Source organism: Acomys minous, assembly GCF_964271855.1.
Source record: "Acomys minous genome assembly, chromosome: 10".
Taxonomy (NCBI): Eukaryota; Metazoa; Chordata; class Mammalia; order Rodentia; family Muridae; genus Acomys; species Acomys minous.
In genome coordinates, this window is record NC_140491.1 from 38,194,048 (window position 1) to 38,338,226 (window position 144,179).

General features: G+C 43.4%; 4 protein-coding genes and 1 long non-coding RNA gene across 6 annotated transcripts in view; 1 reads left to right on the top strand and 4 right to left on the bottom strand.

Moving 5' to 3' along the window:
• The window catches only part of C1D (C1D nuclear receptor corepressor), a 9,767-nt gene extending 6,018 nt beyond the window's left edge, over positions 1-3,749 (bottom strand). The window contains exon 1 of one of the 2 annotated variants that reach the window (XM_084799836.1): positions 3,626-3,749. The gene's annotated coding sequence lies outside the window, so the exon portion shown is untranslated. Of the gene's footprint in view, positions 1-80; positions 165-3,625 lie in introns of those variants that run through there. The other variant, XM_084799837.1, reaches the window with a different exon arrangement.
• Positions 3,750-13,326: 9,577 nt separating this feature from the next.
• LOC311607790 lies at positions 13,327-14,699 on the bottom strand. Its single transcript, XR_014782744.1, has 3 exons — positions 14,675-14,699; positions 14,408-14,555; positions 13,327-13,345 (listed from the first exon to the last, which is right to left on the bottom strand). It is a non-coding gene; the product is annotated as an uncharacterized lncRNA (long non-coding RNA).
• Positions 14,700-17,975: 3,276 nt separating this feature from the next.
• Positions 17,976-40,215, bottom strand: DNAAF10 (dynein axonemal assembly factor 10). The gene is made up of 8 exons (XM_084797302.1): positions 39,833-40,215; positions 34,015-34,115; positions 32,075-32,205; positions 29,950-30,051; positions 27,429-27,544; positions 26,228-26,362; positions 21,693-21,790; positions 17,976-19,165 (listed from the first exon to the last, which is right to left on the bottom strand). Exons 1-8 carry the CDS (start codon positions 40,013-40,015, stop codon positions 18,958-18,960), a joined length of 1,074 nt encoding a protein of 357 aa, XP_084653428.1. The 5' UTR covers positions 40,016-40,215; the 3' UTR covers positions 17,976-18,957.
• A 156-nt stretch (positions 40,216-40,371) lies between these two features.
• Positions 40,372-47,212, top strand: PNO1 (partner of NOB1 homolog). Its single transcript, XM_084799541.1, has 7 exons — positions 40,372-40,668; positions 40,785-40,934; positions 43,106-43,189; positions 43,369-43,429; positions 43,595-43,712; positions 45,871-45,941; positions 46,418-47,212. The coding sequence occupies exons 1-7, from the start codon at positions 40,465-40,467 to the stop codon at positions 46,483-46,485; spliced, it is 756 nt and encodes a 251-aa protein (XP_084655667.1). The 5' UTR covers positions 40,372-40,464; the 3' UTR covers positions 46,486-47,212.
• A 2,588-nt stretch (positions 47,213-49,800) lies between these two features.
• On the bottom strand, positions 49,801-91,341 carry PPP3R1 (protein phosphatase 3 regulatory subunit B, alpha). The gene is made up of 6 exons (XM_084799542.1): positions 91,205-91,341; positions 68,251-68,290; positions 57,374-57,550; positions 56,435-56,494; positions 55,701-55,885; positions 49,801-52,096 (listed from the first exon to the last, which is right to left on the bottom strand). Exons 1-6 carry the CDS (start codon positions 91,205-91,207, stop codon positions 52,049-52,051), a joined length of 513 nt encoding a protein of 170 aa, XP_084655668.1. The 5' UTR covers positions 91,208-91,341; the 3' UTR covers positions 49,801-52,048.
• Positions 91,342-144,179: the final 52,838 nt, after the last annotated feature.

The following is a 144,179-nucleotide window of genomic DNA, read 5'->3' on the forward strand; positions in this document are numbered from 1 at the left end:
AACTCAGGAGCCAGATGCTGGAGTGAAAAACCTGCTAGCTCAGAGAGGCAGAGAAAGTGCCAGCTGATCTTCCTACTCACCTCACGTCCAGATGGAAAAAGCCCAAAAGGCTTACTAGCTCACCAGGAGGAAAAGGCCAAAACTCAAGGCCAAGGAGCTGGAGAGCTCAAAAGCCAAAGAGCTAAAAGCTAAAAGCCCCTTCTACAACCATCTTAAATACCCCTCAACTCAAAGTCCCGCCTACTCTTTAATCCCTGTCAGCTGGTTTCTTACTCCACCTCTTGACCTAGGGTTAACTTTACTAAATCCTGTGTACAGAAAGCTCTTGGATTAAAGGTGTGAGCTAGGGCTGGTTGAACCACACCTTAATCACCTGTTTACAACAAACAGAAAGTTCTTGGATTAAAGGTGTGTGTTAAGGCTCAACCACAGCAAATAAACGACAGGTTGTTACAGTTCACAATGGGATCAAATATCCTGCAGCACCTGAGCTTGCAGTGTCCCTTCAACACTGACTGTTACCTTGGAGAAATCACTAAATCTCTATGGGTTCCTAATTTCTCATTCATAAAATAATCTAGTTGGCATAATTATCTGTGACATTCATTACCAAAATTATAGAGAATTTTGTTGCATATGAAAACGGTACTGTAGACACACAATGACTGTCATTTAAGGATATATACTGAAGTACATAGTAGTGAAATCACCTAACAGCATACATTAACTTTTTAAAAAGTAGTCTTCATAACTAAAGAGCAAAACAAAAATGTAGATCATTATAAGGAAGGTAGATAGCAGTTAGGTCAAACCGAGTCTTAGATTCAGTCGCACAGGGCAGGATGAAGAGGGTGTAACCTAGAACATTCACACAGCCCTACTACAGGAGAGAGGGAAGGGTAGGCGGGGTTTACCATACCCGTACAATTGCTGAACATGCGCAAGCCTAACCTTGCCAACAAAGGCAACATTTCAGATCATCTGATTATGTTACAATCGGCCTTCTTTAAAACATTCTAATGTCACTGGGGCGGGCAGGGCAGCTGTTTGGAAACTGATCCAAGGGCCTCATGAGTGCTAAGTACACACCCTATCTCTAAGCCTCAGAACACCATAATTTCTTTCATGTTTATCTGATGCATCAAAATGTATTCATGTGAAAACACACAGATCAGATCTAAGTCCAAATAAAATACATCTGTAGCACAATGGAAAACTGAGCCTCTGCGAATCAATTTAACAAACAAGTAGAAACTATACACAACCCCAGAGAAAGTAGACAAGAAGCAAGAAGGTCACAAAAGAATCCAAGTAACCAACACCCATAAAACTACTCAACTTCACCAAGGAAGCCACAAAAATAAGATCCCACTTTTCAAGTGCCAAACAGCATCAAATGTAAGCAAAGGTTTTTAGCCTCTGAAACAAACTGCTGAATAAGCTCACCCTTTCTAGTTCTTTCTGAACTCTGGCTGGCTGTTTCAACTCAGCTATTCTGGCTAAAAACTCCTCTCCAAGCTTCTCACTGAATTGTTCTGCTTGGAAAAATGGCCTCTGAACTACATTAACTAAACCAAACTGCACCTAGCTGCAAGCTCTACTGTATTTCTGTACTGTACTCTCCTCCACTGTACTACACTGTACGTGTATCCTATCTCGCTTATTCTGCCAAATTTTTCTCTGATTCATCACTTTGCCTGCCCCTCAATTAGACATCATTGTTTGGGATTAAAGATGTGTACTAAAGGTGTGTCTGTATTCCCGCTAGACGGATTAAAGGTGTGTATTCCAGCCAGATGGCACAGACCTAGGTCTTTGGATGTGATCCCTTAACAGAGTAGCCATGGTGCTGGATCAAAATTCCTCTGCAGTACCTTATTATGCTCTCTGAACCCTGACTGTAGGCCTGAGTCCTTCAGTGGTAAATATCTCATATAACTTATTTAATACAATACGCCACATACTACGTAATTTACTCTATGAATCACATGAGTCACTTGGATCTATGCCACCACTGCTCACCATCATGAGCACCATAACACTATCAATAGCCCAGAGAAAATGAAAATTCAGTTTCTATACACACACACACACACACACACACACACACACACACACACACACACAAAGTTAACTGGTACCCAAGTTTGGAGAATCTTATCATCATGTCCCAGTTTGGACTTAAAGAGATTAAGAACCCAGTACATGGACCCATGAGAAAAATATGGTAATGTATATCTGAAAGCTGTTTTCATCTCTACAGCAATTAGAGTTCCGCACAGTTACCATATGAGTAAGAGAACGAAAATCCAACATATACTTAATTGATTTTTGGAACCAGAGAGCAATTTGCACCATATGGTTCTACATAATAATTCTATTCCTATAATTATGTTCCACACAGCATTATCTTAGAAAATAATGGTGAGATGCACATATAAGTTCTCAAACTACTGTCTTGGTCAAACAGTGATTCTGATAATGTTATTTGTAATTTTCAGTAAAACCTGAGAACATGTAAGGCTTCCTTTTCTACTGTTCACATTGTCACCTTGTAACAAAACAATTCAGTCTATCAGTTCCACCAACCAGTAGTAGTTTTCTAAATTTCTAAGTTCAATTAGGCTTAGCTTTTATTTATAAACTAGATATATAGATATATGTCGCTGGTACCTAGTTCTGTCTACTCTTAGTCCAAACAGGTTAATAACTACACCATGAACATCTCACCAGGGCAAATATACCTTTTTCCAAGCAAAAACTATTTTGTAGTCAACAAATTTTAATTAAAGCTATCTTCTAACAGAAATTTGAGCCATGCTGAACTTTTCCCAGATCATAAAGAAAAATTATTCTCTTAACATAATCCACTACAGCAGGAAGCTGTTGGCCAGGCGTGGTGGCCCTCGCCTTTAATTCTAGCACTTAGGAGGTCGAGGGAGGCAGATTTCTGAGTTCAAAGACAAGCTGGTCTACAGAAGGCCAACCGGAGCTGTTACACAGAGAAAACATATCTCAAAAACTGAAAAAAGGAAACCGTTATCTCAAATGGGCTAACAGTGTCACCAAAGCATTCCGACCTTGGGCGGAACAGTAAGTACTGCGTGGAAAAGTTACTCTTTCCCCCTTCCATTTTGGCCTTTCTCCATTAAGATTTGAAACCAGGAAGCCCCGGGCGGTGATACACGGCTTTGATCCCAGCACTCAGTAGGCAGAGGCAGGAGGATCACTGTGAGTTCGAGGCCAGCCTCGTCTAAGAAGCGAGTCCTGGATAGCCAAGGCTACACAGAGAAACCCTGTCTAGAAAATAAACAAACAAACAATAAGGTTTGAAATCAGTTAGAAAATTAAGACGTCAGGTGTTTAGCTTGCTGCTTTCCATCCCTAGAAAGGCAACGTTAACAATCGAAGGAGGATGAGGAAGGCGGAGTTGAGAGAGAAAACAGGGCCACACCAAGGCAAAGGCTGAGAGCCGCCATTGGCAGGCTCAGGGGACTGCGCTAACAGCGGAGAAGCCCCGCTCGGCTCCTCCCAGCGGGCCACGGGATGGACGCGATCCCGGGGCGCGAGTAACGAGACCGTGACAGGAGCACGACACCCACCCAAAACCAGGTTTGCACAATACCTCAATGCCGTGGCCACCGGTCTCCAGGAAAGAGGACGCACGGTGATGACGCCATGACACCGCCTCTGCGGACCGCGCGTGCGTCGCTCCGAGTCTCTGCGCGTGCGTAGCTCAGTCCCGTGGCTCTTCCTTCTCCAGTCCCAGCCCTGGGCGTAAGTCAGAGAGATCCATAAGGTCTCCAGCCAGGGTGGCGATCGTGGCCAAAGAGGCTTCGGCACCTCGTCTAGATTAAGTTTCTGCCCCCACCCGCCACAGATGCAAACTGAGTGTTCCTTCGAGCTTTGTCCCGGTCTTTTGCCTTGACGGAAGCTGGCTCTGGAGCTCTGTGCGCCTTGGATTAACCTTTTGAAAGGCTTCCTTATCCATTGGCTAGATCTGGGTAGGGGTTCAAAGTTTAGTGGGGTCTGACTTTAAAACGAACTCTGGTGTCCCATATTTGACCACGTCCCCTGGATGGGGAAGCCTGGTGGCACTCAGAGGAAGGATAGCAGGCTACCAAGAAGAGACTTGATACCCTATGAGCATATATTGGGGGAGGAGGTCCCCCTCAGTCACAGTCATAGGGGAGGGGAGAATGGGAGGGAGGGAGGAATGGGAGGATACAAGGGATGGGATAACAATTGAGATGTAATATGAATAAATTAATAAAATATATTTAAAAAAAAAAAGAAAGGCTTCCCTAGAGCATATCTCTGGCTAAGGGATACTTAACAAAAATACAGCTTACATTTTTTTTAAAATGGGGGTGTGGATATATGCAAAGTACAAGATCAGATTTGTAATATTTTGTTTATGTTTTTGACGAGTCTTGCTGTTTAATTCTTCTGGCCTTGAATTCACGACCCTTTTCTATTCGGGGAGTGCTGGGGTTACAAGCTGCGCCACTCCTGTGTTGGATAGTTTTATGTCAACTTGACATAAGCAAAGGTCACCTGAAAGGAAGGAACCGCAATTAAGAAAATAACTCCATAAGAGCAGATTGTAAACAGTCCTGTAAGGCATTTTCTTAGTTAGTGATTGACATGGGAAAGCTCAGCCCATTATGTGTGATGCCACTCCTGGGCTGGTTGTCCTAGGTTCTGTTAGAAAGAAGGCTGAGCATTCCATCATGAACAAGCCAGTAAGCAGCAGCCATCTGTGGCCTCTGCATCGGCTCCTTCCCTTGGAGGAACAGGTTCCTGACCTGTTTGAGGTCCTGACTTCTTGGACAGGAACAGGGATGGGGAAGAGTAAGCCAAGTAACCCCTTCCCTCCCCAACTTGCTTTTTGGTTATGGTATTTGATTGCAGCAATAGAACCCTAGCTAAGATGCTAAAGATTGTGTGTGTGTGAGAGAGAGAGAGAGGGAGAGAGAGTGTGTGTGTGTTTCACATCCTAAGAGGCCAATAAAGTGCCCTGGATCCCCTGGAGTCATTAAATTCCTCCCCTCATGGCTCTGGGACCCCGGACGAAGAAGAGGCAGAAAGAGTTCTTACGGTGCTAAAGTTCCAGGAGCTGAAGACTTTATGGCATCAGCAGTGTGAGCCCTGGGTGTACAGTTCCATGTGCTGTGCATGCCCTTACATACGCTGTGAGTGCAGCTGTGCATGCCCTTACATACACTGTGTGTGTGCAGCTACATACACTGTACCTGAACCTGTAAAATCATGACTCCTCACCTAACATTATGGGGGAAACGAGAAACTTGTATTTCTGTCCAAGAGAACTGTTATAAAGGAAAATGAGGAAAGTGTGGAACATACACGAGAAACTGAAAGCACAAGGAAATAGCAGGAGTTTGACATGGCCCACTGACAATTAGCCACTGTGTGATGCTTATCCCTCTTCAATGCTGTTCAGCTGAGGAATGCTTAGTAAATCTTCAAAATGTGATGTAATCTTCAGGGTTGTTATTATTATTATTATTATTATTATTATTATTATTATTATTATTATTATTATTATTAGCAATCTCAATGTTCTCTAAACTTTGTGGATACATGATATTTCTGAGAGGTGGATGGCAGACTATTTTGCAAAACCACCCACAAGATATCGCGTATGCCAGGATGAATGAGGAGCACCCCTTCATAGCAGGTTTCTGTCTTTCTTTCAGCATCCCATGTTCATGAAATCTCCCCCAAAGTGTAAACCTTGTGTTTTATATTTGAACCATGACCGCCAAAAGAAGTTGAGTGGCCAGAGCTGGTGGTGTAGGGGCCAGAGCTCACACAGAAGTTTAGTTAAGTGATGGATTTTTATCATAGAAGCAGTTTGTGAATGCATCTGAAAGTATGCTTTAGACTTCCAGGGTGACTTGCACCTATGATTCAGGATAAGTGAGTCATGTACATAGAAAAATTCTATAACAATTCTGGCTAGTACAAAAATAATTTACTAAGTGACTGATAACTGTATAATAAAATTACATATTAATTACTCTTGAATCCTTCTAAAACATTGTATGTGTCCTATTCAGTTTTCCAAAACACAAATTAATTTTTTTCCAGTCCTCACACATGTGGCTTTAGTTCTATATTTATCAGTAAGGTGAAAAGGCTAAAGTGGATGTGGAAGGACTATATTTCCCAGTAATATTTTCCTACACTTTATACTATAAGGTAGGCGCTATATTTTGTAAATCAAGGATATAAAAATCTCTCTCTCCAAGGTCTCTCTACATAGCCCTAATTATCCTGGAACTCTCTATGTAGACTGAGCCTGGTTTTAAAGTCACACACTGGGATAGTTCAGCTTTCTGAGACTCCTCTCTGCTTTTCAGAGGGTCCTTTTCTCTGTATGTCTGCTGCATGCATGCATTTCCTCACCCTCAGCAAACTCCTTTCTTCAACTGATAAATAAATAAATGGCACCTGTATTGTTGATGAGGCCTTTCATAGTGAATTTTCCACATTTTAGGTAGTTTATCAATAAGTTCTCTGCTCTCTCTATCACGTGGCAGTTCCTCCCATCAATAGGTAGAGTAGATAGATAGCTTCCAAACCTTTGACTTTGAGTTTGACTCTTTGAATTGTTGTGACCAATAAGATGACAGTGGGTCGGATGCAGGCTTATCAGTCCAATTAAATGCGATTTACATATACTGAAAGTTATCGTTTAAAAACTAGGGGCTGGAGATGGCACAATCGTTAACATGGCGCTATGCTCTTCCAGAAGACAGACGTTCAGTTTCCAGTGCCCAGTTCAGACAGCTCATGTAACTTTTAACTCCAGGGGATCCAGGGCACTTTATTGGCCTCTTAGGATGTGAAACACACACACACACACACACACACACACACACACACACACACACACACACCACATTGTGCCAGGATGGGAAGCACATGGGAACGAACCCAGTTGTTCCACCTACATTGGCTCATAGCTGACTCATAGCCCACCCCCCGCCCCCCAGCTAAATGTGTGAGTCCAGCCACAGCAAACTCTTCCTCCAGAGGAGTAAATGTAGAGATGGTCCTTGACTTCGGAAGGAGCCTTGTCCTGATAAACTAAGATAGCATGCACAACTGAGACATCAGTACATAAATTAGAGGACACCCATCTGATCAGATACACGCTCCTGCTCAGACCCAGTAACAGAGGACCAGAAACTGGGCAGGATAAACAACAGAAACTTTATTTTTCACATAATTTTAAAGACTGAGATTTTTCTCCTTTGGAAATGTAAAGGACCTCCCGGAGACGCCGTTTTCTCCCCCTTCGTGGAACCATCCGCCCTCTTCCTACGAGGAAGCCAGGCTGAGTCCTGACAAAAGGCCTGTTCATCCTTGTTTGACTGACTCATAATCATATGGTAAACTTTGCAAGATCTTCATTAAGGAAAAAGCAACTCGGGGGAGGGGCGTTGACAAGGCTGTTAGGACATGCCTAATGTGCCCCGGGGAGTGACACAAGTGAGATCAAGTGCTTCCAGACCACTCCTGCCTGTGTGTTAACGGCTCAATTAGACTAGCCTCCAAGGAGACTTTTGTTTCTGTTCCGGTTGTGAGCGCTCAATAGCTGTTTTGTTTTGTGCTCTGAGGCTGAAGCATTCTAAAATTAAACACAGCTCACGGTTTATCTTGCTCACTCTCCCAGGCTAAGGAATATCTGGGAAACCTGGCCTGGAGTTTGTGACCTTGATCCCCAAGGATCGCAAAGCAGTAATAAGGTACCAATACTTGTTTTTTGTTTGCTTGTTTGTTTTTAATTTACTTATTTGTATTTCACGTGCATTGGTGTTTTACCTGCATGTATGGCTGTATGAGGGTGTAGAATGCCCTAAAACTGAAGTTACAGACAGCTGTGAGCTGCCATGTGCGTGCTGGGAATTGAACCCAGATTCTCTAGAACCACAGCCAGTGCTCTTAACCCCTGAGCCATCTCTCCAGCCCCTGCTCAGAAGTTTTGTAGATAGAGAACTGAATGTGACAGAACAATTGCACTTGAAGGAAGGCCAGGGTGCTATATATGAGGTCACATTAATGATCTCATATCATTATTTAAGTGAATATTTTTTATACTCTCTTTGCTTCTTAAAATATTGGTGACAGTTCATGCCACTACTTTTAGGTGAATGGAGATAGATTATAGTATTATTTTTAATATTACTGTTATTAAGTAAAGCAGCAGAAAATTGTAGCCTCATCATCACATATTTTTTTTTCCTGATGAGCACCACTTCTATTAATTCAGTGTGTCAGAACACCATCACATACTTTTAAAATCGATACATGAAATGTAAATAAAAAAACAAGCCTTCTGAACAAGAGAGTGGTTTAGAAACCTCTTCTGTGTTACTTGGTGAAAGAAAATAGTCCAGTCAAGGACACAAACGCACAGTCAATGAAACAAGAGACAGTGTGTTCTGGAGCCAAAGACAAATGACCAAGAATCTGGAACACAAATTAAGCTTTGTAATTATGTGTATGCATATGTACCTACATGGGGGCGTGTGCATATGAGTTTAGTTGCCCTATGAGATCAGAAAGGGTGTCCACCTGAGCTGGAGTTGCAGATGGTTGTGAGCAGCCTAACACGGATGCTGAAAACAGAATTCAGGTTATCTTCAAGGCCAGAGAACATGCTCTCAACCACTGAGCCATCCCTCCAGCCCTGAAAAATTTTAACATATATATATATTTATTTATTGTATGTGTTGGTCTAATATGCATCAAAATGTTCCTGTAGAGATCAGAAAACAACGTGTGAGAGTTATTTCTTTCCTTCTCCCACAAGGGTCCTAGGGATTAGACTCAAGTTGTCTCTTTTACCTACTGAATCATCCCACTAGCCCTAAGTTTCAGTTTCTAAACTGAGAGTTAGCCAAAAAAAAAAAAAAATCCTCAACTACCTCCAAGTTAAGTTTGGTAAAGAAAATAATTAATAACAAAGGAGGGAGTCTCGAACTCTGGAGTTTCAACCCACCTTCTATTAACAGCTTATGATTATATGGAATCATTTGCATCTGCCGTCATTTCTATTCCCTCACTTCTAAAACAAAACAGTATCATCACCTGTTGATGCAAGATATTCCATCGCCCCATGAACCCCAAGATTGTGTACTGGAAAAATCTGTTTCTAGTTGTGGTGTGGATCAGTCCTAGCACACAGCTTTAATCCAATAGCTTTCTGTAAACAGGATTAAATAAATTCAACCATAGATCAAGAGGCAGAGTAAGCAACCGCTGACAGGAAGTGAACATAGGAAAAAAGCCATAGAGAGTGAGAGGAAATCTGGAGGCAGGATAGAGACACACACACAGGAAGCGGGAAGGAGGGACTTTCAGTTTGAGGGGTTTTTAAGACAGAGTGGACAAAGGGCCCTCTTCCTTCTGGGATGTCTGCTGAGGAGAAAGGTCAGCTGGGCACTTTCTCTGCCTCTCTGAGCTAGCAGGCTTTCATTCCAGCATCTGGCTCCCAAGTCTTTGTTGGTAAAATCAAACAGTTGGGATTTTGTTAAAAAACAACCACCTGCCTTTGAGGTTTTTCTTAGTATTAGGATAAAATGTCCACGAAAAATTGCTTAGCACAGTTCTTGGTGTGTGGTATTTCTACACGTGTATGTTTTATTTAATGTGATACAGAGCCATGCTATACAACTCAGATTGGCCTAGAACTCACGACCTTTTCTTCAGCCTCCCAAATTTGAGAACTCTAGACATATACCACCATGGCCAGTTTGTATATATATTTTAAAACAAATGTATAAATATGAAACAGTGATCCTACACAGAGAGAATATTATGGTTTTGACCTGAAGTGTCCCACCAAAGCTCCTGAGTCAACAGCTCAGTTCCAGCTGATGACACAAAGTACTAGAAGCTTCCTGAGGTGGGGCCTAGTTGAAAGAGGGGCCTGCTGAAGCATGTGTGGGAAGTGTTGTGGTAAGGCACTCCCAAGACAAGGAAGAAGCAAGGCCACTGGGTCAGTAGCAGTACTGCAGGATGTTAGAGCATGCTGAATTTGTTGAGGTGATTTTGGGCGTTGTGAGGCTTCATGGCGGTTCTGAAGCAGTGGATGGAATACGGTATGTCATCTGGTTTTCACTTGTATTTGCATCATCTGGTTTTCACTTGTATTTGTATATTATTACTGTAGTGGTTATAAATCTTTTGTAAGATTTATCTTTATTTTTAGCTGTGTGTATATGTGTGTGTGTGTGTGTGTGTGTGTGTGTGTGTGTGTGTGTGTGTTCCTGTGCACAGATGTTCACAGGATCAGAAGAGAGTGTTTAATCTTCTGGAGTTGGAATTACAGGTACATGGATGTACTTAGTTGGTTTTCCACGAAGAACTGAGTCTTGGCTGAAGGATTTAACACTGCTTAGGAATGACTGGTATTTTGATTCCGTAACCACCATCTCTGAGAACACCGTTTACATAAGCACAGAGTGAGGGTAGCTGAGGTGCGCTTACGCCATCTCAAGGATTGGCTGGAAGTCTGATTATAATTCTGAGCCACATTTCACTTAATTTTTATGAAAACATAAGTTAGCAACTCAAATAACAATATTTCAGATTAAACATTCTCATACAATATAATTCAAAGATATACTAATTTGGCACTCCCATGCTGAGGAACAATGGCAGGAAAACATTAAGCCTTTTTTAATAAAACAACCATTATTCATACATACACACACACACACCATACTGTATGTGTGAGTGTATGCATGAGTGTGTGTGTGTGTGTGTGTGTATGAGTGTGTGTGTGTGTGTGTGTGTGTGTGTGTGTGTGTGTGTGTGTGTGTGCATGTTCTGTGAAGGATGGATATGCATCTACCTGGAGGCCAAAGAACTTCAGGTGTTGTTTCTCAAACACTATCCACTTTTGTTATTGATTTTTGTTTTTAGAGACAGCATCTCTCATTAGCCTGGAGTTTGCTGAGTTCCCTAGGCTGGATGGCCAGTGACCCCAAGGATCCCTCTGTTTCTGCCTTCCCAGAAGTGCTATTAAAGTCAAGCACCATGTCAAGCTTGTAAGTCCTGGGATCAAAATCAGGTCCTCATGCTGGCAAAGCAAGCGCTTTGCTAACAGGGCTATCTCCCCAGTGTACTGTGCTCCTATAGAAGCAGGAAAAATGGTACACACAGTAAGAACCCTACCATTTGTACTGCACAATCATCTTGAGGCAGGGCCGTGGGATTTCAAAGGCGTTGGGTGTGTGGTGGCATGCAGCCCGTGGCACACTTGCTGTGTTCTCAGAACCAAAGCTGCAGTGGGGTTGGGTGAAGCAACACAGGCAGCACTGACAGAAATCCTTCACATTCATTAGCAATTTGATATTAAAATAATTTTTGTTTGGAGAACATTCAAAAGCCGTTCACTGTTGCCAAAATATTCATGTCCGCACTTTCAGTTATTTGATCTTACGTTGCGTGGTGACTGACAGTTTATAAAATTGGGGTTTAGGCTTCTGGGGTACTCATTGTTTTAGAGCCAGCTGCCAACAAGTGCCCATTGGCCCACCACCCTTCCTATTATCCTGGGAATTAAAATATGAATTTTAAGTCAGCCTTGGTGAATGCTGATAAGAAGCCCCAGGATTTTGCAGTTGTTTGTTGCTTTTTTTTTATACCTACTTGCAGCCCTTGAGATTGAAATGTTTGAAGTGAGTTGTGACAGACTTATATGCAAGCTTGCAGTTTCTTTCAAGGTTGGGGCTTGAATCCAGGACCTTGCATAGAGTAGGCAAACGACCTGCCACTGAACCATACTCAGACTATGTTTCTAAATAAAGCGAGCGTGCTCCCCAGCCCCTTCTTATCTCAGCTGGGCTGCATTTGGGTCTCTGGAGCTCTGGTGGTCAGCATGGAGCCCAAGAGGTGGGGTTGTAGCCTAGATAAGAAGGGTTTGTGGGCTGTGATAACACAAGGCCCTGATGAGTTTGTGATGAGTCCATCTTGCATATCTACATGTAAAGCTAATCTTAGTCCTCGGGGAATCATTCTATTGTGTTTCTCTGAATGTTTGGTCACTTTTTTTGTTTGTTTGTTTGTCACAGTTCATTTGGATATATGGAGATCAAGGAAACCAAAATTACTGGTACCTTTTTCCCAAAAGGGATTTATATCTATCTATTCCAGATTACTTACACCTTTGACAAGGGACTACTTCAGCTCCTGTAAGCAGAGTACTGGCCTTGTGTTTTCATTTGTTTATCTGTTCCTGTAGTAGACACCATGACCAAAAGTGATGTGGGGAGGAAGGGCTGTATTTGGCTTACATTTTCAAGTCACAACCAGTCATTGCTGGAAGTCAGGGCAGGAACCGAAGCAGACACCACGGAAGAATGCTGCCTCCAGCCTTGCTCCTCTTGGCTCCGGCCAGCTCCACTCCACACCTGCCGTTGCCCTTGCCAGTTTTCCCCCACGTTCCTCACCTCTCTAGTAGCCTGGCGTCTCTACTGCAACCCTAACCAGTGGCCTTTCCTGGCATCACCTCACAACCCCTCCCTCTCCATAGCAGCCAGTCAGCTAGGTATGAGCTATTCTAGAAACACAACCAATTTTCCCCCTCAATTTCTTAGGGTGCCCATAACAGACCTATGTATAGGGGTGATCCCAGGGCCCAAACTGAAACCTGGCCTCCTCTATCTGCCCAGAAAGACTCTAAATTGTTGCTGATTCTTGTAAGTTTTGTGTTTGGGTTGGTTGGTTGGTTGGTTGGTTGGTTGGTTGGCTGGCTGGTTGGTTGGTTGGTTGGTTGGCTGGCTGGTTGGTTGGTTGGTTGGTTGGCTGGCTGGTTGGTTGGTTGATTGGTTGGTTGGTTGGTTGGTTGGTTGGTTGGTTGGTTTTTTTGAGATGGGGTTTCTCTGTGTAGCTCTGGCTGTCCTGGAACTCATTCTGTGGACCAGGCTGGCCCCGAACTCACAGAGATCTGTCTGACTCTGCCTCCCACTTGTGGGATTAAAGGCATGCACCAAGACCACCTGGCTGACTGTAAGTTATTTATTATTTAGTAATGTATGCCCTGGTATCCAACCATTACTTAGCGCTAGCATAGCACCTGGGCCCATAGTTTCTTGCCACTGAGGAGTCTGCTATCTCTCTATCACATCCACGGTTCTGTGCACACCTATTCTGTTAACTTTCTTTGCCATATGTTTGGGTTAATGTTCTCTCACGTGATCAGGTGTATCTCCTCTCCACAGTGGCCCCCTGGATTTGAAGAAGGCTCTGCCTCTCTTCAGAGGGCTTGCGCATACTTTAGCCCATTTGGTGTCTTCTCCACTGCCTATATGACAGGTCATAAGTAAAAGACTGCAAATGTTGAACAACTTGCCCAGGACCTGAGCCCATGAAAAGGCAGGCCAGTGACTGAGACTTCCAAAGTCATCAGCTCACCCAGAGTCTCTCTTCAGACTGACACTGTGGTGCCTCCCACACTGCTAGAAATTTTGAACACAGCCGCAAAGCCCTGCTGAAAAATGTTAATTAAATTGTACTGAGCTTTGTTTTGTATGCCTGCAGCGTCTCCAAGGATACCACATGCCGAGCCTCGCAGGCTTGTAAGGTAACTATTGCTAAGGCTCTACAGATGAAGAAAGGAAGTTCAGGAAAGGAAGGCATGTGTTCACAAGCTACTGTCTATGAAGGAGTAAAACAAGAATGTTAAGCTATAAAATGTGGACTCCAGGGCCCCCTGGCTTACACACTACGCTACATAGACTCTTTGTGAACCCTTCATAAACATCAATTGATTAAACATGCACGAAATCCTGGTAGCATAACAAATAGACCAGAATAGGTTGGTGTTGGGGAAGGCAGATACTTCCTTACAGTGTGACAGATTTTGTCTTAGTCCAGACAGAGAGGTTAAAAATCTGAATTCTTCTAGCTGGTATATTTGGCCAAAGCACCCATGGGCTCTGTATCTTATTTACTACACAATGTAACTACTATTGTGTGGCATTCTCAGTATTTTACTATTCCAAGTAATCTAGAAACTATTTAAAATATATAAGGAGGAGGCAGGTAGAGTCCATGCAAATACTGCAGCATTTTATCTTATGGGACAAAGACACATACAGGCAGGAACCTAGGAATTTTCCCCAGATGCTGCCACTATACTTTTGGATAAGGTTGCTTTCTTGGATGCAGTTGTTTCCCTCTCTGTACAAGAAAACACAGTAGTTGGACTATGGCATTCATAACCACTAGACACAATCCCCAGCTCTCAGTGGCTGGTACATAAACCATGTTCATTCATCTCTCGCATGGAGGAGATGATGTAAATTATCTAGGATAGGAAGAGTGCTCCCCTTCCAGATCACCACCCCAAAGCTCTGTCTCCCACCTTTCTGGAGGTCCGCTTGCATGGTCTCCGGTGACTTCACATAGCTGCCAGGGAGGCTGACATGTGCTGATTTGATCATGTGCTCCTGACATGGAAGCCACAGTAGAGACAGTGCATCACTTCTGTCCCTTGTGCAGAAACCCAAATCCTGCAGAGTCACAACAAAGACAGCTGGCATTGTGACTTGCGTCAGCCAGCTCTCTATCACTGTAGCAAAATACATGACACAGGGCTACTTATAAAGTAAAAAAGTTGACTTCCACTCACAGTTTGGACAGTTTCGACAGTGAAGGCTGTAAATTGGTAGCCCCTCTATCATTCTGCGCTTCTGGGGATAGCAGCATGTTGCAGTGGAAGCAGGTGACAGGGAAAACAGCTCACACCTTCATCTAGGAAGCAAAGGGCAGGAGTAGCGAATAGACTAGAGTCCCGCAGTCTTTTCGGAGGGCATACCCTGTAATTTCCGGCCTTCATTCTGTGCCATTTGTAGTCTTTTTTTTTTTTTTGGTTTTTCGAGACAGGGTCTCTCTGTAGCCTTGGCTGTCCTGGACTCACTTTGTCGACCAGGCTGGCCTCGAACTCACAGTGATCCGCCCGCCTCTGCCTCCCGAGTGCTGGGATTAAAGGCATGCGCCACCACGCCCGGCTGCCATTTGTAGTCTTATTGCTTGTCATATGACCAAAAAAAAAAAAAAAACAACCCAAAAAGTTGGGAGAGAAAAATCAATAAAAAGACACAGGCTAATTTAGCACTAGCCCCAGAACTAAGGAGATGCAAATTCTTAGTTTGGTTCAACCTTTTCCAGTAGGATCTTTATTACATATAGAAAAGATAAAATGAAGGCAGAAATGGAAATTATGTGAGAGCTAAGTTACCAGGGCTGGGAGAGCTTGTCTTTGGGGAGCTGCTTTGAGGGTGCCAAAGTTTCAGGCCTCTCTTGCTGCGAACGCTGGGTTTCCTGGACACGTTTGCACTCTGGACAGTCTACTCGTTGGAGGTAGCTGTAGCCCTATCTCAAAATGTCATAGCACCTCCCCAACATGGGACCAAGTTTTCAGCCCACAAACCTTTGGGGACACTTGTCTAAACCATAAAGTTATCTTTATGGAAGAGATTCTTATCAAGTCTATCTAGAGATAGGCTAACGCTTTTCCCTCTGACTTGACTCCTCTGTGGCAGCTTCAGTGTCCTAAACAGAGAATCATGTCATTTCTCCTGTCTAAGACACTTCACTGAGCAGACCTGGAAGTTGGCATTCAGGCTCCAAGTGCTTCAGGAGACCGTGACTATTGGAGTTCTCCGTGGTCTGACTTCTTAGGGCTCCGCATAGTGATGGCTTGGGAGTCCTGAGTCCCCTTCGCTGGTCAGTCACAGCTTTGTGTTGGAGCACTGTTCCTGAGCCTTGCTTCCGTCAGGTGTGGCTCGAAGCAGGAGTAAACAGGATCCAACCCTCCTTAGTACAACAACAGACACCTCAGAGTGTGAATGACATCTCCTATCAGATAAGGTCATCAGCAGATCAGATACCTCCTTATCTGTGGGTGGAGAGAGCCAGAGCACTGCTCCTGTTGCTGCCTTGCTTACGCATCTCCCCTTAGTGCCAGTGAGCTGGTCTTGCTTGTGCGGCCGGCTGTTCTCAGATTCTACCTAGAACCTCCTCAGGGCTGAAGGACAGGTCAGAATAATGCAGGCTTTCAGGGAGGCTCTGGGATTTAGAGCCAGAATCAGTCTGGACGACTTGGAAGTGGTGTCTCTGAGGCATCTTCCAGGGCAGACATTCAGTGGCTATAAAAAGCTTAGGTGCAATAAAGAAGGGACAGTGAAGAAGACGCAGTGCGGATGTGTCTTTGGCTTCCTGTGGGAGGAAGAACTGTGACTACGTTTATGGGTTTTGTCTGAGCTGGATGGTCCACAGCACCACAGGGCAGGTTGGGGCTTTGATCACACTTGCTAGTATAGAAATGGATTTAAAGACTAGTGGACCAAGCTGGGCGGTGAGTTCAAGGCCAGCCTGGTCTACAGAGTGAATTCCAGGATAGCCAAGGCTACATAGAGAAACCCTGTCTCAAAAAAAAAAAAAAAAAAGAGTAGTGTATTTTTCCCATGTAAATCTGGAGCAAGGGAAGTGGAGAGAGGTCCCAGCATCTTTCAGGAAGGTGTGAGGAAGTCCTCAGAACTTCCAAGCAAATGAGTAGTGGGAGGTGAAGGCGTGGGGTATTTATTTTGTCAACCACTTACTTGCTTTAAAAGCAAAGCCAAGTCTTTTCCCTGAGGAGAAAGCATTCCTAGTGCTAGGAATCAGACTGGCTCTGTGAGGCAACGATGCAACTTCCATCTACTAACGCCATTGCAAAGAACAAGCACAGATGTCGTGTGGGCTCTTTCGTGAGTTATATTTTTGGGAGAGATACTCCTTCAAATAGTGTATGTCTTGGGGTTCTGTTTGTTCTGTGTGCTTCCTAGGAATTAAACAGTGCAAATTTTCCCCTCTTGATTTTAAAGGTTCTCGGTTTGGTTTTATCAGAGGTCTGCAAAGCAAACATCACCCACAAGGGGGCAGTGCACCCTGAGTTTTCTGTTAAACTAAAGCGTGTGCTTCACAAAGCCTGTCTCTAGGACAGAATGTCGCCAGGACACATGTGGTAAGAGGCAGGTCTTATAGACATGAACATTATTGAATTTTGTGGCTCCCAAACAGTCAGTGTCCCTAGGGGTTGAGGTAGGAGTATGGGGAAGGGGGAAATAAAACCGTCGTCTGTGCTGTATAGCCTTAGACATACACCAGCAACATTTTCTTTCCTGTATAAATACAAAATGCATCCACTCAGTGTGTTCAGGCAGGTGCCAGCACAGGCTGGGTGAAGAATGCTCTACTGTTGGTTTAAGTTTCTTTTGTGAGTTTGTAGAGATGTGGGGAGCACCTCTCATGCTTTCACCTGCCTTGGGGCTGCCTTAGTTGCGACAAGTACTTAAGGTTTTTTTTTAAAAATTACAAATAAAAATTTTCAAGAAAAAACATTTAGGCTAGAAGATCAAATTTCCCTTTATATTTTCTACTGAGGTGGGCCTCCTTTGACTGGGATGCTAGGCAATATAGTGACGCCCTGTACTACACCTACAATCTTTTCCTTTTAAAATGTGATTTGTATTTGAATATGTGCACGCATGCGCATGCACGTGTGCCAGGGGTCAAGGCTGGGTGTCTGTCTCTTTCCACCTTATTTTTGAGACAAGAGACCTCAGAATCCAGGAGCTCATCCTTGCATCGCAATCACTCAGCCCTCGAGCCAGCTCTCCAGCCCCCCACAGCTCCATGTAGAAAGCATTTTGGGAATTAAGAATTCCTGAGTTTTGTATAGTGTGCGTTTGTAGGTGGCTGTGTTCTTTGGATGGAGCTGGGGAACACATGTTTTAATGAACGTGTGATCAAGCCAGTCCGCTCTGAGGCTCAGCTTACGATGTGTGCCACGGGCAAGAACCTTGACCAAAGGTGTCCTTATTTTGGAGTCAGAAAGGGGACAAAGCGGAAGTGACTGTATGGCTCCTACTCACAAAATCAAATTTCCGTCGACCTTAAAAGCCTGTTTATTTAAAAAATATATTCAAAAGGTTTGACAAAAAGGTTTAAAAAAGAAAACCACTCCAGTCTTCAACAGCCCATCATCCTTTCCCACAGTCAAAAGACAAGCAAGGCCTCCGTCTGAGTAAAAGAGAGAGGGTTTTAAGCCACAGTATTTTACCAGTTACACTGCTGAATACAGTTCTCCAGTCTGTCCAGTCAAACAGTGTTCTTTCAGTACTTTACAAACCAAGCGAAGTGATTCCTATAATGTGGAAACACTAAAATGAAACAGAAATGCATAGAGAAAATATGGAACTTTGGAGATGCAGAACAAACCTAAAATACAGTTAAATAACAACTACCGACTTTGGTTACTTGTTACTTTTTAGAAATTTAAATACAATTTATTTTTATATATATATAAGGATGTGCATGTGTCTGTGAGTACCATTGTCCAATACAGCCAGCAGATGGTATCAGATGCCCTGGAACTGCAGCTACAGGGGTTGTAAACCATCTAATATGGATACTGAGTCACACTGGGGTCCTCGGCAGGAGCACCAGGCACTTTGATCACAGAGCTATGTCTTCTGCGCCAGTGCCCAGCTATTTTTAAAGGTGGGTCTGACTGTGCCACCCAAGCTAGTCTTGGTCCTATAGGCTAAACTGATCCTCCTACCTCAGTCTGGTGAGTAGCTGAGACCATAAGCAAATGTCACAGCACCTGGTTCCTTTTATTTTATTTTATTTTTTAAGTAGAAATGTGGGTAAAAGGAACAAAGCTGACCCTGATGTGTGGCACCTTCACATGCAGCAGCATGCGTGTCAGGCCACCAACACCCAAAGAAGCTAGGGGTCAGCTGGCTTTTCCCTGTGGCCGTCACCCATCACTCAAATTCAACCATCTTCAATGAGACCAGAGGATGCAGGACACGTCTCAAACTCTGTGAGTAACCCTCTGGAAAGTTTCAAGTTCAAAGCCTTGGGTCAGATGGTCTGGAGCTTTGTAACAATCAACACTCGCACCATCTGGTCGAAGGAACTACAGATGCAGAGCCCCCTTTTGTCAGGACTCCAGTCCAAACTCGAGATGGGCTGCGTAGACAAGGTCACATTCTGCAGAAGGCTGACGGAACCGGCCACTCCCATCTCTACTCCTTCGGAATCTTTCTTTGACCGCTGAGTAGGGTATTCACTAAAAACAAGATCAAAGTGGTAAGCGAGAACTCTGGACATTCACTGTCTTATTTTTATAGATTAAGCTTCAGTGACTTTTCATCTCTCAGCTGGTTACTAAACCACCACTTACGACTTTCCAATATTTACCGTACGTGAGTAAAGACAGCCCCACTACCTAGCTCAACACACCTCAGCAATGTTACTTTTCCTGCAAACTTTTATATAGCACCGTGTCCAGCATCATCCTGGGCCTCCTTTTTAATAAGCGTGCTATAGGTCAGTTTGACTTGTGCCCTCCATAATCTTTTGTTGTAATTCTTTAATAAATCTGGAATGTTAAGGCACCACAGGCAATGTGTGTATACAGAGGGAAGGCGATAAGCAGCACTTACAAAAGCTCGCTTAACACTTCCACGCTGACCCCTGAGCCCACCACTCAGACCCAGCCTGAGGACTTTCTCTGTACTATCACTGTGGGAATGCCACTGGGGAGAGATCTTAAAACCACTGGCCTTCACAAGGGAGAAAGCAATGCTAAGAACATCAGATTGTTTTTCTCAGCTAAAAGTATAAAAATTTAAGCTAAGAGGAGGGAAAGGCCCAAAATGGAATTATACCTGATATAGATCTGAAAGATGGACAAAAGAAATACCGATCTCTACAGACATGCTTTAAGGCTCTAAGCAGGCTCCCCCAGGGCTCTGCAGAGCTTAATGAGTATCAATCATGACACTGTGTGAATGCAAAAAACCCGCAACCAACCGAGCAATGAAACAAGGAAGACGCAGAGTCTGAGAAGCACAAAGCTGTAAGACGCAGGAGAAATGGAGAAGCCACAGGCAGGAAACACTTTCTCTTCCTTTTAGATCCAACAAACTATTTACTTGAAAGTAATGAAATGGAGCTGGGTGCACTCGTGGGGCAGAGGCAGACGGATCTCAGAGTTCGAGGCTGATCTGGTCTACAGAGTGAGTTCCAAGACAGCTAAAGCTACACAGAGAAACTCTGTCTTGAAAAACATAAAATAAGTAAATAAATAAATGAACAAAATGCACACACACACACACACACACAGAGTCTTTCTCTCTCTCTCTCTCTCTCTCTCTCTCTCTCTCTCTCTCTCTCTCTCTCTCTGCACTGGTTAATTTTGGAGGTGGGGGATGTAGCTGCCATTGTGTCTACATGTGGAAAATTGGTACTGGCTCCTTTAGCAGTCTCAAGAATTAGGAAATCAAGGAAATAAGCATGGCTTAGCTAAGGAGATTGGCAAAGCGTAACCTGCAGAAAGACTGGGGAAGAATGAAGGGCAAAGGTTCCAGGATCAAAGGATCTATCTGCCCAACCTCATGCCAGAATGCCTAAAACATTCCTCCTGCTCTTACACTGACAGAAGGCACACTTCTTAATGAAGCAAGTTTGGATGCAGTGTATTAAAACATTGTTTTGATCACAAGCAATCACAAGTTTGTCAGTTCATAGCTTCCGTTCTCTAGCAAGTACTATCTGACTGCAGCCTTGTTTTTCAGCTTCTATGAGGAGCTTGGAAGGGTTTGTAAATGGGAAAGTCCAAGCCTTACCGAAAATAGTGTTGGTTTTTTTTTTTATATTAGTAACCAAACTTTAATTTTGAAATATCCTTCAATTGTGAGCTTCTTATTTTCTGAGTAATGCTTGGAGAATTTTTGTTGCTAATCAAGTTTTCAAACTTTCAATTTGTATAAGACCCGCTGAACTGGTAGCTGCCCTAGCAGTGCCCCCGGGAGTCACGGAACACAGCACATGGCTGTAGCTCCCACAGTAGCTCATCCTGCCTCGGTGTACAAAAAGAAACCCAGTGGTGAGGCTGCACCTGGAGACCAACCAGGAGCCTCAGGATGTTTTTAAACTATGATGAATCTAGCAAGCTCATTGCCCAAACCTAAGTATTCGGACCCTCTCGCTGACTCCCAGATGCAATGTTCTAATGACTAGAAGATAATATTTGTCATTAATTAATTCACTTTACATCTCAATTGTAGCCCCCTCCCAGAAGATAGTATTCAATGAAAATCTTGAATCAAATCAAAAAACAAAAGCTAGCAAAAGCCATTCGCCACCACCCTCCTCGCGCCCTCCCTTCTCCTTTACTGTTTATTTGTTGAGACAGCGCCCTCCCCTGTCCCCAGGCTGAACTTATTTTGCAGTCCACACTAGCCTCTAACTCACAGAAACCCTCCTGGCCCCGTCTCCTGAGGGCTGTGATTACAGGTGTGACCATGCCCACCTACAAGTTCAAATTTGGGGGGGGCAGAATGCCCCCAACATTTCTAAGTCCTTCTCATATGCACAGGCATAACTATGACAAATACACTTATTGTGTCAGATAAGGGCGAATTTTTATTAAATGTAAGATAAATACATTAGTAAAAGAAAACATTTAGAAAGCCAGTTATATAATACCTAGAAAGCAAAGCGTGCCAAAAGGGATTAAGTCAAATATCAAGGGAGAAAAAGAAAGCGTGCCAACTCCTGCTTCACCCCACAGATAACTTAGTAAGACTTACTACTTCCAGAGGTGAAGGTTCCCGGCGCCTCCCGCTGTCAGGAAGAGCTCTCGGTTCTGAGGCAGATGCCGAACTTGCCATATGGTGGACTTATGGGCCTAGTCGGACAAGACACACATGCTGGTTAAAGACCAAATGGCAGCCATGAAGAGGAGACTCGAAACAAAGACCTGCGGCCCTTCTCTTCAGCTGTTAGAAAAGAACATTTCATTGCTGCTTTCATTTTCACAGGCACTTTTGCAGAGGAGTGCAGTCCGCATTGGCAGTGGGGCCTGTCGAAGCCTTTCTGACTGCAAGCATTTCTCTCAAAGCATCCGACACTATGGCCTGCCTTTCTCTGTGACCTAAGTCTTTTGCAGTGGCCGACACCCTTTGTCTGTTCTCAGTGTTTTAACTCTGATATGGCATGGCTTCCTTGACCTTTGTTTGCTGTTCTTCAGACTCCTGTACCTGCGTGGGCACCACTTTTCTATACTAAGATAACTGCCTATGATTTCAGTGAAGATAAGCCTTTTGTACAGTATTCTTCTACTCCCTTAATTCCATGATCTGGTCTTTTCATGGTGTTCCATGTGTGTTATATACATATACACACATAAATATACATGTTATATACATACATACATGCTATATACATACACACACATATATACACACATGTGTATGCATGTATGTGTGTATATGTATATATTCACATATTATATATAGTCAATTCACACTATAATCTTTAATTTGCACAGTTAATTTATCATTGACGGTTACTGAATGATTCAACTGCTCTACCTCACCTTGAAGATCCGATTCTCCACTTTTCACTACATCCTTTATGCACCAAGGATTTCTTCTGAGTTTTTAGTTTGTTTATTGAGTTTTTTAGTCCCAGCATCACTTCAGTTTGGTTTTTCTTCAGCAATTCTCATTACTGAAATATTCCCATTTGCAAATAATCCTAAAGTTAAAAGACCCTAAATACACTACCAGAAAATTCTTAAACTTAATACTTTCAGAAAAGTAACAGGACACTAAACTAACATACAAAATTCAGCAGCCTTTCAATTTCTAATAATGGTCTTGTAAAAAACTAAAAAATAGGGAGCCACAGGGAGAGAAGCCTGTTCAGAGAAGTTGCTTAAAACAAACAAACAAAACAATACCCCCCCTCCCCAACAAAAACAGTGTGGTGGTGGTGGTGGTGGTAATGGTGGCAGCGGCTGTGGCACATGCCTGTAATCCCAGCATTTGGGAGGCAGAGGCAGGTGGATCTCTAAGTTCAAGGCCAGCCTGGTCTACAGTGCAAATCCAGGACAGCCAGGGCTCTATATACAGAAAAACCCCATCTGAAAAAAACCAACCAACCAACCAACCAACCAACCAATAACAATAATAACAACAACAACAAAAAGAAAAGAAAAAGAAAAAGAGAACAAACAACCACTTTCTGATCAGACCGAAGGCCTGCGGCGTCACCAGATGGAACCTATACCTGGCACCATTAGTGGGACCAAAACCCTGTGGCTGGACAGGTCACAGGCCCTAGGCAGAGCCTACTCCTATACTCTGCCCATAGTACTAAGTGACTCCTAGACTCATCGCTGTGCCCACAGACCCCAACTCTCATCAGAGAAGCTTCTTGCAGCAGGCATTAATTACCACAGAGACCTACAACTGGCAAATGTGGAGCACCCAGCCTATCACGTTCTCTCTTCAAAGCTCAGGGGCCTCCTTATAAGAGGACACAGGATGGAAGAAAGCTCCAAAGAAACAGGATTTCCTGGACAGAGCAGGGCAGTCACAAAAATGAACTCACATCAGTGGTGAGATTATGCACAAGACCTGCGCAAGCTCAAGCCAGACAAAATGGCAGCACGGTGAGGGACTGGCCTGTGACAGCTGCTGGGAGAGGGGACTTAGTTCTCTTAGTGCTGTGACTTTTGGAAAGATGGCCATGCTCCAGGGTAGATCCCACACTCGAGAGTGGGTGGGCAACACAAACTCAACTAGTGGGTGCTTAGAGCGGGGTGGGGAGGAGAAAACAGAACACCAAGGTGGGTGGATGGACAGCGGCGTGGACGAGGGAGGAGGAGCTGCGGGAGGGGAAGTGAATATAATCAAAATGCATTGTGTGAAATTCTTAGTTAGTAAAAATGTTATTGAACAAATAAACAAAACAAAACAAAACAAAAAAAAAAGAAAGAATGAAAGAAAGAAAAGAAACCAAACAACAAATGATGGCAAGGATGTGAAGAAAGAGGAATCCTTCCTGCTGGTGAGAATGTAAAAATCTAAAGTGGCACAGCAAGTGAGGCTGGAGATTTCTTAAAAACACTCAAGCAGAATGACCGTGTGACTCAGCTATGCCCTAACTCCCGGTGGCAGACCCAGAGGACCCTGAGTCAACATACTACACAGATCTCTGTACATCCACTTCTATTGCTGAACTATTCACATGGCTGAGAAACAGAACAAGTCTAGACGTCTATCAGTGGAAGAATAGGAAGAAAATGAAGTACATACCCACAAATGGAATTTTATTTCATCATTAAAAAGGACAAATACAGGATGTTTTCTCTCATGTGCAAAACCTAGAATTAAATTTATGTTTCTGTGTCTGTGAAAAGCTGAAAGTGTGGTGAGAGAGGAAGGGGGAGTAATTAATGACCAGGAAAGAGGAGCAAAAGTGAGTGTGATAAACATACAGGACATGGGTGCAGAAGTGAGGAGAATTTGATAGGAAGAAGGGGACCAGAAAGAGACAGGCAGGGAGATGGGGAAGATGCTGAATAGCAGCAATGTATAAAGACGTATGTTTCACTGTGCGGCATCTATTTTGTAACTAACACTCTGCCTATCCGGATGACTTTTAATTTAATTTAGTCATCATTTAAATATGTTAACAGATCACCTATACTTAAAAAATGAAAATGCATATCCTTAGGAAAATAAAGGCAGGCAAGTGGAAAAGGCTGACAGTTTATCAGTGCCTCAGTCCAGCATGCTGGTGCACCTTGGGGTCCATGAGGAGTGAGAGCTGAGCGAGAAGGGAGGGATGCAGGAGGACCCAGGAGAGGGCGACCCTGCTGCGTAGACGCCTGAAGCTGCTGTGTGACCTAAGCTGCCCACTTCACATTTCCGTGATTACTAACCTAAAGATTTTATTTTAAATTATTGTGTATATGTGGGGGTGGGGTGGGGGTGTCTGTGAATGAATGCAGTGCCTGAGGGAAGTCAAAAGATGGCATCAGATCTCCTGGCACTGGGAGTTACAGAGGGTTATGAACAGCCTGGCATGGATGTTAGGAACCTGACTCAAGTCTTTCGGAAGAGCAGCGGGCATTCTTAACTGCTCTCTCTCCAGTCCGAATGATAACTCTTATCAATGATTTGAATATTCATTTGAGAGCATTACTGCTAGCATGTAAAAACAGGGATCTCAGAATACACACTTTGAGTTATGAGAGGCCCCAGTGATTAGGTTAATACTGCCCAAATGAACTTGCAAGGATACTATTGTATATAGATAATAAGAGGGGATTTACAAACAAAATATGGAACAATTTAACTATAGACTGAAAGCTATACTAACTATATTTTAAAAAGACACTGGCAAAATAGTGTTACAGTTTTAGTTACCCTGTTATGGCTTTAGCTCATCTGGCGCTGGCAATCTATGCTCAACAATAACTACTACATCCTGAGATACAGTGTATCAGGAGCACACAGGGGGAAGTTCTGTGAAATCCCACAGCACCCACTGTGGGAGAAGGAATCCCGCAGCACCCACGATGAGGGGTAGCAGGAAGTGCACATCCTGCAGCATCCACAGTGAAGGAAGCAATGGAAGTAGCTTCTTACTTTCTGGCAACCTGTACATTGGAATCAGGCAGAAACAACCGCCTGCAGCTGCCTTCCTTCTTATGCTTAGGAAAGAGGGTCATGTTCCCCTCCCCCTTCCTGCAAGACACAATGTTTCTACATGGATTTTATGTAGCTACTTTTTAGTCTAGACATATTCTCTTTGTTGTGACAAGTATTTCCCTTTGTTTTTCTTTCCTTATCATTTTTTCTAATCTTGTAGCCACAGCCTTTCCCCACTAAGCCATCTCAAGTAGAAGCCAAAGCATGAACAAACAGCATCTAGGACTCCTGACCACAGTAACCAGGGTTTTCAAGTGATATCACTTAATACAGCAAATGAGAGTTAAAACAAAATGGGATGAGATGACACAGTGAAATGATATTCTGGAAAAATCACTAGATATTAACAGAAATAATATGTATTTACTAGAAAACACCAGGCTGGGATTTCCTGATCAAATTCTTGGCATCAGCAAGGCTTCTTTTAACTACAAAGTAAGATTCCTGGCTAACTAGATAGTTACTATAGTCGGGAAGTGTAAAGCTGGCAACCTTTGGGATCTGCACAAAAACACGGTCCCACAAGCACGTGACAGAGAGGAAACCTGGTGAGTCATTCAGTGAAGTAGTCTAAAACAAACACCACCGCTCTCCATAGAAAGAGAGTTCCTCAGAGTTACCTTTTCTGTAACAGAAGCAAAGCCTTTGGTCGGGTGCTGTGTTCTCATGTCAAAGACGTGGAACTTCCCTTCCAGGGATGTCGCTACTAACTTATTCATACTTATGTCCTTTCTGTCAAACTCCAAGCTACACACCTGAAAGTGGAGAGTACGTTATTGATAGGCTCTTATTTTCTTTACTTTTTAAACATGTGTACAGGCATTCTTTGCCTGCTTTCATATATGCACACCAGGTATATAGAGGGTGCCAGGTAGGCCAGAGGGGTAGGCCAGATTCTCCAAAACTGGAATTACAGATGGTTTTGAGCCATCATGCGAGTGCTGGGAGTTAAACCCAGGTCCTCTGGAGGAGCATTCAGTATTCTTAACCACTGAGCTGTCTCTCCAGCCTTTGTTGATTCTTTTACATTATCTGAATGGCTTAAAACAACAAGACCATGTGGAAGGGCTTTTGAATCAATATAGCAAAATATAGTTTCTGTTAATCTGATCAACAAAACCATCATGGGAGAGGGGAGACATCCGCATGCTCAGTGAAAGGTGACAACACAATGTTTTCATTATTTAGCATAGGTAAGTCAAAGCCTCCTTCCAAAAATCAGAAATATATATATATATATATATTTATATTTTTTTTCCCGAGACAGGGTCTCTCTGTGTAGCCTTGGCTGTCCTGGACTCGCTTTGTAGCCCAGGCTGGCCTCGAACTCACAGCGATCTGCCTGCCTCTGCCTCCCCAAATTCTGGGATTACAGGCATGCGCCACTGTACTCAATGAACCACATTCTTTGATAAAGGTGTCCAGCTCAAGAACCAAAAGTCCAAAGGTGCTTGGAGCAGCTTTTCCTACTCATTTTGCTATCATCTGTGTGGTCCCTGTGGCCCTCAGATGCGGTGGAGGCTCTACTGGCTCCACTGTGTACAAACCACATCTGAGTACATGTTTGCGTTCTTACATTTTTGGCTTGAGCCCCGCCTTTAAATGCTGAGCCACCTCTCTAGCTCATGTGTTCCCTGTCTTAGTAAAGGGGGCCCGGCTGCCAGTAGACTCAAGGCGGTTTGGCTGCAAAAGGTTAACTTTTGGCAGAAGACTGAGAGGCATGGGTTTAGAGAAAGGCTCTGAGAACTCCGCCGTGGTCAGAGGGAGATAGTGGATTCAAACGTGCTCAGAGAAGTTGGAGATCACAGAAATGCACATTACCCCATTTTTAATGTTTGTCTCCCACCGCAGTGACATGTTTCTGAGGTCGAACAGCTTGATGTCCCCATTGTCATAGCCAGCACAAACTACACGTTCTTCTTGACTATAAGCGTTGCCTGGAAATCAAGACACATTTCAGGTCTTCATAAATGCAAGGTGAAGGCTGCTAGGACAAACTGGTACAAAATACACATATAACTTGGGACAGATTTAATTTTAAAAAATTATACTGGGGATAACTCCACTCATCAATTTTGGTAGATGAGGAATATTAAAGTTTAAAAAATTGCTTACTAGAAATTCTATGACAAGAGTCTAACTTGAAAGTGTTTCCTGGACTCTAAATAGAAAGGAAATGCTCCCTCCAGCCGGGGCATGGCATAGGCTTGTCTAGCAGGCACGGGGCCCTATAATCCATCCCAGTACCGCAAAGGCAGACCAGCTACAGTTCACACATCACAGGGCCTGGGAAGATGGCGATGTGTATGCTTCTTCAGATCCCTTAGTAGCAACAGCGTATGAATGAAAACTCTGCTTTAAAATGATTTTGCAGAGTATTTTCCTGGTTATCTTACTTTGGCCAGAAGCTCTGTAACAAGTGGGAGGGCACTGTTAGCCGTGCAGGTGACCGCACCTAGAGGTTAGAATAGGATGCGAACTTCAGCATGCTTAGCTCCGGGATGGTTTTCCTGCATAGCTCTTGCCAAATTGGGGGTGGGGGGGTTGGGGTGATGTGAAGGAAGAGGAAGGTCCTGTCATGTGTGAGGCCACCTGCCTTCATTCTCAACAGGCTCCTGCTTCCTCCTTATACACTCCAGGCCTGCATTTCTACTGTGAGGTCTTGCTGGCACTAGTACCTTGCTCTTCTACGTCCCAAACTAACGTCACCGTCTTCCCTTACCACTGCCACACTGCTTGTGGGGCTCTTCAATGAACAACATCTTTCTCTCTGTGATCAATCCCAACATGCAGTCTTTTCGGACATAATCATTTTCCTTGTTCCTCATTTGCTGGATCCAGAATTGCAAATACTACTTATTCTCTATCTATCTTATGAATCATGTTCATGGCTGCAAGCCTTCTTTACCTGGAATCCTGCCTAAAACTTCTGAACTCATCTCCACTGTGCCTTCCCCAGCCCCTTAGTCTTCATCACCAGTGACGTCGTCTGAAAGCTCAGAACAGACCTTCCAAGGCAGACCACTACCCAGCCCACCTGAACAACGGTGGTGGGTACGGCATCTCTGCGGCCTCTTTCTGCACCATTTCTTCCTGGGGCACTTTGAAGTTATTCTCTATGTTGAGAATATCCTCCCAATTTCAGTGTTGGAAATCCTGACTCCTTGGTCTGAGATCAATATGGTCTTCCTCTGTGTCTCCCTCTGCATCTCTCTGCATGGACTGATGCTTCTTGTGATGTTTTGTTACTTTTTTATACTGTAGCTGAAGTGGATGCCAGCCCTTCTTTACTAAACCATATGCCATATGCTTGAGGGCTTAAACATGACTCACTTTCACTGTTGCATGTCCACAGCAATTAAAAAAAAAAAACTAAAGTCAGGCATGGTGCTGCTCATCTGTAGCTCCAGCTCACTGGGAGGTTGAAGCAGGGTTTTACTTGACTCCAGAGGTTTGAGGCCAGCCTGAGCAACATAGTGGCATCTTGTCTCAAAACACACACACACAGACACGCACGCGCACACACACACACACGTGCACGCATGCACACACACAATCCAGGTATGGTGGCATATGCCTTAATCCAAGCATTTTAAAGGCAGAGGCAGGAAGACCTTGGCCAGCTTGAGGTCAACCTTTTCAAAAATAAAACAGAACAAAACATAACCCAGAGGGTTTAAACTAAACATGGCGCTGCATCCAGAGGTGCAGGCCTGTAACTGCAGTGACCTGGGAAGCTGAGACTAGCCTGCGTTCTGGCCCTTCTCCTTTACAGTCAAAGACAAGGACCAACACTGACAAAAGCAATATGATTATCAGTATATTAATAACAGGTCACAGTTATCAGACTTACAAGACATAATTATGCAACGGCACAACTATCTAGAAAATAAACACTATGTAAAATATAATGTGCAACTTTTTAGGTTATAATTTGCATCTGAGGCTTCACTTAGCCCTATCGCTGGCATTTGGTACTACACTAGGTCAGTCTTATCAATTAAACAAAAACTTACCAAAATAATAGTAAACATTTCTAATACTTAATAATCTATGCACATTCTAAGAGCTTTAGTGGTATTACCTCATTGGCTCCTCAACAATATTAGCACCACTGTGTAAACACAATAACCCAGAAACAGTGAAGTCCGGTGACTTTCCCCAAACCACACACTAAACAGCGCAGTACAGATGCAACCCCCAGCCCGAGACTGACACTGACGACTGTGATACTCACCTGGACACACTCTCAGAACAGTCTACAGAGCGGAACTGCTGGAGACCACCGGTAACTTCCTGAAACTTAATCAACTTTGAACACAGCATCCTGTCAAAAACTTACCAAATGCCACCGTCCAACAGTCTCTCTTGTTTTCTCCTTGTGCGGGTTCCATGTTAGCAACAGGATCATCTTTTTGCCTTGGGTCCCACACCTTTACAGTGCCTGCCATGGACAAGAGAGTTGGCAAAATTCAATAGTGGCTGATCACGTTTCCTGCTTTCATTCTCTTTCTAGTTTCCTGTACACGTGACAATAATGCAGATGTTACAAGATCTGAAAATACCCATGCTTTCCTAACGTCAAAGTGATTAAAATGCACTTGATGCCAAACATAGCCCATATGTTAGTGTAAGAAATGATTGCTAAATTAATAGTTACACAGAGAAACCCCTCTGCTCCTAGGCCATCTATAGGCTATGATTGACAAGTCAAAGACAAGCGTACAATTCAAAAAATGCCTTACTAACGTATGTACAAAGGTCAGTGAGAGTGTCATTTTAGTTATGTTTTCCTTACTGCACATATAACCACTGGCATTTTCCTTTACAGAAGAATAAGCTATCATTATGATTTCTTTTTTAAAAAATATTTATTTATTTATTATGTATACAGTGTTCTGCTTGTACATACACATGTATGCCAGAAGAGGACACCAGATCTCATTATAGATGGTTGTGAGCCACCATGTGGTTGCTGGGAATTGAACTCAGGCTCTTCGGAAGAGCAGCCAGTGCTCTTAACCTCTGAGCCACCTCTCCAGGCCCTGTCACTATGTTTTCATATGGGGTTTTAGAGTGACACTTCAACTGCTGGGGGAGGCAGTTCACAGCAGAGTGACCAGCTTGCTTGTGGTCCCAGCTTCACTTGTTGACACAGAAGAAGAAACAACCCCACCTGTTTTACATAACTTTCCCTCATAAAATAGTGAGGAGGGAACTATTAAATAAAATTAGCCTAAACTAAATTTCAACATTCTTATATCAATTTACATTATAGGATTACTAACTAATGTCACAGCCTATAATCAATATAAATGCATTTAATGAGAAAGAAGAGGGAAGGGGTTTAAAAAAAAGTCCCCAAAAGAGACATGAAACTTAAGCTATATCTCCAGGGACAGAAGTGGTCATTAGAAATGTGGCGGGGACTGCCACAAATCTGCTGGAGATTACCATCTCAGCCACAGGTTTACCCAAGTTGTTAAGATCCTAGTAAGTTTTCCACACTTGAATTGGCAAAGAACATAGATGATTCACAACACAAAATTAATTAGTAGGCAAGCACAGACCTAACACAAAGGGAAATGGAGTACAGTTTCTAATCTACAAACTTAACAGGAAAGAAGAATCAATGGCAGCCAACGATAGTCCCTCATCCATCATAGCTGGCCAGGGGAATGTGTACTATGGGTTATTTAGAAATGCATTTTAAAAAATCATAAAATATTCCCAAGGAGTTACATACATAACAATCATTACTTCCTTCATAATTTCAAGCCGCCTAAGATTATCCAGAAAACTTGAAGCACACTGAAGGGTTACTGCAGAAGCAGAGCGAGTACAGTGGTAGAGCCTCACAGTGGGATTTCATAGTCATTAATACATGGAAACAGAAGCATCTGCCTATGACAAGCCATAAAGCAGAGGCATGATCACAGCGGCTGTGGCGCCGCAATGGACTGCTCGCTAGCTCTCCTTTGTGAAACACTGTTCCTGTGAAAAACTAAAGCCTGGGACCCATGCAGTCATTCATGCCTAGCCTGTTGCTCACTGAAGCCAGTGCCTGTGGGCAGATCTCAGACCATGTTTTCAGGTGCCTGTCAAGCTGACATTTCCCTAAGCAGTAAGGCGGCTTTTTAAAAAGAGAATGAGAAGGCACCATCCGTCTCACACCACTGGCTGCTTCAGAAGCCCACAAAGAGATTGTAAGTCTTTCACAGTAAGTTCATTACTCATTGTTGAACTAACTCCGCACTACAAGATTCAGTGCTGTGTCTCCACCTGAAAAGACACAGAAGCCTGAAACAAGTGAGAGATGCACAATAGACTTGTCTGTTAAGATGCAGATGCACGAAGGGAAGATGCAGAGTCAAGCCAGCCATAGGGGATTCTGTGTGCAGAGGAGACCCCATCGCGGAGCGGTTTCCATTAAACATTTGCTTAGTACCTAAACTGCACTCACTCACCATCTCGGCTGCCGGTCACAATTTCAGGTGCTCCTTCCCCAATTCCAAGTCCACCTATTCCATCTATAGTATTTATAATTTCTTTGTGGCCCTTCACAGAATACACTGGCATCTCTGGAGCTTCCAAATTCCTAAGGGGAAAGAAAGCCACTTACTACACTTGGCCTAAAAAAAATCAATTCAAAATTATATATATTAAAAAGAATTCAAAATGGATCAGAGACTTTAACATTTAAGACAGAGGCTCTGACAATGCTAGAGGAAAACATAAATGAAACACTGAGAGATACAAGCATAGGTAAGGATTCTCTCAACACACAAATGGGTAAGGCTATACACAATGAAATTTTATTCAGCCATGAAGAAAAACGAAACCCTGACATTTGTGAGAAAAGGAACAGCAGCAGAAGCCATCACGGTAAGCAAGTAAAGACCACGGTTCCTCTTATAACATGGGAAATAAGTTTAAAATTATATGCACATACCTATGTGTGCATATGTGTGTATGCATATATGCGTGTAAACAGTCATAACACGGGAGAGGGTGGCCAGTAAGATGGCCCGGGTGAGGAAGGAACCGGCCAGCAAGCCTGACAACCTGCACGGATCCCCAGGTCTCAGAGGAGCAAGAGAAGACAGGTGCAAAGGCTCCCAGAAGCTGTCTTCTGCTCCCCGCACGTGTTCATGTACACACAGGCACAGAGACACACAGGCACACAGAGAGAGATACAGACAGACACAAAGACACAGACACTGAATAAAATGTAAAAAAAAAATTAAACAACAAAACTCAAAAGGGGATGGGAAGAGAAGAAGTGGGCAACGAAATATACATAGTAACAATGTATCTAGTTGGGACTGTCTTTAATCACAGCACTTGGGAGGCAGAAGCAGACAGAGCTCTGTGGAGTTAAAGGCCACTACACTGTGAGCTACAGGGCAGCCACCAACAGTGAACCATGAGCCAACAAACAAACAAACAAAATGTTGCTGTGTACTTTAGATGTTGAAAATATTTTCTAAAAAGAAAAACTTGAATTCATTTAACTTTAAGTAAGGTATATATAAAGGCAGTAGATACTACTGTGATTTTGTTCATTCATAGCAGGTTTTTATTAAGGTGTTCAATAGACATTTTCCTAAAAAATCATGTCTAAATCTTAAAACATTAAATACTGTATTTTTTGAGACCATAAGACACACCCAGTTTTTAGAGCAGAAAAAAAAAAAAAAGAAAAAAAGAAAAATAGTAAAAACAGCAATCGGACCATAAGGTACACCCTAATCTACCCCCGCCCCCTTTTGGGAGGAAAAGAGTGCATTTTATGGTCTGAAAAATATGGTACTAACAAAATCTAAGTGGGAGTTCTGCATGGAAAAAATTAAAATCAGTGTATCGCTCTATAACACCAAACCTCTTGCTAAAGTGGCATTAATTACTAGCCCCACACAGCCTGTGGGCGGGTAAGAACCACTAACATTGTTTCAAGTTCTAAAGGGAAGAGCTAAGCATCTTTTTAACCCTTTGTCCTTTAACTTCTGAGGTTAATATAATTATACCATCTCTCCTCCCCTCCCTTCCCCTCCCTTCCCCTCCTCTCCCTCCCCATCCTCTCCCCTCCCCTCCCCGCATCAAGCCCTCCTACAGATCCTCCTTGCGCTTTCACATTCATGGCCTGTTCACTGTTATTACACGCATATACAGACAGACGCATGTTATACACACACATTCCTGAATGTAACATGACGCTTAGGATTTTAAACAGACTCTGCATATGACATAGAGATGTATCACAACACAGTCCTCATGACTTCTCGTTACTTTCAGGAGACATTTAAATATTTGTAACAACTATTTCCAAATTAGAACTCTCTCTCAGAAGAGTGAGAACCCTATCAAAGAGCACTTATTCCATTGATGCACTGTTTAATCCTCTCACCATATATGAAGAGTTCCATCAAAATCTCCAGTAGCTAAGTACCTCTGCTGCAAAGACGTGGCACCAAATGTTCCACACTTAAAGGGCTTAGCCTTCTCGATCTGGACAGAAAGGAGAGAGGGTATTTACTTATGTAAACACTTATTTATAATCCCAATATCTACGGCTTTGCAGTGAGGGCTAAACACACTATACATAAAAGCAATGAAAATACTGTCTGATAAAAAATTGTACCTTCTTCAGTTAAGTCTGTATAATTTAAGAAAGCTATCACTGTCAAAAAGAAAAGTTGTTTTTAATTTGAGACATGGTCTTACTATGTAGCCTTGGTTGGCCTTGAACTCAAAGCTTCTAGGTCGCTGAGTGACTTTTAATTAATGTGTATGGGTGTTTTGCCTTCTTGTATGTTCATGTATCATGTGCATGCAGTGCCCACAGAAGCTAGAAGGCGGCACTGGAGTCTCTGGAACTGGAGTTACAGAACCATCTGTAGATATTTGCCATGCGTGTGTGCTGGGAATCAAACCCAGGCCCTCTGGAAGAGCAGACCTCTGAGCAATCTTTCCAGCCCAGGATTCTGAGACAAGGTCTCTCACTTCATTGCTCAAGACAGACATGCTCCAAACTGATCTAAAACCCAGAGATCTCCGTGCCAGCACGGGGTTACAGGAGCGGGAGAGGGACACAGAGAGATTTTTCTTGTTGTTGTTATCTGAGATATCTAAACGCTGCCAATTTGAGTCCCGGGGGATGGCTCACTGCTGTAGCCCAGCACTCCAGATACGGAATCAAAAGTGCAGTTGTGAGTTCAAGGTCAGGCTAGGCAACACTGAATTTTAGGCAGGCTAGGCTACTAAGAGACCTTTAGCCTTTCCCTCTTGCAATCCTGAAAGCTCTACTCTCTCTGCTGTTCTGCAGATTAAAAAGGTGCAGTACATACTGTGCAGATCTCTTGGCAGAAATGCAAATACAATGGAGACGCTATTCCCTGAAGGCTTCAGGAAAAGTGATGTCCACAGGCCTCTTGTAGTCCTGCCTCTCTGAATGAGGGCCTAAGGAAGCCTCCCTTAGCCACTCAGCACTAATTCTTGGGACAGAGAAGCCAGTACCAGTGTTCTTCCAGATCCTTCCTTCTCATCCTCTGGGTTTTCAATGTACTGTGTGTCTAAGAGGGTATCTGATGTCATTTGTACACAACCATGAAAACTGTTTCCATGTACTGAGCAAATGATAAGAGAAACATCATTCTACATGTTTTCCCCCAGAAAAGATCATCTTTTTTCCTAATATGTACATTGTGGTTAGGGACCTGTTTTATGTGAGTGCTAGGGTCTTCCACTCAGGCCCTCAGGCTTGCAGACCAAAAGGCCCTCATATCCTCTGAGCTACCTTCCTACTCTCAGATGTGAGTTTTTAACCTTAGTAAGTATTAGTGTTTATATAAATGCCTTATCCTCAGTGAAACGTTGTAATATCGTGTGTGTGTGTGTGTGTGTGTGTGTGTGTGTGTGTGTGTGTGGTGTGTAGGTAGGCACGCACATCCATGAAGAAGTCAGAAGAGAACTTCAGATATCCTGATTTATGGCTCTCTGCTTTATTCCATGGAGACAAGGCTTTGCACTGAACCTGGCGCTAAGCTAGCTGGCGGCAAGCCCCTGGGATCTTCCTGACTCTGGCTTCCACAGTGAACAAGCTACACGCGTGCAGATGTGCCTGGCTTTTTATATGGCTGTTGCAGATTAAAACCCGGTCCTCACGTTTGCACAACAAGCGCTCCCTCAGCCCTGCCTGCAGTCCCAGGATTCTGAGAAGAAGTGATGCCTCTTGCTTACATCCCAAGAGTCAGGCAGATCTCAGGCTCTCTCTAGGGGACACTGCCTGCAGGGCAGTATGTGAGCCCAACACTTTACTATGCAGCCCCACTCTGCAAACCTGTGTCAGCAGAAACATCTTCATCATCATCATTGAGAACAACAAGTTCTAAGTCTGATATGTGGGGGGAAAAGATGTGGGAAAGAATTAAAGCCAACTTCAGGTTTTTTCACCTTTGGTTTTAAACCTCATTCGTATTTTTTATAAGATAAATATATAGTTTCATGCTCCCCTCAGGGTTTGTTTTTGTACCAAAAAAAGCAGAAACTTAGATGTTACTAGTTTATTGTTCAAGAACGAAATTCAAAATATTCAGTAAAAATCATTTAAAACATTAGATTGTGTCACCCGCCTGCAGTGTGACTCCGCTTTGCTCAGAAAGGCTAGGCTGGGTTGTACATGTGCTTCCTCGGTTCTCAGACAGTCACAGAAATCAGTAACTGAGAGGGCACCGTGAAAATGCAGATGTGTACCGCACACCAAAGAATTCTCTTTTTTAACACTGTGAAGTACTTTTTTTCCTATGGAAGATGAGTAGAATACAGTGGTAACTTTGGTAGAAAACTGATTGGTTAAAAGTAAAATAATGCTCTAATTGGTTAAAATTATTTCACACACACACACAAAATCCTCTAAGATTGATAATATTGAGTATGACCATCAATGATAGTTTACTTGACCTAGTTTTTTTTTTTTAAATAGCCTATGCCAGAATTACGTGTCAGCATGACTAAAGAAGCCCAAGATCAATAATTGCCATGAGAGCTATTTTTGTTCTGCCTGTGGGCGGGTCTACTGCAGCTTGTCAGTATTTCCTCCTCCACATCCTGGCACTACTTAATTAACATTAAAAGCAGTGACTTCAGAAGCACAGGAGCTAAAATACCAACACTGCACTAGCTCACTACCAAGTTTCAACCATGATTTCATTTCTCAGGGCTGTCTCTGTCCGTATGGTACCTTTGTGTTTATTAGGAAAAAAATAAAAAGTTGTCCAGTGTAAGCTGGAGTCTCAGAAAGGATGATGAAGTGACACTTGGCTAGCCACTCTTATGTGGCCCAACAGTCTGTACAACTAGGGAAGGAAGCCCGCCTTCCATTTCTTTTTCTTTTATGTGGCTGGGTATCTTTCCTGCAAACATGCCTCTGCATTAGATGCACGGCTGGTGCCAAAGGAAGCCAGAGAGAGCGAGCACAAGCGCCCCTAAAAGTAAAGTTATGAACAGTTGCAAGCTGCTCTCTGGGTGCTGGGAAGCAAAGCTGGGTAATGTGGAAGAGAAGCGGGTGTCCCTAACCACTGAGTCATCTCTCTTGCTCCCTATTCTCTGCTTTTATTTGTTTGCTTATTTTTGTTTGCTTGTTTTTGTTTTTTTGATACAGGATCTCACTATGTAACCCTGGAACTATTCTGCAACTCACTATGTAGACCAGACTGGTCTCAAACTCGCAGAAATCCTCCTGCCTCTGCTTCCTGAGCTCTGGTATTAAAGGTGTATGCCAAACTGCCCGGTCTCCTGCCCTCCATTGTAATCGATTCCTCACAGGCAATGGCTGACTTGCTCTTTTATACGTTATCTTGGGTGCATAGGCTTTGGAACAATTCCATCAAACAAAATGAGTGTGTCTCCTAACATTTACGTTAGTAATCCACCTGGCCCCACTCTGTCACTCACTAAAGTCAACTAGCAGAAGGTCATGTTTCTAGGGATGGGCACAAGGCATGGGTATTTTAAATCCTGGACACAAACATCATTAGCAACCAAACACACATAGGGGACTTTGATAACCTGTATGCTTCTCTGCTGTAACCCCCAAAATACAATATTAAGTTCTGAAAGGTGCTTTATTTCTAATATTTTACTTGACTTTTTTTTTTTAGAAGTAAATGTTCAAATACTTGCAGTTCTTTTTTAGCATAGTAACTCTACAGTAGTCTCAGTAATTGGGTATGGAATGAAAAAGGATGCAAAAACACCCTTTTACTCCAATGGCTCAGATCATTTTTGGTACTTTCTTTTTTATTTCTACCTAAATTTTCTATATGTTCTCTTATAAACACATATTACTTTTACTATAAATAAATGTTTTCTAGAATTCCTCAGAAATGAGAAGAGATGAACACTATTTCACTTGGAACAACTACTACTGACATGTACGTAAAAATAGTAATTCTTGGGAAAACAAAAATATCACAATTCTATAAGCACTTTCTGGCTGAGTGTTGACTGGCTTTTGCTCCTAGCGTTTCCTGTGACGCTTCTGTTATGCTGGTGTTTCTCACATTCAGAGTCCTTACCACACATTGGCTACCAATTCCTACACCAGTATGTCAGACTCCCAAGTTCTTATAATAAACATGTATCGAGTGGCTGGTCCTTACAAATGACACAAGACGACACTGTCCCTGCTCCTCAGCTCACACTCGAGAGGTCTGAGACAGATTCTTTTGGGCAGAGAAAGTCACTATATGAGTGAAATGTAAAAAAAGGTTCCTTCCGGCAGAGATCAGGAAGGACTTCCTCAGTCAGACAGTCTGAACTGGCCACTGGAACAGCAACAGGTGACGGCAAGTGAAGTGATGAGGAACACAAGGCATGGTGGGAAAGACCAAGGCAAGTTTAGCATCTCCAAGTTGAATACCTCGCCACAGAGTAGGAAGTGAACCGGAAAACTCAGCAGAGCTCAGGGAGGGACACTGCTTCACATACTGTCACACACAAGTTTAAATTATTCTCTGCCTGCCCTAACCTCTGTCTCCATCAAACCAACTCAACACCTCACTGTGACTGGCTCACTCATTTCAGTCAACCCAAAGAGAAACATTGTAATAACTGCAACTATACAATTGCTGCTTAAGCAACCGCTCAGCACTGTGGCGCACCGCCTGTAATCCCAGCCCACTGGCTAGCTGGAGGATTATGAGTCTGAGTTGAGCATCCATCTCAAAAAGAAAGAAATGAGATATTAATTATTTTTCATCATTCTGCAATTGGCTCACTGGCAACCTTTTACAAAAACTACAAATCTGGTCTCATCAGTCTGAAAGTCCTCCAAAGGTGTCCTGTTTTTCTCAAAGGAACAGGGATAAATCTCTTAAACGGCTTACCGATCTTATAATGGTCCCTACTCTTAGATGTTTATGATTTTTTTTAAAGCGGGGGTTACAATTGTTGTTCAGACAGGGTCTCAAACTGAAATTCTTCTGCTTCTACCTCCTGAATGCTGGGATTAAAGGTATGTATGTGTTTTTGTTTTTAAAAAGATAATAAACTACCTCCCACAACTAGCCCTGAGCTTTCTCACATGCTGGTCCCTCTGGAAACTTCATACTGTACTCTGGTTTTGCCCTAGTTAGTTTCTACTCACCCTAAATCTGTTTTTACTCTCATAGACATGTGTACTAGAAAACCCATCTTGGTTTACATTTATGCATTTTTGGTCTGACTGTTTAACTCACTGTTTCCAACAGAAAACAAACTCCCACGAGATCGGTGACATTGCCATTCCCATGCCTGGGGCTATCAGAAATTCAACTGATACTTCTCGAAAGGACGGGGTATTCAGTTGTCTCCACTAATTTCGTTGTAGGTATTCCGGTGCCTCCTTTGGCTTTACTTGCATGAAATGTAAATTTACTGCATATACCTACTAGTAGACTACAACAACTGCAAACAGCCTAAAAGATCCTCGAATACAGCCGATTTGAAACCCTAACTTCACTTCCCAGAAACCTTGCAAGGGATCGCACCGAGGATGGCGGGAGGAAGGGGCTGGCAGTGAGCCAAGGTACTCAAGTTCCCCAGTGAGATTTTGGGGGTGCCAAAGCTTTAAGTCGGCAGTATTTCTCAATCTGTAATCTCTTTTCTGCTGGGGGCAAGGCTGTGGCAAAGAGGAATGCAGATCCTAGAAAACGCACGCCCAAACAGCAGTCCAAGCCTGCACCCACCTCCCGCAGCAGCTTTACGTCCCCGCGCTGGATCTCGTACACCTGTATAACGCCGGTGCCCCGGGCGAAGTTGCCCATCGTCACGAACTTGGCACTACAGGGCACCCATTTGCAGTCGAACACCGTGTAGTTGAGCCCCTTTTGAATGTGGACAATGATCTGAGGCTTCTCGAAGGCAGACATGGTGTAGATACAGACAAGCACTAACTTGGAAACCAGAATGCAAACATCTCAGGGCCAGTTTGTCCCTCCCTAGCCACACTCTACCCGGACGCCTTAGCAAGTTGGGCTTGGGTGCCTCCGATAATGCCTGGTGAGCTGCTGAGACGGCACCAAAGGTTTCGCCACACACGGCACGAGCAGATTTACTGACTTTACCACGACGTTTTCTCACGAACACATAAAAGTCTGTGAATGCTCTGGCTGCGAGCGCGCGAGGGGCACGGCAATACCTACAACCAAGCATATTCTAGGGCAGCCATTCAGTCACGCGGACCAATCCCGCCTCAGGCCCCCGGCATGGGCCCCGTCTCAGAAGAGGGGCGGAGTCCTCAAGTTGATTGGTGGAGGCTGGCGCATGCGCAGTACAACACGCGCACGTGTTAGGCTGCTTCCAGTTACCGGGTTTGAACATGGCCGAGATGGAGACGCAAAGCCCTGGGACGGAGGACGGCTTTACTCCCGTCACATACAGAGCGGGCCGGCGGGCGAAGAAGCGACAGGCTCAGCAGTCGTCAGCGGCGGGACAGGACCGAGACGCCGGCAGCATGGATACAGAGGAGGCGGGCCCGGCGAAGAGGCCGGTCTTCCCGCCGCTCTCGGGCGACCAGCTCCTGGTGGGGACCCGACCGGACCGGGACGAGACGGGGCTGGGCCCGGGCGGCTAGGTGTAGGGTCGGCTCTCATCTCCCCCAGTCGCCTCCTGAATGTGTGTGTGTGTGTTTTATTGCAGACTGGGAAAGAAGAAACGAGAAAAATTCCCGTCCCAGCGAACAGATACACGCCATTGAAAGAAAACTGGCTGAAGATATTTACTCCGATTGTAGAACATCTGGGACTTCAGATACGTTTTAACCTGAAATCAAGAAATGTAGAAATCAGGGTAAGGATCTCGTAGCCTACAGCGTTTCTTCGTAGACCTTAGTCTAGTACGTGGCTTTTTTCCCCCAGGGTTTTAGTATCATTAGATTGGACTTAACCATTAACCAGATAACCTTCAAAACTACATTCAAAACAGGTATTGGCTAAATTCCTAAATTGGTTCTAAGATCACTCGAAAATATTCTGTCCTGTGACTGTCTTCTGTATGTGTAAGTGATGAAAGATGGAGAGGTACGTGGGTGTACATTAATAAGGGGCAGCAGTTGCAGGGTAAGTGTTGTATATTGTAATGATTTTTTTTTTCATCAAGTCTCTCCCTCAGTAGATCTTCTGTGTCTGTGCCAAGTTGATTTTCCCGGGTCCCTGTGCTTCTATTATGATTTTCTAGCACCTGCAGCATCTCTAAGGGATAAAAGTCAGATGCTTGGCTGAGCCTGCCTTTCATGTAAGAGACACAGTCTGGTTTGTTTTCCTTTTTTTTTTTTTTCCCTCCTTGCCTATATTTTTGGTGGCGTTGCTCTCTGAAGAAGGCTATTTTCTCCTTTCTCTTCCTACCTCAGATCCAGTCAGCTTTTGAGGTCTAGCTCAAGCACTTTCCCTTTAGAGGTCATAAGTTTCTATTTGTTTGTTGCAGGGTCACTAGTTAGTAGATTCGTAGTATCTGTTGATGATGCTGTCTGTCAGATGCACAGTGGTACTTGATGTGTGCACCTTTGCTTATTAAAGTATGAGGAAGACATGTGAGTGCCAGAGGGTTAGGCAAGGAAACTAAGAAATTTAGAGCCCTGGCCAGAGTCATCAGGCTAGAAGGGACCGTACAGGATCTTCTGCCCTGGCATGTTATTCTATAGATGAAAAAACTTAAATCCTAGAATATTTATGTGACTCGACAAAAGTCACACAGAGGGTGGGACCCAGAGTCTAGGACTTTGTTGTTTTGTTTTGCTTTTGAGACTAGGTTTCACTCTGTAGCTTTGGCTATCCTGTAACTCAAAGAGATCTGAAGGGTGTGGGGGTTTAAAGGCGTGCACTCCCACACCCTGCTGGGGTCCGGTTTCAGATGTGAAAATTTTGTTAACATAGTCCTGTGTGCTTTTGAATTTGGCAAATGGGTAGTCTCTTCAAATGTATTGTGAATTTGTGTGGGAGACCAGAAGGAATATTTCGGAAACTAGACTTGCGTTTGAGTTTTTACTACATTAATTTCCTCATTATGTAAGTGTTTATATGATATAACTTTGAAGGTTTTCAAGGTGAAGCTTAGCACTAGATGTGTAAAGCATACTATTTACAGGGTGGGTGTTCTAGGAGTGACAGCTGCCTCTGCAGTTCAAGTGATTACTTGCAAACAAGATTTTTTTTTTCTTTTCATTTCATTTTTCGAGACAGGGTTTTCTCTGTGTAGCCTTGGCTGTTCTGGACTAACTTTGTAGACCAGGCTGGCCTCAAACTCACAGTGATCCACCTGCCTCTGCTTCCTGAGTGTTGAGATTAAAGGCGTGCACTACCACGCCCGGCACAAATAAGATTCTTACTTAAGCTGTTCTTGCTCTCTTTAATGCCAGACATGCAAGTAGTCAGAACTAGACTTGTTGATTTTTGTTGATTTGGGAAACAGCAGCATATAAATGGTTGTTTAAGACAGAACATTCTGAGCCAGGCTGTGGTGGTGCACACCGTTAATCCCAATACTCCGCAGGCAGAGGCAGGAGGATCTTTGTGAGTTCAAGGCCAGCCTGGTCTAGGGCAGTCAAGGCTACACAGAAACCCTGAATCAAAAGACCCCCACACTCCCCACCTCGCCCAGCCCAGAACTCTTTGGGAAAGATTACTTTGATGGAGAGGAGAAGAGAACCGGTCTGGACACTTAAAAGAGGGACAGAATGAGAGTGAGACCGTGGGGTGTGCTGGAAGGATGTTGCCACCGACCCAGCGCAGTCATAAAGTATGTTTAGTCATTTGAGAGGGCCTGTGTAGAATGACCCAGCTGTGGAGCAGGAGCGCGCCCTTTGTACAAATTAAAGAGAATACTTATCCCACCCGAAGGGGGCGTCTTACAGTATTGGGTAGGGTGGCTGATGGGGAAGGGAATCATAATAGAAATGTCATTTCTAGTAGTTTGTTAGAATGCTCTCTTTTTCATGCCTCCACATCTGTACCTCTTTCTTTCAGACTTGTAAAGACACCAAGGATGTGAGTGCCCTGACAAAAGCTGCTGACTTTGTAAAAGCTTTTGTTCTTGGATTTCAGGTGGAGGTAAGTGGTCTCAACAGACGTCAAAATACACATTGTGGTCATTCCAATAGATGGGTCATTTTCCAAACCTTCGCATCCTGTCATTGTAGCATCTGAATTTCAGTTGCAACACTGCTGTTCTTATCACTGTCAGGTGTCTACCTGAAAAGGCCTTCATGGTGTGTACTTTTGTTTTGTAGGATGCACTTGCCCTTATCAGGCTCGACGACCTCTTCCTGGAGTCTTTTGAAATAACTGACGGTGAGAGCACGTGGTGGTCCTCTGTGAACAGTCAGCCTTGTGCCCTGACTTTCTAATACCTTCAATTGAGTGGTATTACTAACATTTTTCAGAAAATGTTTTTAGTGTTGTTTAGTAGAAAAAGTCAGTAGCTAGCCAGCCATTGATGTCTTGTCTTTCTTTTAGTTAAGCCCCTAAAAGGAGACCACCTGTCAAGGGCAATAGGAAGAATTGCTGGCAAAGGAGGGAAAACCAAATTTACCATAGAGAATGTGACACGGACGCGGATTGTTTTGGCAGATGTGTAAGTATCTGTTCTTGAGAAAATGTCTTAGTTTGAAAAACTATCTTAGCAGTTATATTTGTTGCATTCTTTTTTCTTTCTCTGCTACTGGGGACTGAACCTGGAACCTTGTGCATTCTGGTCGAGTACTGCACCACTGCTTTACAGTAGTTGCATTTCACCCTCTCTTGCCATTGGGTCTTTTAGGTATGTAGTTCTAGATGAATAGTTGCCAACCTTGACCGGATGATGAGTTAGTAAAGGAAATTTCAGTAATTGTAGGTGTTTTTTTTTCCTTCAGCAATCAAAAGAAATATTTAGAATCACTTAAAATAATGTATTTCAGGGGAAGATTTCAATTTTACCTCAGGCAATCTGTTAAATCATTAAGGGAAGTACAAGTAGTGGGCATTTGAAATGCCATTGTGAGACTTCCTTTTGGAATGTGTGTCTGCATTTCACGTGAGGTATACATACAGGCACACCTTCTGTAATAGGAAGGTGAGCATTGCACACTGAGCTAAAGAAAAACTCAGTGCCAGCTTAGGGCGAGGATAACATGCTGGGGGCGAAGCTGGGAGCACCCCTCATAGGATGAGCCTGAGAGTGCTGGGTATGGAGCTGGGAGTTCCTACCTCTCAGAGGCTGAAGCTGTTGTGTTCCCAGGTTGATGTCAGGCAGACAGATGGCTTGGAGCTGATAGAGTGAGGTTGGCAAATAGCAGCTGACAGAGGGCGTGTGGGTTTCGTGTAATACCCTTTCTCTCCAAACACTATTTAGGCAGCATTAATGAGGACATTCTCTGTATTTAAGGGTAGCTTCTGTATTATATTGGTGGCCCTCTACCTGAAGCCAAATGTGCTATCACAGCTCTGCTCTGCTCGTTCATGGACAGAGCCTTCAGAGTCTGACAGCTGGCCTTTTTTTGTATTGGAAATTTCAAAGACGTGAAAATACAATGTTTAAGATGGCTGAATCTAGCCTAAAAGTCTTTGCTGGCTCAGCAATCCAAAGCTAGAGTCTACTTGCTAATGGACTTATGACTAATTTGTCATTAACTTTATAATCAGCAAATTTAAAGGTCTTAGAATTTACTGTATGTAAAAGTTTATTCAAACTGGGTATTTGGAATCAGTTTACATCAGTAAAATTTAACTGTCAGCAATGTCAGTCTAGCAGGTAGCTCCACATTGTGCAATCCTGTAGCCCTGCATCACCCACACTGCCCATCTTCCGAGCTCCCCGTGCACAACTGATCAGTCCCGGTCAGCCACTGCTCCACTTCCTATCACTGGTTTTGGAGTTTCCAGAAACTCATGTCAAGAATGCCCAGTGTGCATGTAGCATGTTGCTTTGAGTTTCTTCACTTTGTTGGGTCCAGCAGTAGCTACTTGTTTTACTAGACAGGCAGCGGTCTAATTCCAGTTGGTGGACATCTTAAATGGTTCATTTTGGAGCCATTATGACTAGTCCTGGTGTAAAGGTACTTTTTGTATCTTTTGTTTAATTTTGAAATAGATTTAAGATTATAATTACATTTGTCCCTTCCTACGAAACCCTGTCATTGCTCCTTCAATCTGAAGACATTTTTTCATTGTTTCTGCCTGTATGTATGTATATACATACATATGTCTAAATATAAGCTGCTTAGTCTGCCTAATGTCACTGGATGGGAGCACCTGTTAACCAGGAAATGTGTTTGTTTTACTTAATGTGTTTGGGGAGTGGGTCATGTGCCATTAGTACCTATGTGGAGGTCAAGGGACAACTTGAGAGGAGAGAGTTAGGCTGGATGGCAGGTATCTTTACACACTAAACAATCTCTCCCTGCCTGTACCCAGGAATCTTGGTGTGGTGGTACCTGCCTGTCATCTCAGTGCTCAGGAGGCAGACAGGAGGATCACTGCATGTGTGAGGTCAACTTGGGCAGCATTGCAAGAACCTGTCAAGAAAGAGAAAGGAATTCTTAGTTTGTTCTTGTCTTTCTGCTAATTTTTCTGTGTGGATATATAATTCCTAACCACAAGTCACTCACTTTGGAAATGCTTTTAGAGTGTTTAGAACACTGCCAACCATCACCACACCAAGTTTAGGGTCTGGTTCTATTGTGAGTGTCTAGAGTTCTTTGTTTCCCAAGATTCAATCCGGGCATGCCTTTGATTCACTTTACTTCTTTCAGGAAAGTTCACATTCTCGGCTCTTTCCAGAACATCAGGATGGCAAGAACTGCCATTTGCAACCTCATCCTGGGTAAGAGCAGTTTATTTCTTTGGTGTTTTCTCTGGAAAGATTGGGGAATAGAGGAATTCAAGCCACATTTACAGAGTAGCTTTCATATTGTTAGATACCAAGCAGAAGCCAGAGTTGGCTAATGAAAAGCAAGAATTCTTTGATTAGATTCCATTTGTTAGAGAAAGGGTATGTTGGATAATATAATTTAACTCTGTTGCTTTCCTATGGAAGTACACAGAAAAGCCATTCCAGAAAAATTGAGAACATTACATTTTTAGGTTGTATAAAAGGGGGTGCGGGGGGCGGGGGCTGCTGAATACATCCAGTCAACTCGATGGATGCATTTAGTCTAGGTCAAGGGTCATAGCTCAGAGGGCTGGAGGTTGTTCTGTGTCAATTCTTTTTCTCTTAGAAATGCAAAGTATTTGTCGTCTATGTAGTTTCTATGTGTTTGAATATATTTGTATATATAAGCTGCTTTTTTTCTTAAACAGGAAATCCTCCATCAAAGGTGTATGGCAATATCCGAGCTGTGGCCAGCAGATCAGCAGATCGCTTCTGATTGTCCTCAGACCCTTGAGATGTGCACATAAAACCATGAGAGGAATTTCCCAGTCACCTAAAACTCAGGTTCCTTCTCAGGTCCCAGCCAGAACAGAAGCAGAAAAGGAAGGCTTAACAGGACTGCCCTCAGCTGCTTCCAGGATCATTTAAATGTCAGTGTGTAACACTTTGAATACTTACACATCAAGTATAAATTGCTGTATTTCTCAGATTGAATCATATGGAAGATTCACAGTTTAAACCTGTCATTTAGAGGCAGCATCTTGCGTGTGAGTTTTAGGTTACAGATTTACAGCTAGCCTTACAAGCATTTTTTTTTTTCCTGAAATTTTTAATTAAAATCTCAGAAGACCTGTGAATCATGATCCTTGGTACCAGGCCCTGTGACTGTTTGAGGATTGGGTCATGGCAGTAGCTTACACTATTGAACCACACCTGCTCTTCTTTGTACTTACTGTGTAGTTTAGGAAATGAAGCCTTGAATCACAAGGCTAACGAATGGTATTTTTCAAGTAAGTAATCAAACTCATCAGAAATTACTGATTTTAGAGACACATCATACACGTTGATGTTGGATCTTGTACAGTAAAACTAAAACAGTTCTCCCAAGAAAACCATGTTCTCCAAACAGTATATTCTTGTAACTAGTGTCTGTGTATATGATTTGATGCTTATTTCCTACACTATTTAGAACCTACTTCATTAAACATGTTATTTAAATACTACATTCTCGTTTCTCTTATTGACCAAAATATTGTAATGGTTGGAGGTTAGGAAATTGACACAATAACTAGAAGGTAGTAGTCATCTTAAAATGTTAAGTGTTTTGCCTGCGCTGAGGTACATGTAGCACGTATGTGCCTGGTGTTCTCCAGAGGCCAGAATAGGGCATCAGAACCCCCAAACTGGAGTAACAGTTAAGGCTGTGAATCACGTTACCTGGGAACTGAACTCAGGTCCTCTGAAAGGTCAGTAAGTGTTCTTAACCACCGAAGCTGAAGCAATCTCTAAAGAAGAGGGTGTATTTGAAGATAGCGTGTCAAGTGTGTAGCCCCAGTGAACCCACAGAAACCCTACTTCTGCCTCCTCCTGAGTGCTGTAATTCACGGCCTGCCGCTGCATGCAGCGTAAACTTTACTTCTACTTTATGTAAATGTGTATATAGGGGTAGGAGTGTATGCCGTGTGTGTGTGTGTGTGTGTGTGTGTGTGTGTGAGTGAGTGAGTGTTCCCTTAGAGCTGTAGTTAAGTCTGATATGTATGATGAGAATGAAGCTCTAGTTCTTTGGAAAAGCAGGAAGTACTCTGACCCGCTGAGACAGCTCTCCAGCTTGCTGCGTCTGTCACGCTCTGCTTAGTAGTTTGGGTTCCCTCCTGTCAGTAGGAGGTGCAAACTGCTTTGTGTCTTGGGTATACCATCTACCAACAGGAAATTGCTAGAGCATCTCAGCAAAGGAGACAATGTTTAGTATCATGACTTTGTTGAAAGGAGGAATACATTGGGATTCCTGCAGTCTATAGAGCCCTTAGGAGGCACAGACCCACTCTGTGCCCAGTGAGATAAAAAGTTGTGATGACTGCTACTACTATGTGCTTTCCTGAGAAAGGAAAATGTGTCTAATGCCTTTCCAAGTGCCTTAAGTTGCTCCACGGCTAGGTGACAGTGTTTTGGGTTTAATTCCAAGGAATTAAGGCAGAGACTTAAAAACATATTTTTTGTCTTGAGAAAGTTTAGATTCTATGTTAAAGTGCAGTATGTTTGTATTTCTCTCTTCCCTGGAACATCTCGTGTCTGGGCACCACAGCCAACCTGAAAGCTCCCCGTTTCGGTGGCACTGCCTGCTGCTGGACTTACCTTTAAGTGTAAGGCCACACGGTCCTTTCCATACCCCATCTGTCACAACTCCAACTACATTTTAGTTACTAACACACTGTCTGGGTTAAGAAAAAAGTGACTTTTCTTAGGTAAAGCTGTGGTACAATCTGGGTATTCCTAGACTTTCCAGTAGTTTCGGGCTCCAGTTCTCACGCTGCCTAGCACTAGTGATGGGATGGAAGTTAACGATCGCTGAGCATGTGGAGAAAAACCCAACTGTTCTGCTCCAGGAGCCATGTTAGGATTGGAGCGACACACGTTATGTTTTTGGAAGCATCCAGAGCCATTCCGTAAGCTGCACATACTGGTCTTGGGAAAGCTTTGCCTACTTAGCCAAAGAAACCACAATCTCCAGGAACTGTCAGTGAACTGAGCCATTTGTTTTGGTTAGCTGATAGGGAAGCAAAAGGTTGCGATGGGACTTAAAGGCTATAAATCAATGTGAATCTGGAATGGGGGGATTGTTTTGGAAGACTAAGGATGAACATCTCAAGACATGAGGTTGAAAAGTCTTGTCTGCATTTTCCACTCTTAAAACATTTTACACATTTAAGAAATGGCTTTTATAAAAATACAGCTTTTCACATTAACTGTTGTAGTTAACTTTATTTAAAATAATGTGCAAACACCACAACAATGCTATCTTCTGGAACTCTGTAAAAGTTATTAACACTAATCCCATTCCTCCCCATTATCCTTGGCACAGTCCATTCCGTATTTGTCTCTAGAAATGTACTATTCCACTAATATATAGCTATTTCACTTCACAGGGCTTTTTCATGTTAGAGCATGTGTCAAACTTTCCTTCCTGCTGCTCAGTATTTATACCTATAATCCCAGCACTCAAGAAGCTGCAGCAGGATTACAAAAACTAAAGACCAGCAGGTTTAGTGAGACTTTGCCATGCCAAGAAAAAATAAATGAAATTAGAACATGTATATAATCCAGGAGCCACATACTAATAAATAGGTGATACTCTGAAAAATTGGACCTGTACAAAACCAGCAAATCACCACCATGTAAAGTGTTCTTTTTTATTCTATGACCAGGGATGATATGCTGGGAAGAAGGGATAAATGCTAGTGAGTAGGAAAGTAAAAAAAAAGTCCCTTTTGAGCCTGCATGTGTGTGCACATACACACAGGAGAACCATCCAAGGCATTAGTTATTGGCTTTGGGATTGATGTACAAATGTACAGAAGTGAAAGACAAGCAAATCAAAGCCTCAAGGCACTGTAATGGGCCCAGGCCAGCGGAATGGAGACGTGATCAAGGAGGTAAGTGGAATCAGGCTTTTCAACATTAGCCTTTCTGTTCCAGGCAAGACAGCTTATTTCACCTGTAGCTTAAGGTTCAAGACATTTATCAAAGTTCTTAAAAGTCCTACAAGCATGGAAGGACTAGCAACTGTATTAGTAATCAAAGCTTACAAAATACATTCAAGCAAGTTTCAAATATTTTATTTTCTTACTCATACAGTATGAAGTTCTCTAAAGATTTCACAACATGACATGTATCATGCAGAAGAAAATTTAAAACATTCAACATAAACCATGCCCTCCCCACCTCCCTCACACAAACTAAAAAAGAAAACCCTCAATCCCCAGTAAGGAAATAGTTTGCACTATTTTTTTTTTCAACAACGCCAGCCAAGATATGCACAAGCAAGAGATATAGAAAGCATTTGCTAAAATATTTGTAACAAATAATTATGTACAAAAAAATTCACAAAAGACTAGTTCCCTCTTGAAGCAGAGCACATGGCAGTTGACACTGGGACAGATCAAACCACTGGCTGGGATTGCAAGCCACGTACTGATCCAGAGGGAGGAAGTCGTCACATGGAGTGGAGATTTTCGTTTTGAGTATTAACATTTCCAAAGTTTGGCAACATCATCTTTTAAAATTATGCAAATTATGTAAACAAGAGGTACATTTTAAATTGATCTACATGCAAAACTCCATGTCATGCAAAGACACCAAGCACCGGGATTTTTCTCTCACAGACAGAGCCCATGATGTGCAGCACAGTTCAAGGAACAGCGATGGCAGGCAGGTGTGCTCAACTTAATATTCTTTCACCTTGATTCAACCCGCCCTTTACCATTCATGATTATAAAACCAATTTTTATAGAAAAACTATATAGGGAAGACCGTCATATAAAACTAACCAGAATGTTTTACTTCCAGCCAATAGTACCTTTGCAGAAAAGGGAAGGGATGATGTCAAGTGGTAGAACACGACATACTTTTATGTCACACAAACTTATTAAGTCATCATCTATCATGATTGTGTGGGCAAAACAACAAAAATCCATCATGTGCTATCTTGCCTTCTGGCAAACAAATTGTAGACATATAAATCTAGACAAAATCTGCTCTCCTGTGACACACAGTTTAGCAAGATTTTCCCTATTGTAACCATAAATCGGATTTTACATAAATATGTGCTCATTAAATATCACTACTTTGTTTGTTTAGGTTAACTGTATGTCTTTCGAAATGCAGAAGAAAAATCCATGGTTCACACAGTTTAGTGACTGTATTTACTGTATTTTCTGGCATATAAACGACCCCCAACCTTAACTTTTCCAGTTACAGAGTTTGAAATATACTCTTACAAGACTATCCCTCTTCCAGCATACACCTTGTGCAGCAGACTTGGGCTGCAAACTCTATATTTTAACTGGAAAAGTTAAAGTTGGGGCCGTCTTATACTCCGGAAAATACAGCACTTGTGTATAATGAAGCAAGTATATTCTAAGCCATTACATGATTACTTTGGGTTTTCTTCACTAAATAATACATTTTTAAAAAGTCATTACTGCCTCAGAAAACTTCTGACCTTTATAAAAATCACAACTGCTAATTACATTTTTCTCAGGGACACTTAATAAAAATAAATTACTGAGACTACTTAAAAAGCATCAGCCTGAAGCAGCCGTAACATACGCAGTTCTATGGACACAGGGCCCATTCTTGGCAACAGCACTGAACTAGACCTCCAACTGCGAAAAATCAAACGCTGCTCAGCAATAAGACACAGTCCCTGGAAATATACTCAGAGATATAAAGTTACAGACTCGTTACAAAAATGTAATTAAGGTAAATAATAGGGCATTAACAAATGCTTTATCAATCTCTCAAAGGAGAAAGCACAGAGAAAGGAAAAATAGCTGGCCTACTACCTGGTGCAAATTGTACAATCTTCTATCTACATATAAAACTGTGTGAAATAAAAGTAAGGATGTTTTATGTTCTGCTTGGCACTTTTGTACTCTAACATTTTGTTTCTGAATCAAGTATATTAAATTAAAGCCAACCTACTAAATATATAGAAAGCTACATATATCTATATATAAATATTTACATATGTATATATAGATACTTTCTTGTTATAAAAGATGAAGAAAAATAAATTAAAAAGCCAACCCCTTCCCTTTCTCCACCATCCTCATACGCTCTTTTCACGCTGCTGTCCTTCACTTTACTGTGCTACACTGAGTTATTGAGAGAGTAGGAGTTCAATAACACTTAGTTGGCTTCATGAGGCTCACGTTGGAAAATGTGGCTTCACAGAGAAAAATACTTCCATTTAAATACACAGAGAGCATTGCTGGACGTCTTGAGCAGATCTTCAGAGATGGAGAAGAAAGCAAAAGTGTTGGGTGGTATTCTTCAAAGAGTCACACATCTACCACCATCTTTTTGTGGATATCTAGGCCACCTACAACCTGCAATAGACAAAACCAATTTTTTAGTAAGTAAATCATCTGTCCTGGCTTTTTTTTGGGGGGGGGGTTAACTTGACTCGGGCTACAGTCAGTTCATTGAGAAAACACCTCCATCAGACTGCCTGTGGGGCAGACTGTGGTGCCCATTTTGATTAGTGGCTGATGTGGGAGGGCCCACTCATTGTGAATGGTGCCATCTCAGAGCAGGAGGATGCTGGCAAGCCATGGAAAACAAGCCAGTAAGCATCGTTCCTCCATGGCTTTCCCATCAGTCCTTCCCTTCAGGTTCTTGCCTTGAGCTCCTGCCCTGATTCCTTTGTGGTGGATTATAACTAAGCTTTTGCTTGCTTTTGGACACCGTGTTTTATCACAGCCAACCAGAAAGCAGAGTAGGATACCATTTCACCTAAAAGTGTATTTATACACTGTTCTCAGAAGCTGGATTAACGGGAGGGTGGGGGACTTAAGTTCCCCAGTTAAATTCTCATCCACATGCAGGTGTGCGCGCACATCTGCACTGTCTGGTGTACACACGTGTGGGCATGCCCATGCACAGAGACCAGAACATGGTGCGGAGGACAAAGGTCAAAAGCAAACTGTCAGACTCTAGCTCTCCCCAACTGCTTTCTGAGATGTGGCCTCTCACTGAACCATCATAGATTGATTCATTTCCGTGACTTGCCCACGAGCTCCATATCCCCAGCACTGGGGGGTCACAGAAGCCTGGCTTTTCAGCTAGATGCCACAGATCTGCAGGGATACTCTCATGCTGTGAGGAGCCCTTAACCAGCTGCCTTCTTTTCTGACGTATTACAGCAGAACACACTCTAGAGCAGGAGTTCTCAGCCTTCCTAAATGCTGTGACCCAGGTTCGTCATGTTGCGGTGACCCCCAACCATAAAACTACTTGGTTGCTACTTCGTAACCGTAACTTTGCTACTGTTATGAATGGTAATGTAAATGTACGTGTTTTCCAATGGTTTTAGGTGACCCCTGTGAAAGAGCCATTAGACACCCCACAAAGGGGTCATGACCCAGAGACTGAGAACCGCTCTAGTAGTTTCTGAGAAAAAGTGTACCTAAATGCATCTTTATTTTTACTACTGTACAGAACTCTAAGTTTAAGCTATATTCTTCATCCCCAAAACAAATGCTTACTCTGTCTAGTTTCCAACTGTGATACTGCGAAATTCAATGTCATTGTGATTGATTCTTTGTATGATGGTGCTCACCTCTGCCTTGCCCTCCAAGGTCTCGTTAAATTTCAGATTCATCTACATATTCTACTGTTTTTTAACACTTTATGACAATGTGCCTAGTTTATTTTATGTATAAATGCTATGTACTTATATACGCTACAGTACTATGCTATTTCTAAATCATTTCAGGAAATGTATGACCCTTGATTATGTTTTTTGTTTCAAGGATTCAATATATCACTGAGGTCAGTTTTTTGCTTCGCACTCAATGAGGTTCTTAGTTTTTTCCACTTCAAATTCCTAGTGGTCATTATTCCAAAAACTTTTTATAGTTGATCAACTATATATGTTGATTTCTGTGCTCCATCATAGAGGTTTTCTTCCCATGTTCGTCGGTCCGTGCTCCGCTGCTGAGCCACTGTGTATGTGAAGCTGGTGTTAAGCTTTTAGTGACAGGGTCAGACCCATTTCCTTCATAGATATAACCCCATGCCCCCAACCCCCACCCGCCTGCTGTACCCCCATTACTTCTTCCTAGCGTCTGCCTGGAGGGTCTGTTTCTAGGGGTCAGGGCACAGTCAAATAGACTGTACCAATGTCAATACGTGATGTATTTATCCTCACCCAGTACCAGCAGAACAGCAGCTGATGAAGAGACGCACTCAGCTCTGGGATAGTAGGACAGGGCCAGACCACACCCATCTAAAGCTCAAGCTTCTAACTATGCAAACGTATGTGAAAGGAGCAAGCCTGAAGGGAGAACACAGCTGAGGGTCCCCCGCTCCTTAGAGACAACCGCCTAGGAGGAGACTGCTGCGCCAGGGTCAGCACGCAGAAGCTGACGCAACTGTGGGACAATGGGCCAGGCTACATTTCAAGCTGGCAGAAATGACCAGTGTTACTATGTGTTACTGTTTTTAAAGGCTGGAAAGATGCAAGACTGGGGATGGGGGGGTGGGGGTGGGGGTGGGGGGTGGAGAAGGGTGGCACATCGAAGCGTGAGTCCCTACTGAGACCTTGAGAAAGCACTGGCTGATCTTCCAGAGGTCCTGAGTTCAATTCCCAGCACCCACAGGGTGGCTCACAATGGGATATGATGCCTTCTTCTGGCATGCACACGTGCATTTTGGCATGCGTGTGTGCGTGCATTCGGACAGAGCACTCATACATTAAAAAAATACATAAATAAATAAAAAAACATACTTTTTGTCAACGGCAGTGGTATAGGAGACAGGCTGCACGAAAGCAGAGTGGCGCCAAATCCTTCGGTCTCCCAAAGAAAGGCAGCCGGATTCTGTGTCCTAGTAGTTCCCTAGTGCTCCCGGTAACTGTGAGACTCCACTCCACTGGGCCAAATAGAAGAACTACTCACTGATGAATTGCTTGAAAGACAAGGGCATAAGCCACTAGGAAAATTGCAAAGCACCTAAGTTCCCTATGGACAAGGCTCTTTCCCCATTTCAGTGGTTCCCATGATGCAGTTTCTGGTGTTGCCAGCTAAAATTCATCAACACAGAGCTAATTTTCACTGAAGCACTTTCTTTTCTTTTTTTTTAATTTATTTTGACTTTCTGCTCACTGGCCCTTTGCCTGCATGTATGTCTGTGTGAGCCTGTCAGAAGCTCTGGAACTGTCCGTCATTATAGACAGGTGTGAGCTGCCAGGTAGGTGCTGGGAACTGAACCCAGATCTTCTCTGGGAGAGCAGCCAGCACGCTTAACCACTGAGCCTTCTCTCCAGCCCCGTCACCAAAGCACTTTCAAACATGTTTTGTTTCCTACAGTTGCTACTTGCAGTACTGGGTGGGCACCGACCAAGGGCCTTATGGAGGTAGATAAGCGCTCTCCCAAGACTTTATTCCCAGCTCAACTGGTTTAGTTTTAAACAAACCTTAAAAACATGCCCCACTTGTAATTTCTAGGGGCTAACAGCAAGTTACTGGTCCCGTGGTGAGATGGCTATGTTGGTAAAAAGTTTGCAATGCAAGTTAAAACCCATATAAAAAAGCTGGGAGTGGTGGCACCTGCCTGTACTGCCAGCACTGGTGAGAAAGATGGGAGATCCCTGCAGAAATCGTGAGCGTCAGGCTCAGTAGGAGAGGAGTTAAAAAAAATAAGGCCCTGCATACAAGGCTGACAGCTGGTGCTGACCTCCAGTCTACACACACACGCACACGCACACGCACACGCACACGCGCGCGCTCACAGATGCTGGAACCACTCCTGTAGCAACTTACTCATTCCTGAAACTAGTGTCTCTTAATTACCAGCAGGTAAACTTGAATGTGGGGCAGTTATACAAAACTTAATAGAATCTCAAAGCAAAATAGGCACACAGGATCGTCTAGTAAACTGTCCTGTAAATGCTGTAAAACACAGTCACTAGAAGAGCCGGCTTTCACTTACAGCACAGAATTCCTCAAAGGATATTCTTCCATCCCCATCCTTATCCGCATTTATGATGGTTTTGTCTACGATCTGCTGTAACTGTGTGTCTTTCAGGTTGTTCCCCACCATCATCTTCAGCACCTGGAAGAGCTCCCCGTTGGAAATATAGCCGTCCTTATCCATGTCATAGATACGGAAAGCGACTAAAGCGAAGAAAGGAAATCAATTAAGAGGTGAACACAAACACTTTAAATGAGAAGCAGTATTACCAATTATCTAAATCAAGACTATGAAGATAGCACCCTTCCCCTCCTCGCCCCCCCCCATCCCCAGACAGGGTTCTCTATGTAGCCTTGGCTGTCCTGGACTCTCTTTGTAGACCAGGCTGGCCTCGAACTCACAGCGATCCACCTGCCTCTGCCTGTGAGTGCGCCACCAAGCTCGGCTTAAAGATGTCACTCTTTAAAACGCAGACGCTGCATACACAGCTTGGCTTAATATAACTGACCAGATGGTTATGGAGTGAAGACCACCCAGGCCAGATAACGAGTAGTGCCTACCGCGTGTAATCTGCCTGGTGTCAGAAGCGTCTGCTTCCTGCTATGCCACTAAAACCAGCACAGTGTTCTAACATCATACATGATTTTCTTCAGAACGTAAAACTTCTATTATGACTAAGAAGTAAGTCTTGAGATGGTTCTAGAAGTCTACAATACAACATGGAACAGTAGTGTAAGAAGGAATATACTTACACCTCAACTTCTGCTCCTTATCGCCTTTGACACTGAACTGAGAGACTCCTTCAATGAATTCTAAATAAAGTTGAAAATGTTTACAAATCAAAACTTTACAAAGAAAAGCAATATTCAACAGGTTATTACTTGTGCAAAATATCAAAAGTCAGGCTAAAGAAACTCAGTTATTGTGAGTTTTAAGCCTCCAGACAAAAGATTTTACTTTATTAGGACTTTGAATTTTGAGTTGTCAAAATTAACCAATTTAAATTACGTGTTAATGCCTGTGTGCCATTAACATTCAAAAACACTCTTTAAGGATACTTCTCTAACCCGTTTTTCTTTAGGCTATGACAAGAAAAAGACTGTACATTCTTTTACAAAATCAAAAATCGTTTTAGGTTTCTACTCCAAACTTCCAAATCATGTCAATACACTTTTGCAAAGTTTTTAAAAAACAATTTTTTTTACTATCTGGCAAAGAATTCATAAACAACAAACAAGAACATTGACAATTCCAGTTAAATGTTATTACAAGTATAAGATCAAATATAAAATATTATCAATCAATCAATATCTGCACAAAAGATTCCTTGGCTGAAATGAAGCAGGCAGACATGTGCTACCAAAACTGACCAGTTTAGGTCTCAATCTTTAAAGAGAAAGTAAAGAAACAAGAAAAATATGGGTTTTAATATTGTTAAGCTGTCCTTGAGTAAGAATAATTTCCTCAAGAAGGAAATAGTCAGTGTTACTTTTTGTAGTAGATTCTACTGTCAGAGACACTCTGATAATTTAAGAAACAAAGAATAATTATAATCTAGGTAATGCAGGTTTTTTTCAAGTTTTAGCATAATCTCTATTTACATAGAGACACTTTTTTTCTGAAAAATCCAGTTTCATTGTTCTGTAGAGTGCTGTGAGGCTGACTTGAAAAAACCAAAAGCTCTTCATTACCTTTGAAGTCCACTTCTCCATTCCCGTCTGTGTCGAATATGTCTATTACCCGCTGCACTAACGGGTTCTGTTGTAACTCGGGCAGAGACATGAACTCTTCCACGCTCAAAGAACCAGAATTGTCCAAATCAAGCTTCTTGAATCTCTTCCCTAGCCTTTTAATTTCATCAGCATCAACTAAAAGCAAACAAAGAAAGTAGCAAGGTTTTAACTTTCAACTTGATCTTCTAAGTTAGTACAACAGACACTTTGCCTCAGCCACCTTTCTGTTTGCTCCTGCCACAGGCATGCTGGGCAGCATGCTAGGTTGCCAGCTACCCCAGGGTGACACTGCTTTACCAAGGTGCTCACGGAGGCCCATGTCAGAGGCTGAATCAGTCTCTGCTCTGTACCATAGTACCTTTATTTTCATCTTCATTAAGGTGTGCATGTAAAATATTTTTTTTTAATTTATTAAAATGGATACTGCAAAAATGATCCCGGTACTAATGAATAGACCACACAGTCACAGGATGGGCACTGCTGCCTGTACTACTTCAAAAGTGGCAGAATGATGCCAGATAGGTTTATAGGGATTTCCCCCAGTACAGAGGCTCTACAACTTAGCCGGGCATGGTGGCTCACACCTTTAATCCCAGCACTTGGGAGGCAGAGGCAAACGAATAGCTGTGAGTTCGAGGCCAGCCTGGTCTACATAGTGGGTCCAGGACAGGCAAGGCCACACAGAGAAACCCTGTCTAAAAAAGAAAGAAAGAAAGAAAAAAGAACCAAATACTCTACAACTTACAGATGGGATAAAATGCCAACCAACCCACGGGAGTGCACGCCTCAATCTAGCAGACATCACAGATTCGCCTCATCTATCTAAAAAGTGCTCAGAGCATACATACACACACTAGTCTATAGCTGAGCAAAATCCCCTAGCCCTCCAAGCTTGCTTTTGTGATAAAACATGGAAGACATCATGCCATTTGGTCAACTCTGCCCAAGGCACCTGCCACAGAGCACACTACAGAACACACATGGTGTTTGTTCACAATGGCAGCTGGGAGTTAGAGCTTCCTGCACTGCCCGGCCTTCTTCAGAATGCTGACAGAGTGTGCTTGTATATATCACTCAGCTAAGGGAAGACCCAAACTCCCACTTCAAAAGCACAGCATGTGTCCTAATTACCTAGAATATTTAAAGCCAGCTGGGGAGACAAAACCATGAGCAGTGCTTAGAGGTGGAGAACAAAAGAAAAAAAGTGTTTCAAGTCAAGATCAGAGAACACGAACTTCAAAAACAGAAAAGAAAATGTAGTGCTCTTAATGCACTGTCCAAGGGAGTGCTCTGCTACCATCTCCACCAGAGCGAGCATCCAAGCACTGCCCCACACTGCCAGCAGTGGGAGACACATCAAACACGATTTCACTTTTTGAAATGCTAGTTTTAAATTTTCTACCGCCCACCGCCCACGCAGGCTGCTCTGAAACAGATTAAGCACATCCTGTTACCGCTATTCAGGATTGAGCATAGTCACAGATCATTACTCTGCACAAGTACTGAAACATGTATTTTCACATCTGATACTACGTTGTACCAAAGACTCCATTCCTCACTTAGAAAAAAAAAATTAACAAAAACCAAACTTCAACATAATATGTTTTTCAGCATTCCAAAAAACTGTAAGCATGTAATTTTTCTACACTTTTAGAAGAACAGCTATAGGCAGATTATTTTTTTCCTTCCAAAATGGCTATTTTTTTTCCCCCGGAGGCAAGATCTCACTGTGTAGTGTTGGCTGGCCTGGAATTTGCTATGCATGTAGACAGGCTAGCCTTGAGCTCAGAGATCTGCTTGGCTCTACCTCCTAAGGACAGATTCTCTCTTTCTCTCTCTTTTTTTAAATAGCCGGCAAGCTTCCCTATTAAATTTAAGTTATGGTGAACTGAAGTGACCTAAAGAAATGTCACACCTATGCTGAAGACTCCTTAAAAGGAACTGACTAAAATGTCACGATTTTGTGCTTTTAGTGTATTCCAGATACAGTCTGAGTTGTCTTCTTCCTTAGCTTCCTTAATAACCATGGAACACACAGCTCTCCACCTGACGCAACACCCTACCGACACTTAGGTTTGTGTATTAACTCAGCAGTAGGCTGCCAGCAACCGAAAAGCTAAGGATGTCAACAGAGGCCATTGGAGACTTACACACATGGGGGGGGGGGGAGGGAGAGGGAGAGGGGCCAATTGTGAGAAAAGGTTTCTCCTTGTAGCACTTGATGTTCTGGAACTCACTCAGTCCCGAACTCAGAGATCCACCTGCCTCTGCCACCCAAGGGCTGGAATTAAACACGGAGTGTTTTTGCAATCCAACACGTGACTCAAAGGATTATCTACTTTGAGGAAGTTTCAGGAAGTCACTCACTCATGGGCATCAAGTAGCATGCTCCAGCTGTCAGTGCTGCCTCCTCAGGTAAATGAGGATGAGGAGTTCTCCTTGTGGCCAGGACCTCATCTATGTCAATAGTCTGTGTGCTAGTCCCAACAGGCCATTAGATGACCCTCATTTTCAGAGTGTTTGTCACAGCCTTAGTCTGCCATCTTAATGTCTTCTAGCTTAGCACTTGTTTTTGACCCTTCTGTCTTCTGTGGCCTGGATACTGTGAGCATAGAAATTCTCTGAGCAGCTTAAGCATAAACACTGACGAGGCATATGTTCTTTCCCGTCCTATAGGGTAAAGCTGTCACAGGGAACTTCCCTAGGACACTGAATGGCCTCGAAGGGAAGTCCCGAGGCAACATACCTCCCTCCTAAATTTTAAAAACTTCCCATGTGTGCCAGGAAGACACACTTAAGAGTATTCTTTTAGAGTATTGGCTGCCTCGTGATGTCCCAAATTTGTGAGATAAAACTTCCAATTATAGCATGAAAGGAACCAAATAACTTGGGGTGAAAGCAAACCAACTAATACTAGCAGCACAGAAATATAATCCAAGCAAATTCCCTCAGCTCACATAAAAGGCCACAATTTTAGGAAAGATTGGGGGGGGGCACTAAAACAGGAAACAAAACTTCAGGAGAGGAAGCATTTACTGGGGGGAGAGCTGTTACTGGCTGATTTTATATCATTTGACCTGGGAAGCTGAGAGCATTTGGGGAAGTGGGGAACAGCTGAAGCCCTGAATGGTTTGTTCATTTATTTTTTACTAACCACAAGTTTTAACTGTAGGCAATTTAAAAATGAAAAACAGTCTAATAGGAATTTAAAAGCAACTTAAGAAATTGCTAGTTTAAGTGGAATTCATGTGTTTAGCAAACTATCAAACCTGAGGGAAAAAAACATTAAGTAAACAGGAATTAAATCTTAGAAGCTGCTGCTGGAACTGAAACTGAGGACTCCAGCTTTGCTCAGCCCTCTGGTTCTGCCTCATCACTCTCTTCTCCATCTTCTCTAGGAAAAGAAAAGCTTCTCAATCAAGAAATTATATCCTCTTTGGGGGAGCCTAAGGGGAGATGAGATCTGTACCACGTCTATTCCCTGAGAAAGACCCTGGTGGACTTCCTCAATTGGATCTGGACCCTTTGAGATGCTCTGAAGAACTTCAGGGTTATCTGGCTTTATTAGTTAGAAATAAGACATGTCCATTTGCAAGGGCACTTAGCTCTCTACTCTTCAGAGTGCTGGGATGACAGGCGTTTGCTATCACACCTGGCCGCAGCTCTCCTTTGTCTTCAGCTCTGCCTCTTTGGGTTCCACTGAACTCCATGACTAGTTTTTACCCACATTCCTCCTTGATAAAAACATTCCTTAAAATGTTCTATTTTCCCCTAGAAACCGTCTCTTTGTTGTTCCAAACTGAAAGAAAGCTGCTGTTTTAGAGAAAGAAAATTCTACTAGGAGTAATTACTCCTACTTAATGCGTTCCTGCTAATTTCATAGTAACCACAGAATAATTTTATTGAACAAATATTCAAATTCTTTGCAAAATTTGTTCTAATTACATAGAATTTTCATTGTGCCAATGAAGGGCCAAATGAATTAATAGCGCAGCATGAAACAAATTTTGAAAACTGGCTGAAGCGTTAAGCCTAATCTTTCCATTAATTTTTCTAAGTGCCAGCTACAACTCTGTCCTCATAAAATAATTTAATAGGTGCCGTGTGAGTCTTAGGCCAGCTGGTCTGAATAGTGAGTTCCGAGCTAGCCAAGGTTCCACAGTGAGACCTTGCCTCAAAAAATTAATAGGCATCCTATGAAGCTGGACATCTACAGTAAACGGAGATATCACATGCTGCTGGTTAGAGCCTTTCTATGGGAACTCCAGGGAGACAGAGAACTAAGAGAGCCCGAGCCTGTATTGTCACTGATAAGACCTCACACCAAGGAGTCCCTCAGCATTACCAACAAGGACTCCTCCATCGGGGCTCCTCCCACCCACTTCCCGTGTTATAAAACCTCAGGTTCTGGCTGGCAAGAAGGCTCAGGGGTCTGGTGCTTACAGTCAAGCCAGATCCCCAGAACCCACATGCGTGAGAACTGATTCCTGCAGGCTTTGCTCGCGCCTCCACGTGCACATATACAACACACATATGAGAACACACACAGGGTCATTAAGAAAAATCCTTCAGGGGATAAACTTGTACGATTTGCACCATCGATTTATGCGCCAACTCCCTGGTGGCACCTTCAGGTGAACTTCAAAACTGGGTTATACCGACTTCCAACTAGATCGACAAAACTCGAAGCCCTCCCCTCTGCATTGCTACCCTGATTCCTCTATCATGACTTACTTATAGGTAAACATTTTAAATAGTGCGCTTACGTAAACAATAGGAGCAACCCTGCTGGCTTTCAAGGCAGCACAGGAGCTGTCCTCTCGTTACTGTGGTGATGGCTAAGCAAGGCTGCCTTTTTACCCAAGCCAGATGTTCACAGCTCAGTGTTCTCACTAATCTCAAAAAGGTTCTTAGTAGTCAACATAATTTGAATTTTGGAAAATTCCAATTTCAAGGTCAAGCCAGTTAAAAGTTCCAGCATGGAGCCAGGCGTGGTGGCACACGCCTTTAATCCCAGCAGAGGCAGAAGGAACTCTGTGAATTCAAGGCTAGCCTTGACTACAAATAGAGTGCAGGATAGCCAAGGCTACACAGAGAAACCCTGTCTCGGGGGGGAAAAAATGTATTAATGGGGTCCAACCTACTGAATACCAATTGTTACTGACATTAGAAATGTCAAGATGGAACAGATTCTTAGATAGAATGGTCACTCTCTCACAGCTGCAGCATGACCGATCCTGATGACCAGTATAAAGGGCTCTGTAAAAGCACCTAGACACACTATGCTAGGGGCCAGAAGCACATCCCTCAACCTCATAAACTGACAAAGGTAAACAGAGGCTCTCAAAATTCCAGCTAATGAATACACCACGCATCAGGTGTGTAAGGCTCTGGGCACCTTAGGCCTACTCAGACGTCTGCCTTCCCCAAGTAGCTCTCACCCTCTTAGCTTGTTAGGAATACCCAAAGCTTTGGAGTTGGTTCTTTTTATCCAAGTGTATCAAAATAATCAAGTCTCCAATGGCAACAGCATTCATGGTAAGCTTATCAAAATTGTCCCTGTGCTACACCAAGAGACTTTTCCGAGGATATCAGATACTGGAATATGCTTTAAAAAAAAAAAAAGGCACAAAGAATAGGATGAATGTTCAAAAATAGCGTGCGTACTTTGCCAATAAACAATAAAGGACAACATTAAGAATAATTCCTATTGGAATCCCCTTTCTGACTCTGAAATAAAAATAAGATTTGGAGACAAGCAAGATGGCTTGGCAGGTAAAGACACTTGATGAAAAGCCTGATATGCTGAGCTCTATCCCTGAAACACACATGGAAGGAGGGAATTAATTCCTTGGAAGGGTTGTCTGACCTACAGGCAGACACAGGCCCACGCATGCACGGGAGCGGCGCACATGCACTAAGCAAACAAATGGTAAAATAACAAGATTTGTTTGTGCCCACAAAATCTACAAATACTCCAAGTCTGGCCTAATTCTAAATGCTATTGCTACTGTTATTTGATTTATTCTGCAGCTCATTAAGCATCTAGTCGTCCAAACTGGAATCTGGTGTGACACTAAAATAGTAAGATAACTCAAAATATTAGCTAAAAAATAACAATTTGGACAACAAATACTAGTTTTTTCTAGAAGTAGCCACCCCATTTGAGGTTTTAGCTAAAGAAACAAGCTGCCCAGGAGAAAACTTAGAATTAAAAATTTATTTCAAATACTCTAAACAGCAAGCACAGATAAAAAGCTTTGCTAGCTATATACCTGACAGAAGATATATATCTAAAATGAAGAACTCAAAACACAAAATGCCAAATACAAGTACCAAACAACCTAATCAGTAAGTGGACAAATGAAATGAATAGATAGATTTAAGAAGATGAAGTAAAATTGACCAAAAACAAACAAAACAAAACAACAACAACAAAAAAGGAAATAAAGAAAAAAAAATCCAGTATCTTTAGCTATGAGGAAACTCCAACTCACCCCAATCAGAATGGCTGTCATTAAAACAAAGACTTGGTGTGGGGGTGGGGCTCTTCCACACTGTTCGTGGGAACGCCTATAGTGAGGCCAGCGTGGATACCAGTACGAGGCCCAGCTATACCACGCAAGCATATCCCCCCAAAGGACTCTTATGAAAGAATGGAATTATGTCAACTACAGGAAAATAGATTGACTGTAGATTATAATACTAAGCAAAATAACTCAAACTCAGAAAGAAAACTACCCCATGTTTTCTTTCAGTTTTGAAATTATATATATATATGACATGAAAGTGGAAGCAGGATTGTCTGAGGGAAAGGATAAATTAGGGGGCATATGACTACAGCACGTTGTGTACTTGAGTGAAACCTATCACTATGTACGCACAATGAGCATACTGCACAGACCAACAGTTTAGTACTTACCTTCTACACAAAACAGATCAGCTACCAAATGAACAAAGCAAGGAAAGTTACTGCCAATCTATGAAAGATCAAAGTGGTGTGCTGTGGATAGGCATGGGCATTTCTGCTGTCTATCTTCTTAAACATGAAGCCTCTTAGGGTTAGGCCCTTGGTGGCCTCCCCTTCTCTGAGGAGTAGAGGGAATGGCGGAGGGGTTGTGAGGGTGGGACTAGGAAGAGAGGGGGTGGGGGCTGGAATCAGATACTTCAAAACTGTCAAGTAACAGTCAACCAGGTAAAAGCCCGACATCACCACACCTCACAAACTAGATACTGGCAGATGCCTGCAACTCCAGTATTCAGAAGCTCAAGGCAGGAGCACCAGAAGCTGACAGTCAACTTTGGTTACAGAGAAAGTTCAAGGCTAGCCTGACACACTCGAGACCTGGTCTTTAAAAAACGTAAGCCAAGAATTACTAAGGTAGGTGTGATGGTGGCACATGCCTATGAGCCAAGTCGGCAGAAGGCTGAAGCAGAAGAGACTGACTCAAGGATAGCCGACACAGCTGCAGGCCAGGCTGGGCTACATAGCAAAAAAAGCACAAACTGACTCCAGAACATTGCAAAAACACAACGGTACAAATTCATTCAAACTGAGAAGAGTGATTTGAATACTGCAAAACCCAAGTCGCAACTCACTGCAAGGCAAGGGCATTCAAAGCAAGCGGAACCAGCCACAGCAAAAGGGGCTAACAGAGCTGTTTCTACTGACAGCAGCAGAATGACTGGGAACCTGGTCATTCATAACCTACCAACAGTCCCTGTTCCAGCTCCAAAGTCCCCACCCTCTCCTGATAAAGGAAGGCCATTTTACATGAGAGACCTGACAGCTCTCAAAGAAGCCACCTGGTTGCCGCCAGTCCTTAAAACAAGAATGACTAAGACTTCTTCTCCTTTCTTTGAGTTCTCTGGTATCAAGCCCTCGGCCTATCGGGCTCTCCATTTTTGATGCCCAGCATTTCTGAGTAATTACTTGCTGTTACTAAGGTTCTCTCTTATAATCACTTTATTTACATGTGAAGAGGAGCGCATTAGTCCCTCTATCTGTTTTCTTTTCTATGGGAGTCCTTCGTTTCTCCTGGTCTAGCCCAGGTCAGTCACTGCTCCATTCCCCTGTGAGGGCACAACCTGTCCATACACCTTCCTAAAACTACTGTGCTCTCCAGGGCTCTACTACAGACACCTAAGTCTAGTAAGTCAGCTGACCGACCAGTCCTGTGTTGTCTTTTTAAGACATGGTTGCTTGCATTACATGTGCTCACGATGCTCCTCCTCCTCCAGCGTCCAAAGGCTGGAATTACAGGTGTATGCCACCATACCTGGGTCGGGGCAGGGAAGGAAAAGAGAGAAGAGCAGAGGGAGGGAAGGCACACTGCATAAAAGTCTTAAGAACATTTCTACGCCACACTGTGGAACGGCACTATCAGAGCAGGTCCTGCCTACCCTAAAACCAGGCAGCCAGGAAGTCAACGCTAGGCTTCTGGCTCCAGAAACGCTGCAACAACACAGCGGTACAAATCACACTAACCTCCACCTTCCAAACCTCACAGAGCTATGTCTGCTGCAGAAACAGCTGCCAAGGGGTCTGGTACCTGCTTGCTAGTTTTAAAGTGTCTAAGTATCAGAACAAGGTCAAATTATGCTGGGAGTTGCTGATAATGACAAAGGTCTAGTCCACTCACTAACAGACCTACTGTAACTGGAAAACCGTGACAGGTACAGTGCTTACACAAGACTTTATTAATAAAACCTACCAACACCAAAAGCAACTGCGACACTGAAGCTGTTCAGATACAACAGAATTATGACTTCAAGACTGAGGGGGTGGGGGAGCAGGTGCACAAACAGGAGGGCAGACAGGACTGAAGTGATGCAAGTCTGATTATAAAAACAGCATGCCAAGAACACAAGTCACACGTCTTTTATTTCTAATTACACATTATCAAATGAAATTGAACAAAATAAAAATAATAAATGTCATCCTGTGTATCAAGTATTTCTAAAGACATAATTTCTAACCCTAAAGGTTTAACAGGAATTACAATATGCTGAGACAGAAAACTGGCAGTAAAACCTCAATTGTCTTTTTGTTTTGTTTTTGGTTTTGTTTTTTCAAGGCAGGGTTTCTCTATGTAGCCTCAGCTGTTCTGGAACTCACTCTGTAGACCAGGCTGGCCTCAAATCAAACTCGGGGAGATCCACCTGCCTCTGCCTCCCTGAGTGCTAGGATTACAGCAACTATCTTGAAGGGCCATTCTTAAAACAGAAAACCTCCATGTATAGGCAGGAGAGAACTGACTCCACAGTTGTTTCCCAACTTCCACGCATGTGTGTAGTCCACAGAGGCAGACCATATACACACAATAATAAGACTAAAATAACCAGGGATGATGTATAGTTTGAGTAAGAATGGCCCTCATAGGTGGATGGATTCGAATGCTTGTCCACAGGGAGTGGTGCTATTTCAAAGGATTAGGAGGTAGGCTTTTGTAGGAGGAAGTGTGTTACTGGAGTGGTACTGAGATTTCAGAAACCAGGCCCAGAGAGTGTGTGTGTGTGTGTATGTGTGTGTGTGTGTGTGTGTGTGTGTGTGTGTGTGTGTGTATCTCCTCTGTCTCCTCTCTCTCTTTGGGTCTGGATGCAGAACACTCAGCTATATACACATGTGTGCTTGCATGCCTCCACGCTCCCTGCCATGACAGGCCTAAACCTCTAAAACTGCAAGCAAGCCCCAATTAGATGCTTTCTTTTCTAAGAGTTGCCATGGTCATGGTGCTCTTCACAGCAATAGAATACTTGACAATTGTATGCTTTTAATCCCTGGACTCTAGGAGCAGAGGCAAGCAGATCTCTGAGAGTTCAAGACCAGCCTGATCTACATTAAAAGTTACAGTCTAGCTAAGGCCTCATACACAGACAGACAGACAGACAGACAAGGAGCTGGCCAAAAAAAAAAAAAAAAAAAAAAAAAGCTTAGCCAGTAAAGAGGCTTGCTGCTATGCCTAATAACCTCAGTTGGATCCCTAGGACCTGACTTGTATGGTGCAAAGAGAAAACCAACCCCCACAAGTTGTCCCCTGATTTCTGACACTGTGGCACATATAACCCACACATATGTACAAGTAAGTAAAATGTAATTAAAAATTAAAAACCATCCCCAAACTTATAAAGAAATATTTACAGTAACCGAAGAAGTCTTTGACAACCGGCTTTCCCTCTAGAAATGCTGATCTTCAGATGGTCACCTCCCTCTCCATTCCACCAGGATCCCAAATTCTCAACGTTCAAATTAAAAAAATACAAATTTAGCACAACCGTTTCTCCTTCCTAAGGGCATGGAAGGCTCTACTCCCCAGTCCAGGTGGCTGTTGACTGAGTTATGTGACAAGTTCTAGCCCACTAAAGTCCAGCTTTCATATTCTTGTAATTCCCTTTCTCCAATGATATGGGGAATTCCAGGCACAGCTATTAACATTACAAAACAAAGGAGTCCAGATCCATGGATTAACAACAACAACAACAACAACAACACAAGACAAAAACCAAAAATCAACATGATTACAAATTCACTTTGAAAAGAATTCTCCCTTGGTTGCAGAGATTTGAGGGTTTAATCTTTAATTACAATACTGTACATGCATTAATAATAAAATCTATTTCTTAAGAATACTCCCTACTCTGGTGACTTAAAAGAATGTGTTCCATGCATTCTCCATTTTTAATGTAGGTTACATGTGATACAAAAACAGTAAATACACATCACAGAGATGTACTCTATAACACACACACACACACACACACACACACACACACACCCTCCTCTCACAGAGATTTATAGGCGAAACAAATGCTCGTTGACATTATATTCAACTTACAGTGTGAGCACATTTCCAAAGGGTAACTCGCCTCATTTCCCTGGGGGAAGAAGAAAGAATCAATTAGTTATGAAACACACCCAGAAGGTCTTTACAATATTAAACAACTATTTTACGTGACAAAACAGGTAAATGAAACATAAACTCTAAACATAAATTTATGTTCAGAATTATAAAGTATACTTACTTCTTAGCTGGTAGGAAAACATATTAAACAATGTGGTTGACAAAGAATAAGTTCTCATTAAGACATGCAACCATTCTACTGAAATGCAATTCAAGTATGTTTAATAGCATAAATACTCCACAGACAGAATCCCACACACTAGAGACCAGCGACGCACTTATGTGCCGTGCTGGGTGAACTACGCTTGTTTTGTTTATTTCTGTTTCGAGGCCCAGACTGGCTGGAGCTTCCTATGTAGGTTAAGTGTGACAATGAACTGCCGAGTCTCCTATCTCAGCCCTCAAGCTGCTGGGGCTTTAGGCTTGTTGCTAGCACATTAGAATAATGAGCTCATTTTGATATAAAGTTCAGAATGAGAGTACTCCTGTCATTTCCACTTAAAGTTAGCAAGAGTGCAAAATGAACTGTTAAGAAAATCCTTGTTACCAATTATGAACATTCAGTAAAACAACGTTTTCAAAATCACAACTGAAATATTAGCAAGATGTTAACAGGAACGTTATAAAACGCCAGCTACTTAAAACTTACTTCTAGGTATTTCCTTACATAGGAAGTCATCCTGTTCCTTAATTTATGTATTTCCCCATATTAGAGAAAGGGAAGAGCATTCTAGGAAAGAAAAAAAAATACAGGCCTAGCTTTCCTAAAGCTAACATGTTTTAAATTTACTTAAGAAAGCGTGCAGAATTCAGGCATTGTACAATATGACCAAATCATTTACAAGATCACTTGATAAAATCCTTAAATAAATCTACTTGTTTGATGTTGAAGATAAACTATATATCTGGCTTTGGGACATGCAACTCTGTCTGGGATGGAACTTACTATGTGAACCAGGCCACAGTCAAACTCATAGAAACCTGCCTGCCTCTGCCTAGCATGTGCTAAAGGTGTGTGCCACCATGCCTGGCATAAGAACCATCACTATGGGCGTGGTGGCACACGCCTTTAATCCCAGCACTCAGGGAGGCAGAGGCAGGCGGATCACTGTGAGTTCGAGGCCAGCCTGGTCTATAAAGAGAGTCTGGGACAGCAAAGCTACACAGAGAAACCCTGTCTTGAAAAACCAAGAACTATCATTATGCTGATCAACAAACAAACAAACAAACAAACAAATAAGTAGTATCTGCCCATAACCTGTAATGTTAACCAACTGGGAGACTAGTGCAAAACAGTAAGTCAGAGAACTGCATGAAAGAGCACTTTTCAGAAATGACTTGTAATCACCAATAAACAGGAGCCTGGGGTCTCTCCCTGGAGGGCAGAGACGTCTGAGAAGGCCGCATTCATGGGGAACAGATACCCAGGCCCAGAATCTGTAGCAAGTTGGTATCTGTAGAGAGCTCCCTCCATCCTCTGCTGCATTAGAAGCACAATCTCCAAAGCCAAGGAAAGAACTAGCAGTGGGCTGAACGCTCTGATGCTCAGAAAGCTGGGAATGCCACCAGGGATGGGCAGGTCTGAACACACAGGGCACTGACTGAGGTACAGTCCTCACAATGTCTGCATCAGCCATGAATGAAAAGGCTGTTCTGAGCTTAACCATAGACAAAGATTTCTAAGACCAGTAAGCTAACTCCAGAGTGGGACAGAACCAGCAAGCACACTAAAGGAAAACACAAAGCCCAGCCAAACAGCACAAGGCTCAACATGTGACAGTGAAGAAAAGCATATTATAATTTGAGTTAAGACATTTCTTAAAATGTCTTAAAAGTCCATCATTATATCCTATCACCTAATTTGTAAGAAATATCATAAGGTAAATAAATCTCTATCTACACTCAGGTTTATTCTTCTACAATACATATCATAAATATACCTCTCCCCAGTAAAAATAAATCGGGCATAGCAGTGCACATCTGTGACCCAGCAGTCAGGCAATAACGGGAGAACTGTTAAGTCAAAGGCAATCCTCAGAGACTTTGTGAGGCTAGCCTGGATTACATGAGACCATCCTTTTTTTTTTTTTGAGGGTGTGTGTAAGGTGGGGTGTTGTCTCAATAGCATTTGTCCTGGTTTTTGTTGTTGTTTTGTTTGTCAACCAGACACAAATTTAGAGTTATCTGGGAAAAGGAAACCCAACTGAGAAAATGCCTCCATCTCACAGGCTGTGGGCATTTTCTTGATGAATGACCCAAATGAGAGCACCTAGCCCCTTGGGAACAATGCCAGCCCTGCGGGATGGGCCTGCAGTGGGTGAGAAAGCAGACTGAGCAGGCCACGGAGAGAAGCCTTCCAGGTCTCTGCTGTAGCTCCTGCCTCCAGGTTCCTGCCCTGACTTCCTCTAAGGATGGACTGTGATGTGGAAGTGTAAACCAATAAAACCTTTCCTCCCTGAGTTGCTTTTAGAAACCTTAAAACAATATTCTTTAATTAAAAAAAAAAAATCCTGAAACAGCCTGGCAATTGTCCTGTCTTCTTCAGTATTTTCAGCTGAACAGCTCTTCAGTCTATTTATGTCTTTATACTTCTTCACGATTTTTTTTAAAGGCTGACCTCAACATGTTTGCCTGATCCCTCTTCATAAGGTGGTATTGACTTCTCCCCAGTCATCAGAGGACAGGAACATAGATTTTTATAGTCTGGCCCTCAGCACTGCACACTGGGGACGGGGGATAGCCAAGCAGCAGAAATGCTAAATTCTCCTAGTTTTGCTAGTAATGAGGCAGGCATGGTGGCAAAGGGCTGTGATCTAGCACTTGGGGGACAGAGGCAGAGGATCAGGAACTCAAAGCTAGCCATGAGGCCCTGGATTAAAGAATAAAAGCATCTTCAGTTTGCCCACTAAAGATATCCTGTCTCTCTTTTCGGCTATTTAGTATATAAACCTTGTGGGAAGTTATTTTCGGGCTAGGTAAATTTCAAAACCTCAGCTTAAACCTCACACAGGTCCTCTAGCAAATACAGACAATATGAGACAACTGCACGCGGCCATTACTATCATAACAGATTCTAAGACTGTCACAAAATTGTGTGTTACCCTCCACTTGTATATTCTGACAGAAAACTAAGGTATGACCATTCTGTATTAGGTTGGAAGTAACTGCATTTTCTATTCTGCTGATAGTCTTATATTTTTCAGCATGCATGCTTTGGCCATGGGTAAGGAACTGAAGGTGGCTTCCAGCCAACCGCCAAGGAACTGAGGGCTGCTCACAGTCAATTAATGTAGGTAAGAATCTTTCTCTCAACCAAACCTTCCCTTGAGACCCTGTGATCCCAACTTTCAGAAGACACAGTAAGGCAGAGCTAAGCACATTAGACATTGAAATTGTAACTGTGTGGTATTCTGATGCTTTCAAGTAAATAGGTAACCGATATATCTGTATGTGGCAACTTTCTATTCGTATTATTCTTCCAGTGTGGCTTCTTTGTTATTAAGGGCTTCTTCCCTTTCTTTTCTTTCTCCAGACAGGTCTCACTGCACGTCCTACTAGCTGGTCTGCAACTCACTCTGTAGTCCAGGTTAGCCTTGAACTCAGAGATCCACCTGCCTCTACTGCAAGTGCTGGGATTAAAGGTGCGCACAACCATGCCTGGCATGGACTCATGGATTTTTACAACGTTGAGCTATAATAATTTATCAGTATCATCTAATCTGATGCTTAAGTCATTTCAATCGCAGCTGGTGATCGTTCCTGCTCATTGGGCGAATGGTTCCTGCGCCCTTCCGATATGCACATATCCTTCCGAACACTTCGACCACGTTTTACTTTGCTATCTTAGGGCCAGGAACCAACAATTCATTCCAAGTGAACTAGCTACTTTTGGAAGAAGAATAATTTTTAAGGCCCTAATTTTCAACTGACTTATTCATACTTTGTCTTTATACTATGATTTGATCCCTAGCACACACAATTCTTTCATGGTACTATCTGGATGTAACTTTTACTATGGAAACTTACATCTGATAAAAACCGATGTACTATATTTTTTCTGCATGTAAAGACCAGAGTCTACTGTTAACCCTCGTTAACAGAACCACTTGTAAGTTAAAAGGAAGATGGCACACACATAATGCAGTATGATAAGCCTGATCAACTGTGTACGATCTCAGTACTGTACCCACAACACACAACTTTGAGATTGTCAATGGTCTGTGGATATCCATGATGTGTGTGTGTGTGTGTGTGTCAAGAACTGACAGAACCTAGGCTTGGATTAGACTGTCAGTAGAGATACAACTTTGATAATTGAAATTACTAACATATACATGGTAACCTACCCCACCCAAAGGAGAGATAAAACAAAACAAAACAAAAACCCTACAAATCCAAAGGACAGAGAACTCGCCTTTAGTTCTAATAATCAGGAAGCTGAGGCAAGAGGATGACTTGAGCCTGTTACTTAAACCACCCTGGGAAACACAGCTGAGACAGTTTTTTAAAACTAAAAAGGGGGAGAGGAGTAGGCACAGTGGCTCACGCTTTTATTACCAGCAATCGTGAGGCAGAGGCAGGTGAGTCTGTGACCAGCCTGGTCTACACATCAAGTTTCAGGACAGCCAGGGCGATACAGTGAAACACTGTCTCAAAACAGTTAACAAAAAGTAAAATTAAAACTAAAACATCAATCAAAACAAACAGCATACCAAAAAAAATTTTTTTAAAAAAACGAAGAAGAAAATTTGTCAGCTGCAAATAAACTAAATGGGAAAAGAAAAAAAGAGAAATAAAAGGTGAGAGTTGTGGCTTAGTTCTTTAATACTAGCATGCCATCAAATGGGAGGCCAATCCAGGAAGATCAGGAGCGCAAGGCCAGCCTCACCTAGACTATTTCCAAACAAACAACAAAAAATCTAACCCAACTGAACATGGTTCAATGGTAAAGCTTCTAATCATCTGTCCTAGCACTATCATAATAACCCACATTATTCTACAGTAGTCTTAGGATAAATATATGTATCCCATTAATATATAATCTACTACTAGGATTCATAACAGAATTAGAAACAAATTAAGAAAAAAGTTTAAGTATGACAGGGCTAAGAATAAAAATATGGACACTAATTTCAATTCTTTTCATTGTGGATTTTCTAAGACTCACATTATAAGAACCGCACAAATTGTAATTGTAAACTGGTTGCTAGGTAACAAGAATCCACATTATTGTGCATTCCCTTCCTCCCTGCCAACTGGGTTTTGTTGTTGTTGTTGTTCATTTGTTTGTTTTCGCTTTTGGAGACATGGTTTCTCTGTGTGTAGCCTTGGCCGTCCTTGAACTGAGAGATTCCCCTGCCTCTGCCTCCCAAATGCTAGGATTAAAGGTGTGCACCACCACTGCCCAGTTGCCAATGTCTTTATAATGACTTTAGGAGATGAAATTTTCACAGTGGCTTGCTAATCTAGTCTAACATTAATTCCCATGCTTTAAAAAAAAAAAAAATGTATGGCTGTGTTGGCCGGCAACTTTGCATGTTTCCATTTGCAAGTCTAGTACCCTTGGAAGCCAAGGTTCCCCAGGGAGTGGAGTCACAGATGGTTAACTGTCATGTGCAGGCAATTGGGAGGCCAATCCAGGTAAGTCAGGAGTTCAAGACCAGCCTCACATACATTAGACTATTTCAAAACAAACAACAACAAAAAAATCTAATCCAACTGAACATGGTTCTATGGTAAAGGTTCTAATAGTCTATCCTGGCACTATCATAATCTACAGTATTCTGTAATATTCTTAGAATAAGTATATGTATTCCGTTAATATATCATCTACTAAGATTCATAATAGGATTAGCAACAAATTAAGAAAAGCAGTAAGAGCCCTTAAAAACTAAGCCTCTCTCCATACTTTTTTATTTATTAGCCATACAAAAATAGATGGCATCATTCTAGGTCTTCCTCTTAGAAGATAAGATCCTCTTAGAAGACCAATGTTTCCTTTATAGTTATTCTTAGACTTTACCGTGTGTGTGTGTGTGTGTGTGTGTGTGTGTGTGTGTGTGTTCGTGTTCTTTACAGACTAGCATCTGCACATGAGAGGTAACATGTCATTTATCATTTTCTGATCCATCCATTTTCCTGAAAATTCCACGATTTTATTTTAATATAATGATTATATCACATTCTCATTGTCTACTTTTCCGTGAAGGATATTTCCAGCCTGGTCCTATTTCCTTGCTATTATGGATATAGCAGCAAAGAGCATCAAGAAAATTAACAATAATACTGGCAAGGATGTGAAGAAAAAGGAATCTGTATTCACTCCTGGTGGAGTGCAAACCAGTACAACATTATGGAGATCAGTATTGAAGGCATCTCAAAAAATTAAAAATTGAACTATCATATGACACAGAAAACCATTCCTTGGTATCATTACACTATCACAGACACTTAAACATTCATGCTCCTTGCTGCTATATTCATAATAGCAAGGGAATAGGACTATAAAGGAAACACTGGGCAGTGGGGGCAGGGTAGAGGAAAATAATACATGAGATATGAAAGAGGAAACAGACTAGAGGGGGTGATGATACAGGAGGGATAAGAGGGTAAGAGAAAAGTAATGGGGATGAAGGGGAAAGAGAATCACTACACCACTTTGAAAATGCCATAATCAAATTTAAGACTTTGTATGCTAATTTTAATTTAAAAAATAAAAGGCTCAGCTTTGCTACAATATATCACAAAACAAAAGTTTTTATGTATTACACAACAGAAACATGAAGTTATTAAGGCATTTTCCCACCTGAGAAAACATACCCAAGTGGCTAAACTGGCATAGCAATGTTGATTTCTAACACAATAGTCAAAATTAACAAGCAGACAGCAGACAGTATGGGCCAGGTGAGCGAAACTGACAAGAGCAAGTGAGCAAATGTAAACAGCACGACACGAACTGTCTTCTCCAACCCTTCCTGTAGGCTGTAATGTGAACTTGGTACTGGATTCTACTTTTACGTAAAATGAGCACAACCTCAAACTAGAAAATTCCATAGGAATGATATGTTCAATTATTACAATTGAAAAGAATGATCTCCAACAGAAAAGATAATAAAGTCCTAGCAGAAGGCCAGGTTGTGGAAACATACTGACTAAGGGCCACAAGATGTGAAATACAAAGTAAGACAGGGAATGGTCAAAGAACACTAACGCATATGTGGGGGGTGTGTGTGTGTGTCTGTGTTTACCATCAAGTGATAGTTGAACCTAGAAGGACACTGTAGGACAGGCACCTAAACTGTGAATGAAAAACATGTAGTATACAGAAGAAATAAAGGAAAGCACAGTCCAACAGAAAGCAAATCACTCTGCAGGAGAATGGAAATAACTACTGGCTTACAAACTATGGCCTAAGCCAAACTATGCCTAACATCAGCTTTTTAATCACACAACATACACTCATCACAAGTGTAACAAAAAGTTTTAGCAGATCACAGGCTTGTACAACCATCACTACACCAATCACTCCTCAACGTTGCCTTTCTCCATTAGTAATCCCCCAAACACCACTCACACCACCCATGGGAAGCACCAATTTACCTCCTGGCTCTACACATATTCTAGTGATGAGACACTAAAAAGTATAAAAACACACAGTAAGTAATTAGCTCTTACTCAACAATAATACACTCAGGGTCAGTTCAAACGGCTACATGAAACCCATACAATGTCCAAGCATGGAAGCCCACCCTTATAATCTCAGAATTTGGGAAGCTGAGTCAGGAGGATTGCCAGTTTGAGGCCAGCCTGGGCTACACAACAAAACCAAATCAGTATGTGTCCCTTTACTACTCTGTAATGTTTCATTATATGGCTACATTGTATTTATCCACTCATTTGGACTGTTTCCATTTCTTGCCTATCCTGATTAATGCTATTAAGAACATTCATGAACAAGGTTTTTTTGGGGGGGGGGGAGGGGGCTGACTATCGTTTTAAAAAACTGAAAATTCCAATTGTTTACCAAAGGACTTTACCAAAGGAGACAGATGCTGGGGTGAGAACCTGCTAGCTCAGAGAGGCAGAGAAAGGACCAGCTGACCTTCCTACTCAGCTCTCTCAGAGGAAAACGCCCAAGAAGCTCACTTGCTCAGCTGACAGCCCAGGAGGAAAAGCCAAAAGAACTAAGCCAAAGAGCTTGCTAGCTCAAAGCTCAAAAACCCCCTCCTTATCCACACTTCCTCCTAGTCTTTGATCTCTGTCAGCTGGTTTCTTACTCCCCCTCTTGACCTAGGGTTAACTTTATTAAATCCTATGTACAGAAAGCTCTTGGATTAAAGGTGTGTGCTAGGGCTGGCTGAACCACACCTTAATCACCGGTTTACAACAAAGTTCTTAGACTAAAGGTGTATGTTAGGGCTCAACCACACCAAACAAGAAACAGGTTTTCACAGTTCAGAGTCTTGGGGTTCACAATGGGATCAAATATCCTGCAACACCAGACCAATAACTAAATTGAAAGTGGCATATCCAACACAGCAAGCTGATCAACAATAAAAGAAGTATACTGATTCTTTTTGGTTTTTCTCAGAGGGTCTTTACCAAACTGACCTCCAATTCACAAACCTGTTCGGATTTCCTAAGTGCTTAGATCCTTACAGACGCAACGTGCCTTGCCCAGCTATCATCCTGACTCATGTAACACGGATTCACCGTAAGAATGCTTTGATAAAGATACCAGTTGCAGAGGAGCATAAGGATAACATACATAAAATGGAATTCATAGGCCACATAGTGATTCTATGTTTAGCATTTGATGGCCTGTTTCCCAAACAACTGTAATGTTCACGCTCCCACCACCAAACTGCTCACATGCTTGTCATTCTGGGCTTTCTGATGCAGCATCTATGTGATGAAGGTGGACCACAGGGGATGAAATACAACAAGACTCTGAAAGGCAGATGCAGTTTTCACTACAAGCTCATCGGTAATCTGTGAGCTCCGCTCAGAGCACACGATTAAAGAGGTAACTTAACTGCCAGTGCTTTCAGGCCCAGCCTTTGATGGGAGCGAGTAACTTAGGGCCAGGTTACAAGAACTTAACCTTCAGAATAGGAGCCAAGTCTTTATCTTGTGTAAACGGGCCACTGATAAAATAATGAGACCTAAGGAAAACGCCTTTTACAAGAAAGGCAGCAAAGACTTTCTTCTCAACATAACAGACAATGGAGGAAATCATTTCCCACCCTTCAGTGCCTGAGGGAGAAGTGGTCCTCTCCTGGCAGGCAGCCTACATAATCTGTTTTTATCTGTGCAACCCTGTCTGCACAGCACACTGATTATTAAGGTAGAAGATGTATCAATTGCGGTTTTTTGGTTACAAGTATCCAGGTGGCTTAAACAATAAGACATGCATTGCTTCATAGAATTATAAACGCAGAGCCAGAGAGTTACAGGATGGTTTAACAGACTATGTAGGCTGAAGAAATGTCTGGGTGAGTTAAAAAAACTAGTACTGCCCCATAGCGAGGACTGGAGTTCAGATCCCAAATGTCCACAGACCTGGAGGGCACAGTAGCGACCTGCAATGCTGGTGCTTGGAAGGCAGAGGCGAGGAGGACTACTTAGACTAGCCTAATAGTTAAGTTGAACTGAGCGACCTGGGGCCTCAATATGTAAGACGGAGAGGAATCCAGGCCAAGATGACACGTCAACCTTTGGTCTCCGCATGTGCACATATTCCCACACTTCCGTTCCTCCCATACACATGCTGTGAAATGCTGCCTTGATTAGATCACTGTGTTAGGAAGACCCCAGAAGTGTGGGCCATAGTTTACCAGGCTTAGGTCCCAGGCTGTACAAAAGGAGGAAGCTAGCTCAAGACTCAGCACTCACGGCACTCTCACTTCTCTTCACCTGAACGGACTTCCGTACCTCGACGGCTCAAAAGATGGCCCGGGCCTGTAAGCCAAAAACAGCCCAGTCTCCCTTACAGTGCCTGTGTTGAGGAACTGTATCAGAGCAACATGAAATGTAACTAAGATCCAAGTACAGTCAAGCAGGTGTGTGTGAGAAAACACAGAGAGACAGACAAGAGACCACATTACAAAAACTAAGCCTGACAGTGTTACATACTGCATTTCAGTAGTTGAGTTCTCTTAAAACAAAAAGTTAAAAAAAAAATTTTTGGGGGGGGGGGCAATTCATCAAATACATTACGTAATCCAAAATACATCCACACACACCCCTCTACCTACCTCGTGGTACATTACAGCTATAAAGGGGGGAGGAACCACACCAAACAAGCCCACTGCTCTGTAGCATGGGTACATTACACATTATCACCTGAAACTCTGTGAGGCCATATAACAGAGTGAAGGGCTCTTCAGCACTTACAGGATTACTTGACTTTATACACTACTGAGTAATGTGACTAGACTCAGTGTAGCAAAATTCACAAACTGCTACACTGGGCAAGCAGAGACAGTACCTTGTGCTAGGTCTACTACACAAGTGTTATGTTTTATTAATACTTCTTCATTCCAGGTACCTGACTCTTGCATGCTATGAATTTCTTTACCACTGCCGTCTTTTTTTTTTTTCATCTTTATATCTGGCAATGTTTACTTCATGCACTGAATATTACATGTTTGCTCAATGAAATAAAAAGATTTAGAATTATACTCACGGTTTATCAGTTGTTCCTAGACTATTTAGAAAAAGCAAATTTAGCTTAATGAAAAGTAATCACTGTTTACACACATACATACACACAAACACACACAGTTCTTCAGATAGGGTTCCTCTGCGTCCTAGACTCACTTTGTAGGCCAGGCTGGCCTTAAACCCACAGAGATCTGCCTGCCTCCGCCTCCCTAAATGCTGGGATTAAAGGCCTATGCGCCACCACCTGTGGCTTGCTATTCATATTTTGAGTTTCCCAAAAACTGAAAAAAGTTTACAACTGACAAATAAAAATAACATTCTTACACATAACACCCTATTCAAACATGAAATAATCATTAAGCAAAAGCACTTCCCTAACTTTCAGAAGCAACAGCACTTTCCTCCGGGGCAGCTTCCCAATGTGCCTAATACACAGCTTGACGGTTATGGAGGCATTTACACACAGGACTTTAGTTAAGTCACCCTAGCCAGAGACAACAAATATATAAGCACACTAACACTGGGTGGGCTATAGTGAAAGTCACTGACAAACAGCTGATCACTAACTGTCCAGGGCAATGAGCAGTTTTTCGTAAAATGCCACCAGCATAGAAGTTGTCAAACAAAGAGGAAGGCAAACCAGACAGGGGAAAGGAAAACAAAGCACCAAAAAGTGAAAGGGATGAGGGGTTTGAGAAACAGCCTGACTTGGTTAGAGAATCAGTCAGAATGGCGCTAGGCGTGGTGACGCACACCCTTAATCTCAGCGCTGGAGAAGCAGGAGTCGGCTCCCTGTCAGTTCCAGGCCAGTAGTCTACAAAAACTAAGCCAAGCCTACCCAGAGAAACCCTGTCGTGAAACCCCACTCCCCCAAAAGACAGAATGGGAAGAAATTAAGGGTGAGGGCAAACATACCACGCAAAGGAGTTTAAAACCTAGGCGTAGAAGAGAAGCAGTAACTTGTAATTGAAGGTCGGAGGCCGTTAGCCTTCCTTTCCCCAGCACAGCTTAGTGGCAGCATGAGAAACAGTGAAGAAACTAAAGGTAAAAAACTGAAAAGCACTACACTGGCTTCAGAAACAGTCCAGGAAGGAACTGTGGCAGAGACAGTGGATAAAAGATTTAAGAAGGCACTTAACAGATCTAAATTATAGGATATTTTTGTTATTATAACATTTATACTTCTCACCCCACCCCACCCCAAAACCCTAAAGCCTTCATGTTCTTAAAACTATATCTGAGAAATAAGATGCCCTAGCTGAGGCTGTAGCTCAGTCTAGAGTGCCTGCCTAGCATGGGTAGTGCCTGGTTCAGTGCCCAGCACCTAGGGACATTAGGCAGACTCAGCTTAAGGAAAGCCCTTTGGTGTAGACACTCAGGATCGTTCATTCTACAGCTAACATACTAATAAGAACAAAAATCCTAACACAGTTGCTCTGGGTAATAAATCTGCTAGATAGCTTTGTAAAGGCACAGACGAACTACTGACAGGGCGTGAGGGATAGCTGAAGCCAAGTATGGAAATAAGGAATAGATGGGCAACGTCTATAGGAATTATGCAATAAATTCTTCTAAGCCAGATAAATGACTAAACTGAGTCACAAGGAAGAACACGGAGTGAGTGAACAGTACGCTCTGTTCTTCTTCACTGGACATGGCACCACATGCTTTTGTTGTTCGTTGTTTTCAGGTACATTAGTGTACTCGGGATTCAGCTGCCACTGCTTGGTGGCAAAAATAAAAATAATAATAAAGAGATAAAAATGTATCTCTTTATAATACATGAGACTTTAAAACAGGTAAGTGACTTAAAAAGGGGTGTGGCAGGAGAATCTTGGACCAAACCCACATGAGAGTCTAGAAACAGAGGCCAACGGTGGTCAGAGCAGTGGAACAGCAAGTCGAAAATGTGGTCACGGAAGCCAACTCTTAAGTTTGCAGAAGGCTCAGCGCTATAAAAATGGAGTCAAGAGCCAAGTATGTTAAATGAAGAAGGAGAAGAAGAAGAGGAGGAAGAAGAACAAGAACGGGGGAGGAGGAGAGGGGAGGGGGGAGGAAGGAGAAGGAGAGGGAGAGGGAGAAGGAGGAGGAGGAGAAGGAGAAGGAGAGGGAGAGGGAGAGGGAGAAGGAGAAGGAGAAGGAGAGGGAGGAGGAGGAAGAGGAGGGGAGGAGGAGGAGGAGGGGAGGAGGAGGGGGGGAGGGGAGGAGGAGGAGGGGGGGGGAGGAGGAGGAGGAGGAGGGGAGGAGGAGGAGGAGGAGGAGGAGGAGGAGGAGGAGGAGGAGGAGGAGGAGGAGGGGAGGAGGAGGAGAAGCCACCAGAGCCAGAATCCAAATTCACATCTTTCCCAACTCCCAACCCCATTCTAGTCCTGAAGATTACTGTCACCAGAGATGCGTAACCACTCTAGACCAGCACTACCTAAGAAAAACGTAAGCAACAGACACCACAATACTATGGTTCGGATGTCCCACCTATACCTGGCTGAAACTGCTGTTGAATTATTATAAAGGACCGAGAAGCTGCCTTTGTGAATGAACTAACCTCATTACTGGGGTGAAGGCTCAGGAACGGGCTGTAAGGAAAGCCTAAAATTTCTCAGTGATTAAGTGTTCCTACCCAGAATGCTGGTAGAAATATGCTAACTTAGGCTGGAGACATGGCTCGGCATGCAAGCTGACAGATCCAAATTCAGTTCCCAGCAACCACATCGGATGGCTCAGATGCCAGCTTCAGGGGAACCAAATCTCTCTTCTAGTCTCAAGAACAAAAATAAGCCCTAAAAAAAGAAATGCAGCCCATTAAAGCCGTTCTGTCGGGGTCAAAAATGCAAATGAAAAGGTGCTGGAAACGAGAGCAAATGGCCATCCTTGTTACAAACTAGGACATTTCGAAGAAAAGTCAAAGCCACAAGGCTTGAAATGGGAACACCTGTTCTGCAGGTCCTACCACTGTGTTTTAGCAGAGTGTTAACTCAATTTCAGGGCTCTAGGAGGACTCCACCTTGGCATGCCTGAAGCGCTTAAGCTCACTTATACCTGGTTCAAATGACACTGCAGATTTGGATTCTAGGACCAGAAAGGGAAGTCTAGGGGAGCAGAAAGTTAGGGCACAGATATCCTCTTGAGAAGGTTCTTGTGTTGAAACCTAACCATCAAATTAGGATGCTGATAGCATCTGAAAGCACAGCCTGTGAGAAGTCATGAGAGCAGAACCCTGTAGTGGAGCTGGTGGCTTTATAGGAGAAACAGGCCCGAGCCTGCATAGTCTACTCACTCCTGTGATGCCTTCTCGGACCACTCGGACACTGCAAGAACTCCATCCGGCTTTTTTTTTTTTTTTCATAAATATCCCAGCCTCAACACTAAGACACACATTAGTAGGCACTAATTAGTTGCACTACTGAGCTCCTGTAACCCCCACTGCTGCCACTAAGGAACTGAAATCAGGGTCTAAGCTTAGTTAAAAATCAACCACATTATATAGCTATACCACCTCTGAACTGGACTTCACAGAAAGGCAGTGCCTTGAAAAATAAGAACACAAGCTAAGTGAAATATGAAGCAGGAAACAAAACAAAACAAAACACAGCAGCAGCCAGGAGGATGCACAGAAAATACACAGCAGTTCCCTGGTAACTTCACTCTCAACTGGAGATTAATTTCTATTGTTACTATAAAGAAAAAATTATAAGCACACATAAGATGTGCATACCCCCTATCACCAATACCTTATTTTTTAATTTTTTTTTTATTTTTTGAGACTAGGTCTCTCTACATAGCCCTCTCTGGCCTTGAACTCAGAGATATGCTTGCCCCTGCCTCCTGAATGCTGGCATTAAAGGTGTATATCAACATGCCCGGCCTCTAATCTTTATTAGTGATTGTATTACAAAGGAGAAGAAAGCAACAACAAAAACCAAACCCATATTTAAAGCCTCACCGCTCGCTCCCTGGGCAGCTATAAGCACTTCGGTGTACCTGGGGAAAAGGAAGTCATATTCCTCAGAAGTGCAGCCACTGCGCCCTGCTCAAATAAACAACCTCCATACACTTTGCAGGAAACCCCAATTAAATGTAGTCTCGTGCTGGTATCAATAGGGGGCTTGGTGGGAGGGAGAAGGGAATAAGGAAGGGTGCAATGGGGGCGTTTGATAAAAAGTAAATCAGGTGTGTATGAAACTGAAAGAGTAAATACAAGCAGCGTCGTTTGTAGTTCACACTCTGGCCTACAGAACTTAGAACCCTGCAATGCAGTATTGCAAACATCACCAAAGGATAGCACTAGAGATGTAACAGGCATTTGAGCAAACTTAAGTTTGAGGACAGGTCTAGTGTTCCCCATAAATCCCTAGCACAGAGCTAAGCCCTAAAAGGAACTCAGGCCTGTGCCTGAATTGGACAGGCACGCCACTCACCCAGTCACTAAGGAAGGATTCACTCCTGCCCAACAGTGAAGCACCAACCCGTCGTCCCTTTCTCCCGCCTAAGCGCAGACACGTCTCGTCCTTCCATTCCATCCGCACCATTAGTGCATTCTTTCAGGTCCTTACCTGTGCTGGCTACTTTTATGACAATCTGACACAAGCTGGAGCCATCTGAGAGGAGGGAGCCTCAACTGAGAAAAATGTCTCCAGAAGGTGGGGCTGTATGCGAGCAAGCCTGTAGGGCATTTCCTCAATTAGTGATATATGTGGGAGGGCCCAGCCCACTTTGAATATTGCCACTTCTGGACAGGTGGTCCTGGGTGCTGTAAAAAAAAGCAGGCTGAGCACCGGGCGTGGTGGTGCACGCCTTTAAAATCCCAGCATGTGGGAGGCAGAGGCAGGCAGATCGCTGTGAGTTCGAGGCCAGCCTGGTCTACAAAAAGAGTCAAGGACAGCCAAGGCTACACAGAGAGACTCTGTGTCGGGGAAAACAACAACAACAACAACAGGCTGTGCAAGACAGTAAGCACTACCTCTCCATGGCCTCTGTTATTAGCTCCTGCTCCTAGATTCCTGCCTGCTTAAATTCCTGTACTGTCTTCCTTCACTAACGAATAGTCATACAGAAGTATATAACCAAATAAATAGTCATACAGAAGTATATAGCCAAATAAAAGCCTTTCCCCCCAAGCTGAACTTTGTCATGGTGTTTCATCATGACAGCAGTAACCCCAACCAAGACACTTCTGAAATGAATTACAATTACTTTTTTTTTCATTTTTATATTTATTACTTATTTTGGTTGCATGAAAAAAAATCTTTGTAATACTTGCCCATGTATTTCACTCACAGCCAATTCTCTTCTCCTTATTGACTGACTCCCTTCCTGCTCCCAAACTGTCTCCCTTCTACTTTCAGACCATATGCATGTATGCATACATTCATTTAAACCAGTGTTTCTCAACCTGTGCGTCCTGGCCCCTGCGGGGTTACATGACCCTTTCGCAGGGGCTGTGTATCAGATACCCACGCTACAGTTCATAACAGTAAAATTACAGTTATGAAGTAGCAATGAGTTTTATGGCTGGGGTCATCACAACATGAGGGACTGTGTATTAAAGAATCACTCCAGGAAGGCCGAGAACCACTGATTTACATCTGCTCCACGTAAATCTAGATGTTAGCTTAACATGACAATCTCCAACTCTATCCACTTCCTTGTAAATAACATGATTCCGCATTGGCTATGGTGAAAACGCTGCACACGGGGGAGGACCACCCATTGGCTATGGTGAAAACGCTGCACACAGGGGAGGACCACCCATTGGCTATGGTGAAAACTCTGCAATGAGTACGCACAAGAAACTGTAAAATGCTACCATAGATTCTGCTGCGTATATACACTCAAGAATAGTGTAGCTGGGTCATACGGTAGTTCTATCTTTTTAGTAAGTGTGTGTGTGTGCATGAGCACACATGTATGCTTGCATGAATGCATGCACACGTAGAGGACAATGCTGTGGAGTTGGCTCTCTCCTTCCCCAGGGATGGAACTCAGGTGTGTCAGGCTTGCATCCTGAGGCAGCACACACCTTTATTCACTGGCACTTCCACTTTTTAACTTTTCTGAACAACCTCCGGATTGACTTCCACAGTGGCTGCTCCACTTTAATGTAATGATTTCTTAATTAATTCCCACATCTAGATTTACCTCTTATTAAAATAACCAAACTACAAAGTACGCTCTCTTAAAAATAAATGTCATTCTGCTGCTTAAAAACTTCTTTAATGCTTAAAAACAATGGCTTCAAATGTGTTTACAGAAATCACATGCAAGCACCTCTAAAGATCTAGTATTAATTTTTCTCACATTTCTCTCCCCTTACCCTACAACCATGATAAACACAATGTTTCTCAGTTTGCAAAGAAGTTAACGAACTGAGAAACATAAGTTCAAAGTATCATAAATCTCAAAAATATATTTAACAATGTAATCTCAAAACATATTTAACACTGACACTAGCCTAGCCTACAGCCAAGCAAAACCATCTAGCACAAAGCCTATTTTAATAAAGCAAATGTCTAGTGTAACTTTTTGAACATTATACTGGAGTGAAACAATTGTTAACAGAAGTAGTTAGCATTTAATGCTTAATCAAAGTGTCTTATCTACTGAGCAGATCACACTCCTATAAAATTAAAAAATACTATGTGAAACAATGTTGGGCTCCATCGCCACTTGTGGTCCCTGACCGGCTTTCTACCATCATGCCTCTGTGAGTGTGAACGAGTGTGAACATAATGCAGAGTGCCTCCCAGGTGACTGACGACCGCACATTCTTCTTTTTATTTCTTTCGTAACTTTTTTGTTGATTCGTAAACATCACACACCCCAGTTCTGCTCATCTCCCCATCCCCTCATATCCAGGCTCCCAGCCAGCACATAAGGAGCTGGAAAGATGGCTTAACAGTTAAGAGGGTTGTCTGCTCTTCCAGAGGTCCTGAGTTCAATCTCCAGCAACTACGTGGTGGCTCACAACCATTTATAATGTGATCTCATGCCCTCTTCTGGCCTGCAGATGTATATGCAGATAGAGTACTCATGTAAAATAAATAATCTTTTTTTTAAAAAAAAAGCATAGGGAAAAAAAAAGACTTCATCATGGAAGCTGTAGCATGCCACAGCGCGTCATCCTTTTAAGACAGCTCAGAGTCTGCCAGGAGGCTGTGACTCTCACCCCAATCTGAATCAAACTTGTTTCTCACCTCGTTCGCTGCTACAGCATCCTAAGTTTAGTGTGTTAAAAGCGCGCCTCGTATCCCATAATCACCGCTTGTTTACTCACCTTGACTTTGCTTAGAGATAATAATCATGTCTTCCATGTTTACGCTGTTAGTGCTAAGTAGATTATCAGACCCAACTACAATTCAGATAAGTAACGGCGTAAGCAGTGGCTCTCACATGTTAGCATCACAATCACCCCAAGACCTTCAAGAAAAATAAATAAATAAAAAATAAAGCCTACAGTGTTTGGCCGGGCTGTTGTAGGGAAGGGCACACCAAGCTTCCAGATGAGTGACCATGCTGTTCTCAGACCCACATTTGAGGATCACTAAAAAAAAAAAAAACAACCACTCTCCTCCTACCTTCAGGCTGTGAAACATCTCCTAGATGCCCTCGCATCTCCTCTGAGGTAGACTAAGCATCTTTTTAGACCCAGCACAAGTCTCTACGTCCTGAAGTTTTCTCTAATTCCCAACTCCCTGTGCTCTTTGCTCAATTTTTGTCAGGCTTTGTCTACAATATTCACGCCATTCATCACATGCTATTTCCAACTACTGACATTCATCTTCTGCTTCCTACTTACAGGAAAACAGATGTTAGTATCTTTACGACAAAGAGAACAGTAAGCAGTGACCGACACAGTCTACAAATATTTGTTGCTATGAGTGAATCCCTGTTGCTTTACTCAGACTGAAGTGCACGATCAGCCTGGCTTTGTTCTCCTGGCCCAAGCTGACTTACTCATCCTGCTGTCCTGCCTTAGCCGACACCTAGCTCTTCCACACTGCTCATCCCTCTCACTGCTGACTGATTCTTAGCTGGCTTCGGCATCCCATAGTCTGATCCATTTCAAGTTTCTCATTCACAATGGGAAAAAAAAATAAGAGAAGAAACTGTCTCCTAAAAAAAAAGAAAGAAAGAAAAAGAAAAAAAAAAAAAAGAATTCTAAGTCTACTGGCAATAAAATAGGTTGACACAGACAGTTTGTGGAAATGGAAACATTTATAAAAAGCTAAAAATGACTAAGAAATAAATCTCTTTAAAATTTAAAACTGTCTTAAAACTAAGATAACGCCCATATACTTATCCACAACAAAATCCATAGTACTGATTTTGTTTATTTGTGTGTATGGTGGAGTGAGGGTCGCATGACAGTCCAAAGATAAGTTTCAGGTCTCCTCCGTTCTCTCACACCATGTCAGTGTGACATCAAACTCAGGATGTCAAGCTTGGGGGGGGGGGGGGGAGTGAGGGGTGGAGGGGGGAAGCATCTTTACTCAATGGGACGTCTCAACAGCCCAAATTAGTATTATCTAATGCAACAGCCATACACACAACACGATTGAGGAGAAATTCCTAGGTGCTCTGTACTCACAGATCTTATACCTAAACTAGTATCATCCTTAATGCTTAGCAGCTTTAAATTCAAATAGAGTGAAGGCAGGATAGGCTTCTACTCCTGGAGCAAGTGAAGTTAACCCAAACCCCTGGAACTGGGTAGGCAGACACCAGTTTGCCTGTCTTCCAAATACTGGGGTTAGCGGTATGCACCACCATGCCGGACTGAAATTACCTGCTTTTCAAGCAGCAAATAAAAACACTTCCAGAAATGTGTCTTTTAGAGGTCTGGCTCAGATGAGGGCCTGAGTTCTTGATTTACCCAGCGCTCATGGAAAAAATCCAGGAAGGGTAGAAAACACCTGTTACACTAGTTCTGGGGATGAGGCAGAAGGGTCCCTGGCGTGCACTGGCCAGCACAGACCCATAAGGGAGTATCAGGTTCAGTGAGGAAGCCTGCCTCAAAAAAAAAAAAAAAAAAAAAAAAGGTGGTGAGCTCCTGAGAAAGGCACCCAACATCCACCTCTACATGTGAATGAACATACACGCAGACATGTGCACATGCATCCGTGCGTGAGCATGTGCACGCACACACACAGGATTCTCTAACAAATTCTAACTTGTACTTTCCCATTTTAACTAATTGGGTGACAATAAATGAAAACTACAGGATCTATTATAGGTTTTTCTGAAGGTAACGAATTTTTCCAGAAATGTAGGCTTCAGTTGGAAAATTAACCAGATCACTCGGAAGCCCAGCATATTCTCAGTTAATCGGTGTTCCATATGGCCACATCTTGTTACGCACATAGTCTTGATATTTCCAAACAACACTGTGAGTTTCACACCCAGACAATCCTGTGTTTGGGCAGAACTGGAAGGATGGAAAAGACGACAAATATGAACTGGGAAAGTTTTTAAGGAAGCTGAAAGGGTCAGGAAAATAATGGCCTGGAAGACATTATAAAGTGCATCTTAAAACATTGTCAATGTCACCGAGCCACAGGAAGATGAAGAATTTAAGAGTCAATGGGCTGTTGGGTTGTGGTGGTGCATGCCTTTAAGTCTCAGCAATCTGGAGGCAGAGGCAGGTGGATCTCTCTCTCTCTCTGTGAGTTCAAGGCCAGCCTGGTCTACAGAGCCTACCGATCGAGTCCCAGGACAGTCAGGGCTACACAGAGAAAGCCTATCTCAAAAAAATATCAAACAAACAAAAACAAAAAGCCAAACAACAACAACAACAACAACAAAAAGTCACTGGGCAGAGGGAACAGCTGTGGTAAAGAGATCCAACACACAGAACCCTAAACTTAATTTTCAGTTACCAACAATACAAATTTTTTTTAAAAATAATAATAAAAATGAGAGCTGGAGAGGCTTGGAGGTCAAGAGCACATACTGAACTTGCAGAGAATCTGGGTTTGCTCCCCAGCACCCGGATGGGAGTCCATAACTACATGTAACTCAGAATGCAGAGGATCTGACCCTCTTTCTGGACTCCTAAGGCAACTGTACTGTTATACACATTCCCTTTCCCCACATACAACCAGTTAAAATTAAAAAAAAATTTTTTTTTAACCACTACAATGAACAACGTTTCATTTAGCCTTCAAAGCCATAGGGTGCTTTTGCCTGCTGAGCCATCTTCTCAGCCCCCAAGTCATATTGTATTTCTTTCCCCCCACCCCACCCCACCCTACGGGGTTTCTCTATGGAGCCTTGGCTGTCCTGGACTTGAGTTGTAGACTAGGCTGGCCTTGAACTGACAGAGATCCACCTGCCTCTGCCTCCGGAGTGCTGGGATTAAAGCATGGTAGACCCTGGCTACATTGTATTTCTTAGCTTCGGCTACTTTGTTGCTATAAAATAGCCCTATCTGGCAGGTTTGCAGAATGTATAAACCATGTAACTGCCTGAGGCATCCACTCTAAGCCTGAGAGTGAGGAAGGAAGGAATGGAGGCCTATTTTGAACAGTTTAGCCTTTCCATCGGTTACTCCGACAGAAAGTTATGATGGTACATATCTCAGAGACTGAGGCAGGCCAGCGATGAGCTCCAGGCTAGCCTTGGCTACAGAGAAAAACAGTCTCAAAACAAACAAACAAAAATATTAAGTGCAATTCCTAACTTCAAATTGCTACGATTGTATTAATACTCATCAATGGTCTGGAAAAGCCTAAGTTATATACTTCTTTAAGGAGCCAAATCGTCCGAACCGATTCCCAAATTAAGAAAAAAAAAATTCCTCTACATTCCAAAATCATGAACCATTCATTAAAACTGCTCCTAACATGGGTCTGAGTGATAGCAATAAGCCCTATATTTAAAAAATAAAATAAAATAAAAAGCTGACTTGACTTCACGCTCTCTGACCACCACCTAAACAATTTTTCAATTGCAATAAACAATTCACATCTGAAGCATTTAAATCGTACACACAAGGGGATATTGTACAATTAAAAGCTGTAAGTAACCCAAATCAGTCTGAAGTTCTCTGGTTAAGTGCTCCAAGACATTTACAAGAAGTGTTACAATCCAATGCCGTGTTTGAATAACTGACACATAAGCGCAGTGCGGCTATGTTTTCCTATGAACACAATTCTTGATTGCAAAGAGGAAACGGCCAAGTGGAGCTACAGAACCAGTAAGGTAACAAGCTAAAGGCGTCATAGATTTCTTGGCTACCGTGACAGGCAGGAGGCACACCCCTAGCGTCAGCCAGAAACACTACATGGTGGATTCCACCTAGGGATTAATACGAAAGTAAGGAAGGGAAATTTTAAATCGCCATCGTACAAAAACTCCTACAAGCAACGGACAGACGAGGGTAACAAAATTTAAAAAATACTAAGAAAACATTAACAAACACATATAAGCATTTCTCCAGGATCAAGTTGCGCCGTGTCTTAACGAATATACATGTTGGCCCTTTTATGTTCATCAACGCAAAGGAAAGCAGCGGCGGAAAAAAAAAATTTTTTTTTAAGCCCCTACGGTTGCAAACAGCAGCGAGAGAAGTACGAAAGCGAGCGAAGGCAGCAAAGTGGAAGGATTCCTGCCAAGGCTCGCTGCTGGAAAATGCGGAGTGAGGGGGAGGAAGCACAACTCTGGAGAAGTGGGTCTTACATAAAGCGCCATTTGCCGCACACTATCATTTCCACAGGATTTCAGCATACCCAACCTGGAAACCCATCTGGGGGCGGAAAAGTGGGCTCCACGTGGAGGAGGGTAGCGAGGGCGCAGCCCCGCGGGACTAGGGGTTCAGCTAAGGCCCAGCGAGGCGGCGGAGCCAGGGTTGCAAGAAGGCCCGCGGGTTTAAGAGCCCGGGGGCGGCGGCGCTGTGGGCGCCCGGAGGCCCAGGGGCGCCCGGAGGGCGGGGGCGGCGAGTCTCGGGGCGCGCGGAGGCCTAGGGGTTTGTCGGGGGGCGCGGGGACGTCCGGCGCTTGCAGGGGGGCGGAGGGCGCGCGGAGGCCCGAAGGAGGCGCGCAGGGGCTGGGGAGGCTTGCAAAGGGCCTTGGAGACTGCAAAGGCTCGGGTGCGCGCAGGGCCGGGGGACGAGCAAGCGACCGAGGACCTGGAGGGAGCCCCGCACCCGCACCGGCCAGGCCTCTGGAATTTTCTACCGAGGAGGACGCCCCGGGCCCTCCCTCGCCCGATCCGGGAGCTCTGGTCTCACCATCTTGCTCGGCTGGCGATTGCGGCGGCGGCGGCGGCGGCTGTGGGTTCCTCTGGACGCGGCGACGGCGGCTTGCTCTCCGGAGCCGGGCGGGGTGCAACGGGACCTGGGCCCGGAGCGTGGGCGGGCGGAGTCCTGGTTGGAGATTCGTCGGCGGGAGGAGTAGGTTGCAGCCTCACGCTCGCGGGCAGCCCGACTTGCTGCAGCGGCTCTCGCTGACCGCAACCTCAAGGCACGGAACAGGGCGCGCAGAGGGCGGAGCGAGCGTGGGGCGGGGCGGGGCGGGGTTTGCGGGAGACCGACATCCGGGAACCCGCGCCGAGCCGTGCAAACGCTCTCCAACCGGAGTGCGCGGAGAGCTCGGTGCTTGCTCACTGCCAGTGCCTTCTGCGTACGGTGCGCCGGGGAGTTGGGGGGCGGGGAAGAGGCAGACGTCTGGACGTTGGCGGAGGCACCCTTCCTGTCATGTGACTGAAGGAAGGCCAGCAGGAGGAAGGCTTCTGGGTGGAGGAAATGGGGCAAATGACTGGTCCTGCCACAGAATTGCGCGGCTCTTGTGGACGCTGTGTCACTACGGCCAGGCAGGGGCAAGTCCACACTGTAGAGTCAAACGCGGATGGAAAAGTAGGAGAACTAAAGCTAGCCGCAGCGTGTTCCCTGGGGAACCACTAACAAGAGTGGAGAGATTGCTTCCCACTCCACCCACCGCCACCTCCAGGCTGCCCTTCAGCTGGTGCAGGAGGCTTTAAGAGAAATACTCCGAGACAGATTGCCCCCTTGTCTATTTAATAAGAATATGTCCGTAATAGCGGCAGTTACCTTACCATAGAAGTAAGTACGTAATTAGGTCCACGGAGAGAGTTTATATGGGGGGGGGGGCGGGTTTGGTAGGAGAGGTATGGTAGGGATGACATGTTTATGGTGCAGTCACTTATTTTAAGCAATTTTTGAAGAGTCAGAAAGTTAAGGTCAGGATCTGCCCTGCTCTAACTCCTTCATCTTTTTGTAAAATTGGGGATTTTTGGTTGTTTTTTGCTTTTTGTTTTGTTTTGTTTTGTTTTTTAAGCCTGTACGACTTTTGATTCCATTTTGAGGATGGAGGATATCTGCCCCAGGGTGGACACGTAAACAGTACCATGTGTCAAGCTCCACTTACACTTACACACTGACTGATAAATGGCTTATAGCCTGGAGTAGAAAGAGTGTCACCTTATAAATTCATCAGAGCACACTGAAACTGTAACCGCACATGAGATGGTTAAAATTGTGTCAGGGAAACCAGACACAAGAATGCGATGGACTTAACAGACCAAGAGTACAGCTCCTTTACCTGGCCTCCATAAAGAGACAGCTACCGCTGTGATGACAACAACCCCCACCAACCTGTCATCTGACAGAACTCCTGACTGTCCCTGAGGCTTTAGCTCAGCTAAGTCACCACTAGTGATGATATTTGCTCAGCCGCAGTTGCCTGGCTAATCTCCCATCTGGACCATCCATCCATTCCTTCGTCTGGGCCTAGATCTGGTTCTTTGGCCTCTACAGCCCAACTCAACTCTGTAGCTTCCCATTTAAAGCAATGACACTCCCAGCAGCCTGCCTGCTCCAGCATCTTCCCAAAAGCCCAGGCGGTTTAATTTAGCATCAAAACAAACTACATTTCTATCACACCAGGAAGACCTTTTGAATTCTGTTGTGGCCTCTTGCTTTGTAATTGATGTAGCTACAGATACATTTATTGCATGGCCTGAGAGTAGAAGAAGATAAGATCAGAAGATAAGCCTCTGCCTGCCTCGGCCAGGGTTACCAAGGAAAACAAATATTTGGCCCATAGCTGCCATTGAAACCACAAAACCTTATGAATTTTTTTGCTATTCAATAAGTGAAGAACTTGTGGAAAGGCACAAATGTGTTTATGTTTCTGCCATAGGGCATGCACTACACTGCTAATGCAGGTTTAGGGGTACTTAAAGAAGTATCCTGGGCTAGAGAGATGGCTCAGTGGTTAAGAACACTTACTGCTCTTCTGAAGGTCCAGAGTTCAATTCCCAGCAACCACATGGTGGCTCACATTCATCTATAATGTGATCTGATGCCCTCTTCTGACCTGCAGGGGTACAAGCAGGCGCAAAGCACTGTATTCATAATAAATAAATATATAAACAAATAAATCTTTTTTTTATCTAAAAAAACAAAAAAGCATCCCTCCCTCATAGCCTGCTTGGACCTCACCTCCTGTGGCTCTGGTGAGACTAATTTCAAGAAGATACAAGCATTATAATCGCCCCTGCTTAACATGTACAGTACCATATGAAGTACTGTGTGTAGGGTGTGTAGGGATGGAGGTAGCCAGTTTATTGAGGTTCGTTGGTTCATTAAGAGAAGGCTATTTCTTCATGGTAAAGCATCGGCATTTTATAGGTCTATGTTTTCTTCTTTAGTTATTTTTAATCTATTGTGTTAAATGATTTTGAAATACATTTATCACTATTATGCTGCTGCTGCTGCTGCTGCTGCTGCTGCTGCTGCTGCTGCTGCTGCTGCTGCTGTTCTTGTGAAAAGAATGGGACTGAGTTGGTCTCTTACCCTGGGGACACAAGACAATGTGAACAGCCATAGGATTACTACCTAAGAGAGGTTTGCTCGTAATGAATAAAAACATGCTATTGCCCCGCCCCCCTTTTTAAAAAGAGTTAATCAAATAGGTTAGGCAACTACCTGGACATGAATATGCCTCTTGGGAAGCTTTCTGCTTCAGAAACCAAGGAACATCATACTCCTGAAAATGCATTAATCATACTGACAGGAAATAGAAATGGAGTAGGTAGTTTAGAGTAAGAGGACCCCAAAATGGACAATTTCCCCCTGGGTGAAAACACAGCAATGCCCTTGGCCCTGTGTAGCTAGAGGCCAGAAATATCACAAGTCTTGGTGGGCTCTAAATCCCTCATTAGGTTCCAGTGATTTTAGGGTTACCCCCAGTGTGGGGCGGCCTCAGTACCCTTGAAGGCATTTGAAGCTTTGAGTCCTCTGACCACTTGGCTGGTAGCACTAGAAAGATAAACAATCAGATTTGTCACTCCATAAGGCCTGACCAAAAGAACAGGACACCTCAGGCCTTGACTGGAGGCATGACATTCTGATCTGCTCTAAAGATTAGAACACTTCGTACCGTTATCTCTTCACTTACGAGTTAATCCATCTGGGCCAGTCAAACTAGCCACGAAGCCGTCCCTCAAGAAAGCTGGTTCACTTGAACCCATGCTAAAGAGACAGAAGGAATAACCACTCCCTTAATGAAATATTGTGCTTTTCCCTCCCAGGAACCTACCGTCACAGAGTCGCTTATGGCGCTAGCACCATGCAGCTCTAAGGCTGTACATTTTCCAAGTCCTAACTCAGAAAAGCACAATTTTCTTTTTCTTCTTTTCTGTCTGTCTTTCAGATGGTGGCCAAAGCCTAATGCCCTGTCCAATGGCAGAAGGACAGTGGCTGCCAGAGCACTGGCAGCATTGAGCTCACTGTGGTGGTGCACTTCAGTAGCCAAGGAGAGTGAGAGGTGCCCTGTGCATTTTGAGACTGGGCAGCAGCCCAGTGGGGGGGGGGGGCAGGGGGCGGGTATGGAGGAGTGAGGGCTACAACTAGTGCCGAGAAAGACTCCAAATTTCCTAAATTTCCTATGGTTTGTTTTTTAAATACAGATTTAAAATGTTGCTCATTATACATTATATACATCCAGTTTTCTGAACAGAGGAAGAAGCCCTTTCTTCATGATGTGCACTGATGCTAAAAACTAACATCCGGTCAGCTTTCGCCCTTCTGCTCCATAGAAGGTTTCTGTCCTCCTCATGTTACTGTTCTACCGATGCCAGAAAAGTCCCATAAGGCTTCTGCCTTTCCTAAGCTCACCTCAGAGAGTAGCCATGCTTTTAACTCAAAGTTTTTTCTCCCAGCCTCTGCTATGCTATATGTCCACTGCCTATTTCTCCAATGTGTGTTTCACTGCAGACTGTAAACAATGATGATGCTAACATGCCTAAAATGTATCTCCTTTTACAAACTTCAAAAGATTCTTGTAAGCTACAGGAAACCCGCCTCCTAAGTATTGCCAATCAGCAGTCTAAGTTTCCCACCTGTCGCCTATTTCAGAGGATGGATTCCCTCTCTCACCCGCTTTCAGTGATGTTGGGACTCCCCCACTAAGTACCTGATTGCCACCTTTCTGCACCCAACACCAAATGTTTAAATGAGTTCCACCTTCAGTGTAAGTGCTTCCCTCTGTCCGAGAGGCTGACACCTCTCTGGTTCACTGGGAGCAGAGGTACCCAACCGCGGTCTGCGTGACTGAGGCTGGTCCTTCTGGCTGACCTACAGCTAGGACTTACCCCACTGGGCAAGACCTCCGACACATCCATTCCCTTTCCCAGACGCAGCCGGCCACCGAAAAATCCTGGTGCACTAGGTGGCTGCGTTCCCGGAACAGCTCATGCACCGAGCTGTGCTCTTTTGGTAACATCTGAAAGACAGACAGAAAAGAAGAAAAAGAAAGTTGTGCTTTTCTGAGTTAGGACTTGGAAAATGTACAGCCTTAGAGCTGCATGGTGCTAGCGCCATAAGCGACTCTGTGAAGGTAGGTTCCTGGGAAGGAAAAGCGCATTATTTCATTAAGGGAGTGGTTATTCCTTCTGTCTCTTTAGCATGGGTTCAAAAAGAGCACAGCTCGGTGCACTGACGAGTTGCTGGGACAGTCTGTACCTGCCTTTTTGAGCTGTCACAATCCATTTCTGGGTACACCCTAGGATTACTGACTTCACGTCCCCATGAGAAATAGTCCATTTGCCACCTTTCCAAGTTCCTCTGGAATGCCTTCTGGATAATTTCAAATGCCTATGCCCACCATTAAGGGCTGCTAAGCTTACACGCCTCTACAACCAAACTTGGACAGACCCAAAAATGAGACCTTTTAATTATTGCCAGCAACCAGGTAAAATGGAAGAAGGCTTCTAATTTTCAAGCTTTTCTCTTCTTCAGTCCAAAACTTCCATCTCTGTTCCCAAAAGTTTCAAATGTACACTGAAAGGAAAATTTCTCCCTAACCTACTAACTTTGCCTTCTGCTCACATATATGTTCCAGTACCCTGCCAGATTTCCTACATCCAGGACATTGGCAAAGCAGCTATCCACAGGTGCTGTAGGCTTTGAATTTTTTCAAACCTAATTTATTGGGTGTTCTCTAATGCTTATACCTCCCTTCCAACCCACCTACCCTAGAGAGGAGAGAAGAGAGATTAATAGGAACAGGAGAAGTAGACCTTTTAAAACTCAGTTCCTTGGAGCAATTTCACTGGTGTAGCCAGCAGGATTCCAAAAGACCAGTTAACTAGCAAAGCAGCAATTCATCAAAAGTGACTGCAACCACAGCCACTGGAACCAGAGCAGCAGCCGGAACCCAGAACCTCGAAGTGTTTACTGGAGCAATTGACTCTATGATTGTCCTGATGAACAGCAAAGACCAAATGAACCCCGCCTCTTGTTTTGGGATCATTGAACACGTATATATCCTCTCAGAGTCCGGACTAGGATGTTATCAGCTGGCAAAGACCATGCTGCCGCAAGACATGGTTCCTCTTCCAGTGGACAAACATCACCGGTTCTCTCACAAGTCTGTTTGCACTGAAAAAACACTGCACAGCCTTACACAAGTCTGTTTTACATCCCACACACGGGATCCAAACAAAAACATGTTCGCGTCCACTGTACGTGCTCCAGTCCAACCTCACTGCTCGTCCCAGGTGGACTCACATCGCCTCTCCTAGCTGCACATGTTCTCAGACCCTGGACGGCAAATGCACAGCCTGCTCTTCCAGGACCTGGCCAACATTTCAGCCCTTTAATCCCCATCACTGCCCTACTGTCAGTAGGAAGCAGCCAAAGGTACTGATTTCTTTATCCCTTATCCACTTACAGATGGATGAAACTGTGTGTTCCAGAACCTGGGACAAACAGCTCCAGGTTCTCCCATCACTCCTCGTCCCTATCTGCTGCAGGACATGGCTGACATAGCCTGCCCTCTACACATAACTTTGCAAGGCAGAACTTTCCCTTCCCCTTCACCATATGTTCTGGACATTTTGTTGCTCTTGCTTTTTTCTCTCTCTTTTCCCTTTACATGGCAGCCCAAAGCTGCTTCCGATGAACCTACATTTATATACTTTAATCTGCCTTGCATAAAAAACAATCCAAAGTCCTAGTGTTTTTTCTTTTGTTTTGTTTGGTTTGGTTTTGGTTTTTCCAGTCAGGGTTTCTCTGTGTAGCCTTGCCTGTCTTGGACTTGCTTTATAGACCAGGCTGGCCTTGAACTCACAGTTATCCACCTGCCTCTGCCTCCTGAGTGCTGGGATTAAAGGCATGTGCCACCATGCCCAGCATGTTTTTAAATTATAGGTAAAGGAAGGAGTGTTAGCGTACTGCCCCAGTCTGCCTAGCAACCTATGACCCCAGTCTGCTTAGCAACTTATGAGATCATTACCTACTTGCCACTAGGAGTGGCCCTAGCCAGGATATAAAAGGACAAACCCGCCTTGCCCCCCCCTCTTCTTCTCTTGCCCTCTTCCCTCTCTCTCTCTCTCTCTCTCTCTCTCTCTCTCTCTCTCTCTCACTTACCCTTACATCTCCCCCCCCATCCTCATATAAACTTCTCCATATCTATGTGTTGTGTGGCACATATTTCATAATTTATATTTAAAACCCTCTCTGTGGTGGGTTGCATAAGAATGGCCCCCATAGGTTCATATATTCGAAAGCTTAGGGTGAGGCCCTACTTGTGGGAATAGGTGCAGACTTGCTGGAGGAAGTGTGTCACTAGGGGTGGTCTTTGAGGTTCCAGAAGCCTGAGCCAGTTCTAATGGCACTCTCTCTTCCTGTGGGGATCCGGGTGTAGAACTCCCAGCTACCTCTCTGGCACCAAGTCTGCCTGTGTGCTCCATGCTTCCTGCCATGATGATAATAGACTAAGCCTCCGAAACTGTAAGCCAGCCTCAATTAAATGCTTTCTTTTATAAAAGTTGGCATGGTCATGCCATGGTCCACAGCAATAGAACAGTGGCTAAAAGAGAAGTTGGTACCAGGAGTTGGGTATTGCTGTAATAGGCCTGACCTTGATGCTCATTGGCAGGATGTGCACTTTAGGATTTTGGACTAGAAAAGCAATCCAGTGCTTCAAGCGGGGATGAATGGGTCGTACTAGTAGAATTGTGAAGATAGTGGTGCTGAGGCCAATGTACAGTATGATGGCCTAACGTAAGACGGTTCAGAGGCCTAAAAAGCATTCCCAGAAAAGATTTCAAGGCATCCTAGTATTGACTCTGTCCTGAGGTTATTAGTGGTCAGTCTCATGCCGATCCATAATGAAAAGGAGCAAGCTGAGCAAAAAAAAAAAAACAAAAAAAACAAAAAAAACACAAAAAAAACACAACTGTACACTGTGACCAGATAAGGAGCACCAGGAAGTAGACTGAAACTAAGTCCAGTGCTCAAAAAGATAAATAAATAAATAAAAAAAAATAAAATTTAAAAAGGTTTTTAAAGAATAGCCCGATGCTAAATGGGATAAAGGGAGTAGTGACCTCAGGGCAAAAATCCAACCCAGCTAAGCTTCCAATTTCTAAAAAGGAAAAGCTTGAGCAGAGAAGAAAACCAACAATAGAAATCTGATGCAGATGTAACTGAAAGAGGGGGCCATGTTCCAGCCCCATTAAGCAGCAGCACTTGGCAGCTTCAGACATGTGGTTCTCGCTTTACGTCTTTACCATCGAGAATACAAGGGAAGGGTTATGGAATCTCCCTCTGTGACTAAGGAAAGCTGCTGTCAGGCGTGTGTCAGGGTTGTCCCTGTATGGAGGCCCGGGGCCGGGGCGGGGGGGCCATTGTGTGAAGCTGTGAAGGGGAAGCCTGGATTTCACTAGAGACCCCAAGATACTGGAGATGCCAGAGTCATCGGGTACCTGTCAAGGAGAGCTGCTAACAGGGCATGGAAAGAGAGAGAGGGAGGGAGAGGGGGAGGGAGAGAGGTGAGTTGCAGTCAATGAAGCTGAAAGGAGTTGGAGATCTGAAGAGCAAATTGATATCCAACATGGAGATGCAGAGTTTGCACTTGGGCCAGCTGGTTTTCAATCTTGCTTTGGTCCAGTGTTTCCTCATGATTCTCCCTTTCCTTCCTTCTGGAATGGTAATGGATATCCTGTGTCATTCTATGGGAGAAGGATGTGATCTGCTTTTTTTTTTTTTTTTTTTTTTTTTTACTGGAAGTTACAGTTATAAGAGATTGCTTTGAGCCTCAGAAAAGACTCTTAAACAGTGCTGAGACTCTGATATAGCAGGGGGACTTTGGAGGTTGGACTAAACTCATTTTTGCACTGATATGGCTAGAAGCCTATAGGGCCCAGAGAGTGGAATATGGTGCTTTGAATAAGGATGACACCCACTGACTCACAGATTTGGACGCTTATAGGGTGGCACTATGTGTTGAAGTAGGTGTGGCCTTGTTGGGGAAAGTGTGTCACTGGGGGGGAGGGGTAGGCTTTGAGGTTTCAGAGGCCGAGGCAGGTATGCTAGTTTTCTCTCTCTCTCTCTTCCTGCTGCTGCCTGTGGATCCAGATGGAGAATCCTCAGCTGCTTCGCCAACATCTGCCTCTGTATCACCAGACTTCCTGCTGTGAGGGTGATGGACTAAGCCTCTGAAACCATAAGTAAGCCCCAGCTAAATGCTTTCTTTTTTTTTTAAGTTGTGGTGGTCATGGTGTACCTTCACAGCATCAGAACCCAGACTTAGACACTTTTACAGAGCGGATGAGGTGTACAGCCTGTCTGCCCTCTTATTTTCCCTCAGTCTCTTAATAAAATCCCCTTCAAGCTTCCTATCACATTTGATCGACAAGACTAGCAACCCCAAAAGGAAACCCTAATTTCCTTGGTAACATATAAGTGCCAAATATGGGACTCCACAGACTTTCCAGCAACTCTAAGAAAGTAGGAGGAAGAGGCTGAGAGGTGCGCAGCGGTCAGGAGCACAGGCTGCGACTTTAGAGTTCAGCTCAGTTCCCAGCGCCACATCTAGCTTTTCATGACTGCCTGGAGCAACAGCTCCAGGGAGTCTGATGCCGTCTTCTGGCCTCTGCAGGCACCTGCATCTCTCTGTCTCTGTCTCTGTGTCTGTCTCTGTCTCTGTCTCTGTCTCTCTGTCTCTCTCCTCTCTCTCTCTCTCTCTCTCTCTCTCTCTCTCTCTCTCTCTCTCTCTCTCTCTCTCTCACACACACACACACACACACACACAAAATGTAAAGAAAAGAGATGAGAGAACCAACTCTCCCCTTAATGATGAGTGCTTAAATACCCCAGCCCCACCCTCTGTGTAGCTGCTTAGAGACTTTCACTTCTAAATTTGCCCACTCACCCAGAGATGAAACCCTGCCTTCTAGCTCCCTTTCTCAAACAACCCACATTCCAAACTTGCTTGACTTTCTAAGTGGTCTTGTTCTCTCTCCTTCTCTCTCTCTCTCCCCCCCCCCTCTCTGAAGATTACTCCCCTCTCTTAGATCCCACACCCTTCCTCCCCTCCCACTCCCATGCCACCAACTGCTCAGGGCTTGGCTGCTTTCTTGCCCTCTCAGCTTAATTTTCTTGTTCCTCTCCATCCACTCTTCCTGGAAGCCATGAAGAACTCCAGCTTGTCCACTCTGTTGCCTTTTCTCTCAAGCTCCATTAAAATTGCCCCCGAGTTTCCTCCTACATTCTTTTTTTTTTTTACAGTAGTGGATTGTCTACATATATATTTATGTGTGTGTACTATATTGTGGAGTGTGTGTGTGTGTGTGTGTGTGTGTGTGTGTGTGTGTGTGCATGTGCACACACATGCGCACGCACATTTGCGCCTGCCATGGTGCATATGTGGATATCAGGAGATAAATTTGGGTCCTAGTCTTTGTTGGAGACAGGGTTTCTCTCTTATTGATTGCCATTGCATTGGCCAGGGTAGCTGTCCGCAGGCTTCCCGGGGATTCCCCTAGCTCTGTCTCCCACCCCACTGTAGATCACAGAGTCCAGGGAAGATTTGGACTCAAGTCTTCAGTCTTGTGCAACAAAGTGCTTTAAGTCTACTGAGTCACCTCCCCAGCTCCATTTAAAAATCTTTTTTATCTACATGAAAGGGGACAGTGTGTTCTGCCACGGCAGCTTAATAAAATGCCATTTTAAAGGCAGTCTGTTAACATCCTTTTTATGAGAATTTCATTATTTTTATGTGCTATTTTTCTATGTGTCATATCTACAGTGCACGGATGGAAGGAATAGCTCCAGTCAGTCAAGACCTAAAGGTAGCCTGCTTTGTTTGTTCCTACGTTCTCTGCCAGTTCTCCACTGTTGACAACTTATATTCTGTTAACTTTGGGCATACTGCATAAAATAGAGGCATGTAACCAGTACAGTCTTTGACATCAAAAGTAATTATTTTGAGCCCACTGAGAGATAAATCCAAGGTACCCATTTAAAAGCCTCTTTTCTCTCCATGGCTAAAACCAAATAACGATGATTGATGATTGATATTCCTTCCCCCTTTCTCTCTTTCTATTAAGTTTTGGTGTGATGCTGAGTACAAAGGGAAACCAGATGGTCCTGTAAAAGCAAGCATTTCAAATAGCTAACTGTGATGGTTAACAAATGAGTCATCTGGGCACACCAATAAGGTATAGGCAAGATTTGGCTAGCCTCTGGCTGTGCCTTGATTAGGTTAATTGAAGTGGGAAGATGCACCCTAAAAGAGGAAGGCATCCTGATTCCCTGAGCTTGGATGCTGGGCTGGATAAAGAAACAGGAACCAGCTGGCCACCAGCACCCATCTCCCTCTGGTTCCTAATGGAGAGTGCAGTGTGACTAGCTACACTTCAAGCTACAGACAGCTGGAAAGAGGACTCAGCAGTTAAGACACTTGGCCCTCTTCTAGAGGATGAGGTTTCTAGGCCCAACGCTTACATGATGGCTCACTACCCAGCTGAGCCCCAGGGCAACTGACACCCTCTTTTGGCTCCATAGGCACCAGACACACATGTGTTACACAACATATATGCAGACAAAATTCTCATAGATATAAAAATTTTACAAAGTAAAGGTGACCAAAACTACTGACACCATTAAGAGAAAAAAGAACTTTGATTTTCAAGAAGAGGTGAGTTTGAATACAAATGAAGATGGAAAGTTGGACATATGGTGCAAACTACAGAACTTTAGTATGCTAAAGGTTCTGCGTTTAATCTCCAGAACTGAAAAGAAGAAGAAGAAGAAGAAGAAGAAGAAGAAGAAGAAGAAGAAGAGGAGGAGGAGGAGGAGGAGGAGGAGGAGGAGGAGGAGGAGGAGGAGGAAGAGGATGGGAATAGGGAAGGGGAGGAAGGGAAGGAAGAAGAAAGGGAGGGGAAGAGGGAGCAAAGGAAGAAAAGAAGAAGAAGAAAAGGAGGAGTTTGAGTTGGTGGGAAAATCCAAACAAAAGCTGGAAGTTGTTTTAGGAATGAATAGAGATGTTATGCTCAACTTTAAGATAGGCTAAAAGTGAAACACTCATTTCTATGCCTTATTCAATGATGGAAGAAAAAAAAATTCAGAGATATGGCTAGTACTGAGGAAGAAATAAAATGACAGGAGAAGAAAGCCTTAAGAAACAGGGAGAAGGGTGCCAGAGAGATGCTGCTGCAGTTAAGAACACATGCTGCTCTTATGGAGGATCCGAGTTAGGTTCCAAGCATCACATTGGCAGGCTCACAGCCAACTGGGACTCCAGCTCCAGGGTACCTGACACCTCAGACCCCTGCAGGCCCCTGTCCTCATGTGCACCACTCTCTCATACACATACACATAGTCAAAACAATCAAAATAATTTGTTAACAATAAAAAGGGTGATATTTTTAGCCATATTTGACCATAAGCAACATTAGGCTTCAGTGTCTCCACAAATACCTTTAAATAGTTAGAAACTTCACAATAAATGTTACTAGCTCTACTTCAACATCATAGTAATACCCTGGAAGTCCCCTTGTACCAGAAGGGTTTATCCCTGTCATTTGTCCATATGGACTATCAGGGTTACAGAAGAAGCCACTATTCCCTCCCTTTAAGATATTCTGGTGTATTATTCCTTGCAAATGGCCACCTTTATTCATGATTTTACTGAACTAGATAGAAACCATGCTTGATTTTATACTCTTAGAATACAGAGAAAAACGGGAGTCAATTAGAAGCATTTACAGGGAATGTCTGGCTGGGGCACATGTGCTGTTGACAGATTCAGAGGGAACACCACCTACTCCTCCTAAATAAAGCATATGTCCCAGTCCGAGAACCCCAGACGTAATAATACTTTTTTACCTTTTTGCCACCAAAAGTCAGGTTAGAATATTGCCTTGAGAGTGGGTACTTAGGTTGCTGGAAGTGCACTTTGCCTTTTTTCTCAAAGTCCTTTTCTGTAGTGTAGAAAGGGTGTGAACGTAAGTTAAATCCTTGCTCCATGTTATGGTTGAGGAAGGGTTTCATGGTGCCTGAAATGGCAGAGGAAGTGGGGGATTCCCGTTTTGCTCAAGATTCTGCCGAAGATTCTAAATTCCGTCTGAAACTCATTGTTCCATAGACACCATTGCCCAGATGCTGTCACTAAGAGTGGTGTTCCTGCAAAAGCCCACTTAAGTTATATGGAGGCTGACATCTTATTTGTTAACGGAAACTTGATAGTATAAATGATGCTCTTAAAATATTTATGAATTAGCTGGGCATGGTGGCATATACCTTTAATCCATGCAGGAGACAGAGGCAGGTTGATATCTGTGAGTTCAAGTCCAACCGAGTTTACATAGAGAGTTCAGGCCAGCCATAGTGAGACTTTGTCTCAAATAAATAAATGATAAATAAATAAATAAATTTGCCGGGCGTGGTGGTGCATGCCTTTAATCCCAGCATTTGGGAGATAGAGGCAGGCAGATCGCTGTGAGTTCGAGGCCAGCCTGGTCTACAAAGTGAGTCAAGGACAGCCAAGGTTGCACATAGAAACCCTTTCTCAAAAAACAAAAACAAAAACAAACAAAAAATTATGAATTTGACATAGGTATGGTTGTACATGTCTGTAATCCCAACCTTTGGTAGGTGGAGGCAGGAAGACCAGGAGTTCAAGGTCTTTCTTCCTCAACTTTGTAGCAAGTTGGAGGCCAGCATGGGCTACATGAAATCCTGAACAATGTTGGGCTTCCTGCTCGGATGGCATGTTATCCTGAGACACCACAGCTCTGAGAGGAAGCCTCCTCAGCAGAGGCGTTACAGCTCCCAAGAAAGGGTATTCCCAGACGAGCTAAGGAGCTCACGGGCCTCAGCCCCATTCCATTTGTTTGCATCTTTCCTTCTTCATTGCTTCTTGGCTTCTTCCAATGAAAGAGTCACACCAGGCTGCAAATGTCATAAAATAAATCTATTGGAAGGGTCCTGGACAATCCAGGGTTGGCTGTGTCTGGTCCCAGGAGGAAAGCAGAGAACTGAGCATACATAGCCTTTATATAGGGTTTCTGAAGGAGTAGAGCTTTCTAGGGTAGAGATTTCAAGGGTGAGGATTGATGTGTTTTCCTGTTCAGGGATTTAGTGGCTCTTTGAACAGACTTTTTACCTAAAATAAGCATAATCTGCAAAGAGTCTAGTTGAGGGGCTTGAGATGACCTTTGTGACAGTTACAGAATCTGAAACCACTGTTATGACAGAGAGGTCTAGGGACTTAGCTGCTGGAACTCCTCAGGCAGAAGCCTGGGTACTTTCCTGTCGTGAGGGCTCACAAAGTTTACAAAGGAAGTCCACCTGCCGCTTGAGTCTACATGAATAGCTAACAACAATAGCAAAAAGTTTATGAATTAATGTGCTTGGAGAAAATATATTCAAGAGTAGAAAACCCTTTTTGTTTTAAGCATAAATAAAAAAATCTGACTTTGCAACTTTTCTAATTGTAACAGAAAAGTTAAAGTAATTGTAGCAGTAATCGTAACATTACTAATACTGGCTTTCAGGGTAAAACCTTGATCATTTACTTTTTAGATAAAACATGACTCAGAACAAGTGTGTTTGTTTCCTTTTCTGGTGCTAGAGATAGAAACGAGGACCTCGGATATGTTAGGCAAGCACTCAACCACAGATGTGTTCTGGGTTCTGTTGTTTTTGAAATAAAGGCTTTCTATGTTGTCCAGACTGGCCTGGAGCTCATGAACTCAGGGGATCCACCCACTTTAGCCTCCTAACCACCTAACCCCAGAGGCATGTATCATCACTGTGCCTAGTGCTACAAGGTTTAAATCAGAGATGTAAGACTTGTTTCTAAAGTTCTTTTGTTTTGGTTTTTCATTTGTTTTTTTGTTTTGTTTTGTTTTTTCAACACAGGGTTTCTCTGTTTTGCTTTGTAGACCAGGCTGGCTTCCAACTCAGAGATCCACCTGCCTCTGTCTCTCTGAGTGCTGGGATTATAGTCTTGGGCCATTCAGGGACTTGTTTCTAAAGTTCTTAATGTCCCATCTACTGCATGTTGGAGGAAAAACAAACAGTATTTTAAAAGTGGTTTGTTAACACTCTTTTCATAATGAGCTTTGTGCATGTGTAAATTAATATTCCTCATAGGATCATGGTACAATGGGGTAATTAACTGGGTAAAGGTAACTGCGGAAACCAAGAAATAAGAGTAAAAATGCAATAGAAAATGCAAAAGAAAACCACAAATAACACAATTAAATGTAAGTGTAGTAACAAAGAATTGATAAAAAAGACAAGGTGAGGGGGCTGCCAGAGGGGCGGGAGACTGACTGTAGATGCTCTGGAAGGCAAAAGAGAACAGTTTAAGGTGAGAGTCAACACCCCCAGTGTTGCTGGGTGGTTGGCAGTGTGCTCAAAGAGGCTCAAGTCACATAGCTTTACATCTGCGTGTGTATCCAAACAAATGGCCTAGACTGTCTTGAAATTGTTTCTTAAGTTAGAAAACTTATTTCTTTGGTCTTTGTCAGGTTCAAAGAGAACCCCAAACACCCTGAAAGGGCAGGCTCACTGCCTTGGTCCAAGATGACAGTCTTGGCCCAGCTCAAGCTGGACTATAAAAGGATTCAGGCTTTGCCTTTGACAAAAGGGACACTAGCCTTTCCATTGACATACCTGTGGCACTTAGCAGCGTATCAAAGTCTGCACAAGCCTCCAGACTCCTGCAGTTCCTATTCATGTGTACCTGGCATGCATAGCAAAGCCACTTCCTGAGCCTGCTCACTTCCTCCTCTACCCTCAACTCCCAGGACGCTCTACTCCATGGGCCTCTCTTCCTCACAGCTACTCATCCTCCTTATAACCTGCATGATTTAGGCCTGGCCGTGGTCAATCTGCTTCTTTCTCTCTCTGTTCTGGACTCTCCTGATGCCTCTAGCTGTTCTTTCTCTCTCTCTCTCTTGCCTACAGTAAAATCCTTCCTCCTAACTATTGGAATGGTCATTTCAGTGGTTTCATTGCTGCACCCTGGCTTACAGTCTTGAGAGAGTGAATAACAGGAGAAAGCCTTGTTTGTTATTTGGGCTGTAGGAAGTGTATAGTTGCTTTCCCTAGCACTATAATAAAACTGTTGGTGAACAACTTAAAGGAAGGTGGATCCCTCTGGTTCACAGAATGAGGGTATATTGGCAGTGGGCACTGTACTGGAAGAAGCCTGAGGCAGTTGCTCATTATAGGAACCAATCAGGAAGCAGAAGCAGACCAGGCTTATAATGCTTATATGCCTAATGAGCCACTTCATGGGTGGGGGGCTTCACCTCCTCAAACTTCCCCAACCTCTCTAGACAGTGCCGCTAGCTAGGGACTAAATGTTGAAATGTGATCCTCTCTCTTGAGCTCACTCCATTCTGTGAATGCAGCTTTCCTCAGTGGACATACTATGGATTTTCCATTTCCAGCTATTGAAGGATTAATAATATTAATATTGATTTATTCTTTTAATAATTCAGTGGTTACTCCTTAACCAGCTTTATACCCAAATAACCACACAGAGAGCCTAAGATCTATTTAGTTAGCCTATAGCACAATACGGTGACATAATTACTCCATCCTAAACCTCCAAGCTAGTATAGTTTCCTCCCACTCAGATTTCCCACACTATACTTGCTTTTTACTCATGTCCTAGGTCAGCATATTCTTCCTGGTGTTTCCTGGTCCCTCCTGTCCTTAACGGTCTTTCTCCTCCCCTCACTGGACCAGGGTGTCCCACCTTATTCTCTGTTACTGCTCAGCATTGGCTAGTTGGCTCTTATTGGCAAATGGTGACATGTTTACACAAACTTGAGACAGGAGATACTTAGAATAAACATCACAATACAATGTCCAGATTGAAACCAGATAGTGGGGTAGAGAAACCAGCACTTGAATGGACAAGGGTGAACTGTACATAGTCCACAAGACATTATGCCAATGTCTTGGTTCCTAACTAAAACTTAGCTTCACAGAACAGCTTCTCAGGGCCTCCTTTTGGGGACTCCAACCTTTCCTGAAACCATGGATCTCTGAAACCAGAAATCAAGACTCTATTCTTGCCGGGCGTGGTGGCACATGCCTTTAGTTCCAGCACTCGAGAGGCAGAGGCAGGTGGATCACTGTGGGTTCGAGGCCAGCCTGGTCTACAAAGTGAGTCCAGGACAGCCAAGGCTACACAGAGAGACCCTGTCTCAAAAAAACAAAAAAAAAACAAAAACAAAAACAAAAACAAAAAACTCCATTCTGCACCCCCACCTCCAGTCTTGCATCTTTCATGTCTCTTGAGACCAGTAACAGTTTTGCTCAAGTTTGGGATGGAGCCTAGGCCCCTTGGATGTCAGTTTTATCAGCTCCCGTGTGCTGACCCTTAGACAACGCTTTCTTAGTCAGTTGCTTTTGTGGATCATGGGCGTCTCAGTTGGGTCCTTGAACCAAGCTTTTGTCTTTTAGTTCTGTTCACACATTTATAAGTTAGAACCTTTGCTGGGTGGGGTCTTGCCTTGAGGGTGCTTTCCCATTTATCTGGGGCTGAGCTCCAGTTTTTTTGTGTTTTGCTTGTCTGTTTGTTTGTTTTGTTTTTTTTAAGTGTTTCTAGTCTCTTTAACGATTTGGTTGCTTTGTTGTCTATAATCTCCTTTGCTGAGACGTTCACCTCTGCCTACACACCTCTCTTCCACCAAACAAATCAGTCCATTATCCTTAAAAGCAACTTCACTCAAGATCACAGAAAAGGTGCAGAATTAAGAGCTTCAGCCTTACCCTGGGCGTGGTGAGGCACGCTTTTAGTCCCAGCACTCGGGAGGCAGAGGCAGGCAGATATCTGTGAGTTCGAGACCAACTAGGTTTACAAAGTGAGTCCAGGGCAGGACAGCCAAGGCTACACAGAGAAACCCTGTCTTGAAAAACCAAAAAAAAAAAAAAAAAAAAAAAAGCTTCAGCCTTGGCCATAATATCACACATTGGAACCCTGATCCTATTCTGTTCTGGATAGAGTCACTTTTGCCCTCTAAAACTTCATGAACTGGGCTCCCAGGCTATAGTTCGCTCTACATTTTTTAAAGCATGTTCCAGAATCCTTTATTAATCTCTACATATAGTACCCAAAGGCTTTTCTAATTCAAACTTCCAAACACTTCCACATTCCTTTTGCAGACTAGTTCCAAGGCCTCAGAACTGCGTGATCAGGTTTACCACAGCAGTAGCCTCACTTCTTGGTGTCTATTTCAGTCTTATTTTATTTTCCTGCTGCTGTTGGCAAAATGCGACTGACAAATGCAACTTGTCAGGTTTATTGTGGCTTAGTTAGCCAGTACAGCCCACAAGGTCAGGGAGGTCAAGTGTCCCTTCCGCCTCAATCCTGAGTATCCCAGACCCAAGAGGCATGTGCCACTGTGCCTGGTTATCACCTTGAAAGATGGGCCAAAATAAATTCTTTTTTTTTTTTTCCTGTAAATAGGTTTTGTAGGGGTTATCTTATAACAGCAACTTGAAAAGCAACTAAAATAGAAGGTTGGGACTGAAAATTGTGGCCGTTGTAATAAACATGGCTATGTGGCCTTTAGGCTTTTGGAATTTACTTGCAGGTGGAGTGTAAAAGAGTTTGGGACATTGGTGTAGAAAAGCTCTGGCATGCTTAAGCAGAGCTTACTAGACCATTCTGGAGGCAACTTGGAAGGTGAGAATGCAGAGAAATTCTGACAGTGGCGGGTAGATCATGGGATTTCAGAGAGGGAACAAGGTCTCCGCGAAGAACTGCAATAGGGGACCAGTCACGAGGCACGTTGGTCAAGAATCTGCTTTTTCATTCTCCCTATATCCTGAGGACTTGAACGGAGTTGAGTTAAGACATAACAGACCAGTTAATTTGATGGGGAATATCAAGAGAGGAAAGCATTCACGATTATGTAGAGAAAGCAACTGTTAACTGTTAAATTGGCACCACTGAAGAGAGAGCTCTTATTTTACACCGAGAAATAGGAAGGGTATCCTAAGGAGAACCCCTCATGTGGAGCATCTGCCTTGTGATGATCAATTTTCAACCCCTTCAAAGCCTTCAACTCCAACACTGAAGGGGTTCACTGCTTCTTGGAGACAAATGCCTAGGGAAGTGTTCCTGGAGGATTGGCACATAAAAGTTCATAGAGCTGAGGTCCAAGGGACACAGACTAGCTAGATCTCAAGCTGGAAATATCACATGACAATGTCATCATGGGATACTGCCTTTGTAGTCCTGGAAGATGCAACGCTTTTGGAGAGTAACTGAGGCGGGCAGTGGGTGGCAGGGACAAGGACTGTTGTGTGAAGCCGGGCAGCTGAAACCTGAGCTGCAATGTGGATGGAGGGCATTGGAGATGCCAGAACCAGGGCATAGTCCCTGACAGAAGCAGCAGGCATGAAGTGGAGCTCGCCTGATAAAGAAACTGTGTATGTTATAAGGCTGCAGAGCTAGAAGGTTGAGGCTACCTAAACCATTGGGAGCACAGCCAATTTTATCATGAGCTCCAGATGCTGGACACAGCGCTCCAGAATTCAGTGTTTCTCCCGATGGGTTTTTGTCTTTCTTTGCTCCAATTAGTCCTTGCTATGCCTCAATTCTTCCATTTTAGGATGGGAATGTCTATTCTATGCCATTTATGCGAGTCGTCTATAACTTGTAGGAGCTCACAGAAAGATTATTTTGAGTCTTGGATGAGACTGGACTTTTGGACATTCATACTGCTGAAATTGTTAAAAAGCTAAGGAGATTTTGAAATTGTATCATATCTTACACTATGAAATGAACATGAGACTTGGGCAGAAAGGGCTAGAAGGTTGTGACTTAAAGTGATGTATTTGGGATGGCAAGAGAACTCAGAGGATCATGGCACTTACTGCCAAGACTGACACACAGAGTTCAATCCCTGAAACCTACATGCTGGAAGGAGGGAATACACACACACATGCTCAGATGCACACAAACACGTATGCTCAGATGCACACACATGCACACACAACTTAAAAATTAAAGCATCCCCGTTACTCAGGAAGCAGAAGCAGGTGGATCTCTCTGTAAGCTCAAGCCCAGCCTGGGGCTCTGTATCAAAAACAAGCGAAAAAATACTAAAAATTAAAATAATAAATGATAAAAAGAAAGTGATGGTTTGAGTACCATCATGTGGACAGGGAGCAGTGTTAAAGAGGGTCAAGCTCAGCTGGGTGTGGTGGCAGAGGCAGGCGGATCGTTATGAGTTCGAGGCCAGCCTGGTCTACAAAGTGACTCCAGGACAACCAAGGCTACACAGAGAAACCCTGTCTCAAAAAACCAAAAAACCAAAAAACAAAACAAAACAATCAAACAAACAAAAACCAACCCCCCAAAAAACCCAACCAAACAACCAAACAAAAACCAGAGAGGCAATCTCAATTGCAAACTTGAGGGGATCTAGAATCACTTTGGAGATGTGCCTCTAGACATGCCTGTGGGACCTTCTTCTTTGGGTTAACTGAAATGGGGAAACCTACCCACTATAGGTGGCAGCATTCCCTGAACTGGGATCCTAGACTCCATTAAAAAAAAAAAAAAGTAAGCTGAGGACAATCATCCCTCTCTGTTTCTTTATTTTTGTGTAAGTTTTCTGTACTATATTTTGGCCATAGTGTTCCCTCTCCCCCAGGGCTTGCTGCTTCATTGCAAATGCAATGTGACTAGCTGCTTCAAGCTCCCACTTTACCTCCCCAGCATGATGGACTTTACGACCTGGAAATATAGCCCAACGTGAGCTGTTTCTTTAAGCTGCTTTTGTCAGGGTATTTCATCACAGCAAGAAAAAAAAAGTAACTAAGCCTCCTTTTTAGTTTTTTAGGCTTTACACTGAATTACGTTTTTATGCTGATGTGCTAAGATACCCTGACAAAAATCAGCTTCAGAAAGAAGGAGTTTATCTTATGGGTCCAGAGGGTTAGAGTCCATCCTGATGGGAAGAGCCTGGCAGAGTGATCAGGAAGCTGGCTGGTAAGCTTGCCACCCACACCCTGGAAGCTGAAGGAGAGAGAGAGGGAAGAGGCAGCAGGGTGAGGCTGTAGACTTTAAAGCCTGCCTCCAGTGACAACATTTTCCCAGCAAAGCAGCATCTTCTAAAGGTTCTACTCTGTATCTTCCCAAAACAGCACCATTATCTGGGGACCAAGTACTTACATACATGAGCTTATGGTAGAGGAGGGCTTTCCTCATCCTAAGCCCCATTACTGCATTTGACCCTCAGCCTTCTGTGTGTGCCCCCGCCCCCCCCATCTCTCTCTCTCTCTCTCTCTCTCTCTCTCTCTCTCTCTCTCTCTCTCTCTCTCTCTCTCTCTGTGTGTGTGTGTGTGTGTGCGCGCGCGCGCGCGCGCATGTGTGCATACGTGCATGCACATGAGAGAGAACATATGGTTTTTTGTCTTCTGTGCTTTGGTTGTCTCACTTCATATAATTTCCTGATCCACCCATTTTCCTGAGCTTTTCATTTTTTCTTTACAGTTGAGTAAAATTCCACTTTAAAAAATTTCCATCCATCTATGGGCATCTAGGATGGTTCCACTTTGGCACAACTTTGAATAGAGCAGCAACACATAGCTGTGCTACTATCTGTGTGGTAGGAATAGAGACCTTTGGGTATACGCTCAGGAGTAGAATAGCTGAGCCATGTGGTATTTCTATGTTTAATTTTTGTAAGAAACCAAAACCAATCCAAAACAAAACCGGATTCCACAAAGCACTGAGAATAGCAATTAGAGTGGATTTATCCCAGAGAAAGGTTGGTTTTCTTTGGACATTGCAGACTACAGGAAGCACGTAAATGTAACTGTACTGTCTGCAGCGCTGGGTGGACCCTTGGCTATGACTGAGAAAGACTCACTGACATACTGTTGAATGAAATGAGAAGAATACTTTCCACTTGCCACGATGCACTGCAATCTGCTATGTATGGGGAACCCATCTCGATGTTATGGAAGAAAGAACTTTTTTGTTGTGTGAGAAATCTAGAACGCTGTGACTACCTCTCATTTTTTGACTTTTTTCTAAATTATGTGGCAACACAAGACATTCCTAATGGAATAGAATGAAGAAGGATTGCATAAAATAAAATGTATTCTGTCCTAGAACTTGTTACGCTTAAGTTTGTAAATTTTGAAGGTTTAGTGGATAGTGTCTGTGTAGAATCAGGCCTCCACCCATAAGGTTATAAGAGTTATTGTGGATATTGTGGATTTAGGAAGAGGGCTCATTATAAGGCGATGCCTCTCTCTCTCTCTCTCTCTCTCTCTCTCTCTCTCTCTCTCTCTCTCTCTCTCTCTCTCTCAGGCACAGTTTCTCATTGGCCTGGAGACCACCAACTAGACTATACTGATTCGCTGGCCTCCAAACAGAGGAGATGGAAGGGGCTTCTGCTGTTACTGAAAGGGCAACAGGCAATCAGTCATTAACAGGCCACTTGGGAGGGAGGACTTTAGGAAATCAAATAGGAGCAGTCGAGGTGAAGAGAAGCTCAGACATACTTTGGAGACAACCTTAATGCCCATCAGCTGTTTTGCCATGACCCGCCCTTGCTGTGATGAGCAGGAACCTGGGCGGCATGCCTGACTACTTGGCTCCTGCTGCAATTACTGACCAGGGACAGCCTAACGGAAGCACAAGAAACTGTCCTCCTGTAGAGATGCTAAGAAGGCAAAACCCAAGAACCTACTGCTCAGCATCAGCTGCAGGAGAAAGAAACCTACATCTGCAGTGAATCACTTTGGAGGTGGCCTGGGCCTGAGGCTGTCAAGATTTGGGCTTCCTGGCCTGGGTGGAGTGGGCTTCCTACCATGTTGTGGGCATTCTGGTGTTTCTTGCCTCAACAGACTGAACTTGAGGCAGCCTGGGACCCTCCAAGCCCTTGGCACTACCAAGATGCCATCTTGCCCGTTAACAGAATCAAGCTGCACCCTCTGAGAGGCCTGGTTAAATAAGTCTAGGAACAGACTTCAGTTTCTCTTAGTTCAGAGCAGGCCTGGGCCTCTATTCTTCAGAGGTGGTGGGTTCAGAAGACACTGGAAATTCTGCGAAGAGTGGGAAGCCAACCAGAGACGGCCATGACCTGGCCAGAGGAAGATAAGGTTTACGAATGTTTTTTACTGCTGGTATAATTGGTTAAGAAAGATATACTGCCGACCTGGAGGTCTTCTGCCTGACGATGAACTCATAACCTGGCCACAATCACCTGTGTTTACCCAGTTTTGCCTGGGCTTTCTAGTTTAAATGATTAACTCCCTTTGGAATTTAAATGCTTGTAAAAAGAGCCTGTGAGCTCACAGAAGGTAGCCATCCTCTCTGAGGGGCGATCCCAACATGCTAATGATTACCTACCCCCCCCCCCCATTTAGGAATTCCCCTAAAAGCCTTTAAACAGAGCCTGTGAGCTCACAGTGTGTGTGTGTGTGTGTGTGTGTGTGTGTGTGTGTGTGTGTGTGTGTGTGTGTGTTCCCACCGTTGTGTCTGAATGGTGACCCCAGCATGCTGGATGTCTACAGAATAAACGCTCTTTGTTGCTTGCATATTATTTCAGTATGAGGTCTTTTCTTCAGCACATTCTGGACCCTATCACCCCATTCCCTACCTTCCAAACAAAGCAGGAGATGGGAGCAGGGGAAGAAGGTAGAAAGGGGAGAAGAACAGGAGGAAGGGAAGAAAGAAAATATGAAGAGAGGGTACAAAAGAAGGTACAAGTGTCCAGTTTCACTAGCTTTTATACAAAACAATGCTGAGATCAGGTCATGGAGACACATTCATAATAGACACAGCCTCACCATTTTCTCATTTAGAATGTTTTCGGCTACATATAGAAATAGCAGAAATATACTCAACCGCTGTTTCCTAACCTAACATCTCTCTTCATTAGATCATACCATGTACTGTTTGTAACCACAAACATTTCTCCAAGTTGTGATTTTTGTTTATATGGTAAGTGAATGAGTCTGAGCTACACGGGTGTTTTGAGACAGGGTCTTATGTACAGTGGAGAATCCTGGGACTGCCTTGAACTCACTATGTAGTGAGGATGACCTTGAACTCTGGATCCTTCTGCCTTTACTCTTCAAATACTGGGATTACAGGCATATGTTTCTATGTCTGACTTAAGAAAGTGAATTTTTTTTTTCCTGAGACAAGGTTTCTCTATTTTAGCTTGGCTGTGGTGGACTCTCTTTGTAGACCAAGCTAGCCTAGAACTCACAGTGATCCACTTGCCTCTGCCTCCAGAGTGCTGGGATTAAGGGAGTGCACTACCACACCTGACTTAAGAAAGTGAAAATTTAAATATCTTAAAAAAAATAACTACAGATATGTTAGGGTTCTATTGTTTGAACATTTAGTCCTCCATAATACTATTTTATTATTAGCTTGCATACTTAGAAGGGTTGTTTAGAATAGGGTCTCATGTAGCTCAGATGAGCTTTAAACTTGTGATGTAGGTGAGTGTGACCTTCAATTTGGGATCCTCCTGCCTCATTTCTCATGGGTTATAGGTATGAACAACCTTGCTCAGCTGTAGCTTGGATATGTATGACATAAGTAAGTAAAATACAAATTAATCGTATTAATCAGAGCCAAGTTTTGCCCTGTGAAATTTTCAGTCCTTTCACAGACATGAACAGAACTCTCCCTTTTCTCTGGCAAATACAGGGTTTCAGCAGGTTAGGAGGATATAAATATTGTTAATGAGAATTTGAATGATAAAATGGCTTAGAAATAATACACACAACTGGGCATAGTGGCGTGTATCTGTCTCCCAGCACTTGGAAGGTAGAAGTAGGAGGAGCAAGAGTTGAAGGCCAGCAGGGTGCGGTGATGCAAGCCTGTAATCCCAGCACCCAGGGAGGCAGAGGCAGGGGCAGATGGGTCGCTGAGTTTGAGGCCGATCTGGTCTACAAAGTGAGTCCAGGGCAGCCAAGGATACACAGAGAAACTCTTTCTCAAAACAGCAAACAAACAAACAAACAAACAAACAAATAAGATCAAGACTCTCCTTGGCTACACGGTGAGTTTGAAGATGGCCTGGACTACATGAGACCCTTTCTCTCAAAAGACAAACAGAAAATACGTTCCTCAAGATCACAATCACTTTGTACAGTGCATTTTTCTCATCTTCAAAATTACAGAGTCAGAGTGCTGGGTGAGAGTTCAGCATCATCGTGTCAGCCCCACAGGTGAGCCTCAGCTGAAGAGACTCCCCAGGCAGAGTCGAAGCGTTCCTTACCAGCCTCCCGGCTTCTCTCAGAGACCCTTCTTAACCACCGTTCTACTTCCGAACCTCAACACAATCAGCCAAGCCACGGGGATCACTGTCCTCGAGGCTGAACCTTCATTTTCAAATATCATTATACAAAAACAAAGGGTAAAGAGAAAGCTAGGCGATGTGCGAATATTAAAACCCCACCAGGGGATGCAAACCAAGTTCAAGAAGGTGACAATGGTCAAGTTGAGTTTATTGCACAGTTTCAGGGGAGGCTGAATGCACCCAAACCATTCAATGTTGTAAATTATCATAAGGGACTCAAGAAAGGAATCACACAGTCATCTCCTTAGATGTAGAAAGGGCATAAAGACAGGCTCCAGCATCTTTTCACCTTAAAGGTTCCAAAGAAACCCAGAACAGACGGGATATATCTGAGCATAGAAATGCTGTATGTGGCAAACATTCAGCCAACATCGTGGTGATGCCATATTCTAAACATACCTCTTATAATCTAAGAGACTGGAACTTTTGCTTGACCTCTCAGCCAAAGTTAGTAATAACATCTGGAATTGGCTTGAGACTGAGGACTGCTGCCCTCCTGTGTGCTCGCTCAGTCTGCTTGTTTAACCAGCTCTTAGGAGAACAATGTAACAATCGACCTCACTTGCCTGGGATTCCCTGTGTAATCAACATTTACAACCTAAGATAACACATGGCTGTAATCTTAAATTACACCCTCCTCTATGCCCTGATCCACGTGGAGTATGTCTATCATTTGCTGAAAGCAGCAAACACAGAAGTCAGAAGCAACTTCCTAGACATCTACCTTTAAGGATGAAAGAAACCACTTAAGGATGATTAGTTAATGAACAGTAACATTTGCTGCCTAGGTCAGTTGGGATCAGTTGGAGCCAAGGAGTGAGTTAATCCCTTGTAAAACTGTTAGAGATTTCTGTAACGTACCTCATTCTTTCCCCCATGTGATGCTATCTATGCTGCTCAATAAAGACACAGCAAAAAGGACAGACACCCAGAATGCTAGTTCAATTCTGTATTGCTGAACTACACTTGCCCGAGAAGATATGGATCATTAAATGAAAATCTCAGTGCCAGACATGGGATATCTCCCTATCAGTTACTATTCGTCAGGGAGGCCCCACAGAGGCCTGCAGAACAGCCCAGCCCATACTATTGCTCATGCGCATGCGCCGTAACTAGACGGTAAGATCCTACTGCTGGAGACCGATCTCATTGGTGACAGAACATAGAGAATCAACCTGAAGCGACTCTGAAAACGTTCCCTCTGTTAGGTGGCTTTCACAGTCCTGGAAGATGCTGTGTAGGGCCACTGGAGGAGAAAATCATCAGTGAGGCAGTATTATCCAGTGGCAAAGCCTAAATGCTAAACTGCTGATCTTCTAGGCATGACGTGCACAGTAGTACAGTAGTGGCTTGACCGTCATAGGTGTGACGGCCACTTTCTGGGTGGATTGCAGGCCCACTCCACAGGAGGAAATTTGTGCCTGGTGTTATAAAACCTGGTCAAAAGTCCATGGCTAGAGAAGTCATAAGACCCGGGAGGGAAAATCTACTACTGTTTTTGTGAAATAGACATGCTGGCAAGCTGCCTTCTAAATATTTATGCTTATGCACACAGATTAGTGCTGCCCTCAACTTTTGCCAGAGAATCTTCTCTCTGTAGTGGCCAGGGACACATAGCTGGCCAAAGTGCTGAGAATAAATGACTGAAAGACTTAGTCCTAACTGAGACATCTATAGCACATCTACCCACACTCTGATCCTACCCCCACCGCTCAGGGAACATCACAGAACTGGGGGCAGGGATAAAGGTAAGAGCTGGGAGATGGGCAGAAGTGCTGGGAAATGCTGTCTTTTGAACAGGACATAGCCATTGAACCCACGGACTCACTGCAGCTATGGTTAGCTTCACAAGACCTGCGTACGATCAAGCCATCTAGATCAGTCAGTATTCCAGCAGGCAGTGCTAATGGACTCTGTAGGTTCAAAACCAACAACAACCAAAAAAAACAACCAACCAACCAAACAAACAACAGCAAAACAAAATAAGACAACATAAAGTAGACAGAAGGATGTGTTGGGGGTTCCTAAGAGGGGTGGAATGGGATGAGTTTGGGGGGTAGATATGATCAAAATACATTATTTTATATTGACGAAATTGTCAAATAATAAGAGATGTTTTATTTTAAAACATTACAAGAACAAAATGATTTCCTTATCAAACATTCCTTAATCATAGATTCCTTATATTCCTGGACATAATATAAAGCCTTCAGGGACAGGCATGGTGGCACACTCCTTTAGTCCCAGCAATCAGAAGGCAGAGGCAGGCGGATCACTGTGAGTTCGAGGCCAGCCTGGTCTACAAAGTGAGTCCAGGACAGCCAAGGCTACACAGAGAAATCCTGTCTCAAAAAACAAAACAGAACAGAACAGAACAAAAGAAAAGAAAAGAAAAGATAAAGCCTTCAAAGACTGCATCCAAGGAAGCCTTTTGCAATTTCAAAGGATCCTTACTTCCACACTGATGTAGCTAAGATTTTGATTTAGAAGAAGAAAAGCCATTAGAAGATAAATTCTGATGTTTGAAGAGATTCTATGGCATAGAAATAATTTAACATGTCCCGACTGTTAGAGGCATAGGTGGTGTATGGGAGCTTGAAAATGTTCAAAATAAAAATCTTGTGTGTGTGTGTGTGTGTGTGTGTGTGTGTGTGTGTGTGTGTGTGTGAATTTCATCCCTAGCACCATGGAAGAGCTATAGAACATGCTAAAATTTCATGTCCTCACTGGAGGTATTTAAAGGATTTGTTGTCATAATTTACTTAATGTACATTGTAAAAAAATAAATTAAAAAAATCAAATATGCAACCCAACCAACCAACTTCTATGTGAAGGAACTAAATTAAAAAAAATTTAGGTTCAGTTATTTCATCTTTATGTGTATGAGTGTTTTGCCCGCATGTATGTCCATTAACCATGAGTGTGCCTGGTTCCAAAGGAGGTCATGAGAAGTGTCAGCTCTCCCGGAACTGGAGTATAGGCGGTTGTGATGTGGGTTCTGGGAACTGAACTCCAGGATCTTTGCAAAAGCACCAAGTGCTCTTAACTGCTGAGCCACCTCCCCTGCCTTTATTTGTGTTTTGATTGTGGGTAACTTATCAGCATTAATTGCTGTTACGAATGAGTGTGGGGCTCTCAGGAAAATGATCACAGGAATCCAAGCCAAGTTGCCTCTGCTGAGGGGTGCTGTGTCTTCAGTGTGGTTGCGGAGGGAGCCAGGCACATCTGAGGAAGTCCCACTGGGTTCTTATTCCTAACACACAGTGGATTCTGTTCCTCGTTCTCGGTACTCAGGTCTTAGCCTTACTTTCTTTTGTCGTCTGCAAAGGCGAAAACCCTCACAGTGGCCCTTCGAAGATTGATAAGGGATTATTTTTGAGAACAAGATGCAATCTTGAGCCATACTTTGCTTTTTAGACACGCTTAGTTTACGGCTCCTGAGATGACAGTCCCTTGCTGGAAACAGTAAACCCAAGAAAGCAGGTGCAGACCACAAAGGGTTATTGAAGGCTCTATTTGTACGTTGGGAAAGCTTAACACCCTTGGAAGAAAAGGAGGCACATCTTACCCATGTTTCCCATAAACACCAATATAAAAACTGCTAGTTTGCCAGCAGCCAAAGTAATTATTGCATCACACCAGCAGAAAGTGGCATTGAAATCGACACTGGATGTGAATGTTAACTCACCCACGTTCTTTCTGCCTACCACCCCGTTCTCCCCATGAACTACACCCCCATGTGTCCTGTGCATGTGGAGCTCTGCTTAAACCTGGGGTGAATTTCACGTGTGGGGAATCAGCTACCTTGCATAGAAAGCATATGGTTAGGAGCACAGAGGATGCTGAGAAGGCATCCTACGTCTACATTCTCTTCATGGACCACTCAGCCAACAGTCAGCCCTGGAATCTGCGTTTGTTTTCACATTTAGTTCCTTTTAATTGTTTTCAACCTGCTTTTAACAAAAAAGAAAAAGAAGAAGAAGAAGAAGAAGAAGAAGAAGAAGAAGAAGAAGAAGAAGAAGAAGAAGAAGAATGAAAGATGGCAAATAAGGAAAGAAGGCAGAGGGTTGGGGAAAGAATAAATGACTATGAAGCTTTCAGCCTCCACAGAGAAACAGCGGTACAAACCCACAGATCCAGAAGTGTGAGGCAACAGAGCTGTTTGTTTACAAGTGACAGATTCAATTATGTAACTAGGCAAACTAAGGGAATCCAGTGACTTTAATTCAGAGTGGAGAGCCTATGCTTTTGAGTTAGTCAAGAGGTTTCATCTCTGAAATAGGTTTTTATCAAGTTTTGGGTTATTTTCTGTTGTTTGTATGTTTAGTTCATCATTTTAGCATATCAAAAAAATTAGTGTTTCAGGGTCCAAGACATGACCGAGCAGGTAAAAGCACTTGCTACCAAGTCAGGCAACCTGAATGGTATCCTGGAGACCCATTTGTTGGAAGGAGAGAACTGGCTTCCAAAGTTGCCCTTGACCTTCATACGTGTGGATCCATTCACAGGTAGATACACAGCCAATGTTAAAAAATAAAAATAAAAACAGTGTTTACATGTAAATAATAATTCCTCATTCTTTATTATTAACAATAGATGGCTTACAGTGCTCCCTTATGATGGGAGTTATTCCATCAGCTTGCACTTACATGAGATAGCCTTTCTATCTGCTGCCCTAGTACTTCTCTGACGTAGCAGGGAAAGAATATGTTATGTAACCACTGGGTTGGCTCCAAGTCTCCTCCACTGTTTATCCCACAAATTCTTCTTTTATTGGTGATTTATTTAAGTTCTTAATCTCTGGAACTGTATTGTGTTCATAAAATGAAAACAATTAAAAATGTTTCTATGTAAATAAACTGCTTTTTTTCATTTTGTGAAAAGTGTGTGTGTGTGTGTGTGTGTGTGTGTGTGTGTGTGTATAGGGGGGAACATGTGGGAAGGTGGTTGTGAGGAAGTCAGAGGACAACTTGACGAACTCAATTCTCTTCATATGGGTCGCAGGGGTGTGACTCAGGTCATCAATCTTGGAAGCAAGTGTCTGCCTTAGTTAGAGTTTCTATTGATGTGATTAAAAACACAATTACCAAATACAACTTGGAGGAAGGGGTCTTTTTCATGTGACAAATCTCAGTTATAGTCTATAGGAACTCAAGGCAGGAAGTGGAGGCAGGAACCGAAGCAGAAGCCACGGAGGAGTGCTGCCTACTGCTTTGTGGCTTGCTCTCTACTCTCATAGCTTGCTATGCCTTCTTCTTCTTTTGGTTTTTTGAGACAGGGTTTCTCTGTATAGCCTTGTCTGTCCTAGACTAGTTTTGCAGACCAGGCTGGCCTCTAACTCACAGTGATCTGCCTGCTTCTGCCTCCCGAGTGCTGGGACTAAAGGCCTGTGCCACCACGCCTGGCCCCGCTCTGCCTATTTCTTATACAACTTAGGACCACCTGCTCAAAGACTGGGAAAAGTAACTATTGATTCATGACTTGGCCTACACTAAATTTCACAGTTACTCAACAAAGCTCTTAACAAATGTTTTCCGATATTTCTACTACCTGCACATATATTTAATATTGTCTACATATTTCTCCTGAGATGTAAATGGTATTAAAGCCTGGAATAGTAATGATTTTTTCCCTTTACTTTTCATACCTTATGTAATGGGTGGAGGTTGCATGTGCATGCAGGTCAGAGGGCAGGGGCCATTTCTATCTTTCTCAGGGATCAAATTCAGGTCCCTGGACACAATGGTAAGCACTTTTACTAGACCAAGTGCGTTTCTTTTTCTGTTCCTTCCCCTCCACCCTGATATTCTTTTCTTTTCTTTTTCTTTCTTTCTTTTTATTAATTTAGTCAGATTACATCTCAATTGTTATTCCATCCCTTGTATCCTCCTGTTCCTCCCTCCTGCTTTCACCCTATTCCCCTCCCCTAGGTCTATGATCAAGGGGGACCTCCTCCCCCACTATATAGTCATAGGCTATCAAGTCTCATCTTGGTAGCCTGCTTATTCTTTCTCTGAGTGCCACCACTGATATTCTTTTCTACTGAGTATTGAGTTCAGGGTTGAACCTAGGCTCTTGTGCAGGCTAGGGAAGTGGTCTACTATTGGACCACATTCTATCCTGGGTTTTTTTCCCTCCTATTTTGAGGCAGGATCTCATTAAGTCGACTAGGTAAGCCACGAACTTGCAATTTTCCTGCCTCAGCTTTTAAAGTAGCAGGGGATATAAGCTTGCCTCAATGACTGCACCAGGCCTGGGGTAGTACTTAACTAAAGTCTGATAGCAAACTCAATCCAAACTGAAGCTGAAAAACCAGCAACATCAAGGCACAACCTTTTTCTTCGTTAACCTGTTATTCAATTGGGTCGCTTTTGTGTTGTGTGTGATTCCTGAGGGAATAATCCGAAGGGACTCCTTGGAGAATTATTATGTTTTTCATCAGGCAGACAAAAGCACTGAATTCAGTCCCTCGGGAACCTTTGCAGGGTGTTTTCTGCTAATGGTTCAGGAGCCCTATGACCAGGAGTGAGCTCCCCAGCTGGGACACACTCCCAGAGGGCTGTTCAGCTCTTGTACCTGCAGGGCCATAATGACCCTGAGTATAGGGGTGAAATTCCAAGCTAGGCACACAGTAAATAGCTTTTAGGGTTTTTTGTTGTTGTTGTTGTTGTTGTTGTTGTTGTTGTTATTGGCAAAAGGATGGTATTTTGTGGTCTTATGCCCTTTTACCAAGTTAAATACAGGGCTGAACTAATTCACTGTCTAAGGAAAAATGTGGTAGAGTCAGGTACAATAAAAACTCTATGCTTAGGAAGCATGTTGTGTATTTCTTTCTTTTTTGTTTAGTATTTTGTTCTGTCTTGTTTTTTTGGCGGGGGGGCAGAGTTTCTCTGTGTAGCCTTGATTGTCCTGGAGCTCACTCTGTAACCAGACTGGCCTTGAACTCAGAGATCTGCCTGCCTCTGCCTCTCAGAGTGCTGGGATGAAAGGCATGCACCACCATGCCCAGCTTAACTGTGTATTTCTTGTCTAACAGCATTGTGTACATCTACGTTGGGAGGTTTGCTATTTACCAACATAGGTTAGTGTCATGAGATGGCTAATTGATCTCCACCACTGAACAGTTAGTGAACGATAAACAGAGGAACACGGTCAGGCATGCATCCTCTCCTGTGGTATGGGCCTGCAGATCCAACCAAAAGAGCACTTACAGTCCACTGCTGGATAAAACAACTGACGATGTTTCTTCTCCAGGGGCCACTTTTCCTTCTGGCCCCCATGGAAGTAGGCCAACAGGAAGAATGCTTCTGGCTTAGTCCCAGCTTGATTTCTCTATATCTTGTAACAAAAGTGCATAGGGTATTCATTACTGGGCGCTTACCATCTAGTTCTTGTGGGCAACCAAGAGCAACGTCAATGGCTCGCGTTGCTGTTGGGAGTCTCTAGGACCTCTCTAACCAACAACTCAAAAGGGTGTGTCCCGTGTCTTGCATTGGCATGTTTGTTGAGTAGCCTATAGCTTTTGGAGACCAACATTAACCATTCATGCAGTGCGTTCTGTTCAAAGTCCTCACCACTGTTAGCTTTGGTTGTCGATTTGACACACCTGGGAAGAGGAAACCTCAGCTGATGGATGCTTCTATCAGACTGGCCCACAGGTCTGTTCCTGGGGGCATTTCCTTGATCGCTAGTTGACATGGGAGGCCCAGCCCACGGTGAGCACTGCTACCCATGCATGGGTGAGCCTGGGCTCTGTAGGAAGGGCTGAGGCATGAGGCGGAGAGCAAGGTGGTAGGCAGCGTTCTTCCACAGTCTATGCTTCAGTTCCTGCCTCCAGATTCTGGCTGTTCTTGCCTTGGCTTCCCTCAGTGATGGATGATGATGGATGGTGACCCAGAAGTCACAAGATGTAATAAACACTTTCTTCCCCTAGTGACTGTTGTTTAGTGTTCTTTTGTGGCAACAGAGAGCAAAGTAGAGCGCTCCTTTAGGTATTTTAAAATTGGCTTACAAAGTAATTGACTTCCCATAAAAGTTTTTCATACATTTTTATTTTTGGTTAATCCCCTTCCCACCCCTTCCCCTGCTCCATTATTTTGCTCCCATATTGCACTTCTGTTTGTATTTTATATTTCAATATGAAGTTTTAAAGCCCGTCAATATAGTATATAGGTTAATTTAATTTAAAAATTACTAAAACTGAGTGAACTAACTCAATTTCTCTTTTATTTTAAAACAACAACAACAACAACAACAACAACAACACACGTAGAACCATACATGCCACAGCATACATGTAGATGTCAGAGGACAACCTGCCTGCAAAGACTCCTTTGACTATGTGGTTTATAAGGATCAAACTAAGATCACAAGACTTGGGAGCAAGCACCTTTACTCACGAAGCATTTCATTGGCCCTTGAACTCAATTGCTAGCAAAGAACATTTGTGCTTTTTAAATAAAATACACAGAAGCATATTTTAAAATATTTTTTTAAAACCATGTTTTTGACTTAGAAAAATATCCATACACTTATTTCTATTCATGTGTACCTGTATGTGTGTGCCAGCTGGCCTGTATGATCACTGCATGCGTGCAGTGTCTGTGGAGGTCAAAAGAGGGTGTCAGATCCCCGGGAACTGGAGTTAAAAGTGGTAGCGAGTTGCTTGATATAGATGTTTGAAATCGAACCTGGGTCCTCTGAAAGAGCTGCAAGTGTTCCTAACTGCAGTACTTGGTCCCCACCTCACTCAGGAAGCATAGTCAGGTTGGCCCTGGTTGTGTGAGCCTAGGAGAGCTGGCCTTGTCATTTGTCTGTTACGCTGTGTGTGTGTGGGGGGGGCGAGGGGAGGGAGGGAGGGAGGGAGAGAGAGAGAGAGAGAGAGAGAGAGAGAGAGAGAGAGACAGAGAGACAGAGAGACAGAGAGAGACAGAGAGAGACAGAGAGAGAGACAGAGAGAGAGAGAGAGAGAGAGAGACAGAGAGACAGAGAGACAGAGAGAGAGAGATGCCCTCCCTACTCTGGTAGATAGGAGAGCTGGCTTTGCACATTATGTGGGCAGCAAATACAGCTGGCCCTCCTGGCCTGGGCTCAGGTGAGCTGGCCCTGCCTTTGCCAGCTGTGCTGTTGGATCAGCTCGCCACGGCAGTGCGGGAGAGCTCACCCTGGTGGTGTGGGTGTGGAAGAGCTGGTGGGCTGACCTGTTCAGCTACCGCTCAGGTCCAGACACGGAGCTTTGAGTTGTCCCACCTCAACATCTACCCCCATGGATGAACTGCTAGAGTGCACGAAGGGGCCAAGTCCTGCAGACCCAAAGCTGCAGAATCTCCATGACACGTGGCAACAACGGGAGATCTGAGAGGTGTCCCAGTGAGGCTCCAGAACTTGATAGAGTAGCAGACGCCAGAGGCCTCACACCAGGCCAATGACTCACGGCGATGAACATTTGCAAGCAAAGAAGTGTGATTGAAAGGGTCCACTGCGGGACACACGGTGACACAGTGCACTTCCACATGAGATTTCTTTTTTGGGGGGGAGAAGGTTTGCAAGGACGGAGAGTGGGTATGAAGGGACAGGAAAATGAGTAGGATTGGGGTGCATAATGTAAAATTTACAAAGAGTCAATAAAAAGTTAAATGATTAAAAATTGTTTCATACATACGTCCTTCAAAATGTCTATTAACTCATGACTTGGGCAATCTCTTAAAGCCTCCAAAGATATGACTGGGGTTTCATTAAAATACCTTGCTTTAATTTTCAGGTTTAGGAAGATAATCGGAACAAGCCGACGAAATTCTTACTTGTACCCCCATGGCAGCTTTGAGCATGACTGCTTCTTAGAGATAGCTGTTCAAGGTAATAGAAAGAGAATGAATGGGCTGTGATTTCCTTCTTTCTTCTGTTTCTCAAGCTCACCTGTAAAACGAGAGCTCTGGGTATTTGCCAGGTGGCTCAGCAGGTAGGTAACGTGGCTGCCATTGAAGGCCGATGATCTGAATTCAATCCCTGCAATCCGAGTGGTGGCAGGCAGGAGCTGATCCCCACAAGTGGTCTTCTGACTGACTATGCAGGCTGCAGCACAGGTACACTTGCACATTCAAACAAACAAACAAACAAACAAGCAAATAAATGTGTAACTGCTGCTCTAAAAAGCGGGTGTGAAACACCACTGTTGCAGGTGAAACAGACTGAACAAGTAGCTTCTTGGTTTAAATGCTAGAACCAAACAATCGTAGAACAGGGCTGGCTGGTGTGGTTGCTCAGTGCGAACCACGCAAGCCTGACTGCCTGAGTTCCATCTGCAGGACCCATAAGAGAACTAACTCCCCAGTGTTTCCCTCTGACCTCGAGTCATTTGCGACATTACACACGTGTGTGTCCCATCACTAATGATGATAGTAATAGTAACAACAACAATAATCTAAAAATCTTAACATTGTAAAGTGTATTAAGAGATTCCCTTTGGATTGTAGATCGTGTCAAATGTCATTAGTTTTCTTATTTTTAAATGAGATGCTTTTCCTTTGTCTGTTGCAGACTATAAATTAAAGGTGCGCAATTCATAGCCTAAATCTGAGGAAGTCTTTGCAACCTGCTAATATTTCACTGCAGACTAGCAAATGTTGCTAGAAAAGGAAAACATCCCTATATACCATATTACCTGAAGGACAACAACACATGATGGGTTTATTTCCTAAGTTGAAAAACGAAAGAGGATTATTTTCAAAACTTTAAGCAATGGCTTCCATATAAACTCCAAATTACATATCACTTGAGGATCTCAATGGAACACACAATTAATGCTAATTAATTTGCCAACACCCCTGTGGTAAAACCTCCCCCCTTTAACAGGCAGAGTCTACAAGGCCAAGCAGTCCACCCTGGGGATGTGCTGAAGAAATTACATAGCCAGAAGTGGGGACTCAGGAGGCTGGTGCGTGACGCCTATATTATCTATAAAATGGAGAAAAGGCTATTTTTCATGTGTGAACTTTCTGACTTTCTAAGATGGTGGAATTAGAGAGAAAATGTGGGTCTGTACTACCAAGATTCCTTCCTAATGTCACCTGCTCATCTGCTGATCCTACAGTCATAAACTCATTTTTAGAGGTAAAACTTTAATCCTTCTGTTCTGAACTTATTCAGTAAGCTTCAAATTGTTCCTAAAGATGACTTTTAAAAATGGAATTTAATTAATAAAAAAAAAGAGAGCACTCCCAGAAACTGGAAAAAAAATGGAGTTTAATAAGAATAAGGACTGAAATTGATGTGGAAAGATGAAACATACTTCCCCCCTTGGCAGAAAAGTCATTTCCCTACTTATGCTTATATGCACACATACACACTCACACACCACACAGACACCTTTTCCAACGTTTTACTTTTTAAAAGTGTGTGTGTGTGTGTGTGTGTGTGTGTGTGTGTGTGTGTGTGTGTGCTGCATGCAGAAGCCAGAGGTGGGTTACTCTGGGATGGAGTTGCAGATGTGCTTGCTGGAAACCAAACTTGAATCCTTGAAACTTGAAAGAAACAACACACACTCTTGAGCCATCTCTCTGCCACGCCTCTTCCTGTGGTCTTCCAATGAGATATGTTCCAAGTCCGTACTATTATTTTATTTATAATTATTGTGTGTACATGCTGTATATGTGTGAACACACACACACACACACACACACACACACACACACACACACATCTTGGCATGCATATGGAGGGCAAAGGACAGTTTTGTGAAGTTGGCTCTTGTTATTTGCTCTGAGTTGGGGAGATCAGATGGATGAACCACAAGACTGATAAGGTGGCGATGCTCTTTGAGAGGAAACTCCAGAAACGGTGGAGCTTCTTGTGCACGGGATTCAATGGCAGTAAGGGTTGGGCACAAAATGCATGCTGGGGCTGGTGGGGAGCTTTTGAAAAACCCAAGGTCCCCATGGTGAGGCCAAGGGCCAGCCCTGCTACAGCACCACAGTGCCTATGGGGGATTGGATTTAGTGGTGGCTACCAAGGTGCCACCCCCACCGTATTACAACATTGGAGGAGGAAGGAAAGTTTTGTATGAATGTGATGGCTACATGTTTGTTTCTGGCCGGTCTTGAATGTGTGTGCTCACTGGGCTGTTTCTTCTGTCACCAGCCAACTGGGCTCAGAACTTACCTCTGGGTTTTCTGGCCACTGGGTCGATTGTAATAGGGATTCAAATGTCGTTTGGATATGGATAATATTAAAGTTGTTTTATGCTGCTCTGCTTTATTGAAAAAGTGGGTCTGAAATTAGATCATGGCTATTTCTTTCCCAGACACAGACATGTTTTTAAAAAGCCTCTATGCTGTAATCCCAGCACTTGGGAAGCAGAGGCAGAAGGATCTCTGGGAGTCTGGGATGACTGTCTAGGTGATGGACTGTGGACTAGTCTCTGTCTTTTAATACATAGGCCATTTAGGTTATACTTCCTGCTATGATTTATCCCTCTCAGATCTCTGATGGTGTTGATGGTTAGGCTAACTGTAGCTTGGCCATGGCAGGCAACTAGCTCCTTCCTCCAAGGCTATAGCCACCTTGCTAGCTCATCTAAAGCTACTAGGTCTCTTGTTTAGAAAAGGCAGACAGGTTTGCCTTGCTAACAGGTTTCAGGTGGAAGGTCTCACTGAGGTAACATGCCTTGCAGTGACTGTTCTCAATAATAACTATTCATGTCTCTGATAAATGAGAAGCTGGAAGGGAAAAGGTTATCATCTATACAGGTTATAAAGGCATTACAAAGGCTATTGTTATACTAATAGTTCAAAGGTTCAAATTTTTTTTTAAGGGGAGAAGAGGCCAAGTTATTATTATTGATTTAAAGTTTGATTACAACCAATTTTGTTGGCATTTAAAATTAGAGGAGTTTAAAATCTCAATAATGGCAATATAGCGAATCAAGGTTGTTTAAAGTTTTGTTGTAGCTATAGATTGAAAGGCAAGTCAATTCAGAGAAACACAAATTCCATGTTTACAGTGATTGTGCCAGATTTAACCTTCAGTAGTACATAAGCAAATCATTCATGTTTACAGCTTCACTTTTGAGATTTTTGATAGCTGTTCTTAAAAAAAAAATTCAGGACATGTGCAAATAAACAGTCTTTTATGTGCCTTAGCACCCAATTAAAATATCTCCAATGTACATGTACAAAACCCCACCATATCTGCAGGGCAAAATATATACTTTGTTTCTTTAATGTTTTTTACATATACATTTATATTATTACACATATATACAATGAACATAGCAAGAAGAGCCATGACAAAAATCAGGAATTATATAAATGTTACATTCTTAGTATTTTGGCTATTTATAATTGACAGCCTTGAAGAAAACATCTTTTCTAGCTTGCTGAGTCTGAAATTCTCAGGGTAAATCAATATCTATCATCAAAATACATACCTTTATAATGTACCTCTCAAGTCTGAACAACATACACATAGTACATGGTATACAGCATTTACAAAATATAAAACATAATACATGCTGCTTGTGTGTTATGTAAGCTTATCTGTAGTTTGCTGCACCATGGCAAGCTTTCACTGCTGTATCCATTTCCTTTAGAGTCCAAGGATTTGGAAAATAATCTATGCTTTATCTTACATATTAAAAACTAAAATCTAAGTCTAAACTTTTAGGAGCGTTTTCAAGTGCTCTGCCGTCAGCTCCCTGCCCTGGCTGGGGTTTTCAGCAGGGATTCCCATCCAAATGACTCAGAGCTTTGGAAGGACACTAGGGGAAAGTGGATCGCTAAACTTTGCTTCAGCGTAAATTCCCCTTTGGCTCACTTCCTTTAGAAATGCCCATTTCTTCAAATGGCTACTCTTAATATTCTCGGTAACTTTTTTTGTTTTGTTTTTCTGTTTTTTGAAACAGGGTTTCTCTGTGTAGCCTTGGCTGTCCTGAACTCACTTTGTTGACCAGGCTGGCCTCAAACTCACAGCGATCAGCCTGCCTCTCCCTCCCAAGTGTTGGGATTAAAGGCGTGCGCCACCACTGCCACCTGGCTTCTCATTAATTTTACAAGGGCTTTTCTCCTGCTTCTGCATTCTATCCATGGAAGCAGAATCTTGTCAAAAGTCACTTTCATTCCTCTTGCAGAGGTGATCTTGGTTAGCGGCAAGTTATATCTGCTTTTTTGTCTGTTTATCTTTGGTTGTTCACACAAGTATACACCATGCTCAAGCTGGCCACTGATTTTCCATCTTTGATTTTAAAACTTGTTAAGAGCACTGGCTGTTCTTCTATAGGACACAGATTCAATTTCCATCACCACATAGAGGCTCCAGTCCCAGGGGAACTCCAGGCTCTCTCCTGGCTTCCTCACACAAGTTTCTGAGGTTCAGTCTCTTACCATCATGGCGGGGAGCATGGCAGCATGCAGGAAGTCATGGTGCTGGAGAGTAGCTGAAAGTTTCACATCTGGACCCACAGGCAACAGGAAGAGAAAGCCAAAGGTTCAGAGTTTTCACATTGGTCAGTGGAGTTCTCATACACCGGTAGAGCACTGGCTACTTGCTATTCAGTCACAATCTCAAGGCTTTAAGTGTCCTTTGGTTGTCCAAGCATAGACTATAAAAGTGATTCTCATCAGGCTAAAAACACCTCCATCTAATCTATGTGTTTGGCTTTCTGGATAGAGGGAAAATGTTCACGCTTTTTAATTCGAAAGCTATAGCATTCAAAGTTGCGACTCTCCTCTAGTTGTTTTACAATGTGGATTTCAGTACAGATTGACGCAGATTAATATCTAGAGAGGATGAGATAGCTCTCTCTCTCTCTTGTGGTCTTGGTATTCCCCCCTTTTCTCAATTACCAGGTGGTTTGAATAGGTATGGCCTGGTAGACTCACGGTGTTTGAATGCTTGGCCCATAGTGGTTACCATTATTAGGAAGTGTGGCCTTGTCGGGGGAGGAAGTATGTCACTGTGGAGGTGGGCTTTGGGGGTCCCACATATGCTTGAGCTATTTGAGGTGTGACACACAGTGTCCTCCTTGCTGCCTGCAGATCAAGGTGTAAAACATCTGGCTCCTCCAGCACTGTGTCTACCTGCATGCTACCATACGCCCTGCCGTGATGATAATAGACTGAACCTCTGAAACTGTAACCCAGCCCAAATTAAATGGTTTTCTTTATAAGATTTGCTGTAGTCACAGCAATAAAACCTGAACTAAGGCAGAAGTTGATACCAGGGACTAGGGTTTTAATGTGATAGGTCTGACTTGTGGTTTTGTTTGGAGGAATGTGGATTTGGAGACTTTGGACTAAGGAAGCAGTGGAGTGATTTAAGTGGGGCTTAATGGCCGTGCTGGTGGGAACATGGAAGACAGTGGTGCTGAGGGTGATTTGAACTGTGGGGGCCTGGACCAAGAGGGTTTAGAGGAGACAAATTTTAGTATGTTGTTTAGAGATCATTCTTGTGATATTTTGGTGAAGAATATGGCTCAAGCTAAGGTGAAGAGGTTCAGATTAATTGCGTTGGCGAAAGAAATCTCAAAATAGCCTAGCACAGATTCTGTTCTGTGATTCATTTTTGTGAAGAAGAGCATTTTGATCAAATGGAGCAATCTGAGCAAGGAAAAATATAAAATACGTGGCTCAAGGATTAAAGGAGCACCAGGAAGTGGAATGGAGCTAAATCTTGTGTTCAAGGAGATAAACAGATTAAAAATAGTAAATGGAATTAAGGGAATGCTGACCTCAGGGCAGGACCCCACCCAGCTAATCTTCCCTCTTGTGAAAAAGAAATTAAAGAAAAGCTTAAATTCAAGCTTGGTGGCACATGTGTTTAGTCCCAGCACTCAGAAGACAGGCTTGCATATCTCTGAGTTCAAGGCTAGGCTGGTCTACAGGGAAAGTTCTAGAGCAGCCAAGCTTAGGCAGTGAATCAAACCACCAAAACCAGAAAGTTGGTGAAGATGTAATTGAACAAGGGGGCCATGTTCCAGCCCCCAAACAAACAGCAGAACTTGACATCTTTGGCCACATGGTTCTGGCTTTAGAGTCAAGAATAAAAGGAAGGGGTTATAGAATCTCTCTCCATGACTAAGAAAAGCTGCTGAGGCCAGGCATGTGGGAAGGGTGTTCCTGCATGGAGCTATAAAGAGGCCCTCATATGAAGCTGTGAAGTTGAAGTTTGCATTTGCCTTGGAGACTCCATGATGTTGGAGATGCCAGAGTCATGGGATACCTGCCAAGGAAAGCTACGAACTGAAAACGGGACAGCCCAAGAGAAAGATATGTGTTGCAGTCAACAAAACTTAAAGGAGTTGGACATCTGAAGAGATTTTTGATATCAGCCATGGTGATGCAGAGGTTGGAATTTGCCCAGCTGTTTTTCAGTCTGGCTTTGGTCCAGTGTTTTTTCACTATGCCCCCTTTGATATTTTTTTGGAAACAGTAATGTATATCCCCTGCCATTGTATGTTAGAAGTATGTGATTTTTTAAAAAAAATTTGATTTTATAGGGGATTACAGTTAAAAGATAGCATGAATCTCAGAAGAGAACTTTGAACTTTGGACTTTAAAACATTGTTGAGGCTATGATAGACCATGGGAACTTTTGGAGTTGGACTAGCTGCATTATGCATTATGATAAGGATACGAGCACCAAGAGGGCCGGGGACTGGAATGTGATGATTTGAATAGGTTTGGCTCCCATAGATTCATGTGTTGGAATGCTTGGGTCATAGGAAGCAGCACTATTAGGAGACGCAGTCATGCTGGAGTAGGTGTAGCCTTGTTGGAGGAAGTGTCTCACTGTGGAGGCAAACGTTGAGGTCTTACATATGCTCAAGCTAAGCCCAGTGTGGCACACAGTCTCCTTGCTACCTGCAGGGTCAAGATATTGATCTCTCAGCTCCTCCTCTGGCACCATGTATGCCTGCACTGTGTGCTGCCGTGCTTCCCACCATGATGATAATGGACGAAACCTCGGAAAAGGTAAGCCAGCCCCGACTAAATGTTTTCCTTTGTAACAGTTGCTGTGGTCATGGTGTCTCTTTGCAGCAATAAAACCCTAACTAAGACAGTAGGACTATGGGCCTGAAAGTTCCTGTAAGCTCCTTCATGTTAACTTTTGACCCTAGTCGATATCGGCTCAGCAGATTTCCACTTGGCTGATAGATACCACCCAACAACCAGCTGTGGACTGCAAACTTGCTGAAAGCTGATATAAACCAGCCCAGCCGATGCAGTTGCTTCCCATCTCCTTAGCTGGGTCAGCTCACCAGATGCTTCTGATGAATGCCCTATTGCCCAGTCTTTGATGATCCCTTCAGCCTTCCTGGTTTCTGCCAACAATGCCCTAGTTTCATCTGAAAGTAGTTACAGGAGAGGGTACATCATCCTTTGTTCCCCCACGTCCCCAAACAGGCTGTAATGCTAAGTCAGAAAGAAACTCTCTGGCATAGGGGACAAAATGGCTTCCTATGATGTCAGTTGGCATACTAGGAAAATGGACTCTACAGGTAGATCCATTAAATGAAACAGTTCTATAATATAATAGCACACTTGGCCTGGCTTACACAAAGCAAAGAGAGATTAAATGGCTTTAAGGAAACATATTTCTATACAAACAACTCAGGATAATAATTTGGCTGTGCTTAAAGGAACATTACTAAATGGGAACCTGAGATGAAACAAATGGCTGGTGCCCAGTCCATTCCCAGGCTCCCCCTAGATGGTGACACCGATTCCAGCCGTCACAGGGTCTTTGGTCCTCCTGCTTCTGCTAACACTGTTGGCTCTTGCATCATTGATACAATAAACAAATGACGATTCCTGTCTGGGTACCATTAAGCTGATGCTTATTAGATCCCAATATATACAAGTACCCATCACAGAATCAAGGATTTAACTCAGGAGAGGGTGGATGTAACAGCCCAAAGATGAGGTAACTTGCGGGAATGCTGGCAGTTGCAGTTCTTGGAAAATAACAAAGGAATATGTTGGCTATATGGTTTTGTCCTATAACTCATGTCTCCTTGACACTTGTTGGGAATTCCAGAGAGCAGACTTGAACAGAGTCCATCCTCATCAGTATTTAATTAAAGCTTGCTTCAAAATTGACTCAAAATTGTGGAACTGTTTTTTTCTTGCGAATATCAGGATTAACATTTCCATCAGAATATTTATGGATAACTTAAGTGTCATTCCTCAGAGTAGAGTGTGCCATGCCAGTAGCTGAAAGATGAGAATAAGGTTGAAAGTTTGCAGCTTCTGATAGAGAAAAACATGCACATGTGTGCACGTGCACACATACACAGATACACACACACATGGACACACAAACAGACACACATGCACACACACACAGATACACACCCAGACACACACAGAAACACACAGACACACACACAGACACACGGACACACACACATCTGCACTTTTTTGAAAAAAGATCTGCACCCTGTTCCCTATTTACCATCCCCACTATAAGAGATCTACTTGTTGGAAACCGTCTTTGTGGCTCTTTTCATAATTCTTTCCCATCTAGGGTAAAGTTAAATAATTCCTGGGATTTTTTTTTTCTGAGACAGGGTTTCTCTGTGTAGCCTTGGCTATCCTGGACTCTCCTCAGTACGCTAGGCTGGCCTCAAACTCACAGAGATCCACCTGCCTCTGCCTCCCAAGTGCTGAGATTACAGGTGTGCACCACTTTGCACTTCTTAACTCCTAGGAGTTTAATTTTCTAAAAAAAGAAGAAAAAGTTGAGTGGCTTTGTGTTATTTCTAAAGACAGGAATGAAGGTCAAAAATACTGAAAAGGCAATCAAACCCAAGTTGGCTCTTTTGTTTTCAATGTCAATACTGGTGAAGATGGGGTGGGAAGCTTATGTTCTTTTTGGGGAGGGGTTTATTGCTTTAAGAATGATGTAGCCAGTTTATTCTGAGGCTGTGAGTGCTTGGGTACCAGCCTCATTTCCCCTCTGTTTGTGTTCTTAAAGAGATTCCAGACCAAATGAAAGAGACTCACCTCATTATTAATCATACCATTACTGGAGATGTTTGGGTCAGAGCCTGGGCCCTGGCAACCATAACAAACTTGGTTCAGCCACTCATCCTCAATAGGCCAATTAAAGAGAAAGGGTAGCAATGAAAAATAGATGTATTCGAGGAGGCCACAGTAGGAAGAACAAAGAGGTCTAATGACACCTTCAAGTCCACTTTCAGGATGATGACACCACATTAGGTTTAAATAGAGGGGGCAGAGGTATGTGCAGCTAAACGCAGCATTGGACACAGATGGAGGTGTGGTCCTGCCCTTTGTTGTCCCATATCCAGGCTCTCCTGCTAGGTAGTCTGAATGTTGTCAAAATGTTGTAAAATCTCTCTGTTGGTTCTGGATGGTTCTGGGCCCATCCTCATCCTTTACTCAGCAGGAGACTGCTGGAGGCACTCCAGTTTCTTGGGGCTTATTGTTTCCATACTCCAATAGCTGAAGGGAGAAGGTACAAATGTCTGTTAGAGTCCTCTTCACTGCCAGGATACTTGGAGTATTTGCAACTTCTGTTCCCTTGTGGAGGGTAATTTGCACATTCCAGTAAGGCTGTCTTCCAGCCTACTATGTTTGAGAGTGAACTCAAGGGTCCCAGGCAGACTTAGGATTCACCCCACAGCTATGCGACCGACAGCTTCAGCCCCAGGAACACCAGCCCCACACAAAGGCGAGTGTTTAGAAACATGCTAGATGTCGTTGCTGCTGCCAATAGCTGCCTCTGCAACAGGGCTAAAGGCCACTCAGATACACTTGGGAAGTACTGCCAGGCTAGCATTCTCTTAATCATTATGTTTTGCAGACCTTTCTAAACCAGGAGCTACATGCAATTAAGAACCTAATTTTAAAAATTGGGCAAGATATTGTTTCATTAAGCTGTCCTTTGCCCCCCTGGGGCTTATTAAGTCCTGTATAAACAAGACTGCCTCTTACCCTGGCTGATTTGGCTTTACACACTTCTCAGGCAGCTGCAGCCAGCCTTCTAGAACCAGCTCTTTGGTCTTGAACAGCTTGTTGTTCACAGGTCAAGGATTCTTTACTTTCATACCTGTTTGTAATTCTGCTTCATTATCAGAGGATATGAGACTGATGAAATCAAACGAAGGCAGATTGGAAAAATAACCATTCAGACTTTGGCAGTGGTGTTGGGACTACGCACAACGCACATAGTTTTTAAACCAGGACAGGTGGACTGGGTGTTGTACACTCACTGATGCAAGTTGTGTGAAGTGTGCACAAGAAGAAAACCTATTTAGACATAGCACTTTGCCTCCTTTACAAGGCTGTGATGGGTCCCAGGTCCAGCACTGAACACAGAAGAAAGAAATGCATTTTAAAGGTGCTTCCAATAAAATGAGCACTACTAAGTGTTGGCATTTCATTGGTTAACATTCTTATATTGGTAGCAGGATTTGTCCTAACGTGGAGGAGGATGGGACCATGAGGCAGAAGTGTGTTTCCTTTGGCCTCATGAAACTTATATTTGGGCCAATCTTAGGGGTATAGAGTGTTCTCTACGTTCCTGGGCAATGCCGATTACTGTTATTAAGAGATAATCACATATGCAGAGAAGAAAACATGCCCTTCAGAACTGAACTGGGATCTTGGGGATGAAAGTGTGTCCCTTGCTAATAGATGATGAAAATTATCATCTTGAGTTTGGTCCCTGCTGACCTGACATCATTGAATTTGGAGTAGCAGAGCCAGGTTCATCCAGCAGTAGAAGAGGGAAATAATATTGTGTATATGGGGGAAGGTGTGTGTGTGTGTGTGTGTGTGTGTGTGTGTGTGTGTGTGTGTGTGTTTTGTAAGTCAGCCCTTTAAATTGCCACTAAACTCTGCCTAATTACATAATGAAGTGAGTCTTAGTGCAAAGTTTCTAGCAAAGAGCGTTTGTGATATATTTGGTCAGCTTTTCTTTATTTGTAGAAAGTATTTATTTATTTATTTATTTGTGATTGTGTGTGTGTGCACCCTTGAGTGTGCGTCTGTGCACCATATGCATATATGCATGCAGCAGCCCTCAGAGGTCAGAAGAGGGTGCTAGAAAACCTGAAGCAGAGATAACAGGCAGTTGCCAGCCAAGATCAGTCCTGCTGCAGGTCCTCTGGAAAAGCGATGCTCTTAATTGTTGAGTCATCTCTCCAGCCCCTGATTAGCTTTAAAAAAAAAAAAGATTCATTTATTTATTATGTATACAGTATTCTCTCTGAATGTATGCTTGCAGGACAGAAGGGGGCACCAGATCTCATAGATGGTTGTAAGCCACCATGTGTTTGCTGGGAATTGAACTCAGGACCTTTGGAAGAGCAGCTAGTGCTTTTAACCTCTGAGCTATCTCTCTAGCCCAAGAAAAATTTTTTTTTAAATGAGAAAAGCAAAACTTTGGTTTCTACTCATGTTTAGTAAAAAAATATATGAATGGGGGCTGGGGAGATGGCCCAGTGGTTAAAGCAAGCACAGCTGCTTTCCTAGAGGACCCGGGTTCAATTCCCAGCACTCACATGACTGTTCACAGTTCTGTGACTCCATTCCAAGGGATCTGATTCCTTCTTCTGGGCGCAAAGCACCCATACACAGTACGATATTGACCAGGTTTGCACACTTTTTTTTTTTTAATGTTGTCCTTCTCCCTTTGAAAGGGATCAGTGAGGAGTAAGGAGAAGACAAGGTTAAGGCCCTCAATAGTCGATTAAGTGACATATCAAAAGGTCTTTAAACACTCAGAGACTTTAGATTGACAAGACACATTTTGAAGCGGGGAAATTCTGCAACTTCATATGCATAAAACTTCGGTGATAATTCTACTTTACAGGACCATCGACAGCATCAAAGAAACAAAGCACTTAGCCCAGGGCGTATCAGTGAGCGAGAATTTGAATAAACAATAGTTTCATTGCTATCAATTTTGGATAGCAATTGTCCCACTTACAATTTAATATCCCTTGAATGGAACGCTCCTGACTTTTCTCTGAGATTTACTGGTGGCTTAACTGCCATGTGGGTGTGTAATTACTACTTTCTAAGGGACTGGTCATCTCTTCTTTGATCTAAGCAATCGACCCAATTGATAATAGGTCTTGCTTAGAGAGAAAACTCATACCTGCTACCTGATAATAGGTTCAGTCAGGAAGCAAAGAGATGGAACACATACCATGCCCATGTCAGGCGAGGTGATGGAAGACACACTAGTCTAACGAAGGTAAATGGTCAGGAGAGGCCTAATCCTGTAAGTGGGAAAGTCAAGTGATGGGTGCCATCAGTTGTCCTTGTTTATATATTTAGACAGGCGAGGGAATGACATGGTATGTGGAGAGCTTATCTTGGCATATGCAGCTGAGCTGTGTCAATTAGACTAGTGCAGAAAGTATACTAAAGTCCTGCATCTGGTATCTGCAGGAGAATAAGGGGAAGTCCTGGGACTCTCCGGTGGAAGCTCTGAAGACGCTCACCAATAATTGGCAAAGGCTTTTGCTTCACTCTGTAGCACTAGAAACTTGGACCCACGCACATGTGTCTGAAATTGGAGGCATACTCAGATATCGTGGATGGACACTGGAGGCTTAAAACCCAAAGCATTCTCTTCTGTCACCAGTACCACCTAGTGGTAGCCAAAAATACGTAAGCATCTTTTAAGACACTGTTTTAAAAAATTACAAATCACATGGTTTGTAATAAACCAACCAGAAACGTGTAAGACGTCAGAGTCTTCTGTAAAGTTTTCTTCAGTTCTCTTGTCTCTTTCAACCGTGCTCTTCCTAATTAACAGTGACTATGCTTTTCCTCTACAGACCCTCAATCTCTCAATCTCTCTCTCCACTTAGTTTGTAAAAAACATAGGTGGAAATATACTAAGTACACATGGCAGTGTCTTTAAACATATTTTCTGCGGGACTGGAGAGATGGCTCAGTGGAATTAGGACACTGGCTGATCTTGCAGAGGACCTGGATTCCCAGCACCCACACGATGGCTCACAACCATCTATCTATACCTCCGCTACAGATTGGCACCTTCTTCCGGGCTCTACAGGCACCAGGCAGGTAGTCAAAACACTCACACACATAGTGAGTGGGAATCTAGGATTAAAGACAGGAGACTGGGCGTCTGGTGAGCAAAAGGCTAAGCTGTTGATACAGTGCCGAGAAAAGCGTTTTTTAGCGTTCCCTTCAGTCAAGGCCACAGACGCTGGGAAGGAACAGCTGTGAGAGTTCCCGTCTAAGCTATTAGCTCTAGAGAAAGCAGAGGAGATAGGAAGGTGTGGGAAGGAACAGAGAGCACCTGGAAGGTTCTAGAGTGGAAGCAGCCATTGCTAAAGTTTTTGGATCCAGAGTGTGCTGTTTTGGAGGAGTAGCCCTTCCATTGTACCTCGTTTGTCTCACACACTTTATGAGAAGTTTGAGGGGCCTTAAAATACTGCGTGACAAAGCTTCATCAGGGTCTTCCTAGTGAGCCAATAAAGTTCCATGCAGTCTAGGAAGTCTTTACTGCAGGGGCTAGAAGATTTTTCTTCTTATCTTCAGTGTCAGTGGCATATACTAAATACTAAGTAGTCTCTGGAGAGAAAAACAGAAGCAAATGAATCCAAGGCAACAGACAAAGCATGCTTAGCAGAGCAGACCAGGCAAATAAAAGGCAAACACAGTGCGTTAAGGTGTTTTTTTTTTTCTATTTCTTTTATTTATTTACTTATTATTTTTTTATTTACTTTATATCCTGGTCACAGCGCCAACCCTCCTCTCCTCCCAGTCCCGCCCTCCCTCCTTCTCCTCCTCCTCCTCTCCCCTAGTCCTCAGAAAAGAGGAGCCCCCCCCCCTTACCATCCACCCCAGTTTATCAAGTCACATCAGGACTGAGCATGTCCTCTTTGCCTGTGTCCTGGCAAGGCAATCCTGTTAGGGGGGAGTGATCAAAAAGCTTGCATCAGACTTCGTATCAGAGACAGTCCCCATTCCCCTTACTAGAGGACCCACATGAAGCCTGAGCTGCCCATTGGCTACATCGGTGTAGAGGGCCTCGGTCCAGTTCATGCACGGGTCACTTGGTTGGTGCTTCAATCTCAGCAAGCCCCTCTGGGCCCTGGCTAGTTGGTTCTGCTAGTCTTCTGGTGGAGCTCTTGTCTCCTCTAGGCCCTTTTCTCCTTGCCCCTACTTTCCCATAAGACTCCTTACATATTACCAGCCTGCAGAGAATGGAGAAATTGTGGGCCGGGCATTTCTGTGACAAGCTGGAGACCTGAGTTAGAGTAGGCTCCTGGGAGACTATGAGGGCGGTTCTAGCAGAGACTCCTAGGAACAGGGGCCATAGAGACTGAAGATGATGCCCTCTAACTAGCCAAGACTCCCAGTAGAGGGAAGGGAACACCAACCTACCCACAAAAACGTTGACCCAAAAGTTTGCCCTACCTACAAGATGTGCAGGGATAAAGATAGAGCAGACTGAGCAGAGATTGAGGGAATGTCTAACCAATGCCTGGCCCAACCCAAGACCCACTCCATGGAAGAGAGACAACCCCATGACACTATTCATGACTCTCTGCTGTGCTTGCAGAAAGGAGTCTAGCAAAGTTGTCCTCTGAGAGACTCCACCCTGCAGTGGTTTGAAACAGATGCTGAGACTCACAGCAAACATTGGTGATGCGTAGGGAGTCTGTAAGGTGTTTTTTTTTAAACATTCTCCCCAATGTAAGTAGTGAGAGAATAGAAACAAAGCTCCATGTTTTAATCTAACCCAGATTTGATGTGGAAAATAACTTTAAGATTCATTGGTATAATATGATATTTCAAAATGGCAGAGGATTTGGAGGGAGACCCTTTTAAAATGTTTCTAAAAGCATGTATTTAAATCATCACATCAAGTCTGAATCTCAATTAACAAGCCATGGGTGGCTCCATTGTATGTTGCATTTTTAGAGTACCGTCTTGCAAACAGCAGATATGATGAAGTTGTTTCGAGCAAAAGCTGTATCTATTTTTTAAGCAACAAAGCAATATGGGGCAAGAATACAATATGAATTCCTTCTAACGAAGAAATGTGGGCCACGCTTCTTGTCTTCAAAATACTTCAATCCAAAAGTTATCGCTTTTGGTTGATACCTGTTCTTCCTGATGAAATCAAGGCACAATGGTGATTCATCCTGCACTGCGTTCGCACAGTCTGCCTGACCAGAAACAAAATGGTCAGATTATCAAGAGAGAGTGGCCTTAGAGACTGTGAGGGCACAGTGAAACCACCAAATAAAAAGCCTGGACCACTCTGTGGCTTAGAGAAAAAAATTTACTGGGGGAGAAAACTGTAGGTCTTCCTCAAGAACAGAGGACAGTGACTTGGCGGTAATGCAAGTGACAGTCGGCAGGGTGGGAGGTTTTGGGCTGGAGGAGGATGTTTGGATTAATGAAGAACTAGATGCCCAAGGCAGTTGACCATTGGAGTGGATTAGGGTGGATAGTAGTTTTCCTGGTAAACTGCTCCCTGTTTAGGCTTCTGTTTTCCCAATAACAACCCTTTGCTTACCCAGTCAGAGTCCTTCCATTTAAGAGATTGCTGCCAGAACTGCCATTTTGGGGACCTTGTTTGGACCTAACAATGCTCACTGGCAGTATTAAAGGGGTGTGGAAGGACCTGCTAAGAATTTTTTTTTATAGCAAATATCCAGGAAAAACATATCATGAGTTTGGTGGAACCCTGTAGATGTCTAAAAGCCTCTGTTCTTTGCAAGGAAGGACCAGTTTAAACTCAGTTGCCATCTTATTTCCATGACTTACACATCCAAGTTTCACAGTGGCAAGGGACTTGCAAACATAACTATGTATGTCATAATTGCACAGTTAGATGAGGAATCTGTCAGTGCAGTGCATTTAATGCTTTTCCTGTGGGATGTCAACTATTTTGATCACTGAATGTGCAATGAGAGATTATATTTAGAAGCCTGGAAAAGTTGCGGAACAAGACATACAAGTTTCTTCTACAAAAAAAAAAAAAAAAATGGCATTGTCGAAATCCCCCTGGCAAGTGAAAATGCCTCATGCATAAACACAACCTGCAAATGCATTTCAGTAACAGTGACATCACACTGACAAGGTACTTTTAAGCTACCCAGTAATATCAAGAGATAGAATATGTTTTTGGTAAAATCCTTAAAGTGCGTAAAATGTCTGGGCAGCTGACAGGGCTACTCTGTGATGTTTGAACTTTATTTCTCACCTTCCTCACCATCAAGCTCACATTTCAATTATGCATTAAGTTTGCTTGCTTGATTGCATTTGGGAACACTCACTAATTTTTTTTTATCTCTACATGAAGCCTATTTCTTTTGAAGTTATGGTAATTTTCTAGTTTAGGAAAGCAATGGAGACTTATTTTTCATGATGTTGAGGGAGGGGTACCTAATATCCTCAGCTGGAGCTCTTCCTAGGTTTAAGCTTCCTTTGAATCAGGTGGTGCCTCGGGTTTAAAAGGGTAAGCAGTGCACTATTTTATCAGCCTCCGAATAAAGCATCTTACACTGGCTTTCATTGAAGACCTAACTTGGTGTAGCTGCTTGCTGTTTTCAGGTACATTTTCTTTCACTCATTTCTGCTTTTCTTCTTGTTAGGAGCAGTATTTTTTTTTCAAACCCCATTTTCTTGCTTTCTCGGATACCAAATGTATCTCATCATTTCTTCTTAATTGCCTTAGAGTCCTAAGACAATCACAATGCCTTGAGGTTTCTGGAATGCTGAAAAAGTCTGTAGGCAGCTACAGCAATGGCTGGAGTACAGTGATGGGTGAAATAGCTTGAAAGACCAGGTGGGGTGCAGGTTGAGAGGCTGCCTCTGCCCTTAGCTTGCTTTCCATAGTGGAGATTTAACCTAATAATATTTTTATTATTGTTTTTGGCCCTTTTCCCCCAACTCCTCCCACATTCACCCCCATCTCCGTACCCACCCAACTTTGAATCCTTTGAGATTTTTACAGTAAAGTTGTTATTTAAAATCCCTTGCAAACAAAACCATCAAACACCAAAAGTAAGAGAACCGAAAGTCTATACAGTTTAATGAACTTATTTACAGTGAGACCAACACCATCTGTTGAAGATGCAGTCTTCTCTCTACTATGTATTTTGAGCCTGTGTGTGTGTGTTTGCTTTTGTTTTTGTTTTTTTTGGTCAAAAAGTAGATAGCTGTAAGAGCATGGGTTTATATGGGTCCTCAAATCAATTTCACTGACCAATGTGTCTGGTTTTTTTTTTTTTTTTTTTTATCACTACAGCTCTGTAGTATAATTTGAAAAAAAGGGATGGTAACACCTTCCATACTGTTTTGTCTATTCTGGGTTATTTGTGTTTTCTCATGAGTTTTAATATTATTTATTCTACTGAAGCTGCTACAAGGCGTGGGACTCCCCAAGTACCAATAGATCTTACCTATTCAGGGATGGGCCATACATAGTGTTAGTGGATCCTGTCCAGAGTCAAATTAGCCTGGATCTGCAGCTGGGCCCTCTGGAAGAGCAGCAAGGACAATTAACCACGGAACAACCTCTTCAGCCCTCCCCCCCCCCCCCAACAAATAGGACCTTAAATAACCAGCTGAGAATAAATAAATGGACCATTGCTCAAACCAAGGTGGTAGCAGGGTGGGGGCTGGGGTGGGGGCGGGGCAACTGGTATTACCCAAGAATTCACAAAAATCTACCTGAGGAGATAAATCGTTTGGACACAGTGGGCCCAGGCTAGTACTCGGTTCCAACCCGGATGACTCCCTCACTAGCACGTGGATCATTCTTGAGGTTCCAGTTTTGGCCACCATAACTAAGGATGTACAAAACATTTCTTAAATCCAAGGGGACAAGAGACAGTTTATTCTAGAACCAAATATGAGTGGCCATGGCCCAGGAACACAGCTTTAGGTTCCTCCCAACTCCATGTTCTAACATGTTAACAGTTTCACAGTGTTTTATAGTAACTGAAAGAAAAACCATAAATCATGACATCCTTCAAATACAGTTGTGGGAACACCAGTTCGGCACATTAGAGAAAGGCAGGGAAACCTCTGGGGTAGTCCTCCATCCTCTCTGAGGACATC

What these genes read in the sequence shown, in the direction of transcription:
- DNAAF10 (XM_084797302.1), bottom strand. Translation starts at nt 40,015, where the DNA reads ATGTCTGCCTTCGAGAAGCCTCAGATCATTGTCCACATTCAAAAGGGG. An exon ending in AGACAAACATTAAAAATGGG is followed by an intron (nt 26,363 to 27,428) that starts GTAATGTGCATT and finishes CTCCACTTTCAG; the next exon opens with GTGTGTAGCTTGGAGTTTGA. An exon ending in AACCTTCACCTCTGGAAGTA is followed by an intron (nt 19,166 to 21,692) that starts GTAAGTCTTACT and finishes TCTTGTTTTTAG; the next exon opens with TGAATACCCTACTCAGCGGT.
- PNO1 (XM_084799541.1), top strand. Translation starts at nt 40,465, where the DNA reads ATGGCCGAGATGGAGACGCAAAGCCCTGGGACGGAGGACGGCTTTACT. An exon ending in GTCTTTTGAAATAACTGACG is followed by an intron (nt 43,430 to 43,594) that starts GTGAGAGCACGT and finishes TCTTTCTTTTAG; the next exon opens with TTAAGCCCCTAAAAGGAGAC. An exon ending in CGGATTGTTTTGGCAGATGT is followed by an intron (nt 43,713 to 45,870) that starts GTAAGTATCTGT and finishes TACTTCTTTCAG; the next exon opens with GAAAGTTCACATTCTCGGCT.
- PPP3R1 (XM_084799542.1), bottom strand. An exon ending in TTTGGAAATGTGCTCACACT is followed by an intron (nt 57,551 to 68,250) that starts GTAAGTTGAATA and finishes GTTTGCTTTTAG; the next exon opens with TTGATGCTGATGAAATTAAA. An exon ending in CCTTTGAGGAATTCTGTGCT is followed by an intron (nt 52,097 to 55,700) that starts GTAAGTGAAAGC and finishes TGTCTATTGCAG; the next exon opens with GTTGTAGGTGGCCTAGATAT.